The sequence below is a fragment of the Metopolophium dirhodum genome, chromosome 4 (genome assembly GCF_019925205.1).
Source record: "Metopolophium dirhodum isolate CAU chromosome 4, ASM1992520v1, whole genome shotgun sequence".
In the NCBI taxonomy this organism is placed as follows: domain Eukaryota; kingdom Metazoa; phylum Arthropoda; class Insecta; order Hemiptera; family Aphididae; genus Metopolophium; species Metopolophium dirhodum.
In genome coordinates, this window is record NC_083563.1 from 8,908,877 (window position 1) to 9,053,055 (window position 144,179).

A 144,179-nucleotide genomic window follows, 5' to 3' on the forward strand; every position below is an offset into this window, starting at 1 on the left:
TGATTATCTGGTTGCCTACCTACCTACTATATCTACCCATTTCCCATATCGCAATTTTGTGTATTCGCAGAGGAGTAGAATGGAAGTTCACTTCACGTCTCGGCACGATCCGTTGATACAAATATCAATTTTCAGTAGGTCATTATTATTTATTATTAAGATTTCTCTGGCTTTGGTGCCCGCTTAATCTTTTGTTCGGATAGGTACTATATGCTATATGGTACATCTATCGCGCTGCGCGGAAAGTCCAGAGAAAATAATATAAAACATTTCATACGTATAACAGTAAACTTAATTTTTTGTTTGACAACGAGTCTATAATGCGATGTTGATTGAATATTCTTATTGTACTACGGACGAAGTCGTTCATCCGCAAGGCGTCGAATACGCAATTTTGTAAACGATGCGGAAATCGTTTTTATGGTAGGTATAAATATTACATACTTATGGGTACATTATATAAGGTCACTGGTTACTGGTTCTAGCCATGATATAGGTACCTGCTCACTGACACTTCAACTGGACATAATATATCTACAATACGTGTGCAAGAACAAGACCACTGAATCGCTGAACACTGATCATCAGTACCTAAATTCATTAGAGGCTATAGAGTCTGATCGTTCCGTTGAGCCAAATATATTATATCGTGAAGAGACGTAGGTACATCACAGGTACGTATCATCGTCTTAAATTTGTAAATTTCGTATATCTTTATAGCTGTTAAGGGCCTTCACTCCTTAGTCTTAACACATCGCACTGTGTAAATGTCATTTCTTATAGTATATTCAGGCCCGGATACGCCCGAAAAGTTGCTGAGTTGAACTCGGTGGACCGCTTAAAATTTGAGCCGGCTTAGTAATGTATGGTCAAAAATATTTGAATTCCCCGAACTCTGAACAATGAAATATGAATAAATAATAAAATATTATGTTTTATTGAAAATTGGGCCATTAACTTTTTTATAGGGCCGGTTAAAATCTTAAAACTCGGTGGACCGATACCTATTGCCTATCCGGCGCCGGGTATATTTATGTGGGTATATATTATTATACGCCTATTAACTGGTATAACTGTGGATAGTGGATGCACTTGTCTAACCGGCAGTGTCATAACCGAGAATTATACGTACGTCATAGGTGAGAGGTCAAAACGTTGTAAATCCTACTAGAACTAATTTTTTATTCAAATTATTTTACACAGTTTTAAAAGGCTATCGAACAGGCTCCCTCTTGCAGGCTCATAAAACCACTATGCATCACTGCATCGCACTTTAAAAATCCCTTTTAGACGCTCAACACAATAAAATATGGATGTGTGTGTGTGTGTGTGTACATTGTACATATATGTATGAATTTCCGGGGACTTCATGAGTACCGTATTCCGTGTATTGATCACAGTCACAGGATAAATTTATAAAAATATATGGGATGTAGGCATGTCATGTACGTCTATATATTGTAGGTAGTGTATGGGCTGTGCAGTTAAGTACCAATTGACTGTTATATACTGCAGTAATAGGACCGAGTAACGTTACTTTTATTATTATTATCATATTGTAAAAGGACTTCGATTATTTAATGGTTGCGCGATAATTATTGAGTACGACCGACAAGAATTCATCTGACGCGTTACGCGTTGTCGACGAACCGGTTTTTAAGTAGGATTATCTACAGAAATGTCCGGAAATGTTATTCAGAATCGCATCTCTGTTGGTAGGGTGTGAAGTAGATCATCTGATAACTGCAATACTATTTTCATTATTTTTACTGCAATATTAAATCGTCTATTCATTTTCACTTAGCTAATGATTATTGTTGTATATTATATTATATAAATGCATATAAAGGTTAAATACGAGAACCATCACTTTTTTTTTTTTTTATACATTCCATAGCATTTTTAATTTTTCTTTTCGTACACTGTACACGTCGTGTATAGACGTATATAGCATAATACAGAAGTCTACAACGATACGTATAGTGTATGTGTATTGTGTACCTACTATGTAGGTAATAATATATAGTATTTAATATATTTTAGAAGCCGTACACACTTTAATTGCTTTTAATAATATACGCATAACGATTCGTAATTAATCATCTCCGTTATAATAATTTAATTAATTAAAAATTAATCACAATAAATATAAATGTTTTTTTTAAATGGTTTATTGTAAATTAATTATGGTTGATTATTCAGATAGTTGGTATCATTTAAATGATCATTTGGTTATATTTACCATGACAATAAATCGAATATAGTGATGGTTTTAACACTGCTGCAGTGCTGCCTGCAGGTATTTAGGATTTTCAATACGCGTGCTGTATTATATACGTTTAATACGTATTTACACTGCCTATACACAATACACACATATTATATGACATTATGACTATATTTGTTATATTTTAGCTAGCCAAACTTTCTAAAATCATTCAGTGTTTAGGTATACTTTATTTGTTATGCGTCGAAAGCTTAGTAGGTAGGTACCTAGTTTATTTTTTATTGTTGTCAAGACCTGCACTTTCGTCGTAAAAATAGAATTACAAATTTTATTGGAACATAGGAACAAATTAATTAACCAGTTCTCTGTATCGTAAATAATTGTCATGATTTTCATTACAATGTTAAATTAATTATCGTTTCTAAAACCTAGAATTCGTATATAGTCCCCCTCCCTAAAATTTCAGTCCTCTTAAAATATTTTGTTCAGGATTTCTCCGGGACCAACTTATTTTTTCCGGAAATATAGTTAATGTTACTCCACGAAGTAAAAACACAATAATTAATAATCCAATAGCGCTGTTATTATTCTTTATATCTAAAACTAAGCAATATTGTAAATTAATTTGATGAAAAACTAGGTCATAATTTTTACATTAAAACATAATCATTTAAATCAGTTTTTTTTAAAGTCAATGAATATGGAAGGAGGTGGGTCCATATTAATAGCCACCCACGTCTTTTTTTATGCCCCTCTAAATAATTTGAGTTATTTGTACAATTGTGCCTGCAGCATGTGCAGGACTTGTGGGAAAGATTAACAGATGAACTCTATATACTTTTGATCCATACACAAGCTGATTTTTTAAGGATGCTCACCTCCATTTTGCTCTTTGATAGTAAATTTTTTCAAACTCTCATTTTTAGAATTTTTAAGTATACCTAAATACAATAACTTCAACTGATATCGACTAATTCAAAGCTAATATTTTTTTGTATTACACAAGGAGTGTCCTGTATTCCTGTGGCGATATATAAACTTCTATTTTTCAAATGAAAATTCCCTTTTTTACTGCAAATCATTTTGCAAGAATTGAACATTTTGATGTATCCAAATAAAAATTTTAATGAGTAGTTTCAGAGTTATTAAAATGTTTATACTGAACCTAATAGTAATCCTTAAAAATGGTTTTACAAAAATATAAACTATAATAATAGTATTAAAGTAACTGTACAACGTGTCACGGGGAAGTGACCGGAAGGCGTCATATTATAGACAATAATAGTATACCTCAAGTTATAAAAAAAAACTATGAGGGGGGGGGGGGGGTCTAATTTTTCAAAACAGTTTTTAAGTTAAAATGTTTGTTTTTTTAAAATTTTTTTTTTATTTTAAACGATTATTTTATAAAATTCTATGAATTTTCTATTTTGACCTCTTAAATAAGTACCATCTAGATCAAATTTTTATCAGAAACTACCTTCAAAGTTAACCCCTCCCTCCACAGAAAAAAAAATACGCCACTGCAGAGTAGGTACCTTCTATATTCTGTAAACAAATTAAATATTTCCAAAGAGTTGAATTATATATGTATTAATAAGTATAACCATTAATTCATAATAATTGTATATATAGGATTATGTAACAGGAAGACCTGACAGATGAAATAACTTTTGTTCTAATCAATATTTTCAAATTTTTTTTTATATATAATTTATGACCATAAATGTATAAATTAATATATTTGCGCTACACGTAGGTATATAATATAAATAAAAATATTTTTATTTTTGTTAATACTGAAAATAAAAAATTTTAAATATGATTGAATTTTTTTGGAAAAATTCGAAATAGTCAATTTTTAAACTGATTATAAGAACAATTTTAATGGTAAATAACATTTATCTAAGTCAAGTAGTTTATTTTTTAGAATTTTTTAAAATATCAATTTTTTTTTTGATTAAATTAATTTAGAACGTAATAACTATTTATAAAATACTGTTTTTGGAAATATCTTGACATGAGTATAATTCTTAAATTATTATTTATGAGTCATATAATTTTCACAATTTTTGTCATACGTTTAAGTATCATAATTTTTTTTCCTTGTCAGGTCTTCCTGTTCAATCCTGTATACCTAGAAGAAATTAAGTAATTTTTACATTTTATTCGTTTCTATGGTAATAACTAATAAACAAATAGCGTTATAAAAATCGGTTGTAAAAATAAAATACCAGTACTCAGCTCAAAAACATATTTATGTTAAAAATAAATATTTTCAATCAAGACAAATATTTTAAGCCATATTTTGAGCGTGTGAATGTACTTTTAGGAGTAAATATTATTTATTAAAGTGTAGGTACACTTTTTAATCGTTTTCAGAAGTTGGGGAACTACTTACTAGTTACTATATGCGGCTCCTCTTTAAGTCTTTGATATTGTGTGTGTAAAAATTAAATGTTATGTATCCGTATACTATTGAATTTTAGGTTATTTTTGATAAATAAATTGGAATGAAAAGATAGCGCGCGCTGATATGTTTAAATTTTTCGTTCGTTAGTTTTACTCTTGTAGTTTATTTATCAAGAAACTCCATAAAATATATCGTGCATTTTTTCTTAAAACTCACGTCATATACATTATGTTATACAACGATTATTAAAATAATATATATATATATATATATATAGAAAACCGGTTGTTAAAGACTCTACGTGAATGCTGAAAAAAATGATATATTTCTTATATTATTGTTTTAAAACAAGTACAGCCCAACCTATCTTTTACATTATTTTCTTTAGTACTATTATGGTTTCATGACAGTACTTAGGTACGTCTCGTAATATTTTCATCAAATACTTCAGTATATAGTAAGCTTTAAATTCGTGACACATTATTAATATTACAGTTGATATTATGACTGTAAAAGAGAAACTATTATATAATTTTCAGCTATTTTAAAGAGATTCAATTTCAGTACCTATTCACAATTCACAGTTTTAAGTATAGACTGGTTCAAACATCTTGAGTGAAAATAATATTATAACGTTTAAGTATACCTATTGGTATTCTTTTTTTCGTATAATTATCTTTATTTATATGTATTCTATATAGTCTGTAGTCTATACTATCAGATTTTAGCATACCGTATTATTATGTATTGTGTTTATAATAATATTGTGTTTACGCTTCACTCTTTACTCCAGACGCGTGTGTAAATAAATATTTTACAGTTTTGCAAAATTATTTGGTGTATGTATGGTCTTTGGTATTTACCTAACTCCTATAAATTAAAATATTATACTATATATATTTACAGCTTCATTCATATTTCATTAGGTAATCACTAGGGCTGGGATTTTGATGCAAAGGCATCTTTTTTTTCTGGTATTTCGATCGTTGGTCCGTAAGTATAAAATGTGTTTTGGGTAATACTGGTTATTTTAAAGTAATTTTGTTTTGCATTTTCTTAGTTTTTAAAGCATTTTTTACAATTTGTTCATAAAATAAACGAAAATTGTTGTAATCAACAAGAGACTTTCAACAAACTGCCGACGGTACGAATAATAAATTATATAACACAACAAGTTATCGTCGATAACAATTTTATCATAGCTCAAATTATCGCCGTTATTAACCTATTATATGTATTATTATTTTTAATTTTTAATTTTTATTACACCATACATATATACAAGTTATTGTCGATACTCAATAACAATTTTATCATAGAAATCATTTGGTAATTTTATCTATCATGAAATTTTATCAAAAAATACATTAATTTAGTATCATTTTACAATTTTTTTCCAATTTTTAATCTATAATGAAAAAATTTAAATGCAATTTTATAGTGCATTATTTAGTTTTTTAAGTCATTTTTGCATTTTTTTCAGATTTTTCAGGGCATTAAAATCCCAGTCCTAGTAATTACTAATATCAGTATGTCCAGTGTGCAATGTCACCAATATGCCCAATGCTATTCGTAAAAAAGGTTCAAATGAAAATAATTTGTAAAACACCTAAACAAAATTACATCAAAATTAAAAACTTAATTAATTAACCTTTTATGTGTTTAGATTTTTAGAAATATATTATTCATATATCAGATAAGTTATAAATTATAACAATTCAATTTTTAGTTAATTCTAGTACCTACTTATTATTTCTATATGGATAAGTACTTACATTGTACTCATATAATCTAAATTTGGTATGTGTGTAATTTTCAGAAATTTTTACAACGTTTTAGTTCTAAATAACGATAAACGCAAACATTGTGTAACGTTTTAATCGTAAATAACATAAAACGAAATTTTTTTTCAAATGCGAGCCCTGATTATATAATAATATTTTATATTTATGATGAGTTCCCACTTATTTAGATAATTATTAGATATTGTACCAACTAATTACCTTTTACCTTTTAGTTATTACCTATACTATTGTTACTATTTATACAGATTACAAATATCCACTATACCTATATTATACTAAGTTTTTGTTTTAGTTTATAATAGTATTTATACTGAAAAATTGGTACCTATTTAATTATATTCTATAATATATTTTGAATATCTAATATAGGTAATTAATCGTCATACTTGAATAGTATTGAATTAATTATACCCATAATATTTATTACAAAAATACAATATTATGAGCTAAAATATAGATATAAGTATAGTTGGTTACAAAAATACAAAATGACAAGACCACACTTAATAGTAATAATACTATAATTTTGTTGGACCTTGCATGAATTTGTTTCAAAGCAAAAATTGATGTGCGTAGGGTAGGTTAGGCGAGGTTAAGTTAGGTTAGGTCTAAGTAATAGCTGGTACCTAGCCACTATATTATGTATAGTGGTATACGTATATTGTTATATTGTATGAATTTGAAATCAATTAAAAATAATTTTGTTTAATTGTGGAAGACTACTTATAATTATATTACCAGATATATTATATACCTTCGACTTTTTTATAATATGATTCAAAATAGATAAGATCATACAATAGTATATGATGATACGAATGCGTTTAAATTATAATTAAACCATAGATATCAGTAGGTTCCTACAATAAGCAACAACAAAAAATATAATATATCTTTGAAGGCTTAATATTTTCATGAAAACGGATCGTGTTGTTTATTTTTATTGTACTATTATACCCACCCGCGGTAGGTTTATTATCAGCTGTGACCTGTGCTACGGTTGTATTGGTTATAACTATTATAATATTGTGTTATACATAACGATTTGACCTCTTGGAAGTGACTTAATATATATTTTTGTCTACGCTGGAAATCCAAACATCGGAGGGGAAAAAAAAAATTACAGCAAGACAACTATACCATCGGAATGACCCTATTCCTAGCGAGAAAAATGGCGAGTCGCAGACCTTGAACACATGCGCACATGAACTCGGAACGCGCGCGCGCTAGGGAATTCGATTGTAGAGTAGAGGAAACTGGTTCTGGTTTGTGACCAGCAGAACTCCGCCGGCATATTACACGGGCTAGTTGGTTCTCCCGGGTCTTCGCGTTAGCTCATGTCTGTTTGTTTACCGTATAATACTACCGCCGTCGTCGTCTGTCTTTAGGTTACCGTTATAGACCTCGTAGGTACACCTTGTGTCTGTCGTGTGTTATATCCGCGAGTGAGAACTTGCTTATCGACATGAACCGGAAACGACAAAATACGAAAAAGTGACGTGGTTTTTTTTTTTCCTTACAGTTTTTACTCGCAGAGAATTTGATACAACCAAAGGTACGTATTATTAATTATTGCTGAAAAAGATGCAAATATTGTTTTTTATTTTATTTGTTACGGTTTATAATACTACCTGTTATATTATATTAAATAATATAGAAAACAAATAATTTATTCAAAAAATTACCGTAGTTAGTAGGTAATACAATATTGGCAAATTATATCCTAGTTATTACTATTATTACGTAAAATTGTATAGTTCTTATTTGCCATTGACCACTATTAAAGTCTCTGTCATAACATCAGCAGAGGAAACATGGTTTGAATTGAATAATGTGCATTTTAATTTTTAATAAGGTGTTGTTTTTTCTTAATATTCAGTCATAAACAGATTACGTCGTATCTCGTGAGTTGTTTTAAATTTAATCAGTTCCTAATACAATCTAAATCGAAATAATTATCATTTCAATTGTTTATTATTAATTAGTTTACTTTAGTATAATTTAATCTATAACAGTTTTTGATTTTTGTGAGAGATAAATGACGGATAACAGATAAATATAATTTAGCTAATATAATATTATATAGATTAAGATGGCAATCAGATTACTTTTGTATACTTAAGTATTTCAAGTATTCAAATTCAGTGACATAACTTGGAGTACATTTTTTTCGGAGGTGGGGAATATAGAAATTATTTTTACCTATTGTGTCCAATGATATAGTCTTCTATTATACCCCTCAGATAATTTATTAATACTAAATATTATCATGTTGATACTGAACTGCGCACTACTATAACAATCCACGAAGTTGTAAAATTAGTGAAAATATACCAACGTATAATACCACAGATATATAAACTAACTAGATAGCTGACTTCCTATATATAACAACAATATCGAATATTAAAGTCGGAAAAATGGCTGACCTTCAAATCAAAAAGCCCCATGTTTACATATTACTAGCTGATTAAATGAAATATTACGTATTGAAATTTGGAAATCTGAACTTTAAAATTCTTAAACTTAATGTGTTCACACAATATTATAATAATTTTATTATGCATAATGATCTTGTTTTATTTTATAATAATTAATAATTCTTTGGTGATTGTATAAATGTCCTAAGTCAAAAATTTACATTTTTGGCTAAAAGTATGATTAGAACCAAACATTTTTATATTTTTATATTTTTTTGGTACAGATCATGTAAGTCAAATTATAACTCATCAGTGATATAATTTATTTTGGTCTACATATTTTAAGTCACATTATATTGGGTACAAAACACGTATGTCTGTTAATATTTGAGAATCTGACATAAATAATTTTAAAATGGTCTTAATTTATTAATTCAAGTTTAGTAATAATTATAAATGCATGCCCTGTTAGCTTAAGTTATATAAAATAAAAATCCAACTATCTTAAGTCGCTCAAAAATCACGAAGAATTTATTTTAAATTTCTACATAAAATTTAAGATAAAAGTAGGTACATAAATATTAAATTAAACTACTAATTACTAACCACACACCAAAGAATTATAATCCTTCATTATCATCAATTATAATGTAAACAATGGGCTTTTTGATAAGAGAAGTCAGCCATTTTCACAGCTTCAATATCAATCCGAAGTCGGCTATCTAGTTAGTTTATACATATATAATATGTGTATAATACTAACTATATTGTAATATTTATAACTTTAAGTGTACTTAATATAAATATTTTATAACTAATTATTATAATATTACATAAAATGCACACACAAAATAAATATAATTTTTTGTCTTCGCCACATAGGAATTTAGATTTATTTTATTTTACAGAGTACTTACGTACCGATTGGTCAAACCAAGTCAGTGAAGTAATAAGAATTCTGAAAACTGATTTAAATTTGTAGTAAAGTTTACTTGAAATTGAAATTCCCACATTTTTTCATTTTTTATTCAAAATGGAAATACCTATGGCAATTTTTAACTTTTACATTGCTATTATAACTTTTTAGATTTCAAGGAGATAAAATCAATAATGTAGGAAAGTTGATCTCAAGTAGACTTGACGACAAATTCTAATTACTTTCAGAATTTTATCGTTCACTAAATAAATTGGTAGTTAGAAGAATAATCACACATCTAAATTCCAATATGTTGCGCTTTCGAATGTGTCAATAATTATATCTTTCGTCTTGCCTCTACTATAAAATGTCAGGTGTAAACTTCTCCCCTCTAGCCCTCCCGCAGAATATGCCTATATGCCAATTAAATGGCTGAGTGTACAATATCGTAAATATGTAAACCATGCATAAATATAATTTATTCCGTACAATATTATTACATATTTATATGTTCATAATTTATCTATTTTATATTTCTAAATTTCTTCTTAAAGTGTGTCACAGGTCACATACAATTTTAAAATATATATAAGGTCTAAATTACATACTCCAAGAGCCATTATTTAAAATTCAAGATTACCCTAAAGCCCTTTCATACATTTTAACCTATATATTTACATACGAAACGTAACCTAATGTTACGTTGACCTATGTGCCCGTTCGTTATATAGAGAATTTAATACGTCTACTAAAATAGTTCATGACAATAAAAATAATAAATTAAATAATAGCAATAATATTAGTAATAAATGGGCCTGCAGGTGTACCTATATTGCACATTGTATTAATAATAGCGAAATTTATTATATTTGCATACTATTATTAATTTTTAATATTTATAAATGCAACCAAATTGGAATCAAATTTATGTGAACTTTTTTACGTTATAATACCTTTTATTAACTGTTCAGGTATGGTATATCTTCAATTAGGTCACACTAAATTACAATATAATTAATAACTACAAATTTCAACTATTTTCTAGTAATTAGTTTACACAAAATTCTCAATTTTAATAAAAATTTAATTTATTTAATTTAAAATTGGCTGAAAGAAAAAAATCTTGGGAAATATAACTATTGAAAATGTATATAAAATATTATTCTATAAAATATTATTATTAAAAATACATGTCATTTTCTCAATTGTTGTATTAATCGTGAGACCGTTCACTTACAAGATCTTCGTGGATAGACAATTTAAATGACAAAACGTGACTCAGCGTCTCTGTACAATCAAAAAATTACACTAGTAATTCATTTTTTAATATTAAATCCTGTCTTAAACTATCTCTATATTATTTTAGATATTTGAAAAATTAAAGTAGAACGAGTTAAATAATTTTAAAAAATAATATTTTTTAAATGTAAGGTACATAAATAAAAACATTAGCATTTGCCACAGTGGATTGTGCAGCACATACGTAAAAGTTATGCAAAAAGTGTCTGATAATTCGATTGATTTTTAGTTTATAATACACAATCTAATATCGTTATAGTACTTAACGGTGTAGGTACCATTCGTAGAAAGGTACGTTTAAGCAAACGGAATAAAATAAGAGATTACCGTGCAGAAAAATGTGTTCTTAGGAAACCGTCAATTTTACTGGTATAGATAATTAGTACGACTGCGGTGTTCAGGTCGTTCCACTCGCCACTCAGAGTTTGATTCCGTATCGAATGAAAGGTTGCAGTCTGCAGTAGAGTATAATCATCTAATCCTATTTTTTAACTAAATGCTTTTAATTAAAAAATCAATGGTTCATTATTCTGAGAAATGATTACCTATAGCCGGACTATTTCAATGGTGTCCATCTTAAAAAATTCAGTGAGAGACAGTACCTACCTATTTTATTTAAAATAAATTCTCAAAAATAAATAAATAGATTCTCTAAAGTTTAAATTAGAGTAAAATTTACTACAATGTTTTATTTTATGTTAATATCTATACATAATATTTAACATTTTTTTGTTTTTTTTTTAAATTTATTTGTATCAACGTTCTATGATTTTGTCAAAAAAATATACCTGATCAGTTTTTCAATGGCCCTACAATCTCCACTTTCATTACATGTATCAGGGTTAGGTTAGGGTAAGTCTTTCTCTGGTGGATTGACGGATTGTTGATTAAATTTATAGTCACTGCGTAATTTAAACATACATATTTCATGTTTTCATGGTATTAAACATTTAAACAGCATTAAATTATATTTTACATTCATTTTACCTACCCATTTAGAAGTGTATGAATATAAAGTGCGTGGTTTCTTTCTAAGTGAAATAATAATCATTATTCATTGTTCACAGAATAAAGTGCTCCCTTGTTTTCTATTAGATTTGAGATTTTTAATCTTGATAGATTGATTGACTATACAGTCCAATATTTTTATTTTTATTTTAAAAATAAAAATTGTAATGTTCTAAGAAATAAACAAATGTATTTTGCAAATAACTTGATAGTTGATAAGGCTGAATTACGATTTCGATATAATCCATTTTGTGATAATTTATGAAGTTCGGAACATGAGCTAAGATAATATATATATATATATGTATATTATCTTAGTTCATGGTTAGGAACAACACATTGTTTTGTTTCATGGACTACGGTCATTGATATTAACTATAGTTTAATGTAAAATATCTATATACACGGGGCATTGGCAGTTTGGTACTTCGTTGATTTTAGAATGTATAACATCTTTAATCATGGGTATTTAGTCTTGAACAATATAAAATATATATTATTTATTTATTATTATTTTAACTAAAATTAAGTTCGTTTGCTTATATAATACCTATTCAAAGTACGAAAAAGCGCCGGATGGGAACATGTCCCCCTTGCCCCCCCCAACGATGACCGTCAATGGGTTATTATAGAAGCTCATACATAGTTTGACTATAGGTTATCGTAGATTTTTGGAGCAATTCATTTAACCACAGTCCTTGGGATATTATTTGGTGAATGGTCCTAGTCGCATACCACGATCTGTATTCCGTGGTGCCCACCATAAACACATTAATATATTGTTGTATCAATTACATGACGTAGTTTTTTTTCTTTCATCATAATTTTGACATTATAAGGTCGTGAAAGACGTGCGATAGAACCTGCAATTTAATTCTTAATTTATACATTTTAATAACAGTTTTGTCGATGTATTAATAGTAAATTATTAAACTCAAGTTGTTTTTACACAAATGTGTACCTATTCATTGACTGTAAAGTGCGTGTATGTGATAAAATATCATACTAGCGTGTAGAATAATTTATGAAAATCGTTTGTTATTATACTTGGCAATATAATACACTTAACCATTGCCGATTTTATAATACATTGTTTACTTATAAGACAATTCATAAATATTTTCTCGTATTAATATTTATTATATTTGTGCATTATGTGTTCCACTGCTTTAACAAGATCGAACTATTGGAATAGTTAAGTTATTTAGTCAGCTGTAAATTATGATACACCTAGTGATACTGAATGGAGACATTATTCATTTGGTTATCAAAAATTGTGTTTGCGCAATTCTTTTTCTTTGTTGAGGTCCACAATCTTATGTTTATATAAGATATATACTATATAGATATCTTATATGTTTATCACATATTACATTATCATTCATGTTGGTGTTAATAATCGTATTTTTCTATTGATAAATTCATAATATTTTCATTAAGCGAAATGAATTATTAACATAATCGTAATAGTTAAATAAAATATGTTCTTGTTATGTATAGCCGCCGTATAGGTATTGAAAACTATAAAAGTAAATTTGCATAAGTTAATTCATTAACTGTAATAAACTATACCTACTTATCAAAAAATCTAAACGATTAAATTATTGATATATTTGGTTGATATTTACGATTTAAATTATATTTAAAAATTAACAATGCACGCTTAGTAAAAAATGTGAAAGTCCAATACCATTTTTGGTTTCAATTAATGAAATGTTGCATTCGAAACAATAAGAACCCAAGACCCAACTACCAATATATTTTAACAATAATAGCTACATAAAAAATTGACTGTATTTATAGACATGAGTTATACATTGTGTACCTATCAAGTATCTCTACAGTTCTACACTATGCAGTCTACTTTAAAATTAAAAGATATATATTAGGTTAATATCCATAACGAAAGCAATATATCATTATTTAGAAAAATTAGAACAAAATGTATGTTACAAATATAATCCTATCAATAAAAAAAGGTGGGCAAGTGGATGTCGCTCTGCTGTACATTAGGTTAAAGTGGGTCACTGTAATGGATGGTGTTAAATTTGAATTCAATGATATAATATCATTGTATAAGAAAAACGATTCTGAGCGAAAACGGTCAGTCAGCGAGTCAGCCTATGATATTAGTATTACTAAGTATATTTGATGATATTACTGTGAATAAAGTAATTTATATATAACCTATTTACGTGGAGCCTTGTTTTCAATTTTCAATCCTTAGCTATAAAAGTTGAACATTTTATAAATTTTTAACTACAAAAAAATTATTAAACTTTGAATTTAATACATTTTGTCAAAATTTGAACTTTAAATGCTTATAAAAAAAAATTGTGCCTATATATTTTTAATATTTTTCAACTGCTATTAGAACAATATATCAGGAGTCTTATATTAAATTTTCACGCTTTTTTACCCAACAAATAAAATTTTATTGATATTTATAGAAAAAAAAAAAAAAAAATTGAAAACTGACAATGTCCGTAAACAGCTCAAAAAGAGTCAGAATATTTTCAACATTTTATGGTGTATAGAAAATGCTAATATAAACATTCAGTGAAATTTTCAAGTATCTACAGTCATTCGTTTTTTAATTACAATAAAATAAGAAAATTGTTACATGAGAAATCGAGTAAATATCAAATGTTGTAAAAATATAAATTTCAGACGCTCATAAAAATTTAATTTAAGTTTCTTCTAGACATTTTTTTTTTGATAAAGGTAGACAAACTTATGAGTAATCTTATATTACATTTTCAAATCTTAGATTTAAAAAGAAAAATTTTTATGAATTCTCAACTCAAAATAATTTTCTAATTTTCGTGATTTTTCCTTATTTTGTCAAAATTTGAATTTTAAATGCTTATAAATAAAAACTGTGACTAAGGATTTTTAATTTTTTTCATCTTCCTTTGAAACAATAACCAAGAGCCTTCTATTAAATTTTCAAGCTTTTTTACTCAACAGATAAAATTTTATTGATATTTATAGAAAAAAAAACTAAAAAAATTGAAAACTGACAATGTCCGTAAACAGCTCAAAAAGAGTCAAAATATTTGGAAAATGTTATGGTGTATAGGAAATGCAATTATAAACATTCAGTCAAAATTTCATGTCCCTACGGTCATTTGTTTTAGAGTTACACCAAAAACCAAAATCGATTTTCTTTTCGAAATCCAAGCACTTTTACTGTCCTAAAAGGCAATGACAGACACAAAAATAAAAAATTAAAATTAAAAATAAAAAAAAATAAAAAAAAAACACACACATTATTGTAAAATCAATACATTCATCGTTCCACTTAGAATCTAAAATAGATTGTTTCTTAATTATGTATTAAATTTACTATTAAATAAATTGTTACAAATTCGCCTATAGTTTATTTTATTTGAATCTATTATTATCTATATATTTTTTAATTCGTTATACATTTGTAAATGATCTAAATATTGTGAATGCTGTTTGACTTATGTAATTTATTAAATATTATTTGGTGAAATATATATAAAGGACAATTATTCTTTAAGGCATAAGCCACAGACCATAACTAGTTTGGAGACCCGAGACGGAAATATGAATGTGTATTATTTACGAGTAGGTATATTGCAATAATTCATTAGTTATTACTTATTAGTTATTACTAATGAGTAAATATTCATAATATTTATCATTAATGCATTAAAATAATAGTTATAATATTTTTATCTACTTAAAATGATTTAATTTTTAATTATTTAACTACATTTATATTTTAACGAATGGTTCTTTATATTTATTAAATTTATCATTTAGCAATATTATCATCAATGGAAACAATAGAATGATGTAGACTGTATAGTATAGACGTGTAGACGTGTAGTATAGTATCTGCTATAGTAGAAGACAGTATAGTATCTAGTGTAATAAAATTGTAAGTTCCTCTTACTTAATGTACCTACATTTATGTATACAAAATTTGAAATAAATGTTGCATTGATTTTCTTAAGTTTAAAATCGAAAGGATATGGTTTATTTAAGGAAATAAACATGGCATAATTAAAAACAAAATTTGCAGATTATTATAAGAAAAATTATTTTTATTTTAAAGGCGCTTTAGATGTTTTGCGCGTGAGGCTTTCATCCGCCGCATTAGATGTTTCACATAAAAAAAACGTTTGCACTTACCTACACACGAAATTTAATTTTTAAATATTCCTTAACATTATATCTACAGATCATTTTTTGTGCATATTATAATAGTTTTTTTTTTTGGCATGTCTAGTACACAATTATATTGGTCTTAAATGTTATAACACGATGCGAGTGTTTCTTAATATTATTTATTTGCACCGATCTTTGCTGTTTTAAACTCGATACCTAATTCTTAAAAATACAATTAAATTGATTTACTATATTAAGACATTCTCTTGATTCTTAATTTAATTTGTATTCATAATATTGCGCTGTGCTTTGTTCGCTAATACCATATTATATTAATAATAATAATAATAATAATAATGATATTAAAAGTGACACTTATCACTATTCACTTATCATAATATTGAATAATATGATTCCGAATTACCGAATTTTGCATTTTTTTATTAGGTCAGTAGGTGTTTAAAATTTGCTGCATCTTAGTTATTTTATACCATTGTTCGTTTCTCTACTTTATCCACAACGTCACAACCCATAAACTAATGTAGATACTACTCTATACTATCTGATTTTATTTTAATAATTACTACATAATATTAACATAATGTTTCATTGCTTTAAGAGCACAATATGTACGACATAACAAATTTTCTTTCACCAGTTTCAATAGTGTGATGTTAGTTTTGATATTTGAGTGAATTTACCAATAATCAAACTTTTAGGTAAAAATACTATCTGCGTTCTCTTGATCGATTTTTTACAATATTTTAATGTTTAAGTAAGTTATGAGTATGTAAAATATTAATATTTGAAAATGCTGATAATTTACATAAAAATTAAAATATCGTAAAAAACCGATCAAGAGAACGCAGATATTTTATTTTCTCTGGTGTGTTGTATACTTTATCGATAATGATATTATTACTTTACCATAATATTATAATGTGTCATCGTTATAAAGTATAAACACGCATATTCGGCGATCATTATTTGTGAAAGGTTTTTCAAAATTATAAGCCTCGCTTACCGTTATGGCAGTTCGACATATTGTTATGTGTATATAATGATAATTACATTATATATTCGAAATGTAATACTGTTGTATTTAGATCAGGATATTATTATTATAGAAAAAGGGGGACACCGCAAACACTATTATTGCGGTTTATAGGGGCCCCGCTGTATATTTAACCATCTACCATTATTATTATAGTTCAATATTAGATATATAGTACGTACATATAGGTACATATCACGTCGGTAATGCTTTTTTCGTATACTGGACCCGTAATTCGACTTGCGTGAAATAGAGATGTGGCTCAGAGGCTGATATTATACATATATACACAATCTGTTGGAAAAAATTGGGTTTGATACACGTTGATCAAGCGTACTGTTTTTCACATTATAATAATATGTCATCAGTGTTGGAATATCTAAGTGTTACATAGGTAATCATTCAACTGTATGTCTGTATGTAGAAATTGGAGGTACTATAGGTATATGCACCTATGTTTGTATATAAATATGTATAAAGAGACTAAGAAAGAGACGATCTATTATTTAATTTAATGAAAAACCTATATACTTGTTATATATACTAATTACTAATGCTTATGACTTAAATGTGATACAAAAAAAATAAATCTTTTACGAATTATGATTGACGTTGGTATTACATGTTTGTTTCTTAACTAATGTAGTATCAATGATAGTATTATTTCTATGCTATTTATAATTAATGTTACATACCTATTTGTATTAAGTATGCATTTCAGCATTTGACAAACTTAATAGTATGATGCCTACTATTTAATACGAGTAACTTTAAGTGCCCACCTGCGTTTAGCTGTTGTAGTAAAATATTCACGATTTGGATCTTATATAATAAAAATATAATATGTCACCCCATTTAATAATTAGTTATTAAACATAATTTTTTTCTTGATGAGTATAGGAAAACAATAGTTTTCCTTTATTCATTACCATACATTATATTTATTTTAACTGAATAACATTTATTTTAGTTATTGTTTGTATACCTAAATTTGAATTTCAATGTTAAAAATAAAAAATATATAAAATATACTTATGATTTTTATATTTGTTATTACCTTATTATATTTATAGTTTTTAAATTTTTTCGTGTATGTGGCTTTATTAAAGTTATTAATGGAAGTAAAATTGGCGTAAGCAGAAATGTATTATGGTAGATTAAGCTGTAGGTTGCTAGTTGACTATCGATTTACCTAAAACCTAAAAATATAAATTAATATAGTGCTTTTATTATATCATATAAGTATTATAATATTATAAATACCTATATATTATTATACACCTTATTGTAAAAGAACTGTTCTGAAGTCTACGTCCAGCTATAATGAGTCATAATTTGTACTCTTGCAGATTACCAGAATGTGATTGAGTCTGCAGTAAATACTATATTATTATAATGAAAACATTGAATAAGTTTCTTAAAGTTAAACTACAACTTTAAGTACAATACGAATATCTCTATAATATTTACGGTATAGTTCAATAGTTGGTATACATCTTTTTAAGTATCTACCTAGATTTTCATGGCTTATATAATTTATATTATAATAATACATAATACACCTTTTGGCATAGGTACATATTATAGGTATATTGTATACCTATCGTATAATATGTATAATGGTATGTGTATGTGTTACATTTAAACATAGTACATACAAAGTATGTTATATTATGTACAAATGTTTAATGTACCCATATAATATTATAAAAGTATTTAATTTCTAATCAAAATACATTTAAGCTATTAGTAGACAATAGTAATGGTGTTACAATGGCATACCTTGCTGTGTGGCCTATGAGTTTTTGTTTTTTACGTATCTATACCGTCATGTCACGGTGGGAGTCCATTGTTTGCTTAGGTGTTCGACCCCTCTAGGCTATAGGCTACTTCGTGATCTATCCACAGTTCTTTTAGATAGGCACTGCAAAGACCGAACGGTTTGTCAACATATTACATGGTATTAATATTATATACATACGGTTACAATGACTGTCGGAGTTAAAAAATAGGTTATCTTTTTTTGAAATCAAACTTAGAAACATAACTGTGCTAACAATTTGCACATTAATAGTTTTTGTATTCGTCGTGATAATTTAAATATGACATGGTATAAAAAAAATAAATATATTTATGTGAAATCACTTATAGGTAGGGTATAAACTACTATGATATTATATATGATATGATACAGTTGGACACGCGACGAATATAGGAGGTACCCGTAAAGAATAAGTTCCAAATTATATGTTTTATTTTAATAATTAATTCAAAATTATTTTAAAATAACATCATACGTTGGTAATTCAACATGATAAAAGATAAAATATGACCGAAGAAACAGGTGCACTAAATGCTTGTTATATGAACTATTTCAATCGGTTATGCATCGTAAATATTCTACTACTCTTCCGTTACGTCACTGTATGTGCATTTCTATTGACTTGTTACCACACCCTTTCGATGTAAAGCCATTTAACTGGAAACAATGTCAAGTGTAAGAAATAAAACGTTAGAATAAAATACATTTTAAACAAGAAAACACTGTATATATAGGTACGAAAATAGTGTTTTATTATTTTTCTATAGTCATTGAAACGTAACTATTCGGTAGCTTGGCGCAGGTATCCGATGGTAGATTATGCCATGAATTAAAAATGATGCGTATCGTATAATCACCAGACTTAACTATCTTATGTCTGATTATCTGATATAACTGTTGGTTTAAATAAATGGATGGCGTTAAGGAACGAAAACAAATGTTTTGCTATACGCTTTGTGCGTCCAGTGGCCTGTGATTAAATCTAGAAAGCTTGCGTGATAATTTGTTTTTGTAAACTATTATAGTACCTACTATGATAATACTTATGTCTTTTGTTATGCCGGGGAAAGTTTTAATTTTTAAATGCTAGGAATCGAAACAGTTTACCGAATAACACGGGTACATATCTGACTAACAATACTTCTTTGTGCCTTTCGGTGTGCAATTTCATGTTTGCTAGGTTTCAAAATATATTTGATTGGTTTCATGAAAAAAAATAACGCCATAAAACTTTTATGATAAAAGTATTAATATTTTATATAATAATTGTCAAATTGGGTTGTTAAATAGCATAGAAATCATGAGAAATGGTTTTCTGAAGTATAAGATTCATAAGATTCATAAAATATTTAAGAGATTCGTATGAAGGCTATTGGATGTCATCATCGGAGTAGATGGTTATTATTATGAATAAATCTTTTATTTAGTTCTATGTTGGTGAAAAAAAATGGATACAATTGTTCCCATCGAGAATTATATAAGAATGTGCGTGACAAATTTTTTTTAGTCTCTTTATTAATTTTAAATTCTACTAAGTTGAACAATAGAACATTCAGTACCTAGTACTTAAGGGAGCCTACACCTATATAATATATTATCTATTATGAGCATAGAGTGAAAAAAGTAGGTTTTTATCCCAATTATAAATAGATACTCTCAGAAAGTTAGAACAGGAAAACAATATAGATGGATACACTGCATAACGGCAGTAACAGATTGAAAACTGGAAAATTGTCCTATATATTATACTATAGAGTATAGTTGCTTAAATTAAAACAATATTTTAAACTACGCAATGAAATGTACGGAAACATGATTTCACCCTTCACAATCGGTTAAAATATAAATTATATAAATATAAAATATTATTTTTATAAAAATCTAACTGCAATATTTATCCACATATGAAATTATCGGTAATCCAACAAATACTAAATTATGTATACGGACTTGTCTACAGGACTTCACTTGCTATATTTAGGTAATCGTTTACACATCTATTTATCAACAAGTATTTCAACATATTGTGTATTACAATGTGATTATTTTTCTAGTTCAATAATATTAATTTCAATGGACGATATAAAACCATTAATGTAATTATTATGTGATTGGGTGACTAACCCATTATTATAAAATGTGCATGTACTCCGGAATTAACATTTCCATAAAATAAAATATGCATTCGTTTAAAAATATTTTGGAATGTATTTAATATCCGGGTGTTAGACTATAAGAGATTTGCACAAAGACAAAATTTTAGTATTTAACCACATTTAAAATCTAGACGGACCAATTAAGGTTTATGTAGGTGGTAAGTATGCGAAATTCTTCGTAAACAAAAATGTTGTTTCAGTTTTTCCTGTATAAATTATTAATCGATTTTTTTACTTCAAGTTATGTAATGAAAATAACAAGTATTTTAACATATTATTCTAATGAATATTCACATTGCTACTAAGTACTAATTATTATAATTCGTTATAAATTATAATAATACGGTATTATGCCATTATGGTACTATATTTAGATATTATTATTAAATGTAAAAATAAGTTTATATTATTCAAAATTAATACAAATTTACATAGACGTTTTTTTTTTACAAATTGTTCTTAAAGATAAACTTAAAACCTTTATAAGGTAAAAATTTAGAGGATAATAGTTAGTAATTTATCATATAATATACCGGGTATAAATAAATAATATGCTGTCGCATGTGTTTAAAAATTATAGACAAAGAAGACAATGTATAACAAATAATTTTTTTGAATTTCTTTTATACACAGTTAGGTAGGTAATAAATAATTTATATCTTACCAATCATAATAAATTGGTCTCAATAAATTTATTCATATTATTTGTTTCTAAAATCCATCTAATTACTAATTACATGTTATTTTTATTATGATATGTCAGATGCCGTGTAATATATTAACATGCAAAGTGTTATACACGCAAATGTGCAACCATTGCAAAACTGTTTGTTCTTGTTAAGTTGTTTGAAACAATTATAAAAGTAAACTCACTTCAATTTTTGTTTATAAGTCATGACTTTCAAACATATTTTGTAATTACTACTTACTTAGTTACTCTTATAACTATTATAATAATAATACAAATACAATAACAATTTAGTAGATATAAAAAAAATTATTTCAGAGGTTAAATCATTAAAATTCATTTTTGATAAGTTTTCTTTACATTTGCCATTATTGGTATATAAGCGTGTAATAAGTCCTAAGTAATAAGTATAACAATTAATGTTTGTCGTTTGATATCAACCGTTTTAATTTCCCTACAATTAATTTAATATGTCACATGGTCTCCCGTTTTCGTTTATATACTTGTAGGAATTTTTATGCATCTAGTTAATTTTAATAAAAACTTCAAAGATAATATAGTTATAACTTATAACTTATAAATACTTATAATATATTTTGTAATAAGTTTAAGAATTACTATAGAGCTGTGAATAAAGAGTATCCTCTTAGTTTCTTGTGCATTGAAAAGCTGATAAATATATGCTTTTGGAAATATTATGTATAAACAACATATATCTGTGCATCTATATTTATATATTTAGCTGTTGTTTTTTTTTACCTAAACTATTTATAAAACAGGGGTGGACAGGGAATAAATATTAGTGCCGGGAAATAGAAAATACGGCCCAATTTTGGGCTAATAATAAAATATTTATAAGTTATCGGCCCAAATGTATTCAAGCAGCCCAGATTTTCGACAAGCCCTGCAGGCGGAGATCGTGCATTCGCCACCCTAGCCAGTCCTCTCCTGTTATGAAATATGTTTTAGCGGAAGATGTCAACAAGCGTTTGATTGATAACAGCAATTTAAAAATAAATTCAGTGAAATAAAGTCAAACCATTATTGAAATATTTAAGTTCACAAAAATTCTAAAAAACTAATCAACAGATTAACTGAAAAACAATTTAATTTTTTTTCGACAGGCAATATATTTCAAACGTGGTTTAAATTACCTATTTGAAAGTACATAAATTATCGGTAACACGATTTTACAATTAGGTCGCTACATATTACTCGCATAAAAAATTAAATTCTGACTAACCTAAATGTATAGTTATTTATAATACTTATTAAGTAACGTAGTCGTACGAGTATAATATAGATTAGGATATCCATGCTATAATTTATAATGTTAATATATATTTTTATATTGTTTAAATAGATATCTTTAGGTATTACATTAAAATTTTTTTCATTATATATTCCTTAAACGATAAAACATTCTTCAATAAGCAATAATTTATATATTTCATAACAAGTATTAAATCTCAAATAATTTATTTTAGGAATAAATAAAATATTTGGATGACGATTCTTTAGAGTGTACCCATTATATATTATATTGGTTGTAAAAAAAAATACATAGGTATTTGATAAATTATGTTCTTTACAATAATATTCACCGTAACAACAATGACACAGCGTTTATGATTATGAAGTATACAAAATGGAATTGTACTGTTGCATTAGAAGTGAAGAATCGTATAGGTCTACAACTCCTCTGCACCTGAAATACCACCTGTCGCTCGACTAGGTCCAAATTGACGGCATTCGTATTTAAATTATATATTATACTCCCTCAACCACATGATTTCGTTGTGGGTACACATTATAACAATTCCTTACGCATTCGACGGTTTTGAATCTTTTTCGAAAATTCTAAGAACATAATATTATTATGGTTAACGTTAACCTGCTGCTATATAATAATGCATTTTTAAAATACAAAATCATAAGACAAAAGTAATTTTTTAAGTCTTATGTTCTAGGTACCGAAGTATCTTTGCATCTTTAGTTTTAGATGTATATTTTCCTAACTGCACATATACATTATATATTACATTATTATTTAAACATTATAATTTCTTGTATTCTCGTAAATGTAAAATCTTCATATTAGTTATGCAAGATTTCAATCAACGTTTTTATAATTTAAGTACATAGAACATACTACTTCTATAGGTTCTATCTCTGACTGGATACCTAGGTATTTATGTATGTATATTATGTATATTTATTGTACCCATACAAGTGTTAAGTATTCAAGAATAATAGTTTGATTTGTAATCCAATAAACAACAACTTGATACTAAATAAAAAAAATAGGTTATTTTTTAGATGTTTTTACTAAAATACTTTTTTAATCTTTGAAATTAATTTCACTTTTATGCGGCGCTTAATATAATATTTAGGTAGTTATTTAACAATTAATTTATCGTTATGGTTGTTTCATTTAAATTGTTTTCAATAAGTACCTAGCAATTTAAGTGTTTCACTGTAAAGATTGAATAAGTAAGTGACACAGGAAAATAATTCAATGAATAAAATTACAAAAGCCATTTTATGGAGAAAGTTTATAATGTAATTCGTTCAAAAAAATGTGAATCTAATCATATTTTGAAAAGAAAAAAATAATGCAAAAATATTATACATAGTTTATGAACAAAATGTTTTATTTTCCAAAAAATTGAAACTTTAATATTTTATTTAACTATTCTTCATATAAAGAACCCTCCTAATAACAATAACATTAAACGGTTGTGAATATATTATACATTTTATAGTACAAGGGAAGTTAGTGTGCTCGGATGACCGGAACCAACTGTATATTATATACCTTTTATATACCTACGGTGACGACCGAGTTGATTGTTTCAAAATAGTGAACCGGATAACGTATTATTATAATTTTTTTCGGATTCTCAGCAGGTTGACGAATTTTTTTTTCGTAGGATCGAAGAAGAAAGATAATTTGTTGTGATCGAACTGTATATTATATAGTCTATAATCGCTATAGGTGCTCGTCTGATGTATTGTCATTAAGAATTACGCGTTGATAAAAAAATAGAAAACAGTTTTATTATTTCTTTAGCTCGCTATTATTTTGAAAATTATGTTCTTTTTTCATCATCACTATACTAGTTAGTTGGTGTACCTACTATATACAGTTTGTTCTCACGCAGATAATGACAGAGTTGTTATACTTCGCGATGGGTTTACGTGCTGATATTTTGTTCGTTATATTTTTGAATATGTGTTCTTATATTATATTATACATTGTATCTAAGTACATACTACTCGTATAATAAAATATACAATTACACATCATATTATATATATTGTTTAGCTATATGTATCGTGTGTGTGTACTGTGTGTGCAATGTGCATATAGTGTGTTTAACGCGTAAATATAGGTACTTCACATTTAGTTTGTGTACATGGGAACGCTTTCTCCATCAGAGGTAGTTTTTGATACAGCGTAATGAATAGTAATAATAATAATAATCATAATAATCATAATAATCATAATAATCATAATAATAAATAACCACCAAATTCAACGTACCTATACGCGTCACTACCGATGAAGTGAAATTAAATCACTCGCGGGCTTCTGGGCCTGTAACTATGTTAACAATAGAATTCAATATGGTTAGTGCGTATTATTTTGAGATTTTATTTTTTTTCATTTTTACTTATTTTAACGATTGAGAAAAAAATTAAATTACATAGGTAGGTTTGGTAGGTATAATATGACGTAGGCGCCCATATAATATAAGGTATCTAAAATCTATAGTTATAGGTAATGACTCATGATAATATTACCACTATTAATATAGTATCAATGTATATAATATATATATAATACCTATTTAAGAGCATATACCTAGGTACCTCAATGAAACGAATTCATAAATCGATTTAGTTTGGGTTTGAATTATTTAATAAATATTTAATTCAACTCAATAAAAGTATCCATGTAAATGTCAAAAACCATAAACTATAAATAGGTATGAAAATATATAACATATATCTACAACGACACAATAGTAGTTTCTTTTGCTAAACACATATGATATATGTGTTTTTCAATTATATTTATTAATCTTAAACCAATAGGCGGTTGGTCTATTAAATGCATAACTCTACTTGTTTATTTAGTAATGCAGCAATATATTTATATATAGATAGAACTATTCTTTAGCTTATGATTCTAAACAAATAAATCTGTATGTAACTTTTAGAAAGGTGTTAAAAAACATTATCCAAAAAAATACTTAAACACTGCAGTTGGACAAAAATAACTATCAATCGCAGCAGATAAAAAAAATAACTTTAATCCATGCCATTGAGATTACTATAATTATAATATCTCGTTTAAATGAAGATGAAGCTAATTGTATTGTTTAAATAAACAAAACTTGCGTACTTAAATGTTTAGTAGGTGATAATATGTTAATTTATTTCCTAGTAATAAATAATAATCAATTCTTCTACGATTCTTAGATTCTTTTAAACTGTCTAAATTTTTTATTCATAATAATATATTCATGGCCTAATGATTAAAATATTAAATATAATTATGAGTAATCACTAATAAGTAACAACTCATAATATAGGTACGCATGTGCCGCACCAGTATTATTTAAAGAATAATATGAATTATAAGACAAAAGATAACACATGAATATTATACACAATATAATGCATTCAAGTAAATACGATTATAGTCTAGACAAGACAGTCCAATAGATAATATTAATCGACCACAATATAAATCGATTTAAATTTTGCACACGGAGAAAAACCTTCAAGAAAATGAAAATAATAATATATACCCTTGACCAATATCTACAGACTTTGATATCGTTGAAATACAAAATATATATATTATGATTTTTTACGTTTTAAATATATTGTGGTCCAAGTAACCGAAACAAAAACTTCTTTGTTTTGCTCTTTTAGTTTTATATTGAACAGTTTGTACAATGTATCCATATAATGTAATAGACTTAAAATTATATACGACATTCCTACAAAACTTAAGCCTGTGTTATACGAGTGTGTACCTACATGACTTTTCTAAGCAATATCTGTCGAGGGGTTGGGACTACGGGGTCCGGACCAAACTTGTACAAAATTCTCAATATATTTTTCTAGCAATACCTATTTAGAAACCAAATTTCATAATTATTAACAAAGTACTCCTTTAATATTATTATAGTACATTTTATTATTTTATTGGAAGATGGTTACATTTTATACTTTACATGTATGGTAAAGTGTCCAACATTAGATACATATAATATTCAATTTGAATTTTACTTCTGAATTTATTCATCTTAGAATTTAATAATTTGTGTACATTTATACGAACGAATTATTATTTAACTAAATATTAATTTACCACTCTTATGTTTGTATAATATAATGTCTTCGACGCTGTTTGTAAAACAATATATCTCATTTATTTCTTATTCAAATCAAAGTTCAAACCTACAATAATATTGAATGGTAAAAGTATGCATAAATTATTGTTTTTTTAAAGAATAAATAGAATTTACTGAACAGTATTATATTAGAATACCTATATACTAGGTACTATAATATATTGTCCACAGTCCGCTTCATTGAACATATACATATATATATATATATATATATATATATATATAATACCTATACCTAACAAATAGAGGACATTGACTCAATTCTGAGAACATTCTGTACAAATCGGTAACATTTCATACTGACCATTACTATTGTAATTTTTTTTTTATATTCCTCATGAGGTACGAAAATTGATAGTTTGACACAGTAACATATAACATGATAACATTAATAAATAATAATGATATAAAAAATATATGTTCAAATAAATAATAATACCTACACATCACAGTTTATTTTTATACATATATACATATTTAAAAAACCTTTTAGATGCTTGCCGTTTTTTTATGATTTTTAAAGTAGTTATGCTTATATAATTTTATTATTATTTATATTAGTTTTGAAAAATTTTAATCACGGTTTCATGAAACAACTTATACATTATACTATATTTTTTAATGTTTTAATTTTATTACTGAATAAATAATTATACTTTTAATGCACTTATTATCCGTGATCTGCGTTAGGTGAATATATAAAATCATTTGATATGGTTTAATAAAAGTTACGACAGCATTCCTGTATCTTATAATATGTATTAGTGTATTTTCTTTAGGTACTGATGATATTGATGGACGGTAATTTATGCACTTTCAATTAAACTACAGATTGATACATAGATGTATAATATTTCAATTATTTTTATTCATGATTTATTGTCTGACAAACAATATATTAACACCTTACGCTTACATTATATTATACATTTTTACCCCGTATTTATAGTGATCATTAATTACTTTATAATAGGTAATCGGTTGAAAATTTTAAGTTGTTATTTCATATTTGTGATTAAAATTTATTGGTATAAGTACCTGTACTTGACGTGCACGAGTCCATGCAACTCGGTAATGCTTTAATTAATATATTATACATAAACAATTGCATAAGATATATTAAAATAAATGAAGTAGAAATTTAAGACACAGCATTCATTATAGCTATCATTTTATCAAGTATAATAATATTACACATACAACTTATGTGTATTTGATTATAATTTATAAATAACTTACAATTATATAGTATACATATATGTATATTGTACATATATTATATACTTATTATATATATTGTAAACTTACTATAATTTATATTAGGTAGGTATATGTAGGTATCGTATAAATTCGGACGGACGGTTTGGCACAGTTTATTTTATTTATCGTGGAATGTGAAGATCAAACGAAAATTATATTTTGTATGTGTATAAAAAAGTTAAAAAATATAAGTTTCTCAAAATTAAAAAAAAAAACATAATAATATTGGGACTAGATTATTATTCATAATTATTATGCCTAGACTGCTTATAGGCTATAGTTATCGTTATAATAAATTTAATTTATTGATCGAACCGTTCGTGTATTCATCACAACATTTTAATTCGAAGAGTGGTTTTCCTGAAATGTTTTTTAATGAACTAATACTTTGCAAATGTTACATTGACATCCATGCATTATGTATTTGTGTATAGGTACTAGGTTTAGGTACTATTTTTCAATAATAATCACAATTTTGTCATATTGTGATAAATGTAATGTTAAAAAATACGTGTATTGATTAATAATAATGGTGTATAAAAAAATGTATATTATTAATTTATGATGTTTAGGTAACACATCATAATTTTATACTATATTAGGTATAGTGAAGGGGCGTATTATATTAGGTAGGTATATTATATCATATTAATCTGTAACCAATTCAAGTCATGCATTTTAAAAACGTGTTTTTTTTAATTAATATTAAAAGATCGATCATCGTTTTAGTACTTAGTATTGAAATTTTCAGAGAAATAACTACTATATAATAAATATTAAGTTTAAAACTGTTTTGAAAGAGTAGTGCAATTTAAAATATGTATAGGTACTCTGGCACTGCATTTTTAGAAATACTTAGCAAACAGCAAATCATAAAAATTATTATACATTCGGATATTCGTACTCATGTTTCTATACTTGGCCTCCCAGTGGTTGATATACATATTATATTACATCAGTTATTAAGATTTTCGGTGTGTACAATTTAAACATGAAATAATTTGTTTTTTTTATTTTACTGTTTCTGTCGTTTACAGTATACAACAGATTTAAATTATATTTTATCGATTTGTAATATAATATATTCAGCTATCTTAAACTGAGAAGTACTTTTATATCGATGTAGGACTCGTACGATGATGTATTATGACTTTTTACTGCAAATTTATGTTCATCGAAACAAAGTTAATTTTTTTATTTATTGCATTTGATGTCTTCGATTTAGCCATACAAGTTATCGAAATGTCTCCAACGTGTGTATTGGTCGGTAAATCTTCAATCGTCTCGTGCTAACCGGCTTAGGCGTTTAACGATTCTGCATTCCGCGACTCGTCTTCAATTACCGTTAGAATATAATATGTATACCGACCACTGAGAGGCGCAGTATAGGAAAATGAGTACGAAGTATCCGGAGGTATAGCCTTCCGGTTGATGAGACATTCCGCCAAAAAAAAACCAACACATACTGTGAAATCGGTGAACCACTATAATTCCACGTGAACTTGAAATAATGTAATGCTATTATTATTGCAGTGGAGCACAAAATTAATATAATATAGGTATATCATGCGCAAAGAAAAAACAACGGATTCCAATCATTTTTAGTAAACTGCTGCGGCTAAACGGATTAGTAGATATTAATTGAGTTAAAGTAGGTATTCCGCAGTAACAGTATACAGTGTAGGTAATTGGTAACTGCACATATTATGATGTCTAACATGAAAAATAATATTCAACTACCTTTATTCATAGTGTTTGATCCACAAGACTGCAGACATCTCGATGATCGATTATAATTTATAAATTATAACTTATTCGCTGTTGTTGCATGTACCTAAATGCGTGATCTGATTCGTTAATCGTTTATTAGATTAGTTTAATTTTGAATGTTGGGGTATGCCTACATGGCTATATCCAGTTAATATATACGATACAAACTAATGGGCAATTTTGAACCCATTCACTATTTATCATATTAATATTTTGAGTGTAGGTAGGCGTATAAACATTATCTAACTCAATGTGTACATTCTTATAAGAAAGACGCCAGACTAATTTGTAGTTAGGTATAATATATTTGATCACTTTGATTGTTTAAAAACTAAAATAATTTTAATTAATTTTCTATAATGGTGTTTTATAAGTGCCTATATAGATTACCTATTTACCTATAGGCTAAACTATTGTAATTTTTTCTTAAACGTTTTATTTAATAAAAAATCCTATTAATGTAGTTCTTGCAATATTAAATCTTATCGTTGACATGCTGGCACCAAATAATGACGTGAGAACTGAAAGCCTGAAAAATAACATTTTTTAATAGTGTCAAACTTAGATTAACGTTAAATATTATTAAGTCTCATTTTTACCTTGTTATAACAGCTACTTGTCGATGTTATCGAGAGTTTTAATATTATCTTAGAAGCTGTCTGAAATTCAATACATCTGTGAAACTAGAACGATATCGCGATGAACCAATACTTAATTCCTAATTATTACGGTCCCAGAACAAGTATTTTATGTAACATTATCAGGATTACTGCAGTGCATGCTGTCATTATTCATTATACCTATATAGCGGGACCCAGCTAACTATCTGCAATTATTTAATAACTCAAACCGTCGGTTGGTTGCTCGCAGTGAAAGGAATAACGTCGGCGATTTCATGCGTATTGGTCAATTCAGTATTAATTTAATAATAGATGATGATAACCAGTTAAAATATCAATAGGTTTATTTTAAAACTGTATAATATATTGTCTAATGTCTATAGGTATATATTATTATACCTATTATAATAGTACATAATATAATATATTGTGTTCATAGATTAATCATGCGTACCAGATGGAAGGAGGTGCTATTGGTAGCAGCGTTAATGGTCTTCAACTCATGTCTGTCCACCATTACGTCATGTGAAGACTTACAATCAGAGTTCCGGTACCCTTGTGTTTGCGAAGAACTGAGACAGATCGATGGTCTAGCGTTAAACTGCGATGGGGTGGTCTATCCAGGCGACCACGTGAATTTACCAAAGGACGCGCCAGTCTTGGTATTCACCCAGAGAAATGCTGGTCACCATTCTGTGCCCACACATCTATTTCCGTCTACGGGTAAGTAAATCGAAAAACACTAATATTAAAAAAAGCAAACAAATAATGTAAATAATTTTTTCGCTTTTATAGTCAAGCTAGACTTGTCGCAAAATTCTATAAGAAGATTGTCCGAAAAGTCATTTAATACCATACAGCATACAGTTGAAGATCTGAGGTTGGCCGGTAATTTGTTAGGTGACACCTTAAATCCAATATTTTCTTCTACGGAATTTCATGGATTATCGAAACTAATACGATTGGATCTCAGCGAAAACAGGATATCGTCCTTAGAGGAAGGCATATTAAAGGGCTGTGTACATTTAGAGGTAGCGTATTATAAATCGATCACTAAACTAAAAATATGTCATTTATGTAATTATTAATTAATTTTCACAGGAACTGAAGTTGGACGGTAATCGTTTAGCATTTATACCCAGCACGTCATTGAATGGCCCCGAAACGCTACGGACTCTATCTCTAAAAAATAACCGAATTGGTATATTACAGTGAATAAATTGTTCATCTAAATGATCAATATTAATAGTTAATAATATCCGTTTTCAGATAGTATTCAACAAGGTTCTTTTCTGTCACAAAAATCTTTAATAAAGATAGACTTATCGTCAAACAGAGTAAACAACATTGAAATAGGAGCGTTTGAAGGTTTATCAGTGTTGAAACAGCTTTTATTATCAGAGAACCGACTGTCAAAATTTAACAGTGATGTTTTTTATGGTAATTTAATAGAAAAACATTTTCAACGTGTAGTAGATAATTTAATTACACATTTTCATTTTTATTACTTTTAGGTGCGGAAAAGCTGGACAAATTAGACATTTCCAACAATTTTATTGTTGAATTTCCATCTCTTGCTTTAAGAAAATTTGATAATTTAAAAATATTAAATTTATCTTCAAATTTGATACAAGTAAATATTGTAACATACAATTATTAATATTATTTGTTTTGAATTAAAAAAATTTTAAAAATCGAATTACGACATATTGTATATAAATAATAACACTTAGTTATTTCAAGAAACTCACATATTTTAATTTATTTTATACCTACTTATTATTTTAGAAATTGGAGAATTCGCAATTAGCATCATTAGAAGTATTAGACGTTAGTAGAAATAACATTGGGAACATTTCACCGGGAACTTTTACGAGCTTAAAGAAATTAAAAATCTTAAACTTAGCTGTAAACATGTTAAGAACTGTAAGTTAAACATTTGAAGTATTTTGATTACTGAACGAACTTCGGTTTATATAATAATATTATATATTTTACAGGTGGAAGATGATGCTTTTGAAGGTTTAACAAATCTTGAATCGTTGTCTTTGGAAGATAATAACATCTTATTGATACCTGCAACTGCACTCAGTAAGTTACCACGTTTAAGCAAATTGCGTCTAGATTTCAATAGAATTGCAGCGCTTTCTTCGAATATTCTTAGAGGGTTGTCAGAAATCTTAATTGAACTAGGTTTGAGCAGAAACGTTATCAGAGAAATACCTCCAGATGTATTTCAAGTAAGTGCTACACGAAAAATGAATTAAGAAGTTTTATTTTTATTAATATGGCACTTTTTTTTAGGATTTCAAACTCTTAAAAGTTCTTGATTTATCGGGAAATTTACTATTGTCTGTAGAACCGTCGACGTTCTCAGGTTTAGAAGACACTCTGGAACATTTAAATCTTCAAGGTAACAGAATTGCTTCGCTTTCATCGGAACCAATCAATCTTCAAAAGTTGAAAACTCTCGATTTGTCATACAATCAACTAAAAGAAATACCTCGACATACATTTACCGTGATGTCTTCGTTGTCAAGTTTAAACTTGAGCCACAACCCTCATTTAGCTTTGATACCTGTAAGCGTATTCCACCCATTGACACAACTGCAAAAACTCGATATCAGCTTTACTAGCATAAAAGTCTTGAGCCCTGAATTGTTTTTCAAGACTTTGTCACTTACTCACCTTTACATACAAAATAACGGTATCACCGAGTTGCCGGAAACCATGTTCCAAAGTTTGACTAACCTAGTTATATTGGATTTATCGGAAAATCAAATATCGAACATACGCATTGGTTCATTTATGGGCCTTTCTTCGATTAGATATGTAAATTTGTCTAAAAATAAATTGTCTTCATTTAAAGGAGAATATTTCATTACAAAACGAAGCAATGGGACACCGCTGGAAGAAATCGATTTGTCTAACAATCAAATTAGTTATTTGTTCCCGTCTACGTTTAAAGTACATCCCAGTATAAAAGTTATCAAAGTGTCAAATAACAAATTTAACTTTTTCCCCTCCGAGCTTATTGCTGGTCTTGCAAATTTACAAGAAGTAGATTTAAGCAAAAATAGTTTGAAAACACTGGAAGAATTTGATTTTGCTGGTTTACCACAACTAAGAAAATTAAATTTAGCAAATAACCAAATTGACACCATAAGTGAGACGACGTTTCATAATTCTACCCAATTGCAAAACATTAAATTGGCCAACAATAATTTGGAACGAATCGGCGAGAGAACTTTCCAAGGATTGAATAGATTACAATATTTGGATTTGGAGAATAATAATTTGACAGAATTACCCGATTTAATTTTCGACCGAACCCGTTTAAAAGTTCTCGAGAACATTAACTTGGCCAAGAATAGGTTTACAATAGCACCGTTGAAAAGTTTACAGAAACAATATTTCTTTTTGTCATCCGTAGACTTGTCTTCAAATCAATTGACCGAGTTGCAGACCGACGACAGTATATTGGTGAACATTAAAAAACTCGACTTGTCGTTTAACAATCTATCTGAAGCGACCATTAAAAACATACTCAGTGAACCCAAAACGGTACGCGAATTGAATTTGGCGGGCACTGGGATCACGTCATTATCGCCCTTGGAAACACCGTTCCTACAAAAACTGAACCTATCTTATAATCGAATAAACGAAGTGGACGAACATATGTTTGACCGATCGACACTGATAGAGGAACTTGATTTGTCGCACAACGAATTACAAAGCCTGACGTCCTTGAGGGCCGTTTGGCCGAAGTTGAATCAGGTGCAGCTGGTTGACGTTTCTTGGAACCCGATATCAAACGTCGTCGTGGGAGACTTGGACAAGCTGGAATCGTTGCGGTCGTTGCGGATTAACGATTTGCTTGAATGCGACAAGATCGAAAAGAATGCGTTCAGAAATCTCGGTAACCTGGTCGAACTGAAAATGTACGAATTCCCGAAACTGGGTTACCTGGACGTCACTGGCTTGTTGAACTACCTGCAGTCGTTGGAGGCGCTGGAGATCGAAGTGAAAGACTCGTCCATCGGCAGTCAGCTGTCGGCCGCCATGAACCCCAGGCTCAAGTCGTTGACCATACGTGGACAGCGGATCACTTCCATATCGTCGGGCGCACTGGCCGGCCTCAAATACCGGCAGGTGCACATCCGAATCCAAAACACATCGCTGACCGCTCTGCCACCGTCGCTGCTGATCGCGTTGCCCCGGTCGTCGGTCATCCAACTGGACGTGTTCGACAACCAATTGGCCACACTCACATCTCAGTTCCTGGCCGCCCTGGATGACCGGCGGAGCTCGCTGAAGCTTAACGGCCTGCGCGCCAATCCCATCTACTGCGACTGCAACGTCAGGGCGCTGAGGCGGTCACCGCTCGCGTTGGACCTGGTGTGCTCCGCGCCAGCGTTCGTGGCCGGCAGCCTGCTGATCGAGATCCCGGACGACGACCTGACCTGTGACGTCAGCCGGCAGACCACGACCACGACCACGACGTCGACAACCGCGGCCACCACCACCGCAGCCACGGCAGGCCCCGTCGTCGTCAAAGCGCCCAAACAGCGGACGACCACCGAGCCGGACATAATTTGGTCACTGCCACCGGCCACCGCCAGTCCACCGCATCAGCAACAGAAGTCGCCGGCCGTCGCCAAGGCACCCAACCAGGTCGCGGCTGCGACCATCGCCAACGACGACACGCTGATCATCGGCATCGTGGCCGGTGTCGTGGTGTTCATCGCCATACTGGTGATCATCATATGCATCGTACGCATACGGCTGTCCACCGCCGAGTACAATTCGCACATGAACGCCCTGCCGCCCGTCCTCGGAGCCCCGATGCACTGCACCAATCAGGCGTGCCCGTGCCCAAAGACCAACGGCCAGAACGTCCTGTACCCCATGTCGGCGGCCGCGTCCTACAGCAACAGTTACGCCACGCTGCCCGCTCATAAGTTGTCGTCCGTGTCGTCGCCACTTCGGCAGTCCTACAACGCACTGAACGTGCCCACGCCGTACACGCAGAATCCGTATTACATACCGTATGGCGGCGGCGTTGACGAGAAGGACTACGCGATGAGCATGAGATAGCCGCGCGCGTGTTCAGTGGCGTCCGGCGGCAGTGGCGTCGATCGTTTCGCCGGACGCTATATTATAATATAGATTACGACGTAACATCGTAGGTCGCGTAGGAACGATCGATGCGCCGGAACCGACAGCTAATGACATAATAATTGGCATATTATATGAATAATATAATATTATAATACGCCACTGCTGCAGGGAGAGGCCGTTGGCGTATCGGATTGGAAGACGTCGACCGTACTTTGTAAATATAACGCAAATCAGTATTATTTAATATTGGTATAATTTTATGTAACCCATTATTATAAACATCGAGAATCAAAAACACCACTTTTGTACAAATATAATTATAAAAACAGTTTCCTTATATATTACATAATTGTATCTATCTTGCCATTGTATATATAATATTAGTATAGGTACTATATAGAATCATTAGATTATTTTTTATCAGCTGAACTCCCCTAATCAGGTACTATAAATAGTAGGTAACTCAAAACACCGCTATCGTTTATGAATATAGCTTAAGGTATATTGTTAGATTGTAGATTAATTAATATTATGCTGTTTTTTTTTTTTTATGTATAAGATTGTACAATTATTTTATTAGTCAGTCGAGATGATACGACTACGTGTAATTTTTAAGATAGGTACCTAGTTGAAACTTTTTAATGGGATGCAACTATATGTCTATAAAAATATTGTATAGTTTTTAAATTATAATTTTATAGTTAGGTAGGTAGGTACCTAACTACCTACGTACCTACGTTGTCCAATTGTACAATCCATAAATAAAGAAATAAAATATGTAAAAAATATATTTTTTGACGACGAAATGTTTTGTATTGCTATGACAACAGTATGAATCATAATTAATAATTGTATATATTATAATATAGTTAGTAAGGCGCTTTAAATTTTTTTTATTTGTACTCGTGGTTTTAACACATCGTTGAGAATGAATTAAGACATTGTTAGGTTTTATATAATATCTAATCATATTATTTTAGTTATTCAACTATGAAGTTGTATTACCATTTACCAATGACTAATTTGTAACTTCCACTACATGCCACTCACGCCTTTAACAATATTATTGAATTATATCATTATATAATCATAGTAGCTTAGGTATATTGTATCACATTATTGAACAGACTGTTTGGTATCATTTATTTAGTAAAAACAACAAAAAATATATTAAATTAAATTTTACAATTTATTTTGGACAAAATAAACTACCTAGTAGTTATTACTATTACTAAGTAGAAAACTATCTTAAATAATAATAATTTTATCAATTATTCAGTTTATATATTCAAATTTTTTTTCTTCAACAAATATAAAAAAAAAAACAATTATGTTCCAACCATTATAGTATTATACATAAAATAAATATTACATGGAAAGTTCAGTATATTTTTAAAATTTAAAACCTATATGAAGGATAACAAAGAATTGTTTTAATTAAAATGACATATTAGACTATAAGAGAAAATAGTATCAGTATTCAGTAAGTATGGGATAAATTGAAACCGAGAGTGGAAAACGAGTATTTTAAATTTTGTATAATGGAGAAAAGAGCGGAATGGATTATTATTTATTACCTAGTATAAAATGATCCAAGTCACACGGAGCACCACTACAATTGGAGAGGATATAGCAGGGACTATGATCTGTAGTTTATTATACATAGGAAATATTAGGGAATCTTGGTATTTAATAGTCAATAATCATTGATGTACACATTAAGATATATTGTGTGTTATACTTTTATGATGTTCATATTGAATAATTAATGAATTAATTGAATTGAAAAATCATAGGTATATTATTTATACAGGTGAATTTGGTAACAGTATTGAATTATACTTTGTTTTGGATGCAAATAGTTTTTACTTAAATCATATATTTTTTGGCCCAATAGGTATTTCAAGTATTTAATGGCAGGGATATAAGATATTGATAAAATCCAAGGTCACAGTACATTATTTTAGCATTTCTTACGGAGCTAGGTAACCTAGGTGACTTAGGTGTGATAAAATGAAAACACTCGTGTTGTTGGCCTTTAAATAATAGTATATATATATATTTTGTTGTTTCAATATTAAATTACCTACATAAAATAAAAGATACAATGTATATAGTATATTTGTGAACCATTGTTCTTTTTAAGTATTATAAATATTATATAAAATATATAAAAGAAAAAAAATTATAACAATGAGCAATTGTATTATACTTTATTTGTGTACTTAATGTGTTTTTTTTTGTTGTATGCTACTAAAGTAAAATGCAAAAGCGAGGCTCAATAATATTTGTACAAAAATAATTTAGATTACTGTTGTGAAGGTGGTTGGGGTTGGGGTACATAATTCATGACTTGTGGTAAAGATTCGGATGGTACACTGTGACCTGGACCATATACTTGATTGTAATTAGGAATGTTCTGCATGTTAGGCATTTGATATGATGGCTGTTCGTGCATCTGACCTCCAATGTTTGGTCTGGGCATCATGTGAGTGGGATTAACTGGATACTGTGATCCAGGCATATAATGTTCAACTGGCAAGGGTGCATAGTTGGCCATCATACCATTATACATTTGCATGTGCTGAGGGTGCATCATATGCTGTGGTGACATTGTGGGAGGTTGTATAGGTTCAGTTTGTGGTTTGGGTGCATAGCCAGCCACTGGGTCTTTCATAAATATATTATACAATTTTACAGCTTCTAAGAGTTCTGTACACAACTGAGTGAGTTGAGAATGTTTTTTGTCAAGCTGTTCAAGTTGTGCTTCTATCATTGGCCCCATGGCATTTGCTTGTGCTTCCAATATGGACATTTCTTCAGTATCTGTACTGTCATCTTCTGGGTTTGCTTCGCGTAATAGCTGAAGCAAACAGTCAATTTTATTTTCATCAATTTCTACAGACTTATAATCTTCAGCAGAATGCTTGACTTTTGATTTCTTTGTATTGACTTCCTCAGCCGTGTCCTTCGGATTCGATAAATCTGTGGTTACAAAATTTGCTGGAAAAAGACCTTCAGGATGTTTGTCAGTAAATCCTTTCCACCAATTAGGATCAGAAGAATCAAGAACGTAGATTATGTCTCCAGCAGAAAACGACAGTTCATTGTCCTCGGCTGCTTCAAAATCATACAGAGCTTTTACTTTTTTTAAATATGCTCTCCGATCTGTTTCACCTGTAGGTTTTTTCTGTGCAGAACGTTCATTTTCCAGTAAACTAAGTTCAATAGCTTTAGCTATATCATCTACTTCTTGCAATGATACCAAATCTTTCGATTTAGCACTTTTGGAATGGTTTACATCTGAAGACAATGAAAAGTCCACACCTTCAAGTTTTAATTTAGTATATAAAGATGGTATAAGATTCAACTGTGGATCATTTTTGAATTCATTTTCTGCCCATTTTTTTAATAATAATTTTAATCTATCTGCCACTTTTTGAGGTAAATTTTTAGCTAATAATTTGCGGTATTCCTGTTCAAAATGTCGCGAAGCCACTTCGAGTAGAAAATTCTTTCCACAATTGTTAACGCATGCATCAAAAAGTGTAATGGCTTGGAGTACAACATGTGGGTCTTGGTTATAAAGTCTTTTTATTATCGACTTAAAACAATCTTTGGAATTAACTGACGAGGCTCCCACTTTATCACATATTTCCATTATTAAAGCCCAATCTTCAGTTGTACTAGTACCACTTGTTGCCTTTTCAACATCAGCGTCAAATGAAGACGACAACAGGAAGGATCCCATGTTGAGTATCACACTAAAAAAAATAAATAAAACAATTAATATGTATTATTGAAGCCACTGTTAGGATATTTATTTAAAGGATTAAAACAATCTCTTAAGGTGACAATATAAGTAACTTAAGTAACAGTGAAAACAATTTAAAACGTGAATGAAATACATGAAACATTGTTCAATTTTTACCGTGATGAGTTCTAGTACAATTAATTATTTAAGATAAAACCAATAAGTTTTACCGTGTTTAAAAAATAAATTAAATTTTATCTGGATAAATGTATTAGTATTACAATTTATTACTAGCTGTATTTAATCAAACTTTGACGGGGAAAAAATTAAAAACATAAAATATGGCTGTATTGGTGTATCTAAGTTTACTGGAAAATCGACATCGGTGCACCTAGCTTTGTGAACTCGACTGATTTCGGCCATCTGCATGTGACACATCGTATATATGCATATTATAGGCATATAGCTATAGTATATTTTTCTACGTGGTTCAAACTACCTTCTACACATTCCTGATATTTGTAAGAACAATTTCTGAAACTTTCGTCAAAGTTGGTCAAGTAGTTTTTAAATCTATAAGCTACAAACATATGGACATTGTCTTTTATTGTACATTTGAATAACAAACAATTAATTAAATATTTTTTCTTTTATTTAAAAAAAAGTTGGATGGTTTACCTATATTTACTTGTTTCTTTTAAATTTTATTTCTATGACCAGTGGCAACCCAATATATAAACAAAAAAAAAATTTTCAAATTTTGAGCACCACTCTATAGGGATTGAAAAACGAGCTACCCATATATCAAGGAATATGTGTACAAAATGTGGTGCCAGTTGGTTCAGTAATTTCCAAGGCTATAAGACATGTACATTAATTTTTTATATTATATAGATTAATAATACACTATTCATATTTTGTATATTATAATTTATATAATATACATTAGATAACAAAATAAATGTATAAATTACAGGACAGGTATAATTCTAATTTAGTAAGTACCTAATTAGTTTATTGTAATTAATTAATCTTCCACTTAAACTTCTTAGGGCTATTAATAGTGATCAATATGAATACAATTTATTTTTATATTCAAAGTTAGATTATCAACAACATGACAGTTAAGTGCAAAATTAAAATTTTTAAAGGATATATTTTACTAACAAATATCCACCAAAACAAGTTATTATTGATAAAATTAACAAGTATTAATTATTATCAGTAAATCAACTTAAATAGGTAGATGTTATATATTAAAATTGATAAATTAAAGCTAATTATTATAATTACATAGGTACAATTATAATAAAATAATATGTGTATAATAACTAACGTGTTAAGAGTATGTTGACTGTAAATAATGGGTAAATAGGTAATATAGCTGAAATTCGAGCAATATCTAAAAACAGAGCAACACAAAATGGAAAATGTTAAGGTTCAACTCCATATTGTGAAAAACACATTTGTTGCTATAAAATCCAATAGAAGAATTGCAGATATATAATATATCTACATATAGTATTATATACAGGGTGATTTTTTAAACATGTTCACCTCCTATTTTTCCCTTTAATAGTACATTTATTAAAATTCTAACTTTTAAGTATACCATATTTTAAAATGTCTGATATTTTTTGTATTACTTTAGTCCTGTGGTGATATAAACTTTTATTTTTCAAATATAGCTTTTTTAGAGGTTCTTATTTGAAAAAAAAGAAGATTGTCAGTCCTACCTAATTGGTACAAACATTTTCAGGGATTCAAAAATATGGCATTTAAATGTATTTAAAAATTCCGAAAATCAGAATTGAAATATACCTATGCATAATTTAAGCATAAAATTAGGGTGAGCATGCTTAACAGATCACCTGGTGTATATATATATATGTATAGCAGTTAACATGTATATTATAGATGAAAAGTATGAAAAGTTCAAAATAGAAAATTCAATGTTCCTTAAAAATTAGGTAATAGTGTAGCAGTTTAAGAATCGAGCAGGTAATTGATTGAACATTATTGACGAAACTATGGTAACTATGAATTGGATTATTGCTGTTCAGGGTGATTAAATCCACAGTAAAGTTCTACTTACATAATAGAAATCCCTTAAAGGTACTTAAAAAGTCCCCGTGGCCAATTGTCAGTTGACAGTTACTCGAAAACGAGATTGTCGCGATAGCACCAGTGCAGAAAATATGCTGGATCAGCAACACGGATTCGTAGTTGTTCTTATAAATTTTGTTGTGTCGATTCGTTTAAGTAGCAGTATAAAGTATTATTGTTATGCGATATTTTAAAAATTATAAAGTGTTTAATTATTAAGTATTAACAATGACAACAATTAGAAGTACTTTGACAAAGGCGAGGCCAGGTAATAGGTATTATGCATTTCATTTATCGACACAACAATGATAACAACAATCATCTGATTATAGTGATAACACATCAAACGAGATAGTAGCACATGGTAGTTCTGTTTACTCGGTATAAACCACATTGGTTTGCTACTAACCTACAAATCGAAGTGTTTTTTATTTACTTTTTAAAATATTGTTTATTGTATAATATTGGTATATTCGTAATTTGTATTATCAAATTTTAGTTATATTTCTATTTCTTACGTTTAAATATGTAATATTATGATCTTTCGTTTTTCTACTTGTATAACATTTAAATTTATTTAACAAACATATAAGTGCATTTTTGAAATATATGCATTTATAATAATTTCTTCGTAGACTTCAGTAAACGGACTATCAAGATGCCCGAAGGAGTTGAAGAAGTTCCTACTATTGGCATTATTTATCCACCACCGGAAGTCAGGAGTATCCTTTAATTGACAATATTGATTACATTAATTTAATTTTGAATTGTTTTGTTTTACCTAAAGTTTAGTACCTAATGTACTGATTACATAAGAAATATATTTAGATATATAAGTATGTGATTGTTAGTTTGCTTAATCTATCATATAAGTTCTCATTGTTTAACTTTTCTGAAAAAAATATGGGGAATACACTTATGGATAGATAATTAAGTCTTGCTGCATGAGAGCGAGGGTCAAACCAGATCTTATTATCAATTACAGAAATGTTACTACTAGCCCCTAGACTATAATATATGGAATGTTTGTAATTCACTGAATAGTTTCTTAACTTCCTCTTAATCAAGATATTGTCGATAAAACTGCCAGTTTTGTAGCACGAAATGGACCAGAATTTGAGTCTCGTATTCGTCAAAATGAATTGGGCAACCCCAAATTCAATTTTCTTACCCAAGGTGATCCCTACCATGCATACTATGTACACAAAGTCAAAGACCTCAGGGAAAAAGCTGGTGAGCATTAATTTTTTTTAATTGTGTTGTAGTACTTACATAAGTGGCTTATTTATCTATTTATTTTACTTTAGCACAAGAGCCGACCTTACCACCCAAAGAAACGAAAAGCATATTGTCAACTGCTACCCAACTTAAACAACAAGAGCTTCTGAAACAAGTACAGGAAGCAATATTTGTACCAAAAGATCCACCAAAAGAATTTGAATTCATCGCCGATCCTCCATCAATATCAGCTCTTGACTTGTATGTATTAATAATTAACTTTGCCAATAATTATTAACTAATACATTTTGAAATTTCAGAGACACAGTGAAGCTTACTGCATTATTTGTTGCTCGTAATGGCAGACAGTTTTTAACCAATCTGATGGCAAGAGAACAACGTAACTTTCAGTTTGACTTTTTACGTCCACAACATTCACTATTTCAATACTTCACAAAGCTTCTTGAACAGTACACTAAAGTGTTGATGCCTCCCAGAGATCTTATAAAAAGTCTAAAAGAAGAAAGTTATGATCGACAAAAAATCTTAGATGATGTAAAATATCGTTCCGAATGGCAAAAACACCAAGATGCTTTACGTAGAAAAGAAGAACAGCTTATAGAAAAAGAAAGATGTAAGTTTTATTAAGATACTATACCTTTTGATGATCTAATAAAATTCATACCTTTTTCAGTGGCCTATTCTCAGATTGATTGGCATGATTTTGTTGTTGTAGAAACTGTTGACTTTCAATACGGTGAAATTGGCAATTTCCCTCAACCAACTACACCGGATCAAGTTGGTGTGCGTACCTTGATGCAAGAACGTGTAGATAATGGAGAAGAGGCTGTTGAAATGAGTGATGCAGAAGATGACATGCAGGTAGACAGTGATGATGAAATGGAAAAACGAGTTAATGGTAGAACATATGCACCGGAAAGTGAACTCAGAGTGCCTGGTGAAGAAAAGTCCAGTAGAGACAACAACCAGGTAATATTTAAAATGTCTATTTATTTATTAAAATATTTTTTATACTATTTAATTTAAATAAAAATAAGGTTCAAGACATGGATGAATCGTCCAGTGACGATGATGGTGATTTACCACCAGGTGTTTCGAAATCTGACAGCCGTTCAAATCAAATGACTCAGCCGGCTGTTCCAGAAAAGGTTATTGTGAAAAAGGGATACAATCCCAAACAAAGTAAGATTTAATTAACCTAACACAATGCATATTAGTTGTACTAATATTTGGTTTTTTATATTTACAGTTGTTCGAGCACCAGTTAAAGCACCTCCTGAAGAATATTTAATATCTCCAATTACTGGTGAAAAGATACCTGCAAGCAAAGTCCAAGAACATATGAGAATAGGATTATTAGATCCCCGTTGGGTAGAACAACGAGACAAGCATATCAGTGATAAAATGAACCAAGAATCTGTGTATGCTCCAGGTAACTACTTTTGATGAACAACTAGTATATACCTAATTTTTTTTTTAATTATTATTTTATCTATTCAGGAGCTGCTATTGAGGCTAGTTTAAAACAGTTGGCTGAACGTCGTACTGATATATTTGGTGTTGGAGTTGAAGAAACTGCCATTGGTAAAAAAATTGGTGAAGAAGAAAGTAGAAAAGATGATAAGGTAAGAAAAATTAGAAAAATATTATGTTTTATGCTAAAAAGGATTAAAAATATAATTTGATTGTCTTAGGCTACATGGGATGGGCACACTTCCAGTGTAGAAGCTGCTACTCGTGCAGCACGAGCTAATATCACTCTAGAAGATCAAATTCACCAAATTCATAAAGTAAAAGGTCTAATTCATGATGATGAAAAAGAAAAAATTGGTCCTAAACCTGTATCAGGTACAGTAACTATTTCTCATCCGCCTACTTCTCAAGCCGTTTCTGTACAAATGTCAATGGCTAATAATATGCAAAATGCAATGATGCAACCACATGCTCCTAACATGATGCAATCCCAATCTATGATGATGGTTCAGCAACAACAACAGATGATGGGTGGGTTTCAAATTTAATTTCACTAGATTATTTATATAAATATATAACCAATAACATAATCTATTAATGTATACAATTGGTGACTCAAGTTTTTCCTTGTTTCACACCTAAAATTATCTAATTACATAACTTGATATTTACTTATTATACATATTAGTTATTATTGATATTTAGTTCAATATAATAGTATAATATGTATTTTATGCTTGCCATTGTGATATGTTTTGTTGTAAGAACCAAGATTTTGATTTTTTTTTTATGCAAAAAATCTTTATATAATATTAATTTTTCTTAGTAACTTATTGGTATTAACATGTTTTCAGTTCCCCAACCTCAAGCTTATCAAGTTATGCAGCCCCAAATGCCACCAAATCCATTTTTGGGTGCTACTAGAGGAATGATGCAACCTCCGTTACCTCAGGGTCAAGTATGTATACATTAAATAATTTATAAAAAAAAAACTTAATTATTGTGCATAAACTTGTTAATTAGCCTGGAATGAAGCATATAATGGAAATTGCTGAAGATGAACCACTTATGAAGAAACAAAAGACAGAAGATTCTTTAGAACCTGAAATACAGTTTATGATGAAGTTTAATGTAAATAGAACAAATTACTTTTAACATTTTAGGATCATCTACTAACCAATTATACATTTCAGGGTCCTGTCATGTTTAATGTTGGAACGCCTGTTCTCACAGACAAACCGGAATGGGCTCTCAATGGACAGATTTTAAATATAACATTACCACTACAAGAAACAGTGTCTGTGATTAAGACAAAAATTCATGAGTTAACTGGAATGCCGCCTGGCAAACAAAAACTGCAATGTGATGTATGTAAACAAATTCTAACTAAAATTATATGCAAAAGTAATGAATTAAATTGTTTTTACATCATTTTTCTAGGGATTGTTCTTCAAAGATTCCAATACGTTAGCTTATTATAACATAGGACCTGGTTCGACTATTCATTTGCAATTGAAAGAACGTGGTGGTCGTAAAAAATAATTGTAAAAATATTAAAAGAATCTTAAATGACTTAAATCATTTTATTTACTATTGTAATATTTGATAACATATAAATATATTTATTCATTTCATTATATAAAACATATATTAAGTATCAACGTCATAATGTAAAACCAGTTCTGTTTATATGTGTTTCTCATTTTCTAGTAGCAGATAGCACCTCTTTAATAATATTATTGTACCGCTTGACCATTGGAGTGTAAATCTAAAAATAGTAATAAATAATTAGTATCATTTTTACACAAACATGTATCTTTGACTTACTTCATAAGCATCTTTATGAGGTGAACAAGCTAATGTGGGAGGAGCGGCAGTGGTTACCACCGATTGAAACGAATCTACGCAGTCACTACATTTACTTTGAACAAGTCCACGTTTAGCTTGATATGCAGCACCCAGGACTGCGGAATTGGCAGCTTCCTAAAATTATGTTAAACATAAATAAGCATCCGAAAATATAGGAAAAATGATTGTACTGACTTGTGTATAAACAGGTGCGTTAAAAACGTCAGATAAAATTTGTAATATTGTATTATTGTTTGAAGCACCTCCCGTAGCTATGATCCTTGTCTTGGCATCTGTTTTTTTTTTTATATATTATACATTAGGTTTTTTACTTTCGTATATTATATTAAATATAAACGTGACACGAATGATATTTATGCGAACCTATCGTGTATCCCAACTGTTCGGCATGCGCCCTTTTAGCTATGAACTGTCCCTCGACCAACGCTTTGACTTCAATCTCCCGGCTGGGAAACCTGTCCACGGGGCCGTCGTTCTTATCGAAACGGTAGTCACCCTGTATCCACGGAATGATTTCCTGTTCGTCATAGTACAGTCCCAGATATCCGAAATTTCCTCTGGGCGTCCTCTCCAGCAATGTGTTGAAGTGGTCCCACGACTCGTTGGCGTAATGGTTCCTCAGTCTTTCGCGGGTCAACGAGCCGTTCTTGAAACTTTAAAACAGCTCGAAGTCATGTTTGACTCAGTGCAGTGTGCGTATCCCTATGTATAGTAGTGTAGTGTAGTGTATAATTACCACAGAAGCACCATGTACGCGTCTCGGTTGATCGGGCTGACCAGGACGTGTCCCTCTTCCAGACACCTGGGCTCGTCCAGCGGCAAGAACAGCGTGTCACTGGTTCCGAGGCTTATGGCGATGTCGTTGTCGCTAAGGCACAGGCCGGCCAACGACGCTGGATTATCGCCGGTGAATGACACCACTCGGCACTCGGGATTGAACCCGAACCTCTCCACATAATAATTGCTGATCGGGCCCAAGTCGGTACCCGGCGGCACAGTCCGTCCCAGTCTCAAGTCCAGCCCCGGCGCGCACGCCTAAATTCCGAACACGACTATAGGCATACTGCTATGTGATGTAATATATTACAATGTCGTCAAATTATTTACTTCCAAGCATTCAGTCGACCACTCTTTGGTCTTGATGTCTAACAGGTTCATCCCCGAACCGTCGGACCAATCGATCGGAGCGTATGCGCCAAGTAATAACGAACAGCCAAAACTGCTCACTAGCGATATCCTCTAGAATAGTATAAAATATTAAGTTAATTCGGATGGTCCATTGGATGACTGAAAAAAAGTCTAACTTCTGTGTTCTGATAGGCCCCTGGTTTGCTTTCTGCCATTTTGGAGATTTGGGGCCCAGAAAACCTTTCGTATGCCTTCGATCCGGTGATGTCGGCCAATCGCTATGAAAAAAAATTAAAAATATGATTTAAAACAATATAATTCGTTTTCCCCAGTACCTATAACTGTTTATTAAAACCTTTGTAAATAGTTACAGAAATCATGTTTACGCGGAAAACATCGTACGGAATCTACGAGGAACCTTCAGTTAATAAAAAGGTGGATAAGTGGTTGTCGCTTTGCTGTACAGTAGGTTACAAGTGGGTCACTGTATAATGGATGGTATTAAATTTGAATTCAATGATATAATATACATAGGCGCAAATCGCAGGGTGGCTAAGGAATAACTCCCTTATTAGCCCCCGAAAAAAATATATATACAGTTTTTTAGTTGTATGGGATCGAAGCCCCCCCCCCCCCGTAACTCACATTGGTGTTAAAAATTTTGGCCCTCCAGAAATTTTAATGGATTTGCGCTTATGATAATATCGTTGTATGCGAAAAACGATTCTGAAGGGAGACGGTTTGTCAGTGTGGATATTTTATATTGTTATTACTTATTATCAATACGGTAGCCGGTAAGTAATATAAAATTACAACAAAATAACTAAAATCATTATTTTTGTTATTTAATATGTAATTTTGTCCAAATGTGAACATAAAATAACTATAAAGAAAAATTATAATACTTTTAGATTTTTGAGACATTTTGGTTACAATCTCAAAAACAGTCAAAATATTTTGAAAATTCTATTAAGTAATAAGTATAGGAATTTATAAAATAAACAAATGATATAAATTTCAAGTGTCTATGGTTATTCGTTTTTGAATTACAACAAAATAAGAAAAAGCGCTACTTGAGAAATCGAGTAAATATCCAATGTTGTAAAAACTTGAACTTCAAAAGCTCATAAAAATTGAATTTGTCTTTCTTATAGACATTTTATTTTTGATAAAGGTAGGTAAACTTGTAGGGAATCTTGTATTACATTTTAAAATCTTAAATCTAAGAAGAACATTTTTTATGAATTTCTAATTCAAAATAATTTGCACAATTTCGTAATTTTTACGTTTTTTGTCAAAATTCAAACTTTAAATGCTTATAAGAAAAATTATAACTATATATTTTTAATATTTTTCAACTGTTATTGTAACAATATATTAAGAGCCTTGTATTACATTTTCTAACCGTTTGACCCAACGAATACAATTTCATTGATATTAATAGAAAAAAAACTGGAAACTGAAAATGTCCACAAACAGCTCAAAATAAGTCAAAATATTTTGATAATCTTTTAGTGTTAAGAAAATGCTAATATAAACATTCAGTGAAAATTTCATGTTTGTACGATTATTTGTTTTAAAGTTACACCATAAGATAAAATCGATTTTGTCAAAAACCAATTTTACGAACAATTTCCGTTTTTTCTTAATGTTTGTTCGTTTTCCGGCGCTTTTGTAAGCTATAGGGAAATTTTTACTTTTGTACTGTCAGGCCAATATGTTAGTTGTTACACCTCGTATAGTTGTACACTTGTATACCTATATTACTATAATAAATAATAATATGAGTGTACAGCCTACCTGTGGTCCTCCGACAGCGTCCTCGAGATGTTTGCACTGTTTCGTGGTGCTGGAGTCCATCCACACAGGTGAGTTGACCACGGAAAAACAAGACGCCAATTGCATGTGCAAAAATCCGGCCGGGTTCAAAGTTTGCAGCGTTTTTTCGGCACCGTTCGTCCAATAGACCGTGCCGTGTTGCTGTAGACAGTATGTAAATCGTATACTATACAAATATTTAAGTATATCATATATTATATAATAACGAATCATCAGCGCAATGTATTATTGTGGTGGTATCCGGGTCAGTGGCGTAGCCAGGAATTTTATACGGAGGGGTTGGTAAAATCATTTTTTAAATGCAACATTATATAATATAGCCATATAGGTTAAATAAACACGGAACATGCATATATGATATAGAGATTACGGACGTTAAATATGTAAGAAAAAATCCGTTCTAAATACACCTTAAATATTATAATAATTGTAACATAACAGGTTACATCGTCTACTGCAGTGATTGTTTTTGTTAAAATGCGCATGTAGACAGCATGTAGTTCATAATATAATATTGTATTACGATTGCGGGATTATCGATTACCTATACGCAATATGCCAGTATGCTTTAAGGCTTGAGCATTCGGGGAAAAGAGAAAAAAACCTTTACCTGTCCGGAACCAGAAACCGCGGAGACTGTACTCAAATCGGCACCGCACACTTGCAACCGGTCCAACAGTACGTCCAAGGCTTTGACCCACATAACTGTTGGCGCTGTCACCTCGCGATGCTGTCTGTCTTTGCCCTTAATCACGCCGCCATGGGTCCGAAACTCTTGGAGCTCCGTGTCGAAATGTACTGTGGCCTCGAATATCTTGTGCAGATCATCGTCAACAATAACTCCTTTCAACTGCGTTAAACGTTTTAAATTTCCATATAGTCTAGTGGTAGTGGGTAGGTATAATATATAGGTTACAAGGGTATAGTACCCTATAATTATTTATTTATATATATATATATCCACACCAATCGTCTGTTTTTAGGTAAAATAAGCCAGTAACGAGAGTTGAAAAAATCTCTGCAGTGGTGGCTGAATCAACCAGGGTGACGATCTAAAGAATCGACAAGTTTTTCTCGACTTATCCGTCAGATGTCAGTCATCAATTATCATACATGTTAATGTATTTTGAACCAGTTGGTTTATATGTTAGTAACTTAGAAATATTCACTTCAATTAAAAATGACCCGGTACCTACACATATTATAGTAGTATAGTACCAGTATGTACACCAAGTATTGATATATTAACTAAGTATTCAAGTATACCCTATAAAAGTGGCGTAGCCAGAGAGGTCTGTCCACTCAACCTCCATCCATCAGCCATATCTTTGCCAAAAATGATAATGTACAAAAAGAAATATTGATCACTTTTACAAAATTTAAATAAGACTTTGACACAATAATAATATAAATAAAAAGTTGTTAAAAATGTTATTCATTTCAGCAAAGGTTATTTACTTATATTTACTTGTTAAAATTTTTAAAAGTTATTTTTTTAAACTTTTTAACTTAACTAGTTAGTTAAATTTGTTTTTAACTTATTATCTTATTCAGTTAAAATTTGTGTTGTTGTAACTTAACTTTTTATAGTTAATTATCATTGTCGTGCAATTAAGTTAATTTTCTTTTCGTGTCATGCGGAAACAACTATTATTTATAGACAATAAGTAGTTAATACTACTTGGACCCAGATATAAATACAAAATTTGCTTTTTTTGGGATTTCTTAAGTGCCAAGCAATGCTATTCAAGTATAAAATCCGTTTTATACATCAGAAAATTGACAACTTTTATCTTGCACATTGGCGTTTTTAGAGCATTTTTTTTTGTACATTTTATTGAATATTTAAACATTGTATGCATTTTTAGATTAAATTTAATACCATTTATTAATTGTCGTTCGTTCAATTTATGATTTCTATACGTATACGTAACGTCTATATATTATATCTTATCCACGGTGCGATTGACGACTGTTGACTGCATTGTGCGTCCAGGACTTACACCAGGAACAACTAATAGTCAGATTTTTTTCGTATTCTCGTTTTCTCAAAAAGTGTTAAAAAAATGGTTGTTATTTTTGAAGGATATTATTGCGGTTAAAATGCATTGTTTTATGGCATTTAAATCCGGGCCTCAGTAAGAACTAAAAACTGGTGCTATATAACTATAGTTGTATTATTATTACTTATACCCACCATCGGCGCAACAAGAGATGAAAATATGAAATAAAGGAAGTGCTAAAATTATGTAACTAAAAATGTTGAGTAATTAATTATAGTGAACCGTTTGTGCAAGTAGAAAAAATTTGATTTGTAAAATAGTCCACTACTATTTACGTACATAGGTAGACTATATTATACATAATACATATTTGTGCTATATAAAAAAGGTAATAGAAGTGCTAACTAAGCAAATTGCAACCACTGTCACCGATGTCGGTCTCCCCAGCCCGTAATAAAATTAAAAACCATATGGAGCGCTATAAAGTATGATAAAAATGATCATATTTTATATTTTACGAGGACGTCACACACTCACACCTGCAGCATGTGTTATCTCAAATGGATATAACATGACAAGTTTGCATTTAGTAGTTCCAATTTTGTGTTGTTAGCAAGTGAATATATTAGAGTGAATTGACGTATTGTCTATTGAAATATTATCAAAGTTAAAGGTATAATAACATTATTTTTGTTCACAACTTAGGTTTTTAAAATATTTTAATATTAATACAAAATATCAATATTTTACATAGATACTCATAACTTCTTTAAAAATTAAAGTATCGTAAAAATCCAACGAGGGAACACGCATTATGATATTCTTAACTTAAATGTTGATAATAGGCCAACTCACTCCAATATTTAAGGATTGCGCTAACAACAAAAAGTCGGAACTGCAGCTGAACATGGATTTTGGTATAAGTTATGTTTTAGTAAGATAATGTCACACACGTGAGTAAGACGTCCGGTCGTCTTAAAAAAAATTAGGTCTAAGTACGCTATGCAGTTACGGTTGATTATGTTTTCAAGAGTGAACATCCGATCATAGTATTTTCGCGAAAACGAATACGTATCGTCAAGCGAGGAAAGTTTCGTTTTCGAAATAAATTGTACAGTAAATTATTGTACAAATGTCAAAACAAAAATGTAATATTATCTACTATCGTTTAATCTGATATTACAATGTTTGATATTTAATTATTCAAAGTGACTATAAAACCACAACTATAGCGTTGAGGAGGTCAATGATATATTGATATTATTATTATTAAATATTATAAACATGTTATCTAAATTAGTATACGTATAAGCCATTTGGTTATTACTTATTACACACTGAATTGTGATATATAGCCAATATAGACTATAGCAGAAGTATTATATATTAATATACATAGGTACGTCATCACTCATAAGTTATAATTCATATTTCATGTTATACAGATTTTATCATTGCTGTATTAATTAAATTGTATTTTTATAATTAAGTAGATATAAATAAATAATGTAATTAAAAATAAATATGTATAGGTATATTGAATATAGAATTTGTTTTATCATTGATAATTACAGTTTAAAATATATACTATAATATTATAAATTATACCTAGAATAAATATGAAATAAGAAATTCTTATTAAAAACCAATTTAATTGTATATATTTATTAGATACCTAGAATAATATTATAATCGAAATAGATAATAGTATTATATCAATTTATACCTATGCACAATTTGTAAAAATTAAGATTCACAAAAAATGGACATTACAATTGTAATATTCTGAAAACATTGCCGGTGAACCGGTTGATAACAATTTAATCGCCTACAGATATCGCATGTTGCCGCACCCTAATGACGCCAATTTTATTAAAGAAAAAAAAACATTTTTCGTTTATTATTATATCACCGCATATCTATACCGGATACATTGTGGAATATAATAAAATACCATCTAAACAAGTACTGACGTACGTATACACTCTATTTCGTCGTACGACTTTTTAATGACCTATAAATGCCATATATTTTATTCATTTCCGAAGGAGCCGAAGTCTCTGTCTTATCTGCAGGTGGCTGAAAAGTTTATTAAACCGAATATGGTTTAGGTACACCAGATAATGTCAAGTATAATAGCCCCGTGGCCGTGCCTATAAGGTACGGATAATTCGCGGACTTTTCGTGGGATCTGAGGTACAACGTGCGAGCTTATTGTCGTGTTGATACTTGGTATGCATTATATAAAATTAAATTTAATAACGATAAATAATAATTATATAAAAAAACTTCGTTTCAAAAATTATTGTTCCCATATAAAATATATACAAGGAAGTTGAGACCTACCTATATGCCCACTTACTCACCCACCCACCCGCCCACCAATGCTCTCGATTACGTGATATTTAGAAACGGTTTGTTCGCCGCAGATAATATTATATTTGTAGATCATAGGTATATAATTATGTTTAAATTTTAAATATCTGTAGAAGTATAATACCTGTTGCGTGCTGAAGTCAAGTCCCAGGTACGTGGTGGGCATCATGACGTCGACCGGCGTCGGGAACGCGTCTCGGTAGTGACGGCAAAGTCGGCCGTCCGTCGGCGGTTCGCTCGTCATTGCCGTCGCCGCCTCCTCCTACTTCTACTTCTCCTCCTCCGATCAGAGACGACTCCGACCAACTCGGTAATAAGACGGCCACGGCGGTGTTATTATCAATATTATCTCCTCGGCGGCGGATCAGACGTTTCGGCGGAACGGCTGAGGCAATACGGACGTTATCGTTATGATTATTATGATGTTTTTTTTTTAAATAATATTTTAACGGTTATAACTTATAATCATTATTAGGTGTCTTAAGCCGATGCGGCGTTGCAGTTCGAACACTTTGGGCCCGACGAATATAAACGAATTGTCAAACCATATTATTATTTTTAGGTATATATTATACACGGTCGCCGGTCGGTGCAAAGTTGCCTGATTTCTCGTTCAAAATAGTATGATTAACTGACTGTATAAAAAATAACGCACGTGTACGATGCATTGGCGTCAATCGAAATTTATTGTGGTCATTATAGTAATGCTGCAGTTATCATACATGCGCGATGTAACAATTGTAAAGTGTAGCCAGTAGCCACGTAGGTATTTTTTGTCGCGGTCTATATACGATAATATATACTTACCGCAGGATACGGTATATCCATGATGAATAGTATAATAATATATTATACGGGAGTTGTGACGGCGAGTACCTATTTAAAGGTATCTATGCTATATCTACCTACCTAGCTATCTGTAACCTGTGCACGTAAATACGTTATGTATTAACCTACCCGTACAGTCGTAAAATATTCATGGCCCGCGTTTACGATGATTATAATTATAAAAACAACAGTATTGTGTACCTACTGCAGTACTGCAGCACACACCGACAATCGAGATGCAGGTGAGCGATGTTCGTTCACGGTGATGTACCTTAAAAATCCGTTTGCGTCGGCGTTGTCGACGCGTGGAAGAGAAGTCGAGATCTAGAGAGAACGAGAGAGAGAAATAGTAAACGTTTTTCGGACCGTGACGCGTGCGTCCGACGGCCGTGATTTCCAGCGTTCTATCGACTCTCCTCCGACCATCGCCTCTGCAGAGTCACGGTCTGACCACGACGTGTCGTTCCAAACCTTAGTCATCATCATCATCATTATTATTATTATTATTACTTTTATTATTACGAAGATTGTTAATAATAGTACACTACGCGTCTACGCGACACGGGAGTACATGAAGATTATCAGGATCAAAAACAAAAAATAAATACCCGTAATTTTCACTTAAACGTTTGTTTATCTATCGTGGTTAAGGAAGTTTGGTGAAATTCGGTGGAATTTTGTCGTCTCGATAACTAAATCCTCGAGTCATGGGATTATAATCACGCAGCAGGTCATTAACATCGCGATGTCTAATAAGTAATAACATTAATTATAAATACAAGTATTTATAATCAATGTTAATAATCATTCAGTGGTAAGAGTGGGGGAGGTAAAGTGTGCATAAATGTATTTGCCCTCCTGTCATATCGTTGCTCTTCACTTGATTTTTTTATTATATTAATTGGAAATAAAGCTTAAGTTAAATGGTAGGTTTAAAATGTTGTACTCTTAAGGCCTAACCTAATTCTTAAGATTATTGTAAAAATTCAGAATTTTGTAAGTAACTATATGAACGTTTAACTAATTTCAGAGGGGGGGGGGGGGTATTACTGTATTAGAAGTACCAATAATGCTATTTGCACAAAGCCACGGCTTCATCTATAGTAGTACGCAGGGGTGGTTTATGGGGGGACGTGGCAATTCCCCCCCCCCTTGAGATTTAAAAAAAATTGTTTTAATTAGTTTATTTTACGATGTAGATAATACGGTGTAGATATTCTGATTTCACCGACACATTGAACATAATAATAATAACATTTCCAAAATAAAATATTCCAAAAGACCGCTTGGGAAGTAAGCTAACATTCGTTCATAAGTTTTAATGCGTATGTCGCTACACAGAATTATTTAAAGAATCGGCCTTCTTAGCGTTCCTGGCGCCCAATACCCCCATTAAATGCCGTAAAATAAAGACTCAAAAAGTCATAATCAAAGATCGGAAGTGTGTATGTCTACGCATCGTGAAATTAAATAATTTTAAAATTTAAAAAAAATATTTTTTTGATCATAACTTACAAATTAAGTTTGAGCGTTTTTATTTGAAAGTACCATCAAATTAAACATGCAAAACACGCATTTCTAAGAAAAAAAATCCAAAAAACACTTGGGAGGTGAACTTAATTTATGCCAAACTTAAAGTTTTATACTTTTGGATTTAAAACGCGATGTTTTAATACATTTTATAATGTAAACAGAGATTTATAAACTGTAACTAAGATTATTTAATTAATCATATTAATTACAATAATTGTTAAACAATGTTTGTTCAGAGTATTTAAATTGAACTTGGATTCTCATATGGACTCATATAAAATATATTATACAAGTATCACTCAAAAACATTCCTACTAGCCACCCCCTTAAACAAGCTTTAGATCCGTCCCTGGTAGTACAGTGCACATGATATTGACACATTAAATCCTACGAACGTCCGTAATATATATAATATATAAATTGGCAATCCTTTGCTCCTTTCCCATTCTTCCAGCATAAAAGGTTAGAATTAAGATAGAAATTTGGAAAACTAATTGGAATTCTATATCCACCGTGTACATTTGTACCCAGTTTGTCACTTTACGTACCATTACATTTTTATACATTTATTAACTTATAAAATTGCGATATAGATCAGAAAAACTAAGAAGTGGTGATCTCAGATTCTCAGATCTATATTCTATCACTCAATCATCCATCATAATATTCATCACATACCTATTATAGGTATGCGCAACATAATAATAAGTCGTGTTTTATTTTATTAACTTATTTTATCCATACGACATACAAGTACCCATGGGCCATGGTTATATACATATAAGTACGTACTAAATATTTAGCCATTCAAGTACCAATTTCCAAAATTTGTCGGAACCAGATTTTGGAGGACTTTGAGCTTTTTTTCTTTGTTGAGATCTCAACATACAATTAATATATCTCGAATTATTAATATATAATTACAGTAAATATTGCATTATAAACGTGATGTGGATGTACATAATATATGATTTGTGTGTTATGGCGTGGTAGTATTGAGGAGTGGGATTTAGCTAACTTTGAGCTTAAAAATTCAATATCAACCTTTTAGTTGACTTTTGCTTCGAATTTGAATCAATTTTCGATAACTTGATCGAATTACCGGATAAACCCGGGATAATGTACATAGGTAGTATATAAAATCACAGCTTTTGATACCTTTAAGTCCTAATGTCCTATACTATAATATACTTAATATATTTACTACCTATACCAGCTATATTCCTATTATATGATATTACGATAATATTATAACAATCCTAATATCCTATTCTGTTACTTTTTGTCATCTATTAGATGGACTCCCCTGAATGCTGTCAGTGCTAGTCGATAAATACACACAAATAAAACTATAGTGGTACCTGATCGTGTCGCCAACATTTCATCCAAATAATATGTAATTCATTACAGACATGAATCTATAATATGATATTCTTGCGTAAATTACAAAATAAACAATTGTAAATTTCAAGGTTTAACGAAATAGAGCTACAACTGAGCGGATAAAGTCGAAAATTTATATTTATTATTGTATATTTTAATAATATTATGATTGTCAATCACAAATCACAATTTAATGATAACATTGTCAGCCACAAATATAGATAAAACAATATCAGTATTGGAGAATCCGTGATAAGACATTTTTTTAACGAACAACAACTTACTGAACGGGGTTTATTCATTTATTGATAATATACAGTATACGCCGTGGATATTAATATAGTCTATAACCTTGTTTACGAAGGTAGAACAATTGATACAACTGAAACTGTGATGGACTGGTCGCTGGGTATATAAAAGTATATAGAATAATTGTGGTTTTTGGGCCTTTCGGGGTACTTTGGACATCAGGCAATTTGCTAATTAGGGTTCACTCATCAACAACTATTAGTATTTAATATTTTAACGGATCGTGGACGGATGGTGTAATACTGTATCTGTAATAGGTAGTATTATTCTGTATTTCTGTGCTAATAGTGCCTACCAAAATAACGAAACAAATGAAATATAGCCTATAATGTTACCGGTGAAAGGAATATGCATGGAAATGTGTCCCAAGGAGGAAATGATGATGTGAGTAAAATTTAATTTACTTTATTTATTAATACATTATTGCTTCGAGGTTTGATACTTATATGAACATAATGTACAAATTTAAATATGCAAGTGTTATCAATTAATATGTAAACGATAATATTATAACTTGGGAATTTACTGGTTTGGGCTTAAAGCCCATTTTGTAACTTTAAGTTTACTATAGGAAGAAAACTGCAGTAGTCATCTAATAATTATATACCTAGTTAAGTCTGCATTTTTTAAAACATATTATTTTATTTTATAACCGCTATTTTATTTTGTCAAAACAATAGAATGTCTCCATATTTTTAATAATTTTGTTGTTGATGTTTTTGTTTAGGAGAAAATCTAAGAGACTTGTACACCAGTTGGAATGTAATCCTCATAAAATGGTTAAATGTTTTAGCCGTTCAGCTGCTGGTAATTCATTAAGCAAACCTCATATTTTAAGACCACCATCAGTTCTAAGGAATACTGTATCATATCTTTTAAATGAGTAATAGACAATTTTTATTAGACTAGGCAATAATATTTACTATTGTTTTGTTATTCTTAAACATTTTTAGGGTGCTTACAATTGAAAATGTACCATTTAATATTGTTTATGATTTTATTGATGACCGTTTAAATTCTATAAGACAAGATGCTACTATACAAGCCGTGTCTAATCAAGATTGGATGGCTATTTTGCCACCTATTATACGTTTTCATGCATATGCGGCTTATAAGTAAGTTGTAGTATTAACATTTTATGATGTTTAAAATCAACTAATGTATTGTATATCGTATTTTTAATGTTGTTTATAGATGTTATGAATTTGATGTAAATACATTCGATCCATTTTTAAATATGAAGCATTTTCATGAAAGCATTTTTAAAATGATTAAAATATTGTTAGAAGACTCTGACGAATCAACAAATGAGCTTTGTTCGGAAATGGTATCTCTTCTAATTGTTACTAATTTAGGTGATTATAATGTTCTTCAACAAGCTTTGCCGTTTATATCAAAGAAGTCAGTTTATCAATAATCAAATTATTTAAGGTAAAGTTTACTTAGATTTCTTACTGATGAATTGTATATCAGTATCTAGCTTTGTTCTGTGTTTATAAGGAAATTTTAGAAGTCTGGTATCAATTAATAGTCATAACTCATAATCTATATAATGATACTTATAGGCTACTATGTATAAAATACCCAAAACTTGGGAAGTTGCTACAGACAAATTAAATATTTATCTAAAGACACCAAACATTATTTTAACAGTTCTTTAGCTGTAGCACTTTTTCACATTTTGAATCTCAATGTTGTCTTAGATGATAACATATTCATAGCCAGAGTTAACTGAAAAAAACCTTAAATTATGAGGTATTATTATATTTTAAAATAAACTATGAAGTTTTAGAGTAAGATTCAGTAAAGACCATTGGTTATAATTAATATTACCATTATTTAATGTTATTCACATTTTATATCTTAAAAAATATATATACCTTTAAAATGTAAACTTTATCTTAAATAGAAATTGAGATTACATATTTCTTTTAATTATGACTAATTGTATATGTATATATATATTTTTTTATAGAAATACTTTAATCAAAATGGCAGTGCTACTATCACTGAATATTATGAACGGTAATTTTAGACAGTTATTTGAAACATACAATAAATTTCCAGCAATGCATCAGTGTGTTATTTGTGTACAATTACCAATGCTAAGAAAGTATTAAATATTTAACTATATTTTTTTTTTTTTTTGTAATTAAAATATAATTTATATAATTTACTTTTAGAAACATATTAAAATCAATGTGTATGGGTTTTAATTGCAAAAATAATTACTTTCCAATTTCAATCTTATCTAAAATGTTGCTGCACAATGAACCTCGAGAAACCATAAAAGAGTGTCAACATTACTGTTTAACTGTGGTTGATGATAAAGTGGAATTATCAAAGTCTTCATTTAATAATGAAGTGGATGAGGTAATACAAATAAGAATTATTCTCAATTGGTTGGTTCAATTTCTTGAAAGATAACGTTTTTTAATTCTTTTGATATTTCATAAAGTTGAAGTTTTTTAAACTTAATGATTTATTTGAGTTACAGTTGTTAATCATGATGACTATTTATAGTTTTGGGTTAGGATTAGTAGGGATATAATATTATTTTAAGATTTTAGATATATTATTTTTATTATTAATATATAGTTATTTTAAAATATTTTTTAGACATTTGCACCATACACCAGATGTACTCTGTTTTTATTGTAGTTTAAATTCTTCTTACTCAAACCAAATAATAATATAAAATATTTTCAAGTAGCAAAATTGATTTTGACTATTTTTTTTGTCTGTTTTTCTTAATTGCATTTTTTTTTTAGTTACATTTGAAAAAGAAGATCAAATTCAAAGTTAATGTATCAACCATGGTTCTTAACATCTAAAAACAAGATGTTATTTTAAGTGTTTGTAAGTATTATATAATATTTAGTGAATTTTTTATTTAATACAATATTTTATTATCTGAAATGTGTATTTATTATTATTAACTATGTGTAAAAACATAATAAAACAATATTTTGTATGATAAAAAAAAATAATTATTCCTTTTAAAAGTATATTTTTGCATTCATAATTTTTGGGTCCCATTGAACATGTTCATGTTTTTAAAATATCTGTTGGTCTTTTTAAAAAAAAAAAAAATTTTCAATATTCCAACCGCCAAAATCTGATCTGTCACCACATTATATATTTGGTTTTCTTTCAATATTGTTAGATTTTTATCTTCAGTTTTCACTTTTCATTGGTAGGTTGTGTGCATAGACATATTATAGACATAATTATATTATGTCTATGGTTGTGTGCATGATTAGCATTATTTATTAGATACTGTATTAGTACTGATAGACATTGATGGATATCAACTATTTAGATATCTATTGTTTTTAATTATATTAACTAATCTTGTTTGATAGTTTATAGTTAAATTATAACACATTAAAGTAAATAAAATAATTGAGATTTAATTAAAAGATAGATGGCAGGCAAAAAATAAATTATTAGTAAAAAATGACCGGTATAAATTAATTGAAATAACATTTCTGAAACCCGAATACTCGTTTTTCGTGTTAGACTCGCGCTAACTAACCTGTAACGCGCCCCATGTACAAACAATCATGAATAGAAAAGGATGTAAAATATCAGAAATTTAAAAAAGAAATGCCTTGATTTTGTTGCTTATAGACATGGCTGAAAATTGCATAATTAGCATTAAATTAAATTAAATTAAATTTTACATGAGATATTCATGTACTTAAATCATTAAAAAAATAGTGAAATATTTTGTTATATACAGTGGATTTCGCTTAATGTGGACACGTTGGGACCAAACTCATTTGTCCACATTAAGTGGTAGGCCATATATCAAAATTAGTTAGTTAGTATACATTTGAATTGAGATCAGACCAATTTACCCATATTAACGCGGCAGCCAACATTAGGCGGAATTCAATGTAGTTTGATAATTATTAACAAAACCATTGAATATTGTCAAAGAACAAAGGAAGAAATAGAATCAGAAACTGTATATTATTATAATAAATTGATGAATAAAAAAATATCCTGATCTACTTTCACAGGTGGCATGGTAAAGTAAAGAATTTTTTTTTTAATTGAAGCCGACAATTTAAATAGGTTGTGAACTACTGAGTAGAATATAAATGAAAAGTAATTAAAAAATATAACATTATTTAAGGTTTTAATGATCAAATGAGTAAAGAAATAATAGAGTTAACTTACACATTGCAATTAACATGTGATATCAGTGACACAATATATCTGCCATCTAGTGTAGTTGATGGTTGTATTGATGAGATGTTGTGTGATGAACGAGTTTGAAAAAGGAACAGGGATTTCCGGTTAATGTTGTGCAAGTTTTCTAAAATGTATATTAGAAAGCAGTCCAGGAGCATAATATACATCTATAGACTATAGAGTTAGAAACCTAAGAAAATTGTAGTCAGCTAGCATTCAACATTTTGGATGTATCCAAGGAAAAGTAAAGAGTACATAGACAGCTGATTAAGGTAAAGAGCTGAATGTTGTGTTTAATGAATCAAAAACTTTTAGCGTTCTATTTATGTTATGTTTTCAATGTGGACACTAAAACAAAGGTTAGAGGAATAATAGATTTCCTAAAATTACGTAATGTACTATTGCATACTTTAATTCATTGCAAATATAAATAAGAATACATTAGTATTTATATAATACATAAAACTCTATTTTATGACATTTATTTTTATTTAAAAATTTTCTGAATCAGCACAAATTAAATATATATAAACTTAAAAATATTTTTAAAATTAAATTGTACATTACAACCATGTGATTTTATAATTTTACACAACATTCTGCACCGGGATATGCAGGCAATTCCAATTGGTATTTTTCTTCCAGTTCTTTGGGTACAAATCTTCCACCTAAATAGTGATATTTTCCTTTGAAACTTTTGGCACATTCCTTTGGCGCTGTCAACGAAATTAATAGCTCTGGATTAATTCCATCACTATCAGGAACTCCTTCAATGCTCCAACCGCTGGGGACATCTATGCTACAGATTGGTTTGGCGACTGTTTTCAACGCATTCATGACAGGCAGGAATTTTGCTCGCACTGGTGGCTTGAAACTAAAACCAAACAACGCATCTACTATGAGGTCATATGTGGATATGTTGTCAGCCAGGGAATCAGACACGGGCACACCAGAAGTCTCACACTGATGCACAAGATTACTGTACAAAAGCTTGTCGGTGCGCACAGGATAATACACTTCGGTTAAGTAACCAAACAGTTTCATATGCCTTGCGCACACCAGACCGTCGCCACCATTATTACCCGGTCCGCAGAGCACCAACACTTTTTGATGAATTTTTGGTGGGAAGCATTTTTGTATAGCTGTTGCACAACTTAAGCCAGCCAGCTCCATTAATTGGTCAACGCTAAATTTATACACATTAAACAATTCTTGATCGATGTTGATGGCCTCGTCTTGTTTCAAATATTTTACCATTTTTAACTGCTGTACAGGCGAAATGTTTTTTGAAGTAAATTTCCGAAAAATGTTTGAGACATTGAACATTTAATAAATAATCATGAATCTCGATTCTCGTCACAAATCAAATATTAAAATTTATATTATTTTTTATTATTATTTTGTTATAATCTTATGCTTATCACTTCTATGGTTTATCACAGAAAACAGGTGGGTTAACTTAGCGTAATCAATTTATTTTCAGAAGCTTCACAATTAATACATTGAGGCATTGAGCCCGTGGCGCCCTCCTAAGACGTATTTCTAAAAAATTGTATATTAAAAAAAACAGAATTACCTACAAAAAATTACTTCCTTATAATATTGAAAGTTTTTTGAAAATGATGACTTGAATAGTAAATAATACAGCTAATAAATAATATATTTACTGATATACCTACGATATACATAATATAATAAATAATGTATTTAAGTTTTAATCATATACATAGTTCTAAATTGTTTAAAAAAAAATAACGCCACTATTATATACAAATTCAAATAACATATCAATAAAATTCTAGATATAATCTTGCTTAACACTTAAATTATAATAATATAAAATAGTTACGGTAAAGTAATAAATTAGGCATTTATCATTAGCAGTTTACCATATTATGTAGACAATAGCAAATATTAATAATAATGCTTATAATTTTATTCAAAATTTAAAGCCAATATGTAAAAAATGTATTGTCATTGCACAACATTTTCATAAAAAAAAAAACTATAGATTAAAATTTAGGCCAATTATGGATACAAAATGCAAGGGGATGCAAGTAAATAACCCCCCCTCCCCCGCAAATGGCACCACTCCAAAATTATATAATTTATTTCACAATGTCAATGGTTTTATAAACGTTCTATAACAACACATAATTAATAAATCCTTATATATTACATAACTTGTTAATAGTTTCAATACGTTTGTGATTTCGATGGCTTAATTTCTAGAAATAAATATAGAAATAAAAGGGAGAAGCAATTAATACCTCTCACCCACTCTGTTGTAACAATTAAATGAGTGGAGTGTATCTCATCATTGAGTAGGTAATAGTTGTATTATGTTATACAGTGGCGGCGGGATATAGGATTATTTGAAGCAATTGCTTCATATCGAAATGGGTGGATGGGTGTATAAATATACATAATATATAAGACATCAACACGGTAAATATTATAATTAATTATAATCCCATGCTGCTAATTTTGATTCAATTAAGGGAGCGGTGGTAAAAATATTTAAAATGTACAATATGCTTCATGCCTCTACAATTTCGGGCCGCCACTGATGTTACAATACACATTACACACAGAATGCAAATCAAACTTTGAGAAAGTTTAAAAATGATCCTTTAAAATAAGATGCCATAAATCACGAATTTATTAGTACCCAACCATCTATATTCTATATTTTTATACTGACATTTATCATAATTTGATTTTTAAACTACATGTTATTAGTTTATTACCTAGTTAATGTACCTGATAACATTTATTTCAAAATATTTTATTAATTATTGGCTAATATATTTTCTAATAATTTATGTGTGGGATTTATAGTAGGTACCTATCTATAGTTGTAGTAGGTATTAATCAATTTAAATTTTCTATAGTAAGAAGTATCGAGTATTTCATAAAGAATTCATTTTCATTTAGAATATAATTCATAATACCCAGTCACCAAATGGTAAATAGGTATATGATAGCAGCACATTAAAAGTAATGTTAAAAATTTGATATATAGAATATTGAAACTGAATGTTGGACACTCGACTCACTTGGCTCACCTAGAGGCCTATAGAGTATAGAGCATTGTGAATTTGTGATGTGTTACGAATTAATAATCATTATAAATTTGAAAGCAATGATAAATAATCAATCTTTTGAAGTACACTTTGTCCAAATCTGTTTACGATCGCCTTTTTTTGCGTTCACCCGTCCGACATTTTTGCCCCCCCCCCCTCGTTTGTAGCCGTTAGGGCAGGTTTTCCGCACGTATTTCGTGCACAGTTCCGCTGTCTGCTCTTCGCCGTATTTTGTGAAACTTCGCGGTCATGTGTTTTCGTTCGTTTCCCCTAATCATAATGCGCTTGTACCTACTAACTTTGCTTTTACGCAGATGTAATATTATACTGATGCCCTCCGTTACCTCATTTTAATTATCTAAAATAAGCTAAAGTTACTGTGGTCAGAATTCCAGCCCTGAACCAAAAGAAATGTTTTTGTAAAAAAATTATACCTAAAAGTTATAAATATAGCTATAAACGTATATACATTTACACTAGGTATAATAATCTGTATATCAAATATTGAATTAAATTGACCAAACAATTTTTTTTTAAATTAATGTCTATGAACAAAAAAATATGATTAAATGAAATTTAAATATTTATCATTATTAAATAAGTATTTATTATTGATTATATAGTTTGGAATTTATCGCACTTAAAAATACTCAAATTTGTGAAATCCGCCTTTTTGTAAAATATATTCAAAGTCAATTTTTATCGTACCTATAGGCTATAGCACTTGACAACATACAGTATAATCAACCAAAAAAAATATACAAATACATTTAATCTTGAACCTTAGTTATGTAGTTGTGGTTACGATACAGTACTGTAATTGTTCATATTTTGTTTTCTTTCTAATGCAGTTGATATTGTGCCTTTGTATTTGGTAGGTACCTAATTGAATACCCGCACAAACAATCGAGGCTGGAATAAAGTTAAATAAAGCCTTACGCCTTAGGTACGTTGTCCAATGAACTGAGCCACATAGCGACTGCTGTTGACTCTTTCAGTACTGGTACATTCTTAACCCTCGTGGAGCATAATGTGGAAGTGTTGCAAACCCCCGAGATTGGTGTTCAAATTCATAGGCGAAAATAAGGGACCGACTGGGGGCTTAGCGCCCTAAAATTGCTATAGCCCTCCAAAAAACTAATTACTTGTGCATATTATGACGTAAAATCGTCATAAGAGTATTCAAAATAATATACCGGAGCTTCAGCCTCCCCCCCCACCCAATGTATTTTTTTAAACTATTTGCACCTATGTGTTCAATAATAGGTACCTCTAGAGGTCCAACCGTTGATGTACAATCCTTCCCTGTCCCCGTCTACAGACTACCACATTTTTGTCAATACCTAACTAGTAATATTCTATATGATCTACAACTTCATGCTGATGATCTTTGTTTAGATTAGCTGTTATAGCTCATCTTCATTGTTTAAAAGTACAATATTAGCGTAGGTAATGAGCAATATTTGACATCTAGGTATGAGTGTGTTCTGTATACTTTGTAGTTACCTAACGACTAACGTCTACGAGGTCTTGTCACACGATCTTGCCCGCCAATGGCCGATGCATATAAGTTAAATTATATTCTGAAAACCATCAAAATGCGTAGGTATGGCAATATGTATGCAATATGTATACTGTATAGCCAATTTAAATTTTTTATTTATTGATGAATAGTTAGGTATAGCAGAAAATACTGAAGAGCAAGGAAAACTGGGCAGCCGTGCGAGAGTTCATAAGAGACATAATGACCAAAAAGGAAGAGGAGGAACGCAGAAGGCAGAAACTTTGATTAGTTAAGGTCAACTTGTTGTAGGCCGAAGGCCAACTTAAAACAGGGTGGTTAGGGGCCCCCACATTTATTGATGTAGCAAAACGTAATTATACTATATTACCTTATCTGTTATTATAATTGTAATTACAATTCTTTTTTGCACAATAAACAATGGAAACTAGGGGTGAAATGATACAGGTCAGCGCCACCCTAGTTTTCGATACCACGTAAAAAAAAGGTTTAGCAGTATAAGTGTTATTGGTAGCATAACATATTATATCATAATATAAATGTGGTATTGTGATATACATTTTTAGATACTTAGGTGGTAGGGTGCGTAGGTACAAAGGGTCTCAATGCTTTAGTGCACTGGCCTTTCATTGGCCCACTCTATAACCAACTAAAAATAAAAATAAATAGCGGTGAAGTGTATATTAATTATTCTTTTTTTTTTAAATAAATAAATTATAACAATAAAACATTATTATTAGGTTGGATAAAATTTAAATTATTTATGAAGTTAAATTCATAACTTAATATATTAATAAATTAATGAAATAGTAATGTACACATTAAAAATGTACTGAAACATAAAAACCTAGTGTAACTATCATATCGAATAATTCATAAACGATTTACCATAATAGTTGTATGATTATAATACTGTCGATCACTAATAAAAAGAGTAAAATTATAATAAATCAAAACTAAGGTTGACTTGCTTCACCCTTCTTCAAGCAAACTGAAAAAAAATAATAAGAATTATTACAAACAAATAATTTTATAAGTTACTTAACACATATATACCCATTTAACACTATACATATTGATTAAAATAATATTTAAAAAAGTTCCAATATTAAAAGATAATCAACAATATAGTGTTTTTTTTTTGGAATTCTAAAATATATTTAGGAAAAATCTAATTAACACCTATGAATATAATATTGGTATAATATTACGATGTGCAGGGTAATTACTTTTTTTATTTGTTTCCCAGCCAATATGTTCTCCAGTCCTTTTATTTTCATTTTTAAGCCATTCGTACAGAGGGTTGAAATAGTTCAACAAAGGTCCAGCATCCATTTCTCTTTGCCCCGTTAGTAGTTCCATAGCATCAAACCACGGTTTCGATGATCCTAATTTCAACATGTCCCTAAAATAATATTAAAAAAAATTCATTAAGTTATTTTATTTTGTATACCTCCATGAGTTTTTCGTCAAATTACAAATCGAAATGTTTATAAATAATAGTTGAAATGATTCCGATTCAATATATTGTTTTTATCTGTTAATCTTTATATCTTTACAAATTATGTAACAGTAATATCTTAACATTATACTACCGTTTATAATAATTATATCAAATTTAAATATGTACCGCATTTTTTAAAAATTACTTGTTATGTTTAAAATACATTTGAATAAAATCGGTAAATGGGTTAAATGTATATTTTAGAATAAAAAACAACACAAATTTTATTTACTCTCATTTAGGATCTTAATTCTTAAACAACTGTTATATTTTAGTTAATAAAATGTGTTTAATGTGTTTAAAAAAATTAAAGCATAATATATACCTACAATATATTTAAAATATCTCACTTGAAAGCGTTTCCGGCATTTGTGCTTTGATAAATGTCACATTCGTGTAACGGTTTGCTTGTTGGGTTTTTCGGATCAAACTGGCCAGCTTTCTCGCACAATGCTTGATGGAATTGAAACTGTACGATGAAACTCACAAAATATCTAATGTAGGGCACGTTTCCAACAATGTGGTACTTGGATCCCGGGTCAAAATCTTTTTCAGTTCTGGTCACTGGTGGCTCGATTCCTTGGTAAGAATATCTACAACGAACATTATAGCCTTTATATACTTATTTACATTGCAGGTCACTGGTCAGTATGTATATATTTCAATACAATTTATGAACGTCTCGAGAATATTAAAATATGGTCTAATCACTTAAGTTTCCACCAGTCGCAATTGTATTGATCTTCCGTCGTGATACCTTTGAACACGTTCCACCTCCATAGATCCATTAAATATCCGAAAGGTAAAAACGCTATTTTATCTAATCCGATCTTGTACAGATAGTTTATATCGGCTTCGTACGTGCGGCTGGTCTTAGGCAACAGACCAATCTTATGCAAATGCTTTGGCGTGGATACAGACAAAGCAATTGTATCTCCGATCGCTTCGTGGAAACCTGTTTAGACGAACAACACACTTTAACATCAAGATTTAAGTACCTAACTTCATAATAATTAGTTAAATTAGACACCAAAAATTACTTAAAGGCTAAGTTTTTTTCCATAACATTTTACTATCACACACATTCACTCAGGTTAAAACTTAAAATTATAGACAGACGTATCTAATAGTGTAATACCTATTAATATGTAAATATTGATAAAAAAATAAATTATCCAGTGGCTCCAGCAAGTGGAAAACATAGGAGGCAAACATATGATTTCGCCCCTTCCCCCCAAAAAATAACTTAATTTAGATACCTAAAGGCTAAGACAATATAAATAGAAAAAAGTAAAAAGTAATATTTAAATTGATATTAAGTATTAATCTCCTTATGAATAAAAATGTTTAATATTAAAAATCCAAGGAGGTGAACAATGTTATTTGATTATTTTATACCATAGGTAGGTAACTGATATTATGGTTTCATAAAATTAAATTAAATAAGTTAGAACCAAAAATAGTGTTTACAATTCATTTCTTACTGTCTTACCTACAACCAGTACAATTGTGCAATCTACATATTACGTAAAGCTATGTGTCTTATGCAATTTCGGTTCACAAAGGAAAAAAGTTTATCATTCTTGTTCAGTTCTTAATTTGATATAAACATACTATATTTGTATATAGTATATAATTATATATTATGCATTTAAAATTTAAATAAAATCATGTGTTCAGTGGGTTCGGTAAATTTTTTGTTTTGAGCATTTAACAGTTATGCATTTATAATAATTGACAAGCAAAATACGTTTTTTCAAATATTTCTTTTATTGCTATAGTATATGTGAAAAAAAAATCAAATATTTATGCAAGAACAAAAGGAAATGTTACTTGATATTTAGATTTCAGATATCTAACAATTTTTTACATCCCGAAATATATATAACAATATAAATGTACCTAAACGGCCAAACCTTATCAGAAATTGTGTAAATCACAATAATGCGTATTCTGGTTTAATTTCTTAACACAAGCAATTAATTTTATCTAAATAGATTATTATCTCGTTATGTCTTACAGAACAATAGTGTTAGTTTGTTACACAATATTTTTATACTCAACCAAGTTTTTTATCGGTATCCGATTTATAAATATATAATCACACTTGCTCGTTAATGGTCTAAATAAAAAAATATGTAGGTATGAAGAGTGAATTACAATATAATTTATTCAATATATACATTACTGTCGAGAATGTTATTTATTATTAATCACAATAGCTATTATAATTTAATGTTATACCAAAAAAAGTTTGATATTAATACTTAAATAATCGATAAATGCGTAATGTGTTTTAAATATAATATAGAGTTTTTTCACAAGTGAACTGTATATAGGAATACAAGGGGTTGGGTATAGACGTATAGTGCGTATAGTGTATACTATTAAAAATATATAAAGTATTATGTAATGTGTATCATTTTGTTTTGCAAGACACACAGACATTAGTGAATGTTCTGAGAAAAAAAATAATTTTTAATTTAAAAGCTTTTACCGTTTGTTTCTTTTTTAGGTTAACATTTATGACTGATTAAATTTGTATAACTTTTAAAGCATTTAACTGATAAACGTGTATCATAACGTTAAACAAAAATTAAAGTGTAATACTTTAATACTACAAAATATTACAATATTACAATACTCGTATATATTGTTAAATAATTATTAATATAATACCTTCGTTAGCTCCTTCGCGGTATATGAACGGCTGGTCTTTGTATTGTAGGAAGTATTGGATGTGTCCCATCTCGTGGTGGGCAGTTATAAAATCCATAAAATTTACCGATGTGCATTGCTTGATTCTGAAGTCATTAGAATCGTAAAAGTCCCAAGCTGATGCATGGCATACCAGATCCCGACCATTTGGCTTCTCCAAAATAGATTTTTCCCAGAAAGTTTGGGGCATTGCACTTAAGTTTAAGGATGTGAAAAACTCTTCGGCCACTTTAAACATTTTTTTCGGAGTGTAGTTCTGAAATCGAAGAAAAAATACGATTATTTTTGGTTGTGTTTTGAAAACTTGATCAGTATGTTGTTTGGTATTTTATTGGATGATACGCCAGTTGAACAACATAATAAATTAACTCAAGCAAAAAGCAGGGGAGGGGGTAAAGTAATTTTCCTAAAAAAAAAACTAATTTGGATTTAGTAAATACATTTAAAACGAGTCTGTTACCTGATTTATCATGGCTGAGGTGGGGTTTACATCGTCGATGGTTGGATATGGTCGGGTAAAATCATCCAAACGTTCCCATGACTGCGCCCACATATCACCTAATACACATATACAGCGAATGTCATGGAGGTCATAACGCATAAACGACTACATAATATTAGCGGCGGTCGTAGACTCAAATTTACCGAGCAGATGTGCTGGTATAGGTCCTCTTCTCGTGATCATCGAGTCACCGTATAACTCCCTAAGCTTTCTACGCACGTAGGCGTGTATCTGCAAGTATAGAGGTTTGATCTGATTCCATAAACGTTCCATTCGCGGCCGAAAGTCGTCGACGTCGTAGCCTCGAATCCAAAATTCTGCAGTATCCGTGTAATCTATAAAACGCGACAATATTTTATTACATAAGCCATAATGTAGTGGCGCGATGACGGCGAGGAACGCTCTTTATATAAAAGAAAAAATTTCCAAAAAGATTGGGAAAACAAAACGATACGATTTAACGTATACGGGGATTTGTACTGATCTACACAATGTTATACTCAACTGTTTAATCTGGCCGCTTCGTTGGACAGTTTTACGTATTCCGCATACATAGGTCGAACTTTTTTTCCCGTGGCCTCTCTCCATTGTACCCACACATGTTTCAGTTCGTTTACATCAGTACTTTTATCCAATATGTCATTTATATCTTGAAGTAAAAAAGAAAAAAAATAACAATAACACTAACCGTATACCAATTAACTTAACACTAATTCGTTTGCACGCATATAAGTTATATGACATTATGACTACCTAGCAGTAATATAAATAATAAATGATTGATGCTTATATTATATACAAATATAATATGTACCTGGTTCCAAACTCAAAGTTCGATTTGAATTGTTGTCGCCATACTCTGGTATGGTGGCTCTGCCGTACAAACTTTCCATGGCCGAAATGGTTTCCTCTAACTATAAAACATTACAAAGACTTATAATTTATAAACATTTAATTTTTTTTTATCAAAACGTTATGTGCATACTTTTCTCAATTTGTCTTCGGGTAAAGCATCTGTTCCTAACACTGACATTAATTTAAACTGTCTTTTGATATTCGGATTTTTGTATGTTGTCCATGGATATTTAACAGTTTCTTCCCACATACATTTTAAGAACTTGCTGAATTCCAAGTTAATGGCAAGCTATTTAAATACAACAATTGCATTAATTATAGTTAAGCCAGTGGCGGTTATACATGCTATTCAAGGGGGGGGGGAGCGAAAATAAAACCAACCCTCCCCTCTTATAGCATTTATATATATATAGTATAAACATATGATATAAAATATACACACGGATTATAGGTATAAAATATAAATGTATAATAATGTTTATATATTAATAATATTAAGTTATTAACAAAATTTAACATTAATGTTTTAAAAAAAAAGATTTAAATGTATTGACTAATAAAATATAATTATAATAAAAACATATGCATTTTTTTTAATAAAAAAATATTAATCAAGCAATTACTTAAAAGCATTCAACTATGCAAAACTATTGCATATTTTTAATGATAATACTTATAAAGTAATATTATGAAAAGCATAAGCAAAGAAAATTAAGTAGGTACTTATTTTTCCATAATATAAACAAATAATATTTTTAATTTTAGTAGAGTGAAGTAAACAAGAAAAGTAAATGTTTAATCATTTGTATTGTATACCATACACTTAGTAAATATCAAACTAAATATAGTAATATATCCTAATATACCTTAAAATTTGAGTTTTTTTTAAAAATGTTTATTGAGCAATAACTTATACTCAAAAGTTAAATGATTTATTCATTACTTATAATAGGTACCTTCTAAACGTAGAAAAGCTTCTTTCTACACTTCTACTGAATACTATGTTAAAATATTATCCGTGGTTAAAACGAAAAAATATTTTGTTATCAAATCATAAAATTCAAAAATGTGTCGATAGGTGTTGTTGGGTCAGCACTCAGCACTCAGCGATATACGAAATTCAAAAAAAAAAACCAAATCCCAAGGGGGATGGGACGGTCCACCTATCGCCCCTCCCCTTATAACCGCCACTGAGTTAAGCGTGAATGTCGTTATCAATTTTATAATATATCTAATTTCTTAATTTGACATAATGTTTAATCACTAAAAATATTAATAATAAAAAACATCCTGGTAAAAAATAAAATAAATGAATATTATTAATTTTAAGATTTTTGAAGTAACATTTTAAATACGTAGTTTACAACGTACATAATATTATATTATTGTTGGTTATTAAAATTTAATTTCTAATTTCAAAAAAAAACTATATTTACAAACATTCATAAAATATGTTCGATATTTATTACATACATGTATCAGAATTGCCTATACAAGACGCCTTTATAGATAGAAATAAATACGATACAAATACAATATACCCTGTTTATTTAATTTTTTTTTTAGTTTAATAAACGTAATATTTTTAACTTTAGAATCGGTAGTTATAAATTAGTTACCTGTCTTTTGTGTTGGAAAAAAAGATATTACATATAAATTGCTGTGATGAAAAGCTGAAGAGAACACATTATGATCGGATAAGTTGTAAAAAGGATTCCAACGAGTAAGAGTATACTGGAATCGTCAAGGCAAAGTGGATGGACAGAGTACATAAAGGTCTTGACACGATGGAATGGCAGATAATAGTGATAGATGTAGAGGAGTGGTAGTTGAGACGAATGGCCCGAATGGCCTATAATGGCCTATAATATAAAGGATACTAAACCAATAGGCAATAAAGAAGAACAAGAAGTATATCTTTTGTGTTTTTTGCTTTGTATTAAACATAATATTTATACGTATTTTAAACGTCGACTTAAGCCCCGTATATAATTAGTGAACAATTCGTTAAAGTAAATTAATTGTTATATACACATATTTATCATATTACATTTACGATTTACATATTATTTATTATAATTATTATCTATGATTATTGGTAATATTTTAGATATAAGAATTCAATTAACTTTTGGTAAATACATTAAAATGATAACTTCGCGTTTGTGGAATAATTCAGATAAAATATTAATGTGGTAAAAGTGTTCGCGGAAATAATAATGTAAATAAAAATATTCGAATATATTTAATTTATATAAGTTAACATTATTCTTAAATAGAAAATTTATAAATAAAATATACGAATGAAAATTAAATCGAATATCATAGCATATAATATAATTATATAATAATTAATAGAACATATAAATAGAATAAAAAATGTTTAATTAAGATTTAAAATATACCAATATATTTTAATATCATAAAAAGGAAGGCTGATTTATAATTATATATTCTACGCATATTAAATAACAAGAATATAAATATAAATTATAAACTGTTGTTTATTGTACCTATAATAATTATAGAATGATATAACACATTATAAATGATAATGTATACCTATAAATAATATAATAAAATGCTCGATTGGATTAAGTTAAATTCATAATTTCATATATAAGTATCAAATATTATGATGTTTTCAATTGCAATAGTAAAAAAATAATATTCAACATAATTTATTGAATATTTTATGTACTAAAGTATGCATATATGTGATTAATAAAAAAAAATTCAAATAGATTATATAATTTTTAGCATACGATTTATCATAAATGTTTACCTGCCAGACACTAAATATGTATAATCTACATTCTTGTATTTATTTTTACAATTCCATTATTTTGAGTTATCTGTGTACCTGTCTGAAAAATTGTATTATAATATCGCGAGACATTTAATATACATAGGTACATATTATAATATATTATATATGCATACAAATTAAAAATAAATACGATTTTAAGTGTCTCGTCACGTACATGTCTACGTAAATGGCAGGTTTGACATAAAATCAGATTTTATTAAATCATAACTCAATATTATAACACAATTGACTCGCGATTAAACATTCATTTAATAATGGATTTTCACGTTGACAACGCCCGCTTACGGCAGGTGAATGTAATTCGATGGAGGTATTAGTAGATGAACTATGCTGACTTTTGATCCGATTAAAACTTAATCCATTTGTATCCGAGAACGTTAAGAGTTTGACAGTCATTTATTTTAGGTACATGTCGTTTTTAGCGAAAACTTTAAACGTATAACAATAAACTCGGGTGTCTAAAGAGATTTTTATTGCGTTAGTTATACAACCCATTACCATTACTATCCTCTCTCTCACGCTATAATGATTATCATAAATCCGCAAAATATCGGCATCATGTCTGTAGTTTATTCACGTTGAATACAAAATGTTAAATCAACGTAATCGGTTAGTAATAATTGTTATAGCACCTGTAGACTGTAATACCTATTCTTTAAATCGTTTGTTGATTTCATAGATTCATTATTAGATATGAGACTTTTTCCAAATAACTTATTCCACCAATCGTAAACAAATGTAAAAATATACAATCATTTTAGTATCCAGGTATGGTCACATGGGGCATAATATGAGAGAGATATGTACCTATAGTAATTTTTACCTACCTAAATTCCTAAACCCTATTTCCTATCTATAGTCATGAATCAAGATCGAATATATAATCGAACAGATATATTTAAATTTGTCCGCGTGTACCAACCATAGTAAACGAAAAGGAAGTATACAATCTCGTCATAAAAAAAATAAATCAACAATGTAATTTTTACCATCGTATTATACACTTTATGCTATATAGACATATAGTTAAGTTATACTATTGTCTATCATAGTTTATACAATTATAATATGTAACTAAATATTTTAATAAACGTTTCTTTTATTAATTATCATAAATTCTAAGTTCATGTAAAATTATACCTAATATTTGATATTACAACTAATGCCTATTACCTAAATAATAATTATGTTTGTTTGTCACATTATTCAATGACAAAACTTAAATTGCAATAAGCCGGTTACAATATTAAGTTAAACGTATAATAATGTGTAATGTATAAGATACTGTGCAGTGAACATAGGTATAATAAAAGTATCATCAAAATTCAAAGTGAATTATAATAATATATAGGTACCTTTTTTTCAGCATTCTCGTTAGTCAAGTTTGTTAACCAATTCCAATTGGCGTGTATGACTCGGTTTGTCCACTGGGTCAATGCGTGATTGGCGTTTTCCAAATATTTGGAAGCTTCGATTTCAGAGCAGTGAGAGCAGTTTTTTATTCCTGCCGACAGGACTGGCCGCCATACGACCGTAGCCGATAGACATAGTATGACACACAAATGATATAATTTCATCGTCATGCTGCTATAACACAATATTACAATAGAATCACCTTCCAATTAACTGCACAAAATATAATAATACTAAATAATAATGATTAATTTTATATTTTTTAAGAATTTTAATAACCCTATTTAATATTCATCTTTTTATCTATCTGATTAAAAAAATAATTTGTAGTATTACCTTTATTTTATTATTTTTGTTAATAATATATCTAAGTTGATTGACTTACATAAATATTGATATATATGTATTTTTAAATCACAGAAATGAACTAGTAAGATCTATCAATCTGGCATATTCAAAATAACAATTGAATGTTTTATTTTAAAAAATAACACATATTATATACGAATATTTTCATTTTTCAGTATTGTATCAGAAATAAATGTCATATTTATGTTGACTACGACTTGGGAGCATATTATACAGATTACAGAACAATAAATCGCCTTTAATGCTCCTACAGCAGAAAGAAAAATTGAGTGGGCCCGTTGTATTATTTTATAATAAGGTATAGAATTAAATTCAAACAATCAATTTAACGAATAATAATATACAAAAATTCAGTTTAAATATTTGATAGAGTTAACAACAATAGTATATAAACGTCAAAAAGACTGTTGACAGATATACTCATATAACGACGGCTACAAATATTTTTTAGCAAAACTAACGAAGTGGCAAATTTATAATTACGTAGATAGGCTATTGGTATTAAATGTCATGGTTTGAATATTATTAATGTTTTGTCACGAGTATTTGTTACGGAAAACAGGATTAAACTGCAACGGTTTTGTTATTTTACATAGCCTTGTCTGCAGGTCTGATCAATTTAATATAATATAGAGAAAACCAGTTTTATTTTTTTTTAGAATTAAGCACTGTCTGTACATTGTACAGACATTTTAGTTAAGTCATTCAACCTTGCCAAGTTGTTGAAAAAACTTTGACCCAATATAATTATATTATAACTGTATGATTAAAAATAAATCTAACTGTTTTTTTGCGTATTTGAGAATAAATAAGCGTTTTAAAATACAAAAATAAATATCGAGCTTTTCAAAACATTGTGTTTTTTATACATAATAATATTATCATTGTATCAATACAAAGATTTAGTACATAAATGTACATTTTAATTAAAACTACCTATATTAATATTTTCGGACCTGCGAGTACCTATGAATTATTTCATATTTACTAAATTCTTGATGTTTATATACTATATACTTACGCATACACTTATATTTTCAATAAAATTATATTATATAAAATATAATATGTACATTTAATATTATATTGCGTTTTGCGCCTTGTTCGTGGTTTCAAATTAAAATACTTAAAAATTTTAAATATGTAGGTACCAAAAATATGTGAACGCATTTAAAACTATTTTTGAAAATGATAAAAAAATTATTAACAAAAATGTTCCAGAATAATAAATGCCAACACTTTAAAAAATGATGACCAATATAATTTAAGAAAGAATATTAGCATGGTGTTCTTTTAAAATTAATTTGTTCTTTAACTGTAAGAAATTGTTAATTTGAATGCACTATCATTGATAAACAATGTTGTAGGTAAATATTAAGAAAAAATTAATTTCATTTACATTTTAGCGTGCACCTGATATGTGGATATGAATTTTAATAATTACTTAGAAAATACCAGCTAAACATATAATGTGTGATATACTTCGCTACAATATATTATAATAATCATAATTCGATATGAAATCGATACATTTACTTTTTGACTTTACACTAAATAAATAATGTTAACTACTTTATAATAATATATTATTGGGAAATTAGATATTTTTTTATGTACCTATGTGTTATAATATTTCATATATAATGATATATGTATATTGTTCCGTTTATTATTTTTGATCACTAAAGACAAATACAACTTAATAAAACAGCATTTCTCAAGTTATGGTATGTATTCAATAACAATATTTTATGCACGTGATACATTTCTAAATTAATAAAAGAGATGTACCTATAAACTATAAATTATAATTATTATGCGATTAAATTTCACAATATTCTTCATCACATGTTGAGATAAATGATCTGAATACCTATTGCGTAACATGGACATTCCTCTATACAAAATCCTAATTTACGTTTCGCTATAGATATTATAACTGTATTCGTAGAAATAAGAAATATATAATAGATTTTCAGACTCGAATTATAGTTAGCTACCTTAATCTTATCACGTGTGTAATAAAAATAAAACCGAGCATAAGCAAATAGTTGGATAATCTTTAAACAAGATGCTTTTATTTATTATTATTCTACTTTACGAAATTAAATATTAATTACTCTAATGGGTATCCAGTATACCTATAGTATACCTATCCGTATACTATACCTATGTATAATAATTGTTGTATATGATTTATCTGTTTATATTAAATAATAATACTGGGTATTTAGTATGCGTATAATATACCTTAACCAAAACCTAATATGCAACCAATTAACCAGAATATTATAATTTATTTTATTTTAGTATGAATTTATTTCACCTCATGTTTAACACACATATATATTTTAGTACCTAGTTATTTTATCCAAAGTCAAGCCGATATAAGCCGATTTTGAGTAAATCCAATTATCGTAGGTATATTTGATGTATTTGATATATATATATATATAAGGGATGGGGGCCCAATAATACAGGAACTTACACGATATAATAAATAATAAATATCATTAAAGCATAAAAAACTAAGATAATAATAACAGAGATTACATGGACTAAACTACATATATAATACAAAATAATATAATGCTACAAAAACAAATTACTTTGATATAAAATTAAAATTCACTAAAATAGATGGGTACATTTAGGAAGTATTGCGTATTATCTATTTGGTAGTTTTTATTTAATAAAACATGTGAAATTGACCAATTGGCATTTGACGAATTTAAGAAGAAACAAATACGGAAAAAATATAAAATACTTGAATTCGACTAGAGCGCTGACTATGGAACATTATTATAGTATTTACATATAGGTGCTTAACTATAATTATTACCTACAACTATTGTGATTTTATAGAGACTTCAAATAAACCAGAGTTGGGTATAGTAAAAACTTGAGCTGAATAACATAAACTATATGCCTAAACTATTGTCTATTTGTCTGTACCAGCTATGCAATTTAAAACAAATAAAATTCAAAGTAATCAATAAATAGCATAATAACAATATATTTTATTTAATATACTGATAGTTGTCTACTTAAAGACAATAATTGTACTGGTCTTATTGATTGGACGAACACTATAACTAATATAATATACTAAAATACCTAACCTATAGCGGTATAGCTACACCATAATTATACTATTATATATTATTTTATTAATATAGGTACGCCTACACACGATCGTAACGGATTCATCGGGCAAGTAAATATTGGTGAACGATCACTAACCTGCAGAGCACATTAATCGCAATGTCCGTACTGTAGTGGTGACGGCGGTCGAAGAGTCGTTGGGTCCGCGCGGCTGAGGCGACCTCGGCGGCGGCGGCGGCGAAATCGAGAGTCTTGTCGGTGCGTGCGCCGTCGTCAACGTCGCAGGTACGAGTGGCCACTGTATTATAATAATTTCTTCACGTCACGTTGTCGCTGGAATAAAACGTGTAAAATCGAATCGAATTTGAATCGCAGCAGAGTCCTATGCGAGTTTGCACGCAACGGAGATGGTATAACATTGAAAGGCGAAATATATAACGCTGCAGCAGGTGCAGAATGGGCTGAGACGTCGATGATGAAGACAGCGACGACGACGATGACGACGATGATGATGATGACGAAAATAATAATAAATATTACGTTTTAATTCAGAAGCTATTTTTGACCATAAAATATACCTACATATCATATACCTATAAAAATACGCGTGAAATATATGCGTACACCTATCTATGAAAGGAGGGAGAGAATAAAACGTACGTCTTGTGTTGGGCATAACCTTTTAACTCGTTGTAAACGAGAGGATAATAATATATATAATACATTATACCAATGTAAGTGGGGGAACGGAAGAGGAATACAAAAAATAACAATACAAATAACTAATAAGTAATATTATGCCACTCGAACACTCTGTGGCGCATGCCAAACGATGTTTTAATTATAAGATATATATTATACGGTCCAGTGTTTATTGTCTTATACAGTCAATAACTAATAATAGTGGATACCGATCCTACGAAAACGACATTGAAATAACATCATTCGATTGTCATGGTCAATATATTATATATTCTTAATTAAAGACCAAACGCACTTCAAACGGAATAACAAATAATTGTTATTATTGTAGACTCACTCGAGTACACGATGTATATACATAGAGGTGCCTATTTCTCGTATGTTATTGTAAGTATACACATTCATTAATGATTGTAGCATTTTAATTTAAATGTATCTTGCACGCGTGCAATCGGTTTAAACAGAATATATTTTGATAACTGATAAGGGATAAGTGACAATAATATTGTAACACTTGACGACGATACATTATGATCATATAATGGAGAGAAGCTATGAATTATAGAGATTCCCGGGTGTCTTCCAGAACTACTGTAAGTTTACGGACAAGATCAAAAAATGTACTTCTCTTTATATCATATATAAACACTAATATTCTGAACTTTTGGTCAGGTAAGCTCATAGGCAGTTGTTGGAAGAGGTTGGCCCACCCACCTTAACCCCAATCCAAAAAATTCCCTTTAGTTTTCAAAAACTCCAGGAAAAACGAACAAAAATTAAGAAAAAAACAGGAATTTTTACGTAAAATTGGTTTTTGGTGTAACTCGAAAAAATAATAATCGTAAATACATGAAATTTACTCTGAATGTTTATGTTAACATTTTCTTAACACTACAAGATTATACAAATATTTAGTTGTTTTGAGCTGTTTCCAATTTTTTTAGTTTTTTTTCTATAGATGTCAATAAAAATGTATTAGTTAGGTCAAAAAGCTTAAAATTGAATACTAGGCTCCTAATATATTTTTACAATGGCAGTTGAAAAATATTAAAAATACGTAGTCACAATTTTTTTATAAGCATTTCAAGTTCAAATTTAGACAAAATATGTAAAAATCATGAAAATGTGTAAATTATTTTAAGTTGGAAATATATGAAAATTTTCTTTTTAAATCTAAAATTCAAATTAATACCATCCATTTTACCGTGACCCCCTTGTATTCCTACTATACGAAAAAAGGGACATGCACTTACCCGTTTTTTTTTTGTGTACACGTTTTCGATGTATAGGTCCAAACAATTCATCTATACCTCTCTTTAGATCATAAATCGCCTCAACTTGGTACTTTAAAGAGGTATTATTTTTCGAAATTGTCCATCATTTTTCAAAAAATAAGGAGAAAACTATCGAAAATTGGATTTTTTTAAAGAGCTTTAGTATCAAACAATTAGGATTGATTGTTTAAAAAAAACTAAAAAGGTTACCCTTACCAAATCTTTAAATGTATTTTAATTATTTAGTCGTAATCACTCCAGAAATAATGGTTTGGATTCAGGATACTTCACATTTTAACCCTGATTAATAAATGTCTTAGTAAGTATTGAAAATACGAATATTAAAATCGCATAAAAAGTAATTTTGCTGAGATTTTGGTACGCGTATATGGTTAATTTGTAATTAATATTTAATTTTAATACTAACTCTATCATGATTTAAACTTGATGGTAGTTAAAAAATTTATTGTAATATTTTAGTTCCGTAAAATATTTTATTTATTCTGTTCAATTTGGTCGGTTCATTAACATTGCAAAAAGTTTAATAAAAAAAAGGGAAATATTGTAACAGAAGGCAGGTGGGGGTGTAGGGGTAAGCCCCATGGATTTTGTTGGTATCAAATACTTACTTATACCCCCAAATATTTTACAGGATCTTCGGCTATATGAGTGTTACACAAATACATATATAGAACGCAAAACTTTTCTCCCACAACAAGGATGAATATAGATATACAAAAATAAGGAAAATTAGGAATTTTTACGTACAACTTGAGCAATTTATAGATGTTTGAAATTTGAAATTTTTTCAGTTTTTTTTTTCAAAATACCGATAAAATTTTTGGTCGAGTTAAAATGGTTGAAAAGTTAATATATGTTTCCTCATAAGTTATAGTTGAAGCAATTTATAAATAACAATAATACATAGGCATGATTTTTTTTAAGCATTTAAAGTTAACATATTGATAAAATTCGTAAAATTCGTAAATAATTTTGAAGTTAAAAATGTATAAAATTACCAATAGTTTTACCTAAGGATTGAAAATTTAATGAGATTATTCATAAGTAGTTCATAGTGTAACCAAAAACTCAGATTTTTTATTAAACTTTTTGTTTGAATTTGGACGAAATTAGATATTTAAACGTAGAATAACGATTTTAGTTATTTTATTGTATAGGTACGCACAGTGACATGTTCAAATCCAATGTTTTCGGCAAAAGTTAATTTAACCCTATCGTATTCAGTGGCGTAGACAGGATTATGAAAAGGGGAGGGTCAAGTATAAATTAAACTAAGTTTTTTACAGTTTTTGTATATAAATAATATATTTATTGAGGGAAAAATTCAATGGTGGGAGTGGGGGGGGGGGGGGGGTAAAACTCCGGGGACTACGCCACTGGCCGTATTACTAATATTAAAAAAATGGGTAAGTGGATGTCGCCCTGCTGTTCAGTAGGTTACAAGTGGGTCACTGTAATGGATGGTGTTAAATTTGAATTCAATGATATATCATTGTATAAGAAAAACGATTCTGAGCGAAAACGGTCAGTCAGCCTATGATATTACCAAGTATATTTGATGATATTATTGTGAACAAAGTAATTTATATATTAATATATTTACGTGGACCCTAAAAAATGAACATTTTATAAATTTTCAACTACAAAATAATTATTAAATTTTAAATTTGATAAATTTTGTCAAAATTAGAACTTTAAATGCTTATAAATAAAAACTGTGCCTAAGGATTATTAATATTTTTCAAATTTCATTGTAACGACATAGTAGGAGCCTTGTATTAAATGTTCAAGCTTTTTTACCCAACAAAAAAAGTTTTATAGTTTATATAGAAAAAAAGACTAATAAAAATGGAAACTGAAAATGTTCCTAAACAGTTCAAAACAAATCTCAGATTCTCAGATATCTCAGATTCTGAGTGGAACGATGAATGTATTAATTTCACAATCTTTTTTTTTTTTTTTATTTAAAATATAATTACAATCTATACAACAATTTGGTACAATAAGTAATTTAGATAAAGTATTTACATGTCGAGAATAACAGATGAGGGAGGGCACTCAGTAGTGCCACCCGACAGATTAAATTAGAAGGTCTCTAGGCCAGGAGCGTTTTAAACGTCTCTGGGGGTTATTAGGGATTGTTAGAGAAGATATGCGTTTTATTAATGGATTTTAGTGTTGGATTAACTTGGAATGAAAGGAGACGTAGTGAGACTTTGTTAATTGAGAGAGCGATGGAATATTTAGATCTTTGTGGAGATTGTTATTTGTGATAAACCATGGAGCAGAGACAATTTGCCTCAGACAGATAGACTGGAATGCCTGGATTGTTCTCGTGTTGGAGGGTTTGGCAGAGCCCCAAATCTGGATGCCGTAGGTGATTTCACAATCATGTGTGTTTTTTGTTTTTGTGTCTGTGTACACGATTAGTAGTCGAAATAATGCTTCGATTTTCAACTTCAGTATCTTGTTCGACGGGAAAGTGAATCTAGTTAGTACTATTAGGAGGTCAACATTTAAAATTCCCAATGGTTTTCAAAAGCGCCAGGAAAAACAAAATAAAAATTAAGGAATAACGGGAATTTTTACGCAAAATCGGTTTTTGAGAAAATCGATTTTGGTTTTTGGTGTAACTTTAGAACAAATGAACGTATATACATGAAATTTTCATTGGTGGTTTATATTTGCATTTTCTATACACGATAAAATTTTAAAAATAATTTGATTCTTTTTGAGCTGTTTACGGACATTGTCAGTTTAAAATTTTTTTAGTTTTTTTTTCTATAAATATCAATAACATTTTATTTGTTGCGTAAAAAAGCGTGAAAATTTAATACGAGGCTCCTGATATATTGTTACAATAGCAGTTGAAAAATATTAAAAAGACATAGGCACAATTGTTTTTATATAGCATTTAAAGTTCAAATTTTGACAAAATTTATCAAATTTAAAATTTAATAATTATTTTGTAGTTGAAAATTTATAAAATGTTCAACTTTTATAGCTAAGGATTGAAAATGTAAAACAAGGTTCTACGTAAATAGGTTATATATAAATTACTTTATTCACAATAATATCATCAAATATACTTGGTAATATCATAGGCTGACTGACCGGTTTCGCTCAGAATCGTTTTTCTTATACAATGATATTATATCATTGAATTCAAATTTAACACCATCCATTACAGTAACTCACTTTTAACCTACTGTACAGCAGAGCGACATCCACTTACCTACCTTTTATCCATCGACAAGTTTGTCAATTATTTGTCTTTGGAATTAATAGTCAAATTATTAGGACGATTATAATAAACTATTAACCCAAATAAGTTTTTATACTTAGGGTGAAGCAAGAAATACTTTAGTTTTACAATAATTATGGAAGACTGAAAATAAATGTAGATTATAATTTTTTACTTAAAAATAATAAATAATAAGCTGGGTAAAATAACACTTATTTAAAAAGTCTTAACGTATATTTTAAATTTATTCAGTTGCATGTTACGTTCTTTGAAAGATCCTGCTAATTATTTATATATTTATTTTTTTGATTAATAAGATACGATAATAGTGGAATAAACAACCATAGGAGGTTATACAGACGTGGCTATAGGTACCCAAAATATTAATTAGTTTTACTCTTAACATTTCAATTACAACTCTTAATTACGTTGAATCACGTTTTAGTTAAATATTTAAATATCTTAAATGTCACCACTTCGAATTTAGGTATGCTCGACACGATTACATGAATACTTTATTTAAATATTATTATACCAATAAATTCAATATATATACACCTACCTATATTATTTAAATATTAATTATTCAAATTTTGAACTTATAAAATATGTATTGGATAAGTTTCTTATTTTAGATTCTGAGCGGAATAATGCATGTATTGGTTATAAATATATAAATATGTTTTTATTTTTTTGGGTAGTAGGGTATATATAAACACATTTTGTGGAGCACTAAAAATACTTCAATTTTCAACTTTAAGGGGGTTTCTATACCTTACGGTATCACTAGAACTAGTTGATGCTTTAAATGTTCAACATTCTCAGCAAGCCCGGATTCAGGAGGGGCACGGTCCCAGGCCCCATTTTTATACCCAGAATATTTATTTCGTAATGCGCTTAAAACAGTTTTCATAAAACTAAAATACCTAATTTCAGTAAGTAGTAATTATGAAATAAAAATGTTCTTAATTTTATATCATGAAAAATTACTAAATTATAATAAATATAAAATTGATATTCTATGATGAAGTTTATAAAAGGGAGTTTTGAACTACATTGTAGCCCGTAGGTACGCATAGATGATAATCTTTATTATCTATGATTGACAACTGTACGTGATAATACAATACAAAATTAAACAATTTTATACACTCGTAAAATTGTAGGGATTCAATTTTTTTAAGTTAAATTTGAAAGGGGACCCACAAAATGTATGGTGTCCCGAGGCCCAATTAATCCTTAATCCGCGGGGCTTGATTCTCAGTACTTTTCAAAATCATCAAGAAAAATTTCGGAAAAACGAAAAAATTGATTATTTAGTTTACCTATACTTTACTATAATTAAAGAAAGAATAACCGAACAAAATTGTTTAATTAATAACTTTTTTATACCTAGTCTTTTAAAGTTTTGAAGAAATTCTGATAAAATTGGATGTAGTCAAACGTATATTACAACGATTACTCATTAAGTCCATAAAACGGATTTTTATTTTTTATTATGACCTTAAAAACTCTTAAAAATGCATGCAAATATGCCCTTAGAACAATCAAATATAACATTTGATGTAGTAAAAATTAAATTTTACTATTCATTATTCATTTAATTATGGTAGATAAACAAAATATAGATACTAGATTCTACACGTTTCGTATTCACGTGTTCGCGAAGGTTGTGACCACATCCGATAGGTAATGTGTACGTCTGTAAAACCATTGTTATGACACGCTTGTGACTATACCTTGCGTGGCGTCAATGAGCACCAAGGGGTTTCATCGATTCCGCCAGACCTTTTTATACTTGGGGAGAAGGTTTATCGATTCCGCCAGTGCAGGTAGTCTAAAAACAACCTATATCGATTCCGCCAGGGAAAAAATAATCTTCCTGAACAAAAATTTTAGTTTAATTTAATTTATATCTATATTATAAATATAAAAATATTATATGAAACACCTGTATAAAAATATTATCGCTAATTTATGACTTGTATACGCGTAATGATGCGAAAAACGACTAATAGTATTGTCCAACACTAATCTAGTTAGTCTCGATTTATCCTCGTGTATACTTCATATTAATGAATTTCGAAATCGTAGCTGGTGAACAAGAAAATAACTTAGTTATTTATCAAAATGAAAATTTTTTTAAAACAAACTTTGTGAAATATATATGTGCGTATAAGTGGAAATGTGTTAATAAAAAGTGTAACTTAAAACTATATTTGACTAAATTAATTTATATTTAAATGAATTATTGAATTATTTTGTAGATAGGTACCTATATTATTATTATAACATTTTATTTATTTAACTGTATTGTATTATTTTTTATATATATTGTATTGTTCTAATTATTATACTGATTATTAATTTATTTTTAATATTTAAATGAATTATCGAATTATTTTTTAGATATATTATTATTTTTATAGTAGAAATAGGTTGACAGCAGCAGTTGCCAGGTTGGGGTAAAAATTGGTAGGTGGCAGAATCGATAGGTTGTTTTTAGACTACCTGAACTGGTGGAGTCGATACTGGCGGAATCGATGCTACATTGGCGGAATCGATAGGTCCCCAGCACCAATACACGGTAAATCTGATAATAAAAACTAGACTTTTAAACATTTCTTTGAAATCTAAAATTAAAGAAAAATTATAAAATGACCTAAAAATTACAAAGTATAAAATGTAGTATAAATATCGATAAAAAAAAACCAAAAAACGTATTTATAGGCTACAACAAAAATATTAAAAATAAAATGTAATATAGATAACTGCTTCTAGGTAATAGTGTAATACTAAATGGATTTGCAAATTACAAATGCGCACGCCTAAAAATTAATATTATGTAAAAGTATTATAGATTATATAATATTAACTATTAAGTATAACATACTATAATATTATTATATAAACAGGTATTTACTTGTTGTTGAAATGTCCAATAATTATAAAAAAAATATAATTTTATAATCAATTTTTTTTTTTGTTATGCATAAATTATTTGTATTAACTATTTTATTATTTTATTTATTATTTATTGGAGGAAAATGGACAGTGGAGGAAAACGCTATCTCGTTTTTGGAGGAAAATGGCTACGGCCACATTTGAAGTACCTATAGCCTATAGGTACTAATTAGTGCCAAAAAAAGCACAATATTACGTGCCTCGTTTTTATACAAACCATGGTTGTAGATAGAACAGCAGCTATTTCATCTGATAAATATATTAAATTTACTGTATTTTTTTACTTAGTAATTGACAGTTGGCCAATACTCAATAGGTACTCTCAATTGTCGGACACTAGGTTGGAACACAATAAAAATGTATTTAAAAAGTAAAAAACAAAACAAAATACTTATGTGCAAAGTTTATTCATACTCGTTTTATTTTTGGCAGGCCAGAGGAGGCGTTTTACAAAAAAAATTGTGCAAATGCATACCCTGCCCCACTTAAATGACACCCCTTAGTTCCTACTTACAAACTATAAAGCGTACAACATTACATACTGTACGTCTGTAACAGTGCAACATTGCAACAGACGGTACTACTGTATCCAACACGCGGGCAATACGTATCACGAAGTTCTTATACAATTATATCAAATAACAATAGGTAACTAAGAACTAACAATAATTGGGTGTATAAAAAACATACTATAGTAGTAGGTAGTAGGTACTTTATAATATGTACCTAATGTAGCAGTGCGATAAAATTATTATATACCGGTGGGTACCTATCTAGCGATGATAGCTATAATTTATAGTAATATATTATCTTAAATCGTGAAAGTTTCAAATGATAATGATAAATTAAATAAGAAAATTAACGTAAAGTGTATTTATATTATAAGGTACCTATAGTATATGCTAAATATATCTTTAAATTGTAGATAAAATTATCCATTACGTTTTTTTAAGGCAACTAAAATATTTAAATTAGGAACTAATTAGCCTAAACTAAAATAGTCGTAAATACCTATACCGAAGTTTACCTAAAATTAAAAAACCGTTTTTAGATTATTTTTTATTTATTTCTCCGAGTATCGTAGTTTTAGTAAGGCAGGTAGGTACCAACCAATTTAACAGTTAAATAAAATATCAGGACTCATGAGATTTTAGATTATAATATAGTATTTGTGTAATCACTATCTATAACTACTAGTCATTTTTAATAAACTATATGGGTGTATGTGTACCTTTTCAGTTCGAAATGTTTAATGTAGAAATCGGAAACAAAAATTAACAATCAAAACTATAAAATTAGAATTTTTTTCCACAGTTTGACTGAGTTACACCTTAGTGTGAATAATCTAATTTTCTTTTGAAAAAAAAAAATGGTTTGTCAGAGAAGAGCGTTTGTATATTTTCCAATAATTAGGAGTTTAAAACCTCGTCGCAGTTTCGGATACGTAGTGAACATTTGTTTGCAATCATTTATATAATTTATTATTTAATGAGAAATAATCAGACAATTGACTCCAAGAATTAAACGCGTTCTTATTTATTGTACTACCTACACATTTGTTATTTTTACCAAACTAGTACATACCTATTTGAACAGATTTTACTCTTAATTTTAAAAGTGTATAAATATAGCAGCACAATGCATATGATATTATAGTTGTATCAGTTATCGTGCATGAAATGCCACCATAGGTTCATCACGTGTGAGTTCTTTGTCAGTCAAACGTGAGCAAAGTGCAAATTATTAATTAACCAGTATAATGTATTATCAGTCATGTGTCAGACTTCTCACACCAATATGAATTGGCCCGAAAATATGAAGTGCATGTTTTTTTTTTATACACGTTTATAAATAAAAATAACGAACTACGAACATTCGATTTAAAACGTAAATGTCAGGAAGAGAGCTTGATAAATGGAATAATTCAAGGTTCACGGGGGCGCATTTGATACACAATAATATGTATACAATTAGCATTACTTACACGCACGACGTTTGCGATTTGATTAATTTGATTGATAAACATTTACGCATATAGGCCAGTGTTGATTAATAATAAGCGCCTCATCTAATCTACGACATCTAGATATCACGTGATCTACTAAATTTTAATAGTTTAAGATGCACAACAACAGAATGTATGTGTCATCGCATCATTGAAAACCGCACTATACAATTTTCATTAAGATTAGGAATAGGTATTTCATGATTGATGGATCATTAAATAAACAAAAATTGCAAACTGTGATGCTTAGTAGTTTAAATATTATTTTATTGTAAAAAATTTAAATATGTCCAACGACCAATAAATCAGTGTGTTTAGGTATTCTTCTTAAAACTTTAAAATGTATAATGTAAATCTAAGAAATTTAATGTTAATCTTCTAGCCATTTTTCTATAAATCTTAGAATTACATTTAATTACATCATTTTAATGTATTTGTAGAGGTTATCAGTTACAATAATTAAATGTATAAATAAAATACAATTTAAGCTCTATCTACGTACAATTTCACATTTGAGGTAGTCTTATAATATTAGTAATATGGCTGAACAAGTTATTGAAAGTTTCATAATTTTTCATTGTGGTTACATCACCAATCATTATTAGCTTATGTTTTGCTCTTGTTATAGCTACAGTTATTCTTCTTTTATCACTTAATATACCAACATCCTTAAAATATATAAACAAAACAAATGTATATAATGTACAATTAATTAGTAAATAATGTGTTACCTTAGAAACAGTATTTTTTGTACACGAGTATATTATAACTTCTTTATCTCGTCCTTGATACTGATCTACTGTGTTGACTTCAATTTGTGAGTGCACACAAGCCATCTCATTTTTTAAAAGTGCTACTTGGGCTCTATAAGGGGCAATGACACCAATTGATTTAGCTGAAAGTCCACCCTAATAATACAGACATCATTAAAATATTGTGAATAAACATTTAAAGATTTTAATTTACTTGAATTAAAAGTAAAACAATTTTTCTGACAACTTTAATTTCCATCAAATTTGTGTCTGTTGAACTACTATACACGGTTCCTGTATCCAAGAGTAAAACAGACTTATCTAAATCTGATGATACAATATCTTTACACCATTCATCATTATCCTAAAATGTAAGTATATTAATTTATTTTTACAATACTAATGTTAAAAATATAAGCTCACATTTGTTTCATTAAGTTTAAGTGTTGCATATTTTACAGAATCATTGGCACATTGCAAACTTCCGTTATAAGTATATTTGTTGGCCAGTTCTGCTATAGGACCATTCATTCGATACTGGACATGAAGTACGGCAGTAACAGATGGCCTATCTAATCTGTCAAACATACTGACATCCATACCCAATTCTCTGAAATAGTTTAATTACCAAGAATGCATTTTTACTATATAACAAATAGTATGAACTATGAGATTTAAATTTTACTTTGCTTTTTGATTTTTGATTAGAGGTGGTAGTTGTTGAGGGTCACCAATTAAAACAAACACCTTGGACGAATGAAGAGCTGCTATAACTGATGACTGTACCACTTGGGTAGCTTCATCTACGATGCATACGTCAAATGTACGTTTTTGAAGTAATGCGTGTCCACACCCAAGACACGTCACACCAACAATATTCTATCATAATTTTTTTTGTTCTTATTAAACACTCAAAGATAATTAGAAGAGTATAATACCGCTTGATTGTACAGCTTTGATAATTTTTCAGGCGTGTCACAACTTTGAGAGACCACTTCATCACATTTTTCCCACAGATCTGGGTGAACACGTGTCTTTGAACCCAATCTCAAAAAATCAATTTTATTTTTATGTAACAACAATAATAAATTGTCAACAGCTGAATGAGTATGAGAAGTGACCAACACTGAACGACCCATCAGTACAAGTAATTGAATAAGAGCAGCCACGGTTGATGTTTTACCAGTTCCAGGCATACCTTTAATGAGCGCATAGTTGTCTGCAGCCAAAGTCTTGATAATAGCAGATCTTTGTGATGAATTTAAATTTAAAGTTAATCCTGAGCTTTTAATGAATGAATCTAAGTGATTGTCTGATGATAAAAATGAAGGCATTTCTTTATCAATAATAAATCGTCTTAATTGAGCTGAATTTTCACTCGGTTCTAATAAAAGTGCTAAACTAGAAAAATTAAATGCTACCATTGATTGTGACTCATATTTATCTACATGGAATTCGGTAGGTCCAAGTTTGGATAAATCTCTGAAAAAAAATCTTGTTTAGTACAAATAAATTTATTTTTCAAATTTATTTTATTTTACCTATCTAATAAAACATTAATTGATGTTTCAGTTAAGGCTGATATAAAACCAGTTGCAACTGCATTTCGATGATTTGTACTGACTACTACATAATTATTGAGAGAGAAATTAGTGTGTTTGATTTTATCAGATTTCTTTGATTTTTTCATTGTATTTAAATAATACCGGTTACCCTGTTCTTTTACCACATTTTTAATTTTCAATAAACTAATACAGTTTCCACGTTTCTCACTAAAAAAAATATAAATGAGCTTAATATCTACAACATAAAATAATAATAAATATAATGAATTATCACTAACCGTTCAAAATAAGACAATGTCCATAAATCACTAGATTTTGCACTTAAATTATCTCTAGTATTTTCAATTGAATTTTCCAACTGTAAAAAAGCAGTCCACTGCATTACATAATTAATATGTTCAGATTTTAAATGGCTTATAGCTTGAGGGCCTATGTTTTTTAATGGATTATGATGATCTAATTTTTCAAAACCTTCTTTGCTACAATTTGTTTTTGTTTGCCAATATGTTAACAATAAAATAAATATAAAAATTATGACATAAATAATCAAATCAGAAAATTTTAATTTTACCTTAAAATGGCAGAACATGCAGTTAAATAAGGACATTTTGAGCATGCATTGTGATGGTTTATGGGTTCAGGCAATATTGGAATATAGTCATCAATAGGGTCTGAAACTATTTTGTTTGCATTCAAATAGTGTACAAGTCGATTACGTAGCATTATCAAATCTCGTTTTTCTCTATGGCCAACTTTTACTTGAGTCAATACATTTTCTCTGCAACCATAAAATATGTATTAATAATTAATAAATTACAAAATGATAACTTACTGTTTACATTTACCTGAGATATAATAATAAGCCTGAATCTACATCCATACCCAATTCTTTCATCATTATTGTATACAATATTACTTGGCCACGATGCTCCTCACTTCCAGAAGCTCGGCCAGTTTTCAATTCAATAGGCATCGTTTTGGATTTACCGTCATAATTGGCTAGTACAGTAATATCTACTTTACCCTTAACACCAAATGCTGGTACCCATAAATTATCTTCTATATCTTCAATTGAAACTATTTTGCCTTGCCAAGTCTTTTTATCCTTCCCTCTAATAATTAATTTTTTAAATAATCTTTTTTATTACTTAATTATATTTTTTGTTATTAAATTACATTATGAAACCAAAATTTTTAAAATAAAGTCAAGTTTTAAAACAACAGTATAGGTAGAAAAATATCCCTTAAATGGCATTTGTTTTAATTTTATTTTAAATGAATTTTACAGGATAATAATATTAACATTAATAATGATAAATATAATTCAAGTGTAACTTACATTTGATTATCAAGCAAATAAGTTCTAACAAAGTTTTGAATTTTTGGTATAAAATCCATCAGCTCTTTTTTGGTTGTTTCAAAATTCATATCAGATTCATAAAGGGTATGCACAAAACCTGGACTGTTTATCATTTCATCTACCACAGTTTTGATGTCTTTTTGATTAAACTGCTTTCTTTTTAAAACCTTTAAAGAAAAAAAAGATGAATTTGTTTAAATATATGGAAACAATAATTTTTTTATACTTACTGTTTGAAGCAATTGGTGGAGAAGTGTTCCAATAACCATAACAGCAGAGGAACAGTCGAGTCCTTTATATATATCTGCAAGAACTGAACGCCCGTGAACAAAATAATGATCCAACAATTGTTGTGCCAGACACCAAAAAGTCTGAGTGTCTGGTAACAAAACCATGATCGCTATTTACTGACCAGTGATCGTCAACTTTTTTTGCCATTACAAATACAATATCTCCTACTTCAAATAAACTATGAAGCCTATAGAGACAATTAATTATAAACAAGACTTTATAAATATCAAGAAGGTACACAAAATTAATAATTGATAAGGTAATTAAATAATAAAATATTCACCAAATGCCACTGAGATGACATACATCTTCTTCATAACTTTTACAAGAACTCAAAGTTAAGCACAATTTTCCAAAATCTTTTTCGATTTTTTTTATAATACATCGATGGGGTTCATTTAAATTAATATCGCTAAAATATATAGTTTTTAAATATGATATTACATTATGTTACAATTGTATATTGTATATTTTTAATGAAGTTCTTAAGAACTATAAACTAACCAATCCAACAAGAAGTCTGAACTAAATTCAGTATATGAGCTTTCTACTGATACTGTATCAATTGAATAAGACTGACTATCGACATCATTATTGTCATAGTTAGGTATTTCTATGCTCTTTGTAAATGAACCTAAATTTTCATTAGACAAATGTGAAGCAGAATCTGTATTTAAAACGGTTAATTTATCTTTGTGTTCAATTTCATCAACTAAAACACGATTTAAACATCTTTTAGATTTGGTAGCTCCTCTCTTTTTCTCCAACACCGGGGATGGTGGTATAACATCTGGACTTGATAGTGGGCTTGAAAAAGGTTTGGGGTTAGGAGTTGTACAGGGTCCATTTTCATTACATTCTATGGTAGTTTCTGATGACTCCGGAGGCATGCGTGAAAATAGAGAGGTGATTTTCATCTGCTTGGAACTACCCGGCTGGCTCTGAAAAGAACACTTATTTGAATATCATAATGAATATTTTTATTAGTGTTTTTAAGTCATAAGTACCTTTTGAACTTTACTATGAGATCTTTTCATGTCGATTGGTCACTTAAAATTATAGAAAAACAATGATTTAAAATATTAATAAATTATGCAATTACCTATTTCATACCAAAGTATTCTATAAAAAAAATTATTAATACTTAAAAATAAATCACAATTACATTTTTATAACGTAAGTTTAAATTTTAGTATAGGATACAGCACTTTTAGGCCGCGGTTTTAAATTTTAATATTCTATAACTTCTGTTCAATTCTAACCTGCACAATAATAATAAGCATTATCAAATTGCAATGGATAATATGTATGATAAAAATTCCCGCCATTTATTTATTAATAATATTTTCACCTTTATGGTTACATTTTTAACCAGTCTATGGTTAGGTTAGGCCTAACCTAACCTAACCAGTCTACAATGTAGAGAAAATATTATCTTCTCTACATCGTGACCAGTCTATAATTAATATAGTAACTATCGTCCTTTGACTGTTATCAAATATCAATTTAACTATGTAATAATTACTCTATGATGTACTTGGCACTTGCTTTATTTGCTTCATAGTTATTAAATTATAATTATGCTTCATTATTATTAAAAAAAAATGTAAATATGAGTATATGGCATACTAAAAGACAGTTGTTAGGTACTTAGGTACCATTTTGTTAATGGTCATTTCAATAAAGTATTTTTAGTTTATTCGATTTGATCATAGACAAATAATTATTATATTATCATTTAATAATACTAATAATATTTCTTTATAGGTCTATGGATTTGATTTTCAGATATATAGAATTAACAATATTGTTGTAGATCATGACCATGAACTAAGATAGTTTAATCTTAGTTCATGATCATGACTAAATAAAATGTATGTAGTTATGTTATATATATAAATATTATTCTATGTATATGTGCTATATTATATGTTTAGTAGGTACCTAACTTCAAAGTTAAGACATAGAACAAAAAATTGGTTAATACCAGTATCCAGTCAGTGGCAGATCCAGGCTTAATTTTTCTTTTTTTTTGATGGGGGGGGGGGGGGCAAAAGTACAAAATTGCCTAAACAGTGTAGATTGTAGAACATAGGGAAACTACTGACATTGGGTGGGAGGGAAAATTCCCCCTTTGCCACCCCCCCCCCCCTGGATCCGCTTGTTGCTTATTATTTCATTTCAAAAGTAGGCAATAGTGTTTATTGTTACAGACTACTGTAGCTACTCTAGTATAAAATTACTGACCTCCACTCGCCAGAATTGAAAAGCATTTGACAGTTGTAGGCTTGTAGCACAGATATTATAGCAGGGGTCACCAACTAATTTCTATAGGGGTCTGTTTTGAAACTTACCACGGTCCAAAACACATTTAAATATCCAATGAATTTTTTTATACATTAACAATTAATAACTACTAAATTGTAATAAAACGTACCTACTTGGAACGAGCGTCTAACGTTACTAACGTACCTACCAGTCAACTTCTCTGAATTATTTTTTACACCTATGGGCTTTCAACGTAACGCTCAGTGAAGGAGACATGTATATGATATATTGATATATATTATACATGTATACCATACTCACAATATCGGAAAATATTTTTATTCGTCATTTTATTATAAAAACTATATTATATATTTTATCATTACGCAGCCATTAGGGTCCGTAAAAAACGTGTCTGTGGTCTGTCAGTTGGTGAGCCCTGGACTATAATATATCATATATGTCTACTATATTATAATATAATATATCTATTATTCATCGATAACAGTATGTACCATTGGCTGAATTGTATCTGAAATATAAACATACTATGGTGTCTTATAAATTATGCAAATCTTAGTTTTAATATGGCTGCCATTAAATGTAACTGCATTATCAATGCTTGAAGGTTTGCTTTAAACCATGAGCTAAGATATAGGTACTATATTAAAGGGGACCTTTAATCTATGTATATAAGTATGCAATCTTGAATGTTAACTAATATTACAAATGAGTTAATACAGTATAATGTATAACATACATAAGTTATAATATTTAATCTAAATTATCAATTTACATGAAAATTAAATACAGAAGTTTTAACATCTTTATTGATTAAAAAAATCACGAGCTTGTAATATGGAAGCCAACATAAATGAAAGTAATTTAAACATATTGTAGACTAAAATAATATATATATTTAAATGTTTGCACTAATAGGTCTCTAAACTAATATGTTACCCTATAATTAAAAAAAAACAAATTAAATGAAGTTTAAAAATAAAATATTTTGCATCTCAATTAGTTTACAAATATTATAATACATAACAATTTCAAATAAAATGAATTAATCATTTAATTTACAAACATAAAAAATTATATCAGTAAGACAACTTATTGATGTTATTATTTATTTACATATTTTCCAAAAACATATTAAAATAGGTTAGGTTATTAGCCATATTTCAATCATCAAATATTTCAATCACTTCAATGGGCTCTGGTTTAATTTCAGATGCAGATAGTAATCTAGTCCCTAGTTTATCTTGTCGAATTTTTTGTACTTTTTTCTTTACGGCCATAGCACCTATTTACAAATCATAAAATATATAATTAAAATTTGAGTTTAAATGAATATATTTTTTTTTTGATCATTGAGCCCGGCAACTATGGCCATTAGCTGTTTGTTTGTTTTATTTGTAGGGGAGGATACTGTTGGTTGGTAAACACGTGTGTGTAGTTTTTGACAGATTTTCAAGTGGGCACCTGTAGGTATCTGCCATGCCCGGGTGGGGGATGGCGGCACTTGTTCTCCGGACACTGTGACTTGTCTGAAGAAAAATGCCGCCCATGGCCGAGGAATCAAACTCGAGTCTTACTGCGTCGCAGCCGACGCCTTAGTCCGCTAGGCCACTCCGTCCCCCCGAATATATTTTATTTTATTATAATACTTTAAACATTAAATTATAGAAAAATAATTGAATTAAAATCTATTTTATTGAATGATCTAAAATCAATCATGGAATATGTATACCTAACTAAATAAATAAAATATAAATTTAATTACATTTAGTAGTTTGGTACAACACCAATAAGTTCTCTTTCGATTTCTGTTTATTTTGATTCCTTTTGGTACTGTTATTTGCAGCCATCAGTCTAAAAAAGTCAATAATTATATGCTTTTATAATAAACAGAAATATAATAGACTAGTATAGTAGTATATGATTAAACTATATACATAATAATGAGTGTTTTATTATTATTTATTAGTATTAATGTATTATTATATTATAATAAATAAGATCATAAAAATTATAGTTCTTACGAGCTTTTAGGAGTTTCAAATAGCCTAAATATACCATTTCCACTAGTTGTTGACATGTTCAATGGCTGTAACAAATAAATTTAATTTAAATAAAAATGTATTAAGTATACATATATTATTAGATAGGGATACTATCTGATTAAACATACACTGTCTCTTAGTTCAATAAAGTAAAATATTAGAAGACTGAACAACATAATTGATAGTGGTAGCCGATTATCATTATTCATTGTTAGCACTTCGACTGAGGATAGTACAACAAATGGCACCAAGAACAAGTAAATTGATATCCTGTTTGAAAGTAACAAATAATTATAAGTAAAAGGAAAATCCTATAAAATAATTAATTGTTGATTCTATTCCGCTTACCAAATAACACAATGTACAACAAACTGTCCAAAGCTTAATATTTTGATCAACATACTATTTGTTTTGTTATGACAAACTTTCAAAAGTCTAGCAGCTTCTAATGTTCCAAGCGATAAATTAGACAGCCCAAGGAATACAAAACCTGCTTCTGTACAGCTGTACAATTTTAAATACTAGTAGTATTAGATCACTTTGATTAAGGCCTAAAAACCAATGTTAAATTTCCTCAATTACCCAAAACAGTATGTAGAAGCAAAGAAACTAAGTACAGCACCTTTCTTTAATGTACTTAATAATGGTCGCTCTTCTAAATTGTTTGCAAATGATGTGTAAACGCTGTGTAATAAACATGAATAGAGTATGATAAACTTAAAATTTCTTGATGGATCCACAGATTCCGTAGTTGCACAACGATCCATCATATGGCGAAATGAATCCAGTAACCAGTACATTAAAGATGAATCTGATGATGTAGAAGGTTTAAATGTCGAAAAACATATTGGGACACTAATGAAACAAAATACTCCACTAGTCAATGAGTGAAATAAAACATTTAATTCCGGTAACTTGAATTTGTGTGATGAATACATTGAAATACATTTCTAAAACAAAAGAAATAAGTATTATGTAATATGTATTTATATTTTATATTTCATGTTAAATAGAAATTGATTAATGTACCTCAAAGAATCTGGCAATTCTTTTGAAAAGAACTAACCACAAGATAAACATAATTACTATCCCAATAATAATACCATTTTCTTTTAGAAACAATGCAAACATGATTAGATTTTTAATTTATTAACTGTATTTTTTTTAAATTGTTGCTCTATAGAAAATACTTAAATTCAATTTTATAAAATTGAGTAACCACAAACCAAAATTAGAAAAAGAAAATTGTATATTTTAAATACAGTTATTAGTTAATAAAATACAATTAATAATTCCAACGGCCAACACACGAGTTAACATGCAGAAATAAAAATAACGAATAACGATTACTGAGTAACTCAATTATAAAAATAATTGAATGTATAGTTTTCAATAATATATTTTTAATTTGTATTTAACTATTTTAATTTATTTGAATTTTAAACTAGAAAATATTAGTCCGTACTTCGTAATCTATTTATTATCGACCTGATAAATGATAAACATATTTTCATGGATTAGAATATAACTAGGTATTAAAATTTACTTTAAAAGGTTTTTAATAGAACAAATTACTTAAAATTTAATTCTATTGAAAATATATTATAAGAAAATTATTAACTATTTTACATTGAAAATTGGAATTTTGAACAGTTTAATAAATTCTGATACAATATATTTATTGGGATATTATCTTGATGCATATTATCTTGGAACAATATTTTTTTAAGGTTAATAATGATTTGTTGGTACTCCTGGTTATACTGCACTATCATCGTCAAACAAAAATTGAGAATTCATTGTTTTGATTTTTGATATTCTGACTTTCTGTCACCCGGTTGCCAAGTGCCAACCCGGAACCTTTGAAGATCTGATACCTTGATGCTTAGATAGGGTCTCTTGTTCTTCAACGTAATTTAAGTTTTGAGCTGTTTTCACATTTTAAAGGCCGAAGGTAAGTTAAACTCATATATTTTGATGTCATTAGTATTAACTTGTCAATTTTATTCTTAAGTACAAACATTATGTATTTTTTTTTACTGTGTTTAAACATTAGATCATCTGATTAATTTAGATTGTCAGAAGATGTTTAATATAGGTTGTTGGAACCTTGTAACTACACTGTTCCAAGTAAGAAGGGAACGGTCGTTGTCAAAAACTAGTAAAGGTTTGCACATCTGACTGACAATAATGGTTGATTATTATCTTGTTGTGCATGACAGTCGACGGCAGTGACTAATCATGCATATAGGACCAACTGTGTTCCAGACTCAGTGTCCGTGTTTGAAAGTGTTCCTTTCTTATTTGGAACAGAGTTTAGAACTGAAGTAAATGCTAATGTTTTTTTCTTGTGGTTTGAAATGATTCTTTCAGTAGATAACTTTGTATAAATCATTAAAGCGGCATCTCTTATTCATTACTACTGACCTACCTATTTTTAAAACTTCACTATAATAATAATATTATATTAACATAATATGGTATTGTAGAATTTAGACGTCAACCATTTTAATTTTAAGATTACGTGTCATTTATGGATTAATACTTTTCAGGTTATTGTGACTACCAATTACCAACCATATTATAACATAATATAGACTCGGCGGAATCACTCGCTTACTGTGCTTGCACGAACAAATGAAATGAAAAACATACCTTGATTTTCCATGATGCAAAACTATCTTGGGTAATTCTCAGAGTAACCTCACCTCACCTTACCTCGAGACCCACCCAAGGTTGTTTTACATATTATCAAGTCAAAGGATGTTTTCTATTTAAATTGTCCGAGCAATCACAGCGAATGAATGACCACCCGGTATATTTGGGCTATAACGTTTTTACTCCCATAACGCCTGTTGATTTTACATAGAAAATTTCTCGAGATGTTTTTGATTTAAATTGTCCATGCAAGTGAGTGACTCCGCTGTTGCTACACCTACTGTGTTTGGTAATATTGTGATAACTGAGAAGTACCCTTAATTAAAATGAATAGTCAGAAAAGTATATAGTTCACAATTGTCAATGTCTTTCCCTATACATCCAACTTTAAATAATTTAAAATTTAATATTTTTATCAGTTTTGTGAATTGTATTTTAAACAAATTTTAAAATAGGTAATTAAATATGGAAGTTGACGAAGAAGATGTTGAAGCTCCATCATCAAGCACCAGTAGTCGTGGAGAAAAGAAACGATTTGAAGTAAAGAAATGGAATGCTGTTGCTTTATGGGCTTGGGACATTGTTGTGGACAATTGTGCCATTTGTCGTAATCACATCATGGACTTATGTATTGAATGTCAAGCCAATCAAGCGTCAGCGACTAGTGAAGAATGTACAGTTGCGTGGGGCGTGTGTAATCATGCTTTTCATTTTCACTGCATATCTCGTTGGTTAAAAACTCGCCAAGTATGTCCTCTAGATAATAGAGAGTGGGAATTCCAGAAGTACGGTCATTAATAGAAATACATTTTATGTTTTAACCTACATTTTTTCATTCCTTGTATGGAAAATAAATATTATTTAAAGTATTATTAAAATTTCCGTAAAATTAATATTTAAAAAAAAAAATTAGATTCTCAATCAAAACAACTACTCAATTTCATTTTTTTCATATCAAACTATTTTATAAGAGATTACCCTGTAAAATGGTAAATTAATTACATTATACAATAAAAGCGCCTGTCTACTATGAAAATAACTGATTAATACTGTTTTGTTTATTTTATTTTTCTCATTGCCCAAATGACTAATGAGTTATTTATTATATAGTATTAAGGTTAAATTACTATAGTGTTTAAACAATATAGTATTCAGGGGCGTAATTAAGGGTTGGGGATGAGGGGGATAGATCCCCCCCCCCAGAGCCTTCATAATATTATATATTATATTATATACTCAACAATGTACTTTTTTTGTACTAATTTAATATTTTGTGTGTAAAAAATATATATACCCCCCCCCCCCCCCCTCAGGACAAATTCCTAATTATGCCACTGATAGTATTATGATTTGTGATTTATGATTTGACACATACATCATACTTGTACAGTTATACCAAGGCATACAAATCACATCTGGCTATTTAAACACCAAAACTAAATATGTTATGAATTAGATATAATCAGATTCTTTAGTGAACAATTTTGAATTTTATTGTAGTTAAAGATTTTCAGTTGTATGATGTAGTAAACATTTATTGAATCAGTTATTGTGCTAACGTTGTATAAAACTACAAAATGTACAATGTACCATGGACTATTGGACTAAAATATCTTAGTCTGTGCTAGGTACCAATAAAGTGTAATAGATAAATATGAATATTTGTAAATGTGAATATATAAATATTATGTAAATATTTATTTTAATGTGTGCATACATTTATACATGTATTTACAATTTATATTATTGAATATAATATATTATTCTGTGTGTGTTACACAGTCATACAGATCACAATGGTTGTACATGGTATAATGTTCAAATATTTTCTATTTGATTTATAGGCACTTGAAATTGTGGATTTTTTTTTATGTATTAAATACATCAATAAAAAATTTTTACTCAGTTATAAAACTTCAAAGTTTTAAACAAGGTTCATCATAAGTTTTTTTTACAGCCATTTAAAATTATTAAAGCTACTTAGGCACAATTTATTTTTTATAGACCTTTGAAGTTCAAATGTTGACAAAATAATAAAGAAAAACAATTTTAGTTATTTTGCCGTAATTCAAAAACATTTTTCTTGGTGATTTGAAACTTTTTCGTATATTATAATTTATATACACAATATTAATTTCAAAATACCCATTTAAATTATTTTTATGGTATTGGCTATTGCCTGCTTTATATCAGTATATCACGGACAATTATTCACACAATCACAACGTTCTACATCAACAGTAAGTCGGCGTTGACTCAAGGTTATAACAACAATAAATTATATAAATATATTATTTTAATTATTATAATATAGTAAATGTAATTTTTTTAGCAATAATAATGTAGGTATTTATATATTTTATTTTGAATGCATTGATTTATTCTATTTCTATATATCTGTGGACAAGTCTTGGGCGCATTCCTCTTATAGATGGCGATCGCTTATGGCTGATCTTATAAGACCACGACTGTGCACAGTGTAGGAAGGTATTAGCTTCGTGTGTGGTAAATTAAATTAAATTATTTATTTATTCGTGGTGCGGAGAGAAGCTGCTGTCCGATAAAGGGTTGATGCGAGATGTATTTATTGATTCACTAAGCATGATCTCCCCTTTTTTCTTCAATAATGCAGTTATTCAAAATCTGATTTTTCAAATTTTTAAATATACTTTTAGACCATATTTAAAATTCTTGAGATTTTTGTACCACAGTGTCCTGTAGAGATACAAACTTCTGTTTTTCAAATGAGAACAATACCCCTATTCATGTAGGGTTATACAGTAGGTAGAAAATATTTTTGAAATTTTTGACGTATCAAAATCAAAATTCGTACGAACTAGGTATGATTTTTGAGTTATTTGTGTTACTTTACTTTGTGTTCTAAGGATAAAAGCCAAAAGGTCCATGGTAATGGGGGATATAGACATAATATTGTGATTTGAAAACATGACAAACGCAGTGTAACAGTTTTAGTTTAATTAAAAAAATAATAACATTTTGTAAAAATGGCCCAATTATAATAAATACTAGATCCAATTTTACGTTTAATTTATATTTATGTAAAATCATTTTATCCTTAAGTGTCTCGGTGCCACTTAAATTAAATTTTATGTTTTAGTTGCCACCTTAATTATAAGTCTTTTCCACTAATCTACTACCCGATACCTATTTGGGTGTGAGGAGGGGGGGGGGGGTTTATAGGGTGTAATATATCGAAAAAAATGACTACAGGAATAACTCAAGCTTTGTAGAATTGTCGGATTTTTACCACTTTTTTTTTATCTGAAGGAAGAAGACTTTCTACAACCCTCGTCGATCTCTGATTTTGTATTCTATTTTAAATAATTGTATTAAAAAATTTGTAAAAAAATACTTTTTATCTTGTATTTTTTTAGACAAATTATGAAGTTTGAGAATAAAATATTGAAAAACAGAGATCGATACAGGCTGTAAAATATTTCCCTCTAGCAATTAAAAAAAATATATGAAATTTGGTTGATTCTACAAGGCGGTATCGTTATTCCCGCAGAGTGTATTTTGAGGACAAAATGGCATCGGCACCGAGCGCCTTAATGCAAACATTTTAATAACTAAGAAATTCCTCATTCGAATTTTGAATTAGGTACATCAACATTTTCAAAAAAAATTATCCACTAAATGATTTACAATAAAAAATGGTGGTTCTCATTTGAAACACGAGTTTGTTTAGTTGTATCCCTACAACCTATAGGATACTCGTTAAGTAGTACAACAAAAAATCATTTATTTGAAAATATGGTCTTTGAGTATATTTAAAAGTTCCAAATATCAAAATTTGAATAATTTCATTATTAAAAAAAAAAAATGGGGGTGAGCACGTTTGGTGAATCACTCTATATTATATTTATAATATAATATGTATTTAAATACACATTGGTTTAATGGTTACTGGTTTCCGGTTTGATAATATATAATATTACAAAAAATTATATGTGTCTTCACTGGACTTCTCTACTCGACGTGCACAGATGGGCCATAGACACCGAACCGCGGTCATAGAGCGATTAACCCGTTAACCGCAATCGTTTTACCTTGATTCCGCAACGTGCCAGAAATTATTATCATCTCTGGCAGCCCTGGCGTCTGGCATAAATATGAAATATTAATTAATATTTAGTCCGGCAGTCGGCACCCGTGGCCGTATCGGCATTCGGCCGCATCCGACCGTTCGGTAGTTCGGGTGTCGGAACTTCGTAGTCGGTGTTCAGTATTCGCCATTCATTCAGTTATCAATAACGAGCCGAACACGGCGGTTTGTGTTCCGAGTTACTGCGCCAATATACTGATAGTGGAAGGTGTTGTGACTAATATTCTGCTCATCTGCCGGGTTTTTGAAAGCGCATAACTAAAATACCGGTTCACACAGATCTTTTTGTATATAGATAAATAACACTCAGACGGTGTGGACTCCGGTACTGCTTCCTTCCTCGAAGTTTGAATTTTTTCCATTTTTATTTTCAACAAAATTAGTCTCTTTGCGCGAAAATGGGTCTGTTAACAGAAGGGCAACCACTCTCCTGGGATGAGACGAAACAGTTAGCTGATCACGTCAGACAGCACGGTATCGATCAGTTTCTGAACTTGTACCATCAACTGTTGGACCGCAAAGGTGATGTCCTGAAATGGGGTGACGAGGTAATTATTAACAGTGATGGTGGTTTGAATTTGTGCAGTCTTCCTACTCGTTCTAACATCACAACTGGGACTCATGTCGTTGTTCATCCTTTCTAGGTCGAATACATTATTGTCAAATTTGACCACATCAACAAAACTGCAAAAGTCAGACTGTGCGCACAAGATATTTTAGCTCAACTCAATGAAAAAGAAGCAAACGACCCACAGTAAGTTCAATTATTAAACAAATTGAAGAATTATAATAAGAAAATTATAAAAATTAGTTGTATTATTGAATTAGGGTTTGTTATTAAAATAAAACATTTTAAAGTTTAAACAAATTATTTACTTGAAAATTTAAATAATTTTAAATTCTGTGGAATTGCTCTGTAAAATATCTAAATTTATATTTATCTACCTAGGAGCAAAGAATAAATTACTTCATTTCTTTTAAATAACTTTATAACTACTTAGATAGACTTAGTACCAGCTTAGATAAAATAAAAATAAATAATGTTTAAACGCATATAATTATGTGTACCTACTATAGATATCAATTCATACCCTGGGGAAAATAAATATAAGGAAAATTAACTTGTATGATTAATAATCGTGAAGTTGTTGAAATGTTGTATACTTGTAGTAGTTAGCCTTGTTCGGTTTGTTTTGTAAGAAACTATAAAAACTGTATATACATTTTTTTTTAATATTTGTTTTTATTCATCTATATACTTATCTATGATTTGAGTAGAATTAATTTGTTTTTCAATTAGTTTAAACTATCAAAACCGATAAAATTTGTTTATATATTTTAATTCAGATCATTTAGAGCAGCTATTAAGTCAAATATTTAGTTCTATTGTTAATTATTATTATTTAATAGGTGTAAAATAACTTTTTCTTGCTAAACTTTAGTATTAGTGTTTGGTTAAATTATTTAAAAAGTAAAAAAATATTTTTAGGCAGGTATTATTTAAGATACCTATTCTTAACTTAAGAGTTAATACTTAGGCCTTAACCTATACTAAGCGTCATATTCACAAGTTTAGATAATCATTAATTATAGTATTTACAAAACTACTTAATATTATTTTTGTATTGATATTAGCTAACTTTGGTATGGTAGATACATTGTATGGTTGTACAAATAATGATTAGTTTATGGTAGATATATCATATTTTAACAAAAATGTCTTGTGTTTTTTCGAAACTAAAAGTTGTATTATTATTAATAATTTTTGTAGCATAAAATTGATCCTTTGTAAAAAACTAGCTTTTTTAATAAAAAAACAATTAAATAAATGATTTCCAAAAAAATAAGATATTGGTTTCTCAACTTATGTAATTAATTTATTTATATGGTTATCTTGAACGACAACAAGTCCATAATTACACGGAAGTTAAAATTAGTTATATCAATAATATTTTTAAAATATGTACTATTATATCACTTGTATACATATAGCTAGGTATATGTTATTAACTATCAATATTATTATTAATTATGTCTAATGTAAAATGTAAAATGTGTTTTTTAAGACCACCTCTGTTATGCATTTGTTTTTGCAAATATTTCCATGCATACAATGTACGATCCAGTTAAAAAGAGTTTTTGGAAAAGCACAAAAAACGAATATTCTAAACAAAATCATTCTAAGATAAAATTACATACCGAATATTTCTAAAAATTTAATAGGTAGGTCAAATAATTATTGATATTAGTGATATATATTATGTTTACTTGATTATAGATGAGACAACCAATCAACCAAATAATAGCTTATTTATAATATTATTGTGTTATTTTAAATTATAAATATCATATTATTGTTTGGGTTTTGCTATTTCAAATGTATGAATTGGTGAACTAGATTGAAACCCTGGGAAATTATTTAGTTTTATGCAAAGGATTAGTGAGTACCCCGGTGGGTACCAACTAGTTACCACCTACAAATTATAAAAATTCTTCTTTAAAAATATTTATAAAAATAGTGTAGTTTTTTCTAAATTATTTTAAATATGCACTGATAACAAGTATAGGCGTTTAACGTACTTTTACATCATAAAACATATTTAATGTAACCGTAAAAACAAAATTAAGAAATTTATATTATTATAAATTTTAATTCAGAAAAATTGTATATTCTAAATTAGTAATCTAAAAGAATTTCTTTATTATTTTATAATTCTTTAATTTGTAAATGATTATAATCCTAAGAAATCATATAATCTTATCATCTCTGTAAGTAATTATACATTTTAACATATTTAGTACCTACATTTTTTACCTATATTTTGTTAAATATTTATAAATGTGCTTACTTAATATAACTATAATTAAGTATATTTACTTTTTAATGATTAGGTTAGATATATTTAAGTATGACGAGTACAAGTGCCTATTCATGCTATACAATTTTTTTTGTATAAGTATTATATTGAACTAGGCAATCCATGTTGGGTAATATATAACTTTAATGTTATACTATGTTGTATAATATTATATCTAGTCCTAGTTTAACTATTTAAATATAACTAAATTATTTTATTTCAAAGAGTAAAATTATTTACTTCATAGAATACATGTTGATAAGGTTAGGTTTTCGAGGGATCAAATTTTAATTTTCCATTTCCTATGAATTTTATGTCTTACTTGCATTATTTTTGAATAATTGTTAAAATGTGTATATTAAATAATCATTCTATTTTAATTTATTTATGTTTTGTATGAATTTTAAGTTTGTGATGCAATTTAATATTCCCTGTTTCCAGTCTTTGGATTTTTCTCTAAGAGCGAGGTCTACATTTTTTGTACCTACCTAAGATAGAAAGTATTTTATAAATCGTTATCTGTCAAAAACGAAGGAGAGACACTAAAAAATAATTTTCGGAGTATCTCTACGTCGCCCACGTGCTATTTCACGCTCAATCTTTAAATGACAATGAGTAATGTTCATTGATAGGTGATCGGTAGGTATGTAACGAACATCCCTTTAATCGCACAATTATTTATTACGCAACCACTGAACAGACGGTTTATATATTATTATATTATTATATTATTATATTATTAATTCGGACGTCGTATTAAAGCTATAATGCACTCGTACTTTGTATTTATGTTTTATCCGATGTTTTATCTTTGTGCTGTAGGTTTATTGAGCCTTTTCGTTATTGAATCAAATTAGCACCATAGCATGGTGGGCAGGTAATGTGCGGGTAATGCTGCACAATGTACTGCTAGATCGTACTTAATTTAATCTAATCTAGATTTATTTAATTAAACAAATTAGAAAATGCAGACTCGTCTAACCTTATATCTATCAAATAATTTATCTATATCACGAATTATTACATCTACGTTAAACTTACAGATTTACTTTCCGTAGTCCGTAATGACTAATGGCTTGCAATTTGTTGTGAATGAAATAAAATATTCAGGGAAATAATCACGTTTAGGTGTCCCAACTTAGTTACTGTAGTACCTGTGCTATGTATATTTATAGAAAATGATGCCACATTACTGATACCTAACTGAGAAGTATGGTTTTTAAAATAGTAACAGTCGATCTTACATTTTAATAATGATTTATGATTATTATTACATACCTAATTTAATTTTCATACAAAAATTACTTTTTCAAATTATCGATTTTTATGTAGTATAGCTTCTTAAACTTAGTATCACCATTCTGCACCTCAATATTATACTTGTTGATTTAAAATTTAAATATGTAATAAATAATTAATAAACTACGTGATGGGCGATAGCATTAAGAATAGCTATTCCTACGACCTATACGTGAATAAATGTATTTTTAAGGCACCTAACTAAAATGTATATAGGTACGCTCGAATATACTTCGTGTACTTACTGTAGGTTATGTACATATTGAGTACAAATAGTACAATAGTTACTAAAATGTTCAAAATCTGAAACTAAACAAATTCACTACCGAAAAGCGAATATTATATTATTAGGTACTTATTGAAATTTAAAAGTAATTTCTCTTTCATTTTTTGCATAGTTTTAACGAGATTCTACATTCTCAGTTTTACGACAGCACCTGTAAAGCAGTAAATTGCAACGCATAAAAAAAAATTAATTTTTTTGTCATAATATTTAAATATAAAACTCCCTATAAAAAATAGTAACAACGAAAATTATGTAATATTTGTGCATTTAGTTTAAAAAGTGTAATATTAATATTAATATGTTTTGTACCGGGTTTTGTACCTATATACTATTATGTAATTAATTTTTAATTTTTACTGTTTTTTAAGCATGTTCTGTGGTAATATGTGAACATTATTTTTATTGTTATTATTATTAAATTATAATGAATTTTAATTTTTAACTTAAAATAAAATAAAAATATGTATACGGTAGAATTTTCTTATTAGGTACCATATTGATTACACGAGATTCGTTTTGATTAGACAATAATAATTTTACGATTTTTTTATCAACAGTTTGTCGAGTTATAAATTATATTTTCATTCATAACAATAGAATTGTTCAATGTACGAATATTAAAAAATTAAATTAAATTTTGTTGTGTAATTGATTTATTATAATTTTATTAGCTAATGAAACTTTTACGTTTTTCTCAGACAGAGGTTTCAATTGTATTTTTTTAAATTTAAAATTAGGTTTATTCTATAAGTATAATATTAATGTAAAATATCATATTGAAATCGTTAGTACCTATTTAATCTCAACGTGATAAATAATAATATCTTTGATTTTTTTTTTAAATTTTTTATAATTTTTATTTCGACAGCTTGAATATATTTTGACGAGTTCACAAAAACAACTTGTTAAACTTGGGTTGTTACGCACAAATGAGTAATTGTGTAATAAAAATCACATTTAAAATTATAATCATGCTTATGCATTCAAAGATTAAAATTTTAAATGACTACTTCAAAATGGTTGTATATACTTACAAGTTATAAGTATTTGAATATTTATCTTTATTTCTATAACATCATTCAAATTAAAATACAGAATATAATGTACGATTCGTAGTAAATTGACCGATGAATTATTAGTCGAGGTAAAACCTATACGTCTAGACCATAGATGATATAAATATATAAATGAACTTAAGAACTTAAGTTGTTCACGAACTATATTTATATGCACGTGGATTTGTACATTATGTAAAGGTAACTCGTTTTCTTATAATAATAATAATAATAATAATATATTTTGTTTTTTAGATTTGTAGGCTTAAATAAAATTATAAAACATAGTTTTGATAAAATATAATTAATTAAAATAAGTAACGTTTGATAACAATTAAATAATATAATAAAATATTTACGATACTTATTATTATTTGTGTATAATGTCAAACATAAAAAACATTGATAACGTAGTAAATAAATATTATATCATACCTTACCTGTAGATAAACTATACAACGCATTATAACGTGATAATATACCAAGCAATTGTATAATTTTTTTATTTAATTTTATGAATTTTGATTGTTTGAGTTTGAATGGAAATGATTATCTACTATCGATGCGACCCACATTTAACAAAATATTAAATATATATATTATGCAATAATATCTGCAGTTTTAAAAATGACGCAATTGTGTGAAAATGATCTCACCCGTGTTGCCATTATTCATCAGTTATTTTAATTATTTCAATGTAAACATATTTATAACTTCGTATACGTATATAATTAAGAATATTACCAATGTATATTATAAATAGTAGTTAAGTAGTACACAACCTGCTGGTATAGTGATAACTAGGGTTTGAATGTTTATGACCTTAAAAACTCTAAAAATGCATGTAAATATGCCCAAAAAATATAAAAGTATGTCCTTACATAACAAATAAATATGACATGATAAAATGTGTTACTAAATTGTATTCATTATTCATTCAAATTTTACTACCCACATATTTTTAATAGATTATTCATTGATCACGTTTCGTGCGATTGTGGTACTAATAATAATATACTTGCCTAGCTATGGGTGCACCTGTACATGTTAAACCCAATAATATATTTTTAAAAATTTTCTCTGAAATCTATAATTTAAAAAAACTATCCAAAATGTTAACACTTTACGAAAAATGACCTATAAAACAAATTAAATACATTTTAAAAACCAGAAAAATGCATTTATAGCTAAAATATGCCCGAAAATATGCAAAATATAATTATATGTAGGTATGTACTAAGTAGGTATCTATTTTTATGTCATATCAAATGGATTTATAATTTGTTCTGCAATGTGCACCACTTAGAAAAATATGAAAAAGTCATAAACATATCCTAACCCTAGTGATAACTCTATTGTGCACTCCGCATACCTATAATCTGTACCATATTATATCCATATATTTTAAATCATATAATATATAAGTATTACAACACATACGTAAATAAAATAACGTCAGTCCGTTTAAGCGGTGTAATAGAATTATAGAAATATAAGTTTTTTTTTTATAGTTATTTATTAGGACTGAATTTGTATTATCATGCGTTCATGTGTTTGCACAATTTCTGAGGTGGACAGGTACCTACCATAAAATATACACGTTCAAATCGATACATTTGACCACCTATTGTTTTTATACCACTGGGCATTGGCACAAGGACATCTAGTTTTCAGTTATATAAATTATGATGTTAAAGATAACCTAATGCAAAGAATACAATATAATATAATAGGTACCTATATTGTTTTTTATAAATTCTAAGTATTGGGTACTATATTATCATCATTGTCATCGGCGCATTTCTAACTTATAAGCGTTATGCAATGTGATGTGAATTTAACGCCTCATACAATATTGTACCTATGTAATACTGTTATATACCTAGTATTTACGGTTGTAGCTTTTTATATTTATTATGAAAGTGCATATACCTAGTTTCCTTGTGAGCATGTAGCTACATCACTCATTTTGATTATTATGTTTGTGTTTATATAATAGCAACGTCAAATCGCTGTGGAGGCCTGAATATGGAGCTTACATGATCGAGGGAACTCCTGGAAAACCGTATGGTGGCCTCTTGGCCCATTTCAACATAGTCGAAGCCAATATGCGGTACCGCAGAGAGGAAGCACAACAATTACTCGGGCCGGATGAGGTGCTGATGACCATCACAAATTTCCCCAGGTATGTAAAACTGCAGTATATACAGAAGACTATTGTTATTTTTGCTTGTCCCCCCTCCCCATCGACGCGTTATCGATCCGAAACGGTCGCAGGAGTTTAAGATGATCGACGGTAGATTGCAGACGTATTATGGCGACTTCCTAATAAGTAATACTCATATATTCTACTTTCGTGAATCGATTATTTTATTATATCGTATGGGATGGTGTTGCAATAGAGCTTCGAATACAATACTCAGCGACAAGTGACAACAGTGTTATTTATTTATAATTTCGATTTTTGAGGTATACGCGCACATAGGGATTCAATATTATACTATCGTTCCGGGATTATACATTTTTCATAAGACGGCAGATCGAAACAATTGTTACCGCACCTAACGACTAAGTTGATTAACGTAATCTATACATGTGTTAGCGATTATGTAATAATATACTTATCTCGTCAGAAGTATATTTGGTCGGCTTAAGTTTTTTATATTTTTCGGGCAGGGAGGGATGTGGGCATGAGGATGAGGGACTCATTGAACGTTAGAAAGGCTATGCACTGGATTCGGTGTTTTGGGCTTGTAGTTTCAGATGGCCCAGGCACAGATATAACAAAATATGCACGCATATGGGACGCATTTGTGTGCAGGCTTGGATGTCCGGAGTTCACGTGGCCCGTGGATCAGCCGACACCCAAGATCGGCCCATCGCGTTCGCTGTTCATACCGGACTCGGCGATTTACAAAGGGCATCCGAGGTTCTCTACGCTCACCAGGAACATACGGCAGCGGAGAGGGGAACGAGTGGCCATAAACATACCGAGTAAATATACCTAAATCATATATATAACATATACGTTTCATAACATATCATGTTATTAATTATTTTTAAACTCAAAACATCGTAAGTTTCACTACAACACACACACACACACACACACATACACATACTCATACACAAATAGTGAGAGTCAACGGTATAAGCAATAGCCTAAACGTTCGTATTAACGGCTATTATTGTAAAGTGGCTACACGTTGGCGAAGAAATAGTTGACTGAATCAACGGTAAGTGCTGTAGGGGCCGATGTATAATAATGTTATATATAGTACATATAAGCATACCTGAGTACCTGACTATTATATCAGTATATTATTATATGATTATTGTTTGGTGTACTGTGTGTCTGCGTCATCAGATTTGTGTTTTCGTCATATGAGTTGTTTTACGTGACCATGGTCGGGCGTGTATGCATACATATGTACATTGTATAAGTACCTATTGTATTTGAAAAGATACAAGTGTTGGTTTCAAATATATTGAATAAATATTATGAGGAATATTAATTTTGAAATGTGATATGGCACGGAAATGTATAGTTTGATTCGTTTAATATTATAATTATCATTGCATTGATGCAAGATGCAACATGTGTTTAACGAATGAAGTATTATAACCGTACGATAATAATATATTGTTTCCCGGAGTTGTCCCCCCTGCGGCCCTGCAGCAGTTTGTAATAGCAGGCTGAATGTATAGTTTTATTAAGTGTTTTGACCTATCTATTCGTTTTCAAATATTAGCACTTGCTATAGTAACATATAATAGCTATAAGTGAAACAAACATATGTTTTTTAAATAATTTGTTATTATTATACGTAATCCGACGATAACTGCTTCTTGTTCTGCTCCAGTTATTTATTTATTTTTTATTCGGAACTTCGATAGGTAGTGATTAAATGTTTTAATAGGTATACCGTATACGCAATATACATGTTTGAAAGATAATTTAGACAAAAATGTATATAGTATACCTATGTATGTAACGAAAACACTTAATAGTTTATACTAATTCAATAAATCCATACCTGATAGAGGTCACCACTACCATATATTATACGTGTGAATGATTATGATAATATATATATTCGTCAATTTTTCAATACTTATAACAGCCTTTTTCACGACCATCTAGACTCTAGAGGGGGGAAATCAATATCACATTGTGATATTCTAATGCATTTCTATGTTCAATTTGAATTACAATGCTGTATATATTATTATTTTATTGATGTATAAAACGTATTCACTGAAAAATATTCACTAGCCTTAAAATTATTAATCATATAATAATATGCTGCAAATATGTTCGAATATATTACTATGTTAAGGTTATTGTTGTAAGTATAGTTGACGGTTGGTACTTACGTTCAGGTTCTGCTTCTGTTGCGTAGTACATACGACGTACCTATATTGCACGACCGTTGGTTAGATTGAATTTTATATAGATCACATAATATTATAATAGATCAATCAACCACAATATTGAAATTTTGTTTTATTTTATTTGTATTATTAGATACATATTAGAGTTATCGTTTCTTTATTCAAATATTCGTATCTTGTATAGCCATATATAGGTATAGTTGTTATATATCTACCATTCTACCTGCTATACATTTAAAATACTATTTATATTACTGTTTTTAAGAATATTTTGAAAGAATATAATTTATGTTCAAAATTAAAAACTATAAAATATAAATATTATACAATATTAATTTGCAGACATGTAAATATAATTATTACAAGCCATAAGGGATTTTGGCTTACGCCCAATGTTTTCGGTCTTACCGCAAAAAAAAAAAAAAAATAGATAAAAAAAAAATAAAAATAAATTCATCATCCTTTTCCGGCCATCTAAATTGTATGCATTCTTGACGTTTGGCTATGTTATGAATCATAACATGATAATATTATATTATGTACATTATGTAATACGGAACGCAAATGAAATTATACTTTAACGGAATGTTTCATAAAAAAAATAATCATTGACGCGGTGACAATTTTATGTACTTACATGATATAGTATTTATTTTTAATTTGTAGTTTTCAAAGATGAAAACACTCCGAGTCCGTTCGAAGAAGATTTGATCAGCATCGGCGGGGATACGGACAGTCTGAATGCAGCACTGCCTGATCACGTTTACATGGATGCGATGGCATTCGGGATGGGTTGTTGCTGTTTACAGATGACGTTTCAGGTACGTAATAATAGTATAATGACCGTAGGCTGTTTTAACGAAGTGCTGCACGAACAAAATAATGTCTTATTTTTTGATTGTAAAATGTTACAGGCGTGTTGCATCAAAGAAGCCCGAACTCTTTACGATCAACTCACTCCGCTGTGTCCGATTCTGGTGAGCCAACAGTTTAACCCTTAAATTCGCAAAAAAAAATTAAGTAATGATAATCACAGTTGTAAATGTATTTATAGATATATAGCTGTATGGCTATATCCATATTGTAATTATTTATAACTGAACAAATAGTTGCACTTCTCTACGTAAATCATTTCGTAATAGTCTAAAACTAAGGAAGGTATTACTAAAAACGCACTTCTAAAAAGTTCTGCCATCCCCTAAAACAGGCCCTTAATGTGGCAAAATGTTACATGTATAATATATATAAGTAATTGTTTAAACTCTCGAAATGGTATACAATAAAAGTATAAAAATATGCGTTCGCCGTTGGTGTTGTATAAACGTCTTGAAAACAATTGTCTAGAACTCTATAGAAAATACTATAATATGTGTGAGTATTTATGTAGGTGACCTATATATACGGCTGTCAGCTATACCTATATATCGTATATACAACTGGTGAATGTTATTGCAACCATCATTTTTTTTAATTTACGAATCTGTTTCACATACGTATACGAAATAAATAATATATTGGTATATACCTTTTTACCGTTTTCATTTTGTCGTCGTAGTTAGCATTGACAGCGGCATCGCCTGTATTTCGAGGGTACCTAACAGACGTTGACTGCCGCTGGGATGTGATATCTCGGTCCGTGGATTGCCGTACGCGACAAGAAAGAGGACTGGAGCCGTTGACCACGGATAAGTTCGTTATACCCAAATCGCGTTACGACTCTACCACATTGTACCTATCGAGCCAAGGCGAAAAGTGAGAACTTATTTGAATTTTTTTTTTCGATCTCTTTAGGCCTCTTATTTTAAGTTGTAGACGTTTATAGCCTTGTAGTTATACTCGTATACCGCCTTTATATATTCATCGAGTTCATGTTATGAATTCGGTCAAAGGTTATGGCGTAGCAATTTTTTATTTGCACGGTTGCGGTATTTCTTAATTAGGATCATAATGTTATACATTTAATTTTATTGATACTTGGAATTTTGATTTGTGTTCACTGTTCATATATAATGTGAAGTCGACAAATTTGTTTTTACAAGAGTTAAATTTGCATGTATAAACGTAATGAAATATTACAATTTTTGATAAAAAAATATTTTTGCGTAATCTAATATTTGTTTGCATTATTGTTGAAAACAACTTGATAGTGCATGTGAAATTGTACATCCATCTAAATCGTGTAACACCCGAACCGCGCTATACCACGACTCCTTAGCAAACGGGTGAATGGTGATCCGCAACTATTATTATGATACATTTGGGAAAATTGTAACTAAACTGTCGATACTCGATGCAAAACAATTTAATAACGAATCGAATTCTGAATTTTTTTATAAACATTTTTACCGGACGAGTTTCTTTGATTTGTTGCGAAAGGTTTAACGACGTACCGCTGGTGTATGACGAAACGATCTACAACAAACTCAAGAGTGCCGATATCGATCACCAGATGGCTCAGCATGTAGCGCACCTATTCATCCGGGATACAGTATCTCTGTTCAACGAGAAAGTGCACCAAGATGATACTGTCGAGATGGATCACTTCGAAGTATGTCTTTTTCACCATGTATATAACCTATACTCAGCTGTGATTCACTGAGTGTTTTTTTTTTATAAAGAGTGTATATTTTCTCACGTACCTATAGCAGGACTACACATTCCTCAAAATTACATACAAATTACAAAAATTTAATTTAATTTGCTTAGGTACCTTAAGTTTTAAGGTTGAGTATAATATTATATACTGCAATGCGGAGAGCATGCTTGTGAATCACCTGTAACCAAGGGTTTATTTGAAGAGGCTGATTTTAATGTTTTATATGATGTATAGTTATTATTATTCAGTCTATAGGTACTCTAAAACCTTCTAATATAATTATAATTTCAAATTGTAACACATAAAAAATTTTTCCTACCACCCCCTAAATGACATAATCATAATATACGCTCTTGAACGGTATATGCACATTTTAATATAAATATATCATATTATATTATTTATAACATGATTAGAAATGAAATAATAACGAATGTGCTCATTTTGATTTTATATGATACATAATAGAACATACAGTCGACCAACTGGCAGACCATGCGGTTTAAGCCTCCGCCGCCCAAGTCAACGATCGGTTGGCGCGTCGAATTCAGGCCGTGCGAAGTGCAACTGACCGATTTTGAAAACGCCGCGATCGTGTGCTTTGTTGTCCTACTCACCAGGGTCATTTTGTCGTATCAATTAAACTTCATCATTCCCATTAGCAAAGTACGTTTTGTCGGTCATTCCGTCGATAATATAACATACGTGTACGTATATTAATCGCATCACTTGCAGGTGGACGAGAATATGTCTAAAGCTCAAAAGCGGTCGGCCGCCCTGACGGAAAAGTTTTGGTTTCGCAAGAATATCGCTGCGTCTACGTCCAAAACCGCGAACGTCAATGTAAATAGTTCCAACGACGATGCATCGTACACGAAAATGTCCATAAACGAAATCATCAACGGAAAAGTAAAATAATATCATATATCGGTCGATAAAAATACAGGAGTTGGGGCTCGGGGTAGTCGCGGGAGACCATCTTCGTTTAGCGCATTCGCGTGCGGTCTAAACTACTTGAAGAAAGCCCATCACCGACATTAAACTACGAATAAGAAGAATATTGTTTAACACGTTTTTCTCCTTGATGTCATGTATCCCTCGTTGTAGGCTCGACGTGTTTTCGTATATTAAACGAGCTAATATCGTATTGTGTTCTACACATTTCGGGGCCCGTTTTACAATAGTTAAACTAACCGGTTAAACCACCGAATTCGGCCGGTAAAATCAGTGGGTTAGGCGTAACCGAGGTTTAAACTATGATTGTAAAACAGGACCTCGGCCGTTTCAGCATAATATAATATTATAATTATTATACCTACGAGCCCTAAATTAACGACACAATATTAACTGTCTAGTCCCATACCAAAGCCACAGCAGTTGCACTCGTAACCGATAAACTCAAACGTGTTTTCAGACGGGCGAATTCCCGGGCCTCATCCCGTTGATTCACAGTTACCTGTCCAGCATGGAAGTCGACACGGACACGCACTGCACCATCCAGCAGTATCTGAAGCTCATATCGCGTCGCGCGTCCGGCCAGATCGACACGACGGCCAGCTGGATACGTCGGTTCGTCCAGGATCATCCGGCGTACAAGTATGAACGATAATGTTATATCACCGCGACCCACGACCATATTATTTTAAGTCGGTTGTACGAATGAGATACCATGTGATTTTTGTCCGGCAGACGCGACTCCGTCGTTGGCGATGAGATCAATTACGACCTGTTAATGACGGCCGACGGCATACGGTCCGGTCGCATTTCCTGTCCACGACTTTTGGGAGACTGTCTGCTGGCCAACTCGAAAACGAAGGAAACAATACCGCCGGCCGTGCAGAAGGTATATTCTTGTACTCCGTAGAGGACGCGCATACTAATAATATTAAATCGCCGTTATCCTGTCTGTTCTAATATATTTTTTACGCACACCGTAATTATTATAATATTATTCAATAATAATAATAATAATAATATTGTCGTGCTTTATTGAAGTACCATCGGTAACAATATGAATAACACTATATTTTATTATAAAAGGAATTTATTTAATATTATACATGTCTATACTTATGTATGTATAAAATATATATTTATAGTATGTATAATTGAGTAATAATAGTAACATAATATATATTATACGTGAGATGAAATAGGGCATTTTGGGAATTATTAGGAAAAAAACATTATACCTATATTATAATATAAGGTACACACACATATATATTACTTTTTTAAAAACTGTTTATTATTTTAATATATTATTGTATACTTTTGAAAATAAAAAAAGTTTATCGACAAGCTTAGTCGCTGTCATCATTAATGAAATATTTTGTTTTTTTTACAAATCCACCAATTTCCTCTTCTGAGTCACTGTTTGTCAACGATGGCTTTCTTTTATGATTCTTATCAAAACCTTCTTCGTCGCTACCATCTAGTTGAGATTTCGTAGTAAAATCTGCGACTTCATCTAATAAGGTTGTTGTTTTTGCTTTCTTTTTTGATGAAAGAACATTTTTTTCCTCGTCACTGTTGTCTGCATTAATGTCAACTCCTACTATGGTTTTCATGGAAACTACATTTTGTTCACTGTCTTTGTCACTATTAACTTGTTCTGAAATATTTTGACTAAGAATAGTTTCTTTATCTTCTTCATCACTGTCTTCAAACACGGTTTTCTTTTTTTTCTTTAAAACAATACTATTTTCCAAGTCATCATCATCACTGTCTTCCAATAATTTTTTCATCGAAAAATTATGCTCACTGACTCCACTGTCACAATCATCCGAAGGTACTTTTATAGGAGTAACATCATCTTCAATATCACTATCCTCTAATAAAAATGTTTTTCTATTATGACCAATTTTTTTGTTGAATTCAATTTTATCTTTACTAAAGTCAGGAACATCGGATTTTTCTATAATGTTTGAAGAGTTTGATTTTAAAGATGTATTAACTGTTTTGCGATCATCATTTACACTGTTTTGAGCCAGAGATTTCCTTATCCTTTCAAATGTTGCTCCCACATCCTCATCACTACTGTCATCAACTCTACTGTTTGTATTAGTCAAGTCATCAGCCACGAAATTGCCTTCTATCACATTTGTGATAGTTGTGGATCGTTGGCGGATATCATTTGCTTGCCACCTACCCGGTATACGCCAATAGGTTTCCTTTTAAATAAAAGTTTTTGTTAGTATTTGATCAAACAATAATTATTGGATTTATTGTATGTGTTACCTGAATACTCGACGGTTTATGTATGCCTAATACTTGCATCATTTCTTGAAAATCAATATCATTAACAGCTGTCATACATTCATCAGTCAATGGCAATAGGGGAATATCAGATTCGTCTACATCTAAATCGTTTGCAGCCTCGTCTAAGCTCTCAATCAACCACAATAGAGCTGTTTTCATATGTTTATCAATTACTTTTTTAATAGCATTCAATACATAAACAGAAGTTAAGCTATGGTAAATAGGTTCTATATCATCATTATCTGAATCCAAATCATCATTACTTTCATCGCTTGAATTATTTTGGTTTTTCTTAGCTACAAACAAAAAACAATCATTTATTATTATTAAATTATAAATAATTATCATTAAGTACATTTATTAGAATTCTTAGGTTTTTTTTTTCTCAGCTCGTCTCGATCTTTAACTAAACCCAATTCAAGCATCTTATCAATTATGTGATTTCTTGGGCGTTTCACATCTAATTTATTCATGATTGAATGTATTGGATTGCTTGCATCTTTAAATTCTTGGAATAACTGAGTCATTTGTACAATTTCAGCTTCAGCAAACTCTCTAATGATTTTCGGTGCTTTCTGAAAATAAAAATTATAATAATAAAAGTATTTAAGAGGATGTCAGCGCACTATTTGTTTTTTCTCTTCCCACGCGCAACATAGACAAATCACATTTGCGCAGAATCGTTTTTCTATGCTTTTAAGTAATCTCAGAGTAAAATCACCCATTACAAATAAGATAGAGAATAATATTTTAGAGGGAATGACCTATCAATTTTATATTTTATTGCTATTTGACTTTGTATTTGTCTTTCAAAATAAACAAAAAAATGTACATTTAATGATGTTTAAATTGTTTTTAAACGATATTTAGAGAAATCAATATGTCATTCCCTCAAAAATATTCTCTTTCTTTTTTGTAATAAGTGATTTTACTCTAAGATTACTTAAAAACAGAAAAAACGATTCTGCGCAAATGCGTTTTGTCTATGTTGCGTGTGGGCCAGAGAGAGAAAACAAATATTGCGCCTACATCCTCTTAATGAATTACATATCTAAAATGTTTAAAAACATTCTTACCCTTATTGGAATGATTTCAAGTTGTTTGAGTTTTTTAAGAACACTCATTCTTGAACGGTCTTGTCTAATTAGGTTCTTGCATATCCAAGCCACTTCATCTACAAAAACAATAGAATCCATTACATTGACATTACTGAAATCCTGTACTAAATATTATTTACCTTCATCGGGCATATCTCTTGTATATTCTTCATGTAATCTATGTAGCTCATCTTCTTGTTCCTCGCTCCAATTTGTTTTAGGATTTTGATCTGCGTCATATCCTTCTTCAATTTCAAAAGCGGTTTTTAATTCTTTCCAGAACAATATTTCCATAAAAACTTTTTTATTTTTTTTTGCTACTTCCGTAAATTTTCTCATAATGAATGTAGCAAAATGTTTTAATTCCTAAAAAGCATTGTTTATATCTTAAATACAAAGTTTATTTTAAAATTAAAATTTAATTATAATTACTTTATGACTAGGATTTTTGGACGAAAATATTTTTTGAAAAACTCGAAAAACAGAAGCTTGAAACATCAAAGCACTATACTTGCAGTCATGTGTAATGCGATGGAGAAGTTTCACTATTGCATGATTGGTATATGTAGAATTACTATCAAATTCTTTCAAGAGTTGACAGCAGTTTTGTAAAATTTTCGGTTTTGCAAATCTTAAAAATAATAATTCAAGCTCAGAAATGAAAATTTACTATTTAAAAATTTGAAAAACATTAATTTAAAATAATAAATATCTAACTTTTTTACAAAATCTATGAATTTAAAATTTGCTTCTTCTGTTCGAATTTGACTAGACTCTTCTTCTTCATCTTCTTCCTCATCTAAAATATAATTTGGTTTGTATACACCATCATATCAACATGAAATGACAATAATATTATTTTTATAAGTTTTTAAGATGAATGAATGGTCCAAACTCAAGCATGTTAATCAGTGTCGGCCTGGCATATCAAATACCCGTGATTCATTTTTTTTTATAGGGTTCCATAATGAAATACAAAGGCCCCAAAATAATTACTTGACACTGTGTTGAAAAAATGGTCGCTACCATTTTTTCTTTAAAAATACATTTATTAAATTCTGATTTTTAGAATTTTTAAGTATACTTATAACCACGTTTTTTACTGCAAATTATTTAAAAGGTAATTTTATCGAAAATGTTGTTGTATTGAAAATATAAACCTACATTTTACTAAGTAGTTGCTGAATTATTATAATGTTTATACTAAAGATAATAATCCTTAAATATAGTATACGATAATATCAACTATACGCAATATTAGATTAGTATTCAGTATACTTAGATAATTTTGTATTGATATAGATCAATAGTAGTTATTAATATTTTCAAATCATCTATTTCACCTATTTTCATAGACATATTATACTATTATCCTTAGAACACAGTTATATAACTCAAAAACTACTCATTATAATTTTGATGTATCTAAATCAAAATTCTCAAAAAAAAAAAATAACTGCTAAATAATTAAGAGCGAAAAAAGGTGATTCCTATTTGAAAAACAGAAGTTTGTTTTGTCACAGCATCATCCTTGAATGTGCAAAAAATCTCAAGTATTCAAAAATCTTCAAGTGTAATTAAAAATTTGAAAATCCGAATTTGAATATATATAATTTAAGCAAACAAATAGGGTGAACATGCTTTAAAAATCACCTTGTATAATATTAACACAAAGCATGGCACTGGGAAGCATTCATTGAATATTAAATGATGAAAATACAAAATAATAAATAATAATTATTATTTATTAGTTACTCAGAAATGAAATTACGAAAACCAAATTATATTTCTATTATAGAATTTTAATTTAGAAGAAAAATCCAACTACAGAAAACTAATTTTCATCATTATTATATATATTATATTTAGGTATAGACGTATTAAATAGTATTGTAAGTCGTACATATCTTTGTATGCAGTATTTAAATGATTGCTGAATCCCACAGAGGCGTCGCAATAGGGTCCCTCGTGGCTTTGCCTGAGCCCATTGTTTTTGAAGAAGAGAAATAAAAATTAACTTAACCTGCTGTTGGAAATTAATCTAGGCCAGGCTCACGCTATGATAGACAAACATCCGGGCCCAGTAAAGAAAAAATGCTCCTAAATACGTACTCTTAAATATTTTTGGGGTCTCTACTCCCTATTTAGACCAGGAACATGCCAAGCAAATAAAAAAATGTACGAGACACTAAAAGAAACGGAGAGGTCACAGCCAGGCCGACACTGATGTTAATGTAACTTGGTGTCAGTATAAAAGCATACTAATTACTTATTGTTAATAATTATATTAAAATAATTTTAAAATGTTATAATGAATACTTTAAATTATACAGAGTAATTTGATTCATGTAACACACCAATTTTTGTTATCAATTTGTTGAAAATTGCTTTTTTAAATCTATATTATTTATAAGTATTCACAATTCTTATCTTAACTTTTTCAAAACGGTGTATCTATAGAAGAATAACAATTTATAGAAAATCGAGTACATATAAATAATTCATTCATCACTAGCATTAATAATTTAATACCCGTAAAAATATTTATCATAATTCATAAACAATATGCCAAACATACCACCAACATTGATATTTTCAGTATCATTTAAATCATTAGATTCTGTAACGTTTTCATCATAACCTGAAATTAAAAATAACAAGTAATGTTGATGATCAAGTAATTAAACCATAACATGTAAAAATAGAAATGTATAACTATACCTATGGGCGTTCCAAGATCAGCATGGAAAATTTGTTTTAAAATGTCTAATTCATCATCGCTATTTAGCCCAGGTTTTCCAAAATAACTGTCCTCGGGCCAAACTTCCCTAAACATACACAGTTATGAAATAAAAACATTAAACATTTAAGTTTTATTACAATAAATATTTATATTTGTTTTATTTTTAATATTATATTAAACTAAATAAAATTGTTGTTTTTTAGTTGGATAATTTATGAAGTCAACAAGAATATTGATAAAACAAAAATAATATTTATGTAGGTATTGTTATATAAGCTTTTACATACCTAGAAGCTCTTAATAGTTGTACAGATTCTTCCAAACGTTTATTTCTTATATGTATTCGTATACGTTGCATGGCTTCAACTCTTAAAATATTTTATCATAAAATTATATAACAATAAAAACTAAAATAAAATAAAATTTTAAACTACTTTTGATCTTCCATTGGCACTTCAGATATAGGGTCATAAGGTCTTGCTTCAATGGTATCAACAGCTAGTTCACGTATTTGAATAATTTCTTTGAGGTCTGGACTGAAATTATTCCACATATCATCATCATTTTCTGGAGTAACTTGAGTAACAGTTTTGGTTTCTAAAGAAGATACGTAAATAGTTTAATATAGAGAGAAATAATAATTTATTATGTAACAAATGTTATACTTTTGGAAGTCTTCTTTTTTCTTGTTTTGCACTGCACAATCAAATTACGCTGTTTTTTCCCTACATGCTCTAAAAGTTTCATAAAAATATGATTTGTTTCAATAAGATCCTTGAGGTACATTCTAAAACATATAAAAAAATATAAAATTCGAAGAACATAATTTATTTTATTAATATTTACTGTGAGAATTTTGTTTCTTCATATAAATTTAGCAAACTCAATAGCAAATCTCTATACTCAACCATGTAAAATAAATTAGTTAAAATTGTCCGAGCACTAGATTCTAACGTTGGATTTTTACTTTGATACATCACTAAGAGTGTTTCCATTAGTTCCTAAATAAGATACAAATATTCACTCAATTCAATGTGATATCATAAAATACTCAATAAATATACTTACTTTATATGCTTTAAGTCCTAAATGCATGCGTTTAGACCAAATAGGGATTTTTTTTTTATCAGTTATCAATTTTTCACGGCTTTCTTCAATGCGTTCTTGGACAAAATGAAATATGTTTAAAGCCATAGTTTCGCTGGAAGCAAATTGAAATATAATATGTTATAAAATATCTTAAGTAAATGGTAACCACTAAACAGAAATATTACCTAACTAATTTAATTTCAAATCTATAATTTCGATTAAATTCCATGAAAAATTGCATCGCCCAAAAATAATATGACTCATCATTAGGCTGGCCTTTTGAACGCACTAACATTTCCTTAAACAAAAATTTTTATTGAATTAAATATTTAAATGAATAGTTAAAAATAGACTAAAACCAAAAATCCTCACTCTGACGTGCTTCATTAACATGTTATATGCCCCATGTAGAAATTCAACACAAAACTCTTTTAAGAAGAGTCTAACACTAAACGCAGATTTGCGTTCAATACCAGCATCTCTCATAGGTAATCTGTTACGAGGAGTTTTAAGAGGTTTCTGAAATTAATTAATTAAAATAACATTAATAATTAAGTGTGTGACACATACACAATTGATAAAAAGATGCATTTAAGTCATAACAAACCTTGTGACGGTCAAAAGCTTTATTAATGTTAGATGTCATTGATGAAACAACCATTTCGTTTTCACCAATTGATTTCATACCAGAAACAACGTATCGGCCTCCAAATTTTGAATGGCGCGATCCACTATACTTTTTAAGCTTATCCATTTTTTCTTTTCGTTCTTTATCCATAACTATTTTGAGATCATGTTCATCCCTCTGTTTTTCAGTCTCAGTACGATTGACTGACGCATTTGCAAGTTCTGCTGCTTTTTGATCTCGAAGCATAAGTGAAATTATCTATGGATTTTTTTTAAATAACAGATATTGAGCCAAACATAGTATTACTACAGTGGATGCAACTTTTAAGACTCACGGATATAAGGTTCCGTCGCTTATTACACTCAAATCTGTCTGGAACGGTGTCCAAATACATTATAAAAATTTGGTTATAAGATTCATATTTCGTAAGAAAAATTATAAGAAATAAACATTTTTGGTTAAAATTGAAAAATTAATTGTTTTTTAAAAATTAAATTTTTTTATAATTTTTATAAAAATATCAATTAAATTTTTTAATCATAATTTTTTTTATCCAGTCACTTATATTTAATATGTATTAAAGTAGATTCAAATAAAAGAAAAATATGTAGTAAAAAAAAATATATAAATATGTAATTACAATTTTTGTTTTTTTTCCCACTTCACCTATAAGATTTTTTCGGTTATAAGACTCACCACTTTGTGCTGGTCCCAAAGTGAGTCTTATCAGCAGCATCCACGGTATTATATTATAAATATTTTTGGAGATTTATTTAAAACAAAAATATTGTTATTAGTGCTTACTTCTAATGCATGTAAATAGTATTGCTCTTCATTAACTGAACATGTTATATACATGATGATATCAATGAGTTGACTCTGATGCAATGCCCACAGGACCTAAACAATTCCAGAATTATAGTATTATATAAAAATTAGGAATAAATGATTAATTTACTTGATCATGTAAATTTGCATCATTGTCAGGTCTACACTCAGCATCATTATCCGCAGGCACATGCAGTATATTACGGACTAAAATGAGAAGTCTCACTGTGGACAATACTTTTTCTTCTCCTTTCTCATGGTACTCCTACAATATAAGTAATACACGAGGTACACTAATTAATAATGTTTAATTTCATAAGGTTTTTTATGAAAGTCATACATACCGCCTGTATAACTTCTGCCAATTTATTCACTATTACTTTCCAGACATTGATGTCTGTAAATGCTCGTTTGTATTTTTGTAGGTGTGACACTATTTGCAAGTAATTTTGGCTCTGCGTTTTCTCAATGGGTGGCTGTTCGTTATATATCAACAATGCGGGCGTTGTAAGATTGACTAACAACCGTATGATCAAATCAAACAAATCTGAATTGTTTGAGTATTCGACCAGTATTGGCAACAAATCAGTCTCCACAATATTCGCTGTACCAAGGTGGCGACGAATTTCATGATCGTCTCCATCGCGTCTCAAAAACTTGATAAGATCACGAACGGCCTCTGCGAAAAATGACCAGAGTTCAAATTGAAAGTGTAGTATATTATACATTTATTTATAACCAAGTATATACCTGAACATTGCGGATCAATGCAGTACTTTTCAGCTCCTGCACATCCTAATGAATTGCAAGTAGCAGTCAATTCGGCATGGACTAATGCCATCACTTTTGTTCGACTATACAAAAAATTATAACTATTATCTAGGTATTAGTCAACCAATTTAACAGTGATTACAATAGGAATTAAAATTACAATGAGTACATTTCAAACACAATTCAATATTACAAGACGTGTTAAGACATACTTAGAATACGATTAGACCGACTTTTGAATAATTTTATGAGAACTAGACGACTGATAAGTAATAACTTATACTTACGTCACAAAATTTGAAGCATAACTAGTGTACTGAAGTCATAAATGTATAACCTTATGGAAGAACGATTTAAGTTGGTGAATCGTGTATTGAAAAAATAATTGATAAATAATAAATATTAAGTAACAACAATGGAGACAAATTAGTAATTACAAATAGGTTAATGAGTTATGCTTATGACTTATGAGTATTGAGTAATGGAAATTATTTTTAAAATGTTATTTCATATTTTGGTGATGATTGTAGATAAGAATAAATAAATAATGAAAAACGCGCCAAAATTAGACTGATGTGCAATGTGACCAACGTAACGAACGACGACAATAACTGAACGCACTATCGTACAACAACAATAATAATAATAATAATAATTATTATTATTATTATTATGATAATAGTCATTTATTAAATAAATAAATATATAACACCCCAAAGAGCAAAGGGTAAGATTAATGAGTACAATACGGGAAAAACAAAATTATCGTTAAATTAACATCTGTCATTTAATGAGAAAACCCGAACACATAACGATTAGCGATTACAAATTATATATAAAATATTTAAATTATCAATGCAAGTGTTTAGCTTAGAGCAGGAATCGAAAAAAATTAAAGTTATGAATTTGATTACACATTATTCAATTATTGGCGAGTGACACATCAGACTATTTGGAAGGTAATTATTTTTAGAATGAGGTTTATACAATTGTAATAAGGTAAATTTTTTGTAACAATTCATTTAGGACAGTCGATAACACCATTCAAGATTTTATACACAAATAAATTAATACTTTAATAGGTAGTTATAATAATTTAATTATGATACTAAATTTATGATTAATAATGATTTACGATTATATGAATTCGTAAAAAGAAATATGGGTTTAACATTAAAGTTTTGGAATTTTGATACTACTTTTATTTTCCATTCTTAATTTATTGAAACATTTGTGTCTTACGAAACCAAAAAATGTATTAGATTTATTTTTAAATTTACTTATATTTGCCCTTATTAATGGATAAGTAATAAATGCAATGGCCAAAAACTACAATTTTAATAAATGCGAATTTTGAGAATTTTTTTTAAGTGTGTGTTTTTGCATTCTTAATATTGGTGGAATCAGAAATTACCTATTGTACTCACTTTTTATGTTATTTTTAATGAATGAATAAAAAAAAAATAATGCATTTTCGATGTAGATTTGTGGAATAATTTGCGTATGATGCGTATTGCGTGAAACACGGTAGATCGTGAACTCCAAAAGGTTTTGAACTTTGAAACTTAAGTCTGTCCGACAAATTCTGATTGCACCATAATTATTGTTCCTATAACTCGTGGAAATACATCATAGGTTTTCGAAAAAAATTTCCAAAAATCGCTTACAAACTGCATTTAATACCCCATCAAAATCACTACATAGTTCATCATGATTTCTTTTCGATTTTATGTAATTATACACGAACAATGATGGATCTATAATTTTCATAAAAATATAATACTAATTTCTATGAAGTCTACGTTTGTAAGAGTTGGCCATGTATAAATATCAAATCGCGTTGTATAGGTATTTATACTGTTTGTATACTATATAGTAATAAATTATATTGCTAGGATAATATTACATAGATACATTTTTTAAATCGCCACAATATTATTATTACAACGCCCGTATGGATTAACTTAAATTTTTAAAACAGATTACAAACGCAGAAACACTCGAGAAATACTTTTAACACGAATTAATAAATACATTACATTTAATACTATATATTATACGAAAACTATGTTAGCCAGTCCAGTGGACAATAATGTTGGTGGTTCGTGTCGGGGTAAACAGAATAACAACCAACAGTGCAGTCTGCCGCATCAGAAGTCCGAATGTTCGGTGCGTAACGTTCGCGAACCAATACTGGCGAACCTGCAGATCAGTTTCGACGAGAAACCAGAAGCAGACTTCTGTAAAAACGACACCTGCACGGAGAGTAACGACAGAGAGGCCACTGGTTGTAGCAGGATCGCCAAGAACGACACCTGCAGCACGGAGAGTAACGACAGAGAGGCCACTGGTTGTAGCAGGGTCGCCAAGAACGACACCTGCGGGGCTAGGCCGCGAGAGAAAAGCAGGCCCGCAAAAGAGCCAACGAGAGCTGATGCGAGTAGAGACGATCTGAAGAACAGCTGTCGCCGTCAGCCGACATTCGATGACGAGCAGCAGAAGGGTGCAGGGTCGTCGCGACGGAACAACGAACCGTGGACGGGCTGCGAGTCGCTGCTACAGGTTTCAACGCCTTTGGAAGCAGACTTCTGTAAAAACGACACCTACACGGAGAGTAACGACGGAGAGGCCACCGGTTGTAGCAGGATCGCCAAAAACGGGGCCTGCGGGGCTAGGCCACGAGAGGAAAGTAGGCCCGCAAAAGAGCCAACGGGAGCTGATGTGAGTAGAGACGATCTGAAGACCAGCTGTCGCCGTCAGCCGACATTCGATGATGAGCAGCAGAAGGGTGCAGGGTCATCGCGACGGAACAACGAACCGAAGACAGGCCACGAATCGCTGCATGTTTCGACGCCTACGGTCTGGCCCACCAAAGACCCGACCACCTACCAAAAATCTGCACCACCGTCGACGTCAAACAATCGGACCCTGACCAACCGACCGGATGGTGTACTGCAGGAATTCGAAAAAGAATTGTTAAGGGTGGAACAGCGTCGGGCGCAATTGATGCGGTGCATCGAGCGCAAACAACGAGCATTGATGAAAGAAAGCCTGGAAGTGCGAACATCACTGCAAAACTATTGCGAACAGCAGAGTTCAGGCGGCGAGAAACAGTCACTACACGACATCAGAGAACGTCGACCGCCGCAAAAGGATACTACGGAACGTCGGCCGTCACAGTACGACACTAGAGAACGTCGACCGTCACAGTATGACAATACAGTACACCGACCGTCGCAACACGACACTAACGAACATCGATCGTCACAGTATGGCACTAGAGTACATCGACCGTCACAGTATGACACTACAGTACACCGACCGCCGCAAAACGACACTAACGAACGTCGACTTTCGCAGTACGAAAGCAGAGAACGTCTATCGTCGTCCCATCACGACACTAGAAAACGCCGACCGTCACAAGACGATACAAGAAAACGTCGACCGTCACAGGACGACACTAGAAAACGCCGACCGTCACAGGACGACACTAGAAAACGCCGACCGTCACAAGACGATACAAGAAAACGTCAACCGTCACAGGACGACACTAGAAAACGTCAACCGTCACAGGACGACACTAGAAAACGCCGACCGTCACAGGACGACACTAGAAAACGCCGACCGTCACAAGACGATACAAGAAAACGTCAACCGTCACAGGACGACACTAGAAAACGTCAACCGTCACAGGACGACACTAGAAAACGTCAACCGTCACAGGACGACACTAGAAAACGCCGACCGTCACAGGACGACACTAGAAAACGCCGACCGTCACAAGACGATACAAGAAAACGTCAACCGTCACAGGACGACACTAGAAAACGCCGACCGTCACAGGACGACACTAGAAAACGCCAACCGTCACAAGACGATACCAGAAAACGTCGACCGTCCCAGCACGACACTAGAGAACGCCGACCGTCCCAGGACAATACCAGAGAACGCCGATCATCACAGTACGACCTTAGAGAATGCCAACCATCGACGCTCGACACCAGAGAACGCCAAAGTTCGAAAGGCGAAAATCGTAAACAGCCACAGGGGGGCAGCTTTGTCTTCGAATGTTTCTGCAATTTCATTGGGAAGGACAACAGTTTTAACAACAAACCGGCCACAAAACAGGTACAGCGCAATGAGTCTTACCAGCTGTCGGCTCGCGGTGTGAGCGATGGTAACAGTTTCTGTCCAATCCAGGTGTCGTCTCGGCACAGCAACAACAATGCCTATAACACGACCAAAGTGGAGGTCGCGAGAAAAGACGCCGCTTCGACCGGACGCCACGGCGGCTCCGGCCGTCGCAGCACGCCACGGAATGACGCCACTGCGACGTCACCGGACTCGGCCGAGCAGAACCGTAGTCGTCAAGACACTTTCCAGCCACGCGGCTGCCCGCGTCTAAGGGTGGTGGATTTGATAAGCTTTACCAATAACAGTTCTGTTACTACGATTGGTGGCACTCAAAAGCACAATAATCGAGCCAATCGAGGGTGGAACGAAACACAATAATGCATAACGCAACCCATTACTATTTTAGTAATTTAAATATAAAACAAAATTAATTTTAAAAATAGTTTATTTTTCAAATTTCACAAAAAGTTGAAATATTAAGTAAGTAAATGTTAAGTAAAATATTAAGTAAGAATATTATCATAATATCGCATCAGAAGTAGAGTTAGCCGCAGCCCACGGAGGCTCCGACGAATTCGTTCATGACATTTCAGGAACAAAAAGCTCCTAAAAACATAATCGTGTGATTCGTGTAGACTAATAGGACAGGCGGTTGCTACTTGTGCTACCGCATTGAAATGCTAAATAAACTTTGATATCTACTTGTCTTACCAGATATCAGGTCAACGTGTTTCTTTTAATCTACTTATATTGATCGAATATTAGTAAGTTAATAATAAATATTAAATATTAGTAAGTAATATTAATAAGTTACAAGACATTACACGCTTTTATAATTTTTGATTTTCTGAGATTTTCTGATGTCCGATTGACAATTGGTGATGGTATTTATCATCACAAATCACAATTTCATCTAAAAGAGGAAGAATAAATAAATTATCGCATACGACCTATCTATTATAAACTCTTGATTAAAGTACCTAGTACCTACCTAGTATCTACCTTTTTTTAATACTTTTTTTTCGTGTGGTATCTCTGAAGTGGGAACTTCCACCTCAGAATTATTGAAGTGTACCTAGGACCTACTCCCAATTCACATGGATAAATAACTTTAAATATATAGTTAAGTTTAGAAAAACCTATTTAAAATCGGTAAAATTAATAAAAGAACAAAAATTATATAGAGAAAACTCGTTTTATAATATTTACCGATCGGTAATACTCCTAATTTATTGATAAATATAATTTTTAGTTTTATACTTTTATCGATTTTACTGATCTTAGATTAAAATTAAAAACAATAAAGATAATTTTATGAAGATAATAATTTAATAAATTTATTTTTACAATGAAATAATATGAAAGACTTTTCATATTGAAAAATTTCACGCACTACAGTTTATATTGGTGTATTCACCCGGACGAGGGAAAATATGTTATCTATCGTGTTTTAAACACACACACTTCTCGTTTTCACGATAGATAACAGAAACTAAAAACATCTTCAGAAACTAGAAGTCTGCGTTTATATTATAGTCATAATATAAATAAAATACCTTATATTATGTCTATGGTTTAAAATTTTAAATCCCACGGCGCATGTCCAAAAAGTATGCCCATTTCCCGCGATCGTCTCTTAATTTCGCCGCTAGACAGCGTGCCCTATTTGATTTCCATTTAATTTTCAAATTTCCATCAATAGTATAGAAGAAGAGTGTGTTTATTGTTTATCTATAGATAATATGTTGTAATATTTATAACATACTATAGTATTGTAGTACCTAAGTTAGGTAATGTTTATTGTCTGCCAGATTTTTTCGTATTTTTTAAACGCAGCCTGGATACAGACTCATAACATAGAACGCTAGACTACCGCCGGGCTTAGGTTTTTCGGGGCCCGAGGAAAATTATATCAATTCATATTTGGCAATTACCTAACCTAACCCCAGTATGCAAATATTGAAATATTGTACCTAAGCTAGAACCTACAGGGTAAAAATACCCACTCAATAACGTTGGTGATCTTTGATTATATATATTATGGTACGCGGAAAAAAACCAAAATTATAATATAATTAATATAATATAACTCATATAAGCAGGTAATAAATAAATATAGTTTGAGTTGGTACAAGAAATTGTATAATCAGAGAATATAATGTACTATCTGTTTATCTATTTTTTGTGTTATCAATATTATAATCTATGATGTTATGAAGCTTCAAATTCTCCGTTTATAAATTAATTTCAATACAATAAAAATAATAAAAATATGAATAAAATATCTAATAGGTACATCAGCTGTAGTATAATCAATATTATTTTATAATTTTAGCATGCTAGGTAGGTTAATAGTTTCCATATTTTACAATATATTAAATTCAGAACTTTGAAAAGAATACTTTGTAAGACGTGAGACTCGAAAATATAATGCAGTAAAGTCACAGTCAGCACATTGATCAATAGTGTATTTTTATATGATCTTCATATTTCTCCAATTTCAACTATATATCTTGACAATATAGACGGTATTAGTATACTTATCTACAGGGAATTTCTAAAGCTAAAATTCATGTAATAGCAAATTAAACTACTTTTTAGTTTTTATATACAGAGTGATCTTAACTTTTATTCTATCATATAGTTAACTTATTATGATCAATTGAACAGATTTTTCTAAACAATAATGTATATCACATATTTTTTTCTAAAAGACGCTTGATATATTATGATTATAAATTATAATAATATATTATGTATAACATAAATTTGTCTAAATACAATTAGAATTAAGTTATCGATGTAAATAATATTGTATCCCAATGGCCTATGTTGCCGAGGGTATTTTTTATTATTAATAGTAATTTATTTATGTAATTGTCAAGCTATCATAGTTTATACTAGAGGCTTTAAATAAAAAATAAATAAATAAAAAAATAATATGTTATAATTATTATCATCATATTATAAAGCCTATAGTACCTATCTATGTAAATTGGAAAACAATTTAAATATTTGAATGTATAATTAATTTATATATAATTGTGGATAACACAGCAAATAGATTGCATTATATTATATTCTATGATTTTACTTATTCTCTGATTATATTATTATTTTGATTTTTTTTCTTTGGCTTTTTTTCCGGGATTCATATAATATGGCCACTTGTTTCATGTTTGCCTAGCCGCAACTGTAATATTCTGACCAACCCAGCTGGGGTTTAATTTATTTATCATCCGGACCTCGAACGCATTCTATACTCTATTACTTATTTATCTATCAATGAATATTTTACATTTACGTTATAAAAACTAAAATCCATTAAGAGCCAGGTACAATAAATAAACGAGGTTAAATATCTTGTTGAGTTTCATAATATGCTTATATTACCTATCCTTCACCCTAACGACTTTAGGGATATATTTTAAATTCTTGTAAAACTAAAGTATTTCTTGCTTCACCCTAAATATAAAAACTTTATTTGGGTTAATAGTTTATTATAATCGTCCTAATAATTTGACTATTAATTCCAAAACAAATAATTGACAAACTTGTCGATGGATAAAAGGTAGGTAAGTGGATGTCGCTCTACTGTACAGTAGGTTACAAGCGAGTCACTGTAATGGATGGTGTTAAATTTGAATTCAATGATATAATATCAATGTATAAGAAAAACGATTCTGAGCGAAAACGGTCAGTCAGCCTATGATATTACCAAGTATATTTGATGATATTATTGTGAACAAAGTAATTTATATATTAACCTATTTACGTGAAACCTTGTTTTAAATTTTAAATCCTTAACTATAAAAGTTGAACATTTTATAAATTTTTAACTACAAAATAATTATTAAATTTTTAATTTGATAAATTTTATCAAAATTTAAACTTTATATGCTTATAAAAAAAATTGTGCCTATTTATTTTTAATATTTTTCAACTGCTATTGTAACAATATATCAGGATCCTGGCATTAAATTTTCACGCTTTTTACCAAACAAATAAAATGTTATTGATATTTGTAGGAAAAAAAACAAAAAAAAATTGAAAACTGACAATGTCCATAAGCAGCTTAAAAAGAGTCAAAATATTTTCAAAATTGTATAGTGTATAGAAAATAAAAATATAAACATTCAGTAAAATTTTTATGTATCTACAGTTATTTGTTTTTGAATAACAATAAAATAACAAAGCCGCTACATGAAAAATGGAATGAATTATCCAATATTTTAAAAATATGAATTTCAAACGCTCATAAAAATTGAATTTGATTTGCTTGTAGACATTTTTTTTTGATAAAGGTAGATAATGTCATAAGGAATATTGTATTACATTTTTAAATCTTAGATTTAAAAAGAAAAATTTTTATGAATTCTTAACTCAAAATAATTTGGTAATTTTCGCGATTTGTCTGTATTTTGTCAAGATTTGAACTTTAAATGCTTATAAATAAAAACTGTGACTAAGGATTTTTAATATTTTTCAAAAGTCATTGTAACAATATAGTAAGAGCCTTGTATTAAATTGTCAAGTTTTTTTACCCAACAAATAAAGTTTTATTGACATTCATAGAAAAAAAGACTAATAAAATTGGAAACAGAAAATGTTCCTAAACAGTTCAAACAAATCAAAATATTTTGAAAATTTTATCGTGTATAGAAAATGCAAATATAAACGACCAGTGAAATTGTTCATTTGTTTTAGAGTTACACCAAAAACCAAAATCAATTTTGTGGAAAACCTATTTTGCGTAAAAATTCCCGTTTTTCCTTAATTTGTATGTAGTTTTTCCTGGTGCTTTTGAAAACTATTGGGAATTTCAAATGTTGACCTACTCAATGCACCAACAATTCCAATTTTTCCCATCGAACAAGATACTGAAGTTGAAAATCGAAGCATTATTTCGAATACTTATCGTGTACAAAGACACAAAAATAAAAAAAACACACATCATTGTAAAATCAGTACATTCATCGTTTCACTCAGAATCTAAAAGATATTGTATGAAATGTTTTTCTCAGTCTTGATTAATTTAATTTTTAATGTTTTTAAACTTGAATTGCTATTTAAAAAGTTATTTTAGCATTTGATTAAGAAAATTACAGTACCTACCAATAAATAATAATATTGTTCTATCAAAGCTTAGAGTAGTATAAAATAAGTGAAATAAAAAATATATGTACAGTTTGTGACGAAAAAATAATTGTATACGCCCTGGGCGTACTAACCTAACCCTAGGGCTGGTGGTATTTCAAATTTTTAATACCTGTATCTACGAGGTATAACAATTAATTACCTGAAAACACCAAATCCCGGTGAATTTATAAATGTTTCCAAGTTTTTTTAAATAATAGATGATGACAACTAAAATATTATAATATGTCATTATGATTATATAAAAACAACCGTAATTACCGAATCACGGTATACCGAAAATACCGCTAGCTATCTACCCTAACCTATAGGGTGCAACATTATTTATAACGCGTGTCCCACTCTCGCGCCGACACTGCGCACAACCGATGACGATCTAGAGCCTATTAATGCGAGGGCTGAATCAAAATCTATCACAGGCTGCGGGTTGAACACCCCTGATCAGTGGCGTGGTGAACTAAACATTTTCCAGAGGCAAGTTACAAATATCCCAAGTATTCATGCATAATAATGTATTAGTATAATATAACTAATTATGTTTCAGATCGTTATTAACTACGTGTTGATAATATCATATTACATTTACTAGAGGACCCACCGGCTATCACCCACCCCTCTATTTGAGAAAAATCTCAGAGGCAATTGCCTCCGAAATTGCCGTTCACCACGCCACTGCCCCTGATCTAGGCCCAGTGACGCCGAATTCATATAATATGATGTGACGCGATCGCTTCATTTCTTAGATTTAAATAGCTGGAAAGTTGCAAAAGGTGAGTAGGCGTGGAAGGTGGAATGGTAGTGGTATTAAACTTTTAGATTTCGCTTCACAAATAATGTTCGGCGTCACTGTCTATAAGCGTATTTGGTCTATATTAAAATATAATATAATAATATTATATTACGAACGGTGAAAGTATATAATGATGAAAAAACTTAAAACTCGCGAGTGATACACGATACGCGAAATGTGAAGCGTTCTATTAAAAATAATGCAATTCCTTAAGTGGTGTATGTTATAAACTTTCGTATGACACGTGCGGCTATACAGGAGTGCAGGACGGTCTAATGCCGACCTGTATGGCTGTAAAGTATATGTATTATGTTATATGTCGGTCTATTCACTTAAATATGTCGCCATCACGTTAAAAACAATGGACTGGTCGTAATTGGTTATTGTTTCGTTTGGCCCATCATCCATAATTATTAAATTGTTGTACCCCAACGGATTATCATCGCATCATCAATAATCCGTCCAATAATTATAGTAATTTATCAGTTTATCACTATTTTATTACATTATACATGTTATACGTGACTACCTAATCGACTAAACGACATAATATAAATTACTAAAACTATAATAATATAGTATATATTATAATAGTCTGTTCAGTGCTGTTAACGAAAATATTTTATTATGACATACTTTTTTAAATGGCTTGTCGTCGTCGTCCGCCGGACTTTGAAATGTCGACGATCTATAGGAGTTTTTATAGTCCATTCGATAAGAACTTCTTGTAGTACGGTTTAATTAAAAAATAAAGTTTCGTCACGATGGGAGAATCCGATTATAGCTGTTGATGAGCTCAGGAGGGGGAATATTCAATCACGCCGGGCGAGCTTATTTTTGCATTTAATAGATCAGTGAATAGGTTTTGCGTTCCGAGGCTAATCCTTAAACATAGGTATATATAAACTTTATTTTATAAAAACCTTCCTTCTTATGTATTAAGGAAGTGAGTGGCTTAAGCGACGCAGAATAGATTGCCAAGAAACAACATGTATTTTATGGTAATTGTAATTGAATATTTAATTAGAGTTAAAATAACTGCAATTATGTTAAAGAACAGTTGTGCTAAAGTGTATTTACGGACCAATTTAACAGCCGAAGAATAGCTGGAATGGACTTTTAAGTACCTACTATATTTAACGTAAACTAGTTATTATAGTTAAACAAAGTTACATAGTTATTTTAAAGTTTGGAATACTTACCTATACCCAGCATCCACATGGTCACACTCACACTCACACTCAGTTAATACGTTATGCGGTTATTATAATATGGAGGGTACCTATATACGTTTTTCCCGTATATTTTCTATATTATATGGTTTGTAAATTAAAACGAACGTCAGAATTCAGTGCAACAATATTTTTAAAATTATATCCTTCACTTAAATTTTATTTCATTCAGTCCAAAAGTGATAACTGATTATATACATAGTTTTGAATTATTTTTTACATGATTTCAATTACAATTTTTCATCACAATTGTTTCTACTAACTGTTTTTAATTTCTCATTATTGCTGAAAAAATACAATTTTATCAATAAATCAATACAAAAAAAGGTGGGCAAGTGGGTGTCACTTTGTTGTACTGCAGTAGGTTACAAGTGGGTCACTGTAATGGATGATGTTAAATTTGAATTCAATGATATAATATCATTGTATAAGAAAAACGATTCTGAGCAAGGACGGTAGTTAGTCAGCCTATGATATTACTAAGTATATTTGATGATATAATTTTGAATAAAGTAATTTAAATATAACATATTTACGTGGAACCTTGTTTTAAATTTTCAATCCTTAGCTGTAAAAGTTGAACATTTTATAAATTGTTAACTATAAAATAATTATGAACTTTAAATATTTATAAAAAAAAATGTTGCCTATGTATTTTTAATATTTTTCAACTGATGAAGTAACAATATATCAGGAGCCTCGTATTAAATTTTCACGCTTTTTCCACCAACAAATAAAATTTTATTGACAGTTATAGAAAAAAAACTAAAAAAATTGAAAACTCATAGCATAGAAAATGAAAATATAAAGATTTCCATATATCTACAGTTATTTATTTTTGAATTGCAACAAAATAACAAAATCGCTAAATGAAAAATCGAGTGAATATCCTATGTAATAAAAATACGAACTTCAAGCGCTCCCGAATGCACCAATGGATTCGCTTTCCCATCACTTTCCCATCGAACAAGATACTGTTGAAGAAAATCGAAGAAATTTTACTGCCCCAAATGGTGGTAACAGAAAATATATATAAAAAACACACATCATCGTAAAATCAATATATTCATCGCTTCGCTCAGAATCAAAAATATGTAAAAATTCATCTCCAATATTTTTAAAAATAGTTTTTTTTTTTAAAAGTAAATCTTTATTTTTCTTAAAAAGACACATCAGCAACCGTCGTCATGTATTCTGCTATTGGTATACAATATACAAGTTGTACAGTGTATATATTTGAGATTTATGATGGTTATGAACTGTGAATTTTTGTCCCTACCGTTATGAAAGTAAATGCCTATCGAGTATCGGTTATTCTGTGGCTATAGAAGACTGCACTATAAAAATATAATTGTTGTGAAATACTTTTTAAATTACGTAAGTAATTGGGTAGTAACTTTAGATAATTATTTATTACCATAGGGATGTATGCGGTACAGCCATACCTAGTCTATACCTATTAACAAATGTTGATTTTAGGTTAACGAAGGGTACAGCATTGTTCAATTTGTGTTAACAAATAACTGGCATAAAAATTTCAAGGAAATGATAATCAGAAAAATACTGAAATATTCCTCAAGAATGAAGAAAGTATTTCATTTCGTCAGATAGTAATGATTAAAAAATAAAATGTAGCGGGATTCATACGATTAGGTACGCGTGGAAACATAAAACTATACTTAGAATCTTGGTACAAGTATTTCAAATATTTTATTTAATAAAATCAAAAATTTAAGCTGCGTAATAGTTATTAAATTATTTTATATCTTCTTTACAATAGTATGAAGTTGTTCTGTGAGAAGATAATTAAAATAATATTCGCCGAGATTTACAACAGAGAAAAAATGTTTTGTAAGTTATTATATAATATAGAACAATAACACACCGGAGAATTTCCAAAATATAATGTAATACTGTATAGTTGTGTGTACCTATATGTTAATCAGAAATCGAATTTTATACATTTATTTTAAGTGGTCGGTGTTGTAAAAATGCTATAAATTATTATATTATTGATTTAATCAATTCAAACATTTAAAAACATAATTTTTGTTTTATTATTTATTGATGCCATGGTACCTATATTATTTTGCTTGTTATACAATTATTAATTGTTATATTTTGTTGTAATTGTTTCAAAAAAATTAAATTTTCCTTATTATACCTACTAGTGTAATAAATAATTTAAACACTTTTAAGGTATTTAAATATTTCTAAATAGATACCTGCTTTAAAAAAATGGCATTCGAGGATAATATTCTTAATACTTATAAGAGTTTATTTGTATTTGAATTTCAAACACTTATTTCATTATTATCATTATATTATCATTATTATTATTATAGCAAGATTGCATATACCAGCTGTAGTTGGTTGTCAGCACGATTTTAAATAGATAAATTATTATTTATTATATTATTAATTAACTACTATTATAATATTATATATCTCATATCTGTGTATGTATCACAACATTAATGATAGGGACAAGTGAGTATAATGGCCCGTGCAGTACTACCCATTTATATATTTCGTTCATTTATTATTTTAAGTTACACACATTTATAAATAGAATGAATTTATAATATATTTTATAAATTGTTACATTTGTATAATGTATTAAACTCTCATGAATTTTTGCAAAATCTGATATCTTATAATATTCATTAATAAATGAAAAAAAAGTATTTGAAAATAATTTAAAAACTATTTTATAACCAGTATTATCTGTACCTACCTATCTGTGTTTAAATACTTTTTTGAGGAACTACCCTTTTTACAATACTAGATAGGTGCTATATTTATGAATCATCACGGTTTCGGGAGAAAAATTAACCTTTAAGCAGTGTACAAATATAATATTTATTTATTTTAAAAATAGCTCATACGTATTAGCATTTATTACATATATATAATATATAGATTGGAAATAGGAATAGTTTAACATATTATGCAAAAACGCATTTAGAGCTTAAAAAATTCAAATTCATGCTGCGGCATTTTAATAACCTAATATGATAATATTGAGTGAGAATTGAGAGAGACGGAACGTAGGGCACTACAGGCCGGATGGTAGAATCTGCATTAATGTAAAGCTTCGGTGCCACTGCAGCGGTTAAAATAGTACCTATAGTATAAAAATATTATACAATGTGTCCCGTGAAGAAGTGACCGACCGGCGTCATAATATTATGATAGTATACCTTAAGTTATGAAAAAAACCCAATAATTAAAAGGGGATGGGGTCTACTTTTTTTTAGTTATGGCCAATTCAACTTTTTTTTTACAAACCGAACATACAGCCATTTGCTGATGTATCTTCAAAACTTTTCAATTTTAAATTTTATTATGATATCAACTAATAACATACACAAATTATTTTTATGAAATGAAAAAAAGTAAAAAATAAGCCTTTTTTAAAAAGAAATTGCTTATAGCTTCAAATAACGCCGTATTTACTAGTTTTTATTTTTATTTTATTACTCTACAGAATTCTTCTTATTATTTTAGATTCTGAGCGGAGCGAAACTGTCCGCAATGAGAAAAAACGTACAATTTCACGATTTCACGATTTTATAATATTAAATAATTAATAGAAATAGAAATATTGCTTTAAATGAAAAATGACAAGAAATATTTTTTGTTGTATTTTGAATTTTGTTCCTTACGGTTTAAAGTTTGGAAAATTATACCCATTTTTGAGCTATTTATAGACAATTTTGGGGTTTTTTTTGTTGTAATTCGGTTAAAAACATTCGTAAAAATTTGAAATTTGGGTTGTTTACTTATATTAGCCTTACACCTAGGCATGGTAAAATTTTCAAAACATTTGAGCGCCTTATGAGCTTTTTCTTTTATTTTATATTTTTTTTCATATTTATGATATTTCCTAATTAAAAATTATAATTATAATTACATAAATTACCTATTTATATAAATCGTTCTTAAGCTGTTCTTAAAACGCTTTGTTTATCACCATAGAAACGAATAAAATTAAATAAAAAAGATTCCCTCGTCCGCTCAGAATCGTTTTTTCATCGAATGCAATCATTGCATTTAAATCGAATACAATAAAATTACACTATCCTGTCCGAGGCCCGAAGGGACGATGGACAAATATCCATCACCGAAATGCGCTGGCCTACTTTTTTAGATACCTACCTACAATAGTGTCATCCATAAATATTTTAATTGAAATTGAAATAATTTATTTTAAGTAGTAACTTAGTATTATCAGGTATATAATATTCATAATATATTAGATTATTAGATCGGAAATAATATAAACTATAAAGATTCTAATTCAAAATTTGTTTTGTTATAACTATTGTACAAAATGTGCGATATATGATATGTTGACCTGCTGTATTTTTTTTGGTCTGCTTATAATAAAGTGGTTTTCAATTAAAAAAATTTAATTGACGCCTGTATTGAGTGTACATGTACAACTGCCGATTGTCACTAATATTATTTCACGGCCGATTCACCGCGAGAGTTTACTTTTTTTTCCACATATTATGAGATTATTTCAAATATAAACGTCTCTCCGCTGGCGTTATATTA

At 29.5% G+C, this 144,179-nt stretch overlaps 13 protein-coding genes across 16 annotated transcripts; 6 read left to right on the plus strand and 7 right to left on the minus strand.

Annotated features, from left to right (window-relative positions):
- The first annotated feature begins 7,735 nt into the window (after positions 1-7,735).
- Positions 7,736-37,254, plus strand: LOC132942460 (protein artichoke). The gene is made up of 9 exons (XM_061010858.1): positions 7,736-8,000; positions 31,473-31,756; positions 31,829-32,064; positions 32,135-32,234; positions 32,303-32,473; positions 32,548-32,666; positions 32,822-32,959; positions 33,034-33,273; positions 33,338-37,254. Exons 2-9 carry the CDS (start codon positions 31,480-31,482, stop codon positions 36,128-36,130), a joined length of 4,074 nt encoding a protein of 1,357 aa, XP_060866841.1. The 5' UTR covers positions 7,736-8,000; positions 31,473-31,479; the 3' UTR covers positions 36,131-37,254.
- A 928-nt stretch (positions 37,255-38,182) lies between these two features.
- LOC132942461 (signal transducing adapter molecule 1) lies at positions 38,183-42,305 on the minus strand. Its single transcript, XM_061010859.1, has 2 exons — positions 42,004-42,305; positions 38,183-39,918 (listed from the first exon to the last, which is right to left on the minus strand). The coding sequence occupies exon 2, from the start codon at positions 39,903-39,905 to the stop codon at positions 38,463-38,465; it is 1,443 nt and encodes a 480-aa protein (XP_060866842.1). The 5' UTR covers positions 39,906-39,918; positions 42,004-42,305; the 3' UTR covers positions 38,183-38,462.
- A 169-nt stretch (positions 42,306-42,474) lies between these two features.
- On the plus strand, positions 42,475-46,535 carry LOC132942807 (splicing factor 3A subunit 1-like). Its single transcript, XM_061011456.1, has 13 exons — positions 42,475-42,736; positions 43,083-43,247; positions 43,322-43,493; positions 43,553-43,866; positions 43,927-44,222; positions 44,291-44,435; positions 44,503-44,685; positions 44,754-44,878; positions 44,948-45,257; positions 45,581-45,684; positions 45,750-45,857; positions 45,920-46,093; positions 46,167-46,535. Exons 1-13 carry the CDS (start codon positions 42,673-42,675, stop codon positions 46,266-46,268), a joined length of 2,262 nt encoding a protein of 753 aa, XP_060867439.1. The 5' UTR covers positions 42,475-42,672; the 3' UTR covers positions 46,269-46,535.
- On the minus strand, positions 46,291-57,823 carry LOC132942808 (xylulose kinase). Of its 2 annotated transcripts, XM_061011459.1 has the most exons (12): positions 57,664-57,822; positions 54,975-55,240; positions 54,066-54,326; positions 50,173-50,412; positions 49,524-49,703; positions 47,900-48,001; positions 47,703-47,834; positions 47,332-47,630; positions 46,959-47,248; positions 46,770-46,867; positions 46,554-46,709; positions 46,291-46,494 (listed from the first exon to the last, which is right to left on the minus strand). In XM_061011459.1, exons 3-12 carry the CDS (start codon positions 54,183-54,185, stop codon positions 46,426-46,428), a joined length of 1,686 nt encoding a protein of 561 aa, XP_060867442.1. In that variant the 5' UTR covers positions 54,186-54,326; positions 54,975-55,240; positions 57,664-57,822; the 3' UTR covers positions 46,291-46,425. The 2 variants fall into 2 exon arrangements, with proteins under 2 accessions (XP_060867442.1, XP_060867441.1); XM_061011458.1 differs by lacking the exon at positions 54,975-55,240 and having other exon boundaries at positions 57,664-57,823.
- Positions 57,824-57,987: 164 nt separating this feature from the next.
- Positions 57,988-62,522, plus strand: LOC132942788 (germinal-center associated nuclear protein-like). 2 transcript variants are annotated; one of them, XM_061011427.1, is made up of 7 exons: positions 57,988-58,378; positions 58,722-58,877; positions 58,948-59,109; positions 59,189-59,395; positions 59,970-60,107; positions 60,178-60,367; positions 60,766-62,522. In XM_061011427.1, the coding sequence occupies exons 1-7, from the start codon at positions 58,323-58,325 to the stop codon at positions 60,826-60,828; spliced, it is 972 nt and encodes a 323-aa protein (XP_060867410.1). In that variant the 5' UTR covers positions 57,988-58,322; the 3' UTR covers positions 60,829-62,522. The 2 variants fall into 2 exon arrangements, with proteins under 2 accessions (XP_060867410.1, XP_060867411.1); XM_061011428.1 differs by lacking the exon at positions 57,988-58,378 and adding an exon at positions 58,467-58,604.
- A 120-nt stretch (positions 62,523-62,642) lies between these two features.
- Positions 62,643-63,612, minus strand: LOC132942789 (NAD(P)H-hydrate epimerase). Its single transcript, XM_061011429.1, has one exon. It carries the CDS (start codon positions 63,521-63,523, stop codon positions 62,777-62,779), a length of 747 nt encoding a protein of 248 aa, XP_060867412.1. The 5' UTR covers positions 63,524-63,612; the 3' UTR covers positions 62,643-62,776.
- Positions 63,613-67,467: 3,855 nt separating this feature from the next.
- Positions 67,468-80,735, minus strand: LOC132942787 (angiotensin-converting enzyme-like). Of its 2 annotated transcripts, none has more exons than XM_061011426.1 (12): positions 80,240-80,735; positions 76,570-76,798; positions 72,515-72,673; positions 72,344-72,443; positions 72,035-72,178; positions 71,673-71,864; positions 71,488-71,585; positions 70,989-71,283; positions 69,021-69,264; positions 68,660-68,902; positions 68,035-68,210; positions 67,468-67,796 (listed from the first exon to the last, which is right to left on the minus strand). In XM_061011426.1, the coding sequence occupies exons 2-12, from the start codon at positions 76,795-76,797 to the stop codon at positions 67,762-67,764; spliced, it is 1,914 nt and encodes a 637-aa protein (XP_060867409.1). In that variant the 5' UTR covers position 76,798; positions 80,240-80,735; the 3' UTR covers positions 67,468-67,761. The 2 variants fall into 2 exon arrangements, with proteins under 2 accessions (XP_060867409.1, XP_060867408.1); XM_061011425.1 differs by having other exon boundaries at positions 76,570-76,801; positions 80,240-80,734.
- A 9,822-nt stretch (positions 80,736-90,557) lies between these two features.
- Positions 90,558-95,540, minus strand: LOC132943502 (DNA replication ATP-dependent helicase/nuclease DNA2). The gene is given in 17 exon segments (XM_061012527.1): positions 90,558-90,979; positions 91,043-91,219; positions 91,278-91,427; positions 91,487-91,673; positions 91,749-91,942; positions 92,002-92,545; positions 92,605-92,835; positions 92,907-93,107; positions 93,200-93,406; positions 93,474-93,740; positions 93,968-94,155; positions 94,219-94,308; positions 94,310-94,466; positions 94,563-94,691; positions 94,784-95,220; positions 95,287-95,328; positions 95,445-95,540. Coding segments are annotated over 16 exon segments (3,351 nt in total). The 5' UTR covers positions 95,317-95,328; positions 95,445-95,540; the 3' UTR covers positions 90,558-90,817.
- Positions 95,541-97,350: 1,810 nt separating this feature from the next.
- Positions 97,351-100,230, minus strand: LOC132942991 (uncharacterized). The gene is made up of 7 exons (XM_061011734.1): positions 99,643-100,230; positions 99,196-99,563; positions 98,962-99,117; positions 98,742-98,883; positions 98,593-98,657; positions 98,334-98,422; positions 97,351-97,853 (listed from the first exon to the last, which is right to left on the minus strand). The coding sequence occupies exons 1-7, from the start codon at positions 99,742-99,744 to the stop codon at positions 97,732-97,734; spliced, it is 1,044 nt and encodes a 347-aa protein (XP_060867717.1). The 5' UTR covers positions 99,745-100,230; the 3' UTR covers positions 97,351-97,731.
- A 181-nt stretch (positions 100,231-100,411) lies between these two features.
- On the plus strand, positions 100,412-102,318 carry LOC132943903 (RING-box protein 1A). The gene is made up of 2 exons (XM_061013045.1): positions 100,412-100,567; positions 101,727-102,318. Exon 2 carries the CDS (start codon positions 101,737-101,739, stop codon positions 102,067-102,069), a length of 333 nt encoding a protein of 110 aa, XP_060869028.1. The 5' UTR covers positions 100,412-100,567; positions 101,727-101,736; the 3' UTR covers positions 102,070-102,318.
- A 3,090-nt stretch (positions 102,319-105,408) lies between these two features.
- Positions 105,409-119,862, plus strand: LOC132943901 (glutamate--cysteine ligase catalytic subunit). The gene is made up of 12 exons (XM_061013044.1): positions 105,409-105,945; positions 106,042-106,151; positions 112,895-113,080; positions 113,717-113,889; positions 115,957-116,111; positions 116,205-116,267; positions 116,846-117,042; positions 117,667-117,838; positions 118,355-118,552; positions 118,622-118,795; positions 119,301-119,482; positions 119,576-119,862. The coding sequence occupies exons 1-12, from the start codon at positions 105,796-105,798 to the stop codon at positions 119,748-119,750; spliced, it is 1,935 nt and encodes a 644-aa protein (XP_060869027.1). The 5' UTR covers positions 105,409-105,795; the 3' UTR covers positions 119,751-119,862.
- A 132-nt stretch (positions 119,863-119,994) lies between these two features.
- LOC132943900 (protein timeless homolog) lies at positions 119,995-128,808 on the minus strand. Its single transcript, XM_061013043.1, has 22 exons — positions 128,591-128,808; positions 128,283-128,386; positions 127,877-128,211; positions 127,663-127,797; positions 127,509-127,604; positions 126,684-126,962; positions 126,449-126,595; positions 126,262-126,374; positions 126,056-126,188; positions 125,834-125,988; positions 125,653-125,774; positions 125,422-125,584; positions 125,275-125,355; positions 124,966-125,072; positions 124,823-124,885; positions 122,962-123,043; positions 122,677-122,875; positions 122,385-122,610; positions 122,224-122,321; positions 121,503-121,722; positions 121,127-121,443; positions 119,995-121,059 (listed from the first exon to the last, which is right to left on the minus strand). The coding sequence occupies exons 2-22, from the start codon at positions 128,371-128,373 to the stop codon at positions 120,190-120,192; spliced, it is 4,032 nt and encodes a 1,343-aa protein (XP_060869026.1). The 5' UTR covers positions 128,374-128,386; positions 128,591-128,808; the 3' UTR covers positions 119,995-120,189.
- Positions 128,809-130,279: 1,471 nt separating this feature from the next.
- On the plus strand, positions 130,280-132,815 carry LOC132942793 (dentin matrix acidic phosphoprotein 1-like). The gene is made up of 3 exons (XM_061011439.1): positions 130,280-131,779; positions 132,158-132,431; positions 132,504-132,815. Exons 1-3 carry the CDS (start codon positions 130,371-130,373, stop codon positions 132,813-132,815), a joined length of 1,995 nt encoding a protein of 664 aa, XP_060867422.1. The 5' UTR covers positions 130,280-130,370.
- The last annotated feature ends 11,364 nt before the right edge of the window (positions 132,816-144,179 follow it).

Coding starts and splice junctions, on each gene's coding strand:
- LOC132942460 (XM_061010858.1), top strand. CDS start 31,480: ATGCGTACCAGATGGAAGGAGGTGCTATTGGTAGCAGCGTTAATGGTC. Junction 32,960..33,033: donor CTGTAAACATGTTAAGAACT/GTAAGTTAAACA, acceptor TATATTTTACAG/GTGGAAGATGATGCTTTTGA. Junction 33,274..33,337: donor TACCTCCAGATGTATTTCAA/GTAAGTGCTACA, acceptor ACTTTTTTTTAG/GATTTCAAACTCTTAAAAGT.
- LOC132942788 (XM_061011427.1), top strand. CDS start 58,323: ATGTTACCGGTGAAAGGAATATGCATGGAAATGTGTCCCAAGGAGGAA. Junction 58,878..58,947: donor GTATCATATCTTTTAAATGA/GTAATAGACAAT, acceptor AAACATTTTTAG/GGTGCTTACAATTGAAAATG. Junction 60,108..60,177: donor CAATTACCAATGCTAAGAAA/GTATTAAATATT, acceptor ATTTACTTTTAG/AAACATATTAAAATCAATGT.
- LOC132942787 (XM_061011426.1), bottom strand. CDS start 76,797: ATGACGATGAAATTATATCATTTGTGTGTCATACTATGTCTATCGGCT. Junction 72,674..76,569: donor ACGAGAATGCTGAAAAAAAG/GTACCTATATAT, acceptor GTATTTAAATAG/CTTGCCATTAACTTGGAATT. Junction 71,586..71,672: donor TATACCAGCACATCTGCTCG/GTAAATTTGAGT, acceptor TATGTGTATTAG/GTGATATGTGGGCGCAGTCA.
- LOC132943903 (XM_061013045.1), top strand. CDS start 101,737: ATGGAAGTTGACGAAGAAGATGTTGAAGCTCCATCATCAAGCACCAGT.
- LOC132942789 (XM_061011429.1), bottom strand. CDS start 63,523: ATGTTCAATGTCTCAAACATTTTTCGGAAATTTACTTCAAAAAACATT.
- LOC132942807 (XM_061011456.1), top strand. CDS start 42,673: ATGCCCGAAGGAGTTGAAGAAGTTCCTACTATTGGCATTATTTATCCA. Junction 44,879..44,947: donor AAAGTAGAAAAGATGATAAG/GTAAGAAAAATT, acceptor TGATTGTCTTAG/GCTACATGGGATGGGCACAC. Junction 45,858..45,919: donor AGTTTATGATGAAGTTTAAT/GTAAATAGAACA, acceptor TATACATTTCAG/GGTCCTGTCATGTTTAATGT.
- LOC132942991 (XM_061011734.1), bottom strand. CDS start 99,744: ATGTTTGCATTGTTTCTAAAAGAAAATGGTATTATTATTGGGATAGTA. Junction 98,658..98,741: donor TTATTGAACTAAGAGACAGT/GTATGTTTAATC, acceptor TATTTGTTACAG/CCATTGAACATGTCAACAAC. Junction 97,854..98,333: donor GTTGTACCAAACTACTAAAT/GTAATTAAATTT, acceptor ATTTGTAAATAG/GTGCTATGGCCGTAAAGAAA.
- LOC132943901 (XM_061013044.1), top strand. CDS start 105,796: ATGGGTCTGTTAACAGAAGGGCAACCACTCTCCTGGGATGAGACGAAA. Junction 106,152..112,894: donor AAAGAAGCAAACGACCCACA/GTAAGTTCAATT, acceptor TTTATATAATAG/CAACGTCAAATCGCTGTGGA. Junction 117,043..117,666: donor CTATCGAGCCAAGGCGAAAA/GTGAGAACTTAT, acceptor TTGTTGCGAAAG/GTTTAACGACGTACCGCTGG.
- LOC132942793 (XM_061011439.1), top strand. CDS start 130,371: ATGTTAGCCAGTCCAGTGGACAATAATGTTGGTGGTTCGTGTCGGGGT. Junction 131,780..132,157: donor GACACTAGAAAACGCCGACC/GTCACAGGACGA, acceptor GGACGACACTAG/AAAACGCCAACCGTCACAAG. Junction 132,432..132,503: donor ACAAACCGGCCACAAAACAG/GTACAGCGCAAT, acceptor TGTCCAATCCAG/GTGTCGTCTCGGCACAGCAA.
- LOC132943900 (XM_061013043.1), bottom strand. CDS start 128,373: ATGGCATTAGTCCATGCCGAATTGACTGCTACTTGCAATTCATTAGGA. Junction 127,798..127,876: donor TGGCAGAAGTTATACAGGCG/GTATGTATGACT, acceptor CTTATATTGTAG/GAGTACCATGAGAAAGGAGA. Junction 125,989..126,055: donor TAGGACTTAAAGCATATAAA/GTAAGTATATTT, acceptor TATCTTATTTAG/GAACTAATGGAAACACTCTT.
- LOC132942461 (XM_061010859.1), bottom strand. CDS start 39,905: ATGGGATCCTTCCTGTTGTCGTCTTCATTTGACGCTGATGTTGAAAAG.
- LOC132942808 (XM_061011458.1), bottom strand. CDS start 54,185: ATGACGAGCGAACCGCCGACGGACGGCCGACTTTGCCGTCACTACCGA. Junction 47,631..47,702: donor GGTCGACTGAATGCTTGGAA/GTAAATAATTTG, acceptor TTCGGAATTTAG/GCGTGCGCGCCGGGGCTGGA. Junction 46,710..46,769: donor ACGCACCTGTTTATACACAA/GTCAGTACAATC, acceptor ACATAATTTTAG/GAAGCTGCCAATTCCGCAGT.